Below are 139,578 nucleotides of genomic sequence, written 5' to 3' on the forward strand. Positions count from 1 at the left end.
CTATAACTGAATGTCACAGACTGGGTACCTTAGGAGAGAAAGAGAAAGAAAGGGGGTGTTGATTGATTCAGCTCATGGTTCAGGGGGCTGGGAAGTCCAGGCACGTGGTCTTCTGCATCACAAACATGGTGGAAGGCAACACAGAGCAAGTGCCCTAGTTCAGGTCTATCTTCTTCTTCCTATAAAGCCACTAATGCCAACCCAGGAACCCCCCTCATGATCTCATCTAATCCTAATTACCCCCCCCCAAAAAAAAGCCCTGTTTCCAAATACCATCAACATACTAACTTGGAGATGAAGTTTCTAATACATGAATTTTGAGCAACACATTGAAGCCAGTTCCCCAGATACCAGTGCTCTAGCAAATAAGCAGACGACATCCCCTCCATACCCAGCCTAGGAGTCCTGCAGCATCATTTCCCACATGCGTACTGCTCAAGCCTTCTCGAGTCCACTGAGATGCAAAGGCAGGGACGTCTTAGTTAGAGGAATGTCAAGGAATTTGGGAGCCCTCCACATCCTGACCTTCAGAGAGGAGTCAAGCCCAGGGACACCCATGGAAGAGACTATCTAGGAAGGGTCTTTCCTGACCTGGCTCCCCATTTCCTGCAAAATAAAATGGCAGGGGCTGGGGATGTGGCTCAAGCAGTAGTGCGCTCGCCTGGCATGCGTGCGGCCCGGGTTCAATCCTCAGCACCACATACAAAACAAAGATGTTGTGTCCGCCAAAAACTAGAGAATAAATATTGGAATTCATTCTCTCTCTCTCTCCCTCTCTAAATAAATAAATAAATAAATAAATAAATAAATAAATAAAATGGCAAAAATCTCCCAGACAACTTGATGAGCCAAAGACGGCAAACACCAAAGAATATGTACTGTGTGGCTCCCTTATCCAGCATCCTAGGAAAGACAGAGGTGGCTCCCTGGGGGTAGGGATTTAGGGACACAAGGAAGGAAGCTTGCTGGGTTTCTAGCCTGTTCTGGACCTTAATCTCACTGTGGTTACACTATTGTATTCACATGCAAAAAAGTTCATCAAGTTCTTCATTTAAAATGCATGCAATATACCCACTGTGCATTTCATATTTCAATAAAAATATTTAAAACAGTCGTCTGGCCAGGTCACCTCCCTCCCTATCCCTGCCCCCAGCCATCCTTGCGTGCAGATTCCCAGGCTCCCACTCTGGCTGGTGGAGGGCTTGTTGGGGCAGCTCTTCCCAGGGGATGGGGGAAGTTTCCACCCTGTCCTCTGCCCTTCTCCCCCCACTTCCTTCTCAGTTTCAGAGCTTAAATGCACCGGAAGGGCCAGGCCCTAAGTGATTTTAGTCTGACCCTCGTTTTGTGGAGGAAGAAAGCAGGAAGCAGAGAGGTAGAAAGACTTAAATGTGAACCCAGGGAAGCAGCATGAAACCTTAGACCTCCCGACTCCCAGCCCAGGACAGCCCCACATCACTGAAATGACCAGGCCCCTCTAGCGCCTGGAGAACCCTGCTAAAGATAGGACTTGGCTCCTTGGTCTTTCACTTCCTCTCAGTGCTGCTGAGCCCTCCACGGCCCACCAGACTGCTTCCTGTGGGCTTCATGGAGCCATGCCTGGCTAATGCGAGCTTCTGGAAGCCAGGCAGGTTTCCCACTTGGTAAGTTTCCAGGACCCACCCAGCTGGGTGAGGACTCCATGGAGTCTAGACAGAGGGCCCTGCTCCACTTAGGGTGTGGCCCCAGTGACCAGCCCCGGGTTCCATGGGCCTGAGAGCCCTCACTCTTCCCAAAACTGCAGGAGCACTGGGCACAAAAGATGAGAGCCTTTGCACTCCTTTGCCTTCCAGGGTCAGAACCAGCAGCCAGAAGTGTGAAGTCCTGCAGTGGGAAACCCAAATCCACCTGAAGGCCTTGCCTCATCTAACTCTGCCTGCACCACTGCCTGCCACCGAGGACTATGTCTCCTTTTCCCAAAGACAACTCCTGTTGTGGGCTGAATTATTTTCCCCCAAAGTTTATAGGTTGAAGCCCTAACCCCGAGTCCTTTAGAATGTGATCGTATGCGGAGATAAGACCTTTTTTAAAAGCAGTGATTAAGTCAATATCAGGCTGGTGTCCCTGTAAGAAGAGGAATTTACTTAAACAAAGAAACACCAAAGATCTCATACAGCAGGGAAAGACCACATGAGGACACAGTGAGAAGGGAACCATCTGGAAGAGATGAGAGGAGAGAGGCCTCAGGAGAAACCAGACCTGCTGACACCTTGATCTTGTATTCCCAGCCTCCAGAACTAGGAGAAAATAATTTCTGTTAAGTTCGTGGCATTTTTGTTGTGGCAGCTCTAGCCACCTAACACAAATGTCTATCTTTAGTCATACATTTGTACAGCCTTTGCCCTGACTGAGATGCCATCTTTCCTCTGACTCTCTGACACAGCAGGGTAGTGCATACTATGTGAATACGCTGAACAAAGGGATGATTCACATCCCAAGCAGGATGGCACAGGATGGCATACAATTTCATTATGTTACTCAGAATAGTGTGCAACTTAAAGCTAATGACGGTTTATTTCTGGAATTTTCCATTTAATATTTTCAGACCATAGTTGACCACAGGTAACTAAAACCATGGTGAGTAAAGCCACAAATAAGGGGAAACTACTGTGCACATGTTGCCACTAGAATCTCTACGGCATTCTATTTTGATTTATCTTCTATAGCCATCTTCTTTACCAGACTTTGACCCTGGAGACAAGGCTGTACCTGACTCATCACCATAGCCCCAGCATGAAGCATACATGTGGCTCGATGAAATGACTGTTGGATTGGCTTGAACTGGGGAGTTTGGTGAGTACCTCCACTTCCCCTGGCAGGGTCTCCTGCCCTCAGTTCCCCTTCAGTGCATTCACCTTGCCCTCTGCATAAAAGCTAAGAATGTCTTAAGGTCAGAAGAATCAGCACTGCCTTAGAGATTGTATGTTATGAAACAAAAGCCTTTCGGGGGTCCAGGCTGGGGTTGTTAGTGGTGGCAATGTGGGATATAAGACATAAGGGAGGCTCTTCCCACCTTTCCAGCACCCCAAAGCTCCCTCTCACTCTGGGTGAAATCAGCCCTGAGCTGTCTATGAATCTGTAGAAATTGCGTGCGTACACTCGTGTGTTTTGGAGGAAGTCACAAGGAGCGGGGTATGTGTGCATCTCAGGGTGGAAACAGTCTTACACCCACATGAGTAGTAAAGCAGGGCTAGAAGCTAGAGCACAGCCTTTGAGTTCCGACCCATCTGGGTGGAAGCTCAGCTCCTGTGCTGCCCCTTCGTCTATGGGAGGCAACTCCTCTCCTGATGTCCACCTTGCCCAGTGCTGAGCCTGGAGCACCGAAAGCATCCTGTCTGGAGCCAGGCTGACTAGGGTTAACAAGAGAAAGGCGGGCAGTTTCCCGAAAACAAAGGGCTGGGTCAATAGATCTGTAGCAGCAGCCATTGATCAGGGAGGGCAAAGGCTCCCAGGGGAGTGGCCAGGCAGTACTCTGAAACAGCCAGAAGGGAGCCATCCAAGAAAGTGAGGCCAAGGCTTGAAAGGCCCTTTGTAGGCCTGCCTGGGGTCGATATCCTCAGAGCACAGGGCCCCTCTCACCCGGACAAACCCCCGGGATCAGAATCACATGGAACCACAGAACTGGAAAAGACCCCAGGCATCCTCCAATCCAGTTCCTTATCTAAGGTCCTCATTAAGAATTCAGCCATCTGTAAACTTGGATGGAGGCGGGAAGGCTCATTAATCTGTAACTGAAATTACCATTTTTTTATTCTGTTATGAACGTAGACAATACACCACAGTGCAGAATTAAGAGTACCTAACATTTCTCACCAAGAATAATGATCCGTTTTTTTTTTTCATGGCTTACAGCAGGCATTGCAGAATTCTCAAAACATTGTTTACATTTGTACCTCAAAAGCCTAATAGTAATTGAGCCTACCGTGATTGTTCAATGCATTAACAAATAGGTATATGAATTACTATACCATAAATTCCTTTTTTTAATATTTTGGTAACTCTGTTTCAATGCATGTAGTTACTTTGTTGTTCTCTGTATTTCATTTTATCAGCTGGCCAATAGGATCCATGACAAAATAAAAAGGTTAAGAATTCCTACTGCATGTGGCTTTTGTTTCTTCATTGCTGTTGTTGTTGTTGGGGGCTTTTTTGAACTAGGGATTGAACCCAGGGGCACTTAACCCCTGAGCCACATTCCCAGACCTTTTTATTTTATATTTTGACAGGGTCTCCCTAAGTTGCTTAGGGCCTCACGACATTGCCAAGGCTGGCTTTGAACTTGCTATCCTCCTGCCCCAGCCTCCCTAGTCACTGGTATTACAGGCGTGCACCACTGCACCCAGCTTCTATTGTTTTAACCTCCACTGTGGATGGGGAAACCAAGGCTGAGAGCAAGTTGTGCTGCTTCTAGATGGATGGATGGGTAGATAGACAGACAGATGGATGGACTGTATGTGCATAAATGATGCATAGATTAATGGACAGATGGGCATTGAAAAATAGCATAATAATAATAATTACCTTCACTGATTGCTTACCCTAAGCCCAGCATTGTTTTAATCACTTGGATCCTCACAGTAGACTTACAGGAAGGTAATGTTACTGTTCCAATTGAACAGGCAAGAAAATTGAGGCAGAGAAATGTCGAGGGGCTCACCCAAGGCTGATCTGCACTTGAAACCTCGCTTCTCAATGCTCTGGACCAACAAAGTCAAGCTTGGCTTAGTGCTGGGCTCTGGGATCATAGAACCGGAGCTGAATTCCAGCTCAGCCATTCCCAGGCTGCACCACTCTGGATAATTTACTCCACAACCACACACCACGGTTGTCATGCCTAACATGAAGAAAGTAGCATCACCTGAGGTCAGACGTGGACTAGTAAGTCACTGAAAGCACTTGACACACTGCGTGGCATGTAATGAGTGCTGGATAATTGCGTTTTTAATGATTAAGAAAACAAAAACACAGACCCATGGAGGATGGCAATGTGGACCTACAAGTTAAAACCACCAGAAATAAGAAAGTAAAAGCAGTGGAGCTGGAACCCAGGTCCCCGCAACTGGCAAAATTGACGGGTTCAGTGGGGTTTTGTTCATTTGGGGATGGTGTGGTGAGGGGTGACCTTTAGGCTGAAAATGCTACCTGTGAGTGACTTCCTTCCAAAGAGCACAGTATGGTAAGAGAGGGAAAGAGTGGTCTCCCTGGAGAGAAAACCAAAAGGCACTCGGTCGACCACCTGATCAGAGTTAAAGTTCACCAGAATAAATCACATGCATAGCATATGCCTTTGATATGATAGATCCAGTGAGAATGGCATTTGACCACCACCCCAGAAACCCATAGCCCCAGTCTCAAGAGAAAAATACCTCACAAACTGGAATGGAAGCACATTCTACAAAATACCTGACCGAGACCTCTCAAAACTGTCAAGGTCATCAAAAACAAGGCCAATCCTCAAGAGAGGAACCCCAGGAGACAGGACTACTGAATGTAATACATCCTGGATGGCGTCCTGCAACAGAAAAAAAAGGGGGGGGCATTGGGTAGAAAGGAAGGATATGTGAATATAGCCTGTGCTTTAGTTAATAATGATGTGTCAATGTTGTTTCATTCATTGTGATAAATGTATCTAGCACACTCACACAAGAGAGTAACCTTGCAGAAAACCAGGGGTGGAACATACAGGAGAACTCTACACTACCATTTCAAAAAAAATGCTAGTTGTATTTGGTGGTGAGATCACGGCAATTTCTTTTCTTAGTTTTACTTCCCTGTATTTTCTAAGTGTTCTACAATAAACATGCTTTGCTTTTTGTCATCAGAAAAATATTCAATAAACTTCACTTTGAAAATAATGAATGAATGAGCACAGGGCCCTTTGGAGACTGAGTGCTATATAAATAAAAGTATAATTAGAGTCATTCCCTTGCACAGCGATTAAAACCCACTTTATCACTCTGCGCCCAGGCAGCTCTGGCCACCAGGGCCTGGCACTCTCCCCAGGACAGGGTGGTGTGTTTCTGAAACCTGCCAGCATTTTTCCTGTCTGTGATGAGCACTTGCTGGCAGGGGAGGGGCTCAGGCCAGGGCGGCAGCTGCAAGGGCCAAAGGGCTCTTCCAGGTGAACTTAGGATTCTGGTTGAGAGAGACTGGGAGGCAAATCGGCCCCAAGAAAGTCCCATCCTCCAACTTCCAGGCCAAGCATCAGAGCACACTTTGAGTCATCGGCCTGGGGGTGGGGGCGGTCTGCAAGTGGTCCTCAGTTTCTACCATATTAACAAAGGAAAAGGACAAGACCTGCTAGTGCTTTGCCCCGGCACTTAGATGGCCATCACACAGATCACAGTCCTGTGAAAGCAGATTCTCTATTTTCACACCTCTCTTAAGGCTGAGGCTCAGAGGGTCAGAAGCCAAATATAAGTTCTGATCTGCTCTCTCCTCCTCCGGAGCTGTCTCTAACCCTCTCGGGGATGCGCTGTGACCTCTGTAGATGACTGGACCACATTTGGGAGACAGGATGCTAGAGAAAGAACATGCCAAACAGTGGGCAGCCATCATACCATGACACCCTGCCACTACCACCCCAACACCCAGGGCCCAGATATCAACCCCAGCTCCAGGATCATGGGGAGGTGCGTGAACAGCAGGGGTTAATACCCTCCACTCCTGCTCAGTTCCAGTAAGGTGTCTTCCATTGTCCTGGTACCCAGTTCATCCATAGCTAAAGCCTGCTGTTGGGCAGAAGCAGAGCATCAGGGAGAGAGATTTCAGGCATGGCTCATTGTAACGGGATTGGGACTGGATTCGACCTCCAAGAATTATCAACAAGAACCTTGGGAAAGCCTCAGCAACCTAGCAAGATTCTGTCTCTAAATAAAATAAGTAAAAATGTTTTTAAAAATGTTTTTAAAATAAAGAAAGAAAAGGGGTGCCAGGCGTGGTAGCACAGGCCTTGAATCCCAGCAACATGGGAGGCTGAGAAAGGAGGATCACGAATTCAAAGCCAGCCTCAGCAAAAGCAAGGCACTAAGCAATTCAGTGAGATCCTGTCTCTAAATAAAATACAAAACAGGGCTGGGGATGTGGCTCAGTGGTCAAGGGCCCCTGAGTTCAATCCCCAGTACCAAAAAGAAAAAATGAAAAGGTGTCAATAGACCAAAAAAGAAACAGCTCTAGAATTGCATAGCTTGTGATTTGTTAAGAACTTATAGATAGAAGTGTGTCTTGGGCAGCAAGACAGGACTCCCCCTCCCCAAGGCAAGAGGAAGGAGTTTATATGGTAAACTAGACAAAGGTGAGCTGCAGTCAGTCAAGTGGAATGTACCTGGCCTTTCTCAAAACTATGAACATATCCATTGTCAGTCAGGAGCAGTCCAGATGCCAGTGGCTAGCACAATGTGCTCAGTTATCTTAATGACTTTGTTTGTTCTATTGTGTTTGCAATGAGCACCAGGGTCACCTTGGCAAGCAAATGGCAGTTATGATCAAGATGGTTCTGGTCATGTCAAGATGGAACTTGGAATCAGGGCTGTCCTCCTGTACCTGGGGTATAAGGTGACCATAGGGATAACAGAAGTAAAGTCCAATCCTTGGGGAGAATGCAAGCCAGCTGTTGGACAGCAGGTCTGTCACTGTATCTTTAGCCTTCTCCAGGTGTGACCCAATCTTCTCTCACACCTGGACTCCACTGTGGTCAGCAGGTGACAGCTTATCCATGTGCCATGCCGGATGTGGCCCTTTCTGCTGCACTTGCTGTTCCCTCACGTTCTGCACCCTGTCCCCCACTGGCAGGAGACCTGCCACTCCACCACAGCCTGCATCAGGACCTGCTGCTCGTACCTGTGTCCCTCTTGTTCTGAACTTCTCCTGCCATCCTCGGGCGAGAGGCAGGCCTCCCTAGTTGGCCAAAGCTTTGTGATCCTTCTGCAGTGTCACTGGTGGTTCATTTCCATCTATGAGCAACTTCTGTATCACTTTTTCCAGCACAAAATAAATGAGCATTGAGGAAAATGACAAAAAAAAAAAAAATGGGGGGAACCGCCCAGCTTTCTAAGAGGTAGAAAAGGGTTTGAATATTTTAGAGACACTGGAGCTGCTGCCTTCAAAGTGGTGCCCTGGAAGGCAGTCCACTTCTAGCGACTCTCCTGGAGCTTGTTCAATTCTTCAGAAATTGCTTCCAGAGCCACCTTTGACTAAAATGGATCAGCCTGCTTGATGGTCCAGAGTATTCCCCAATGCAGACATCCAAGTGACGTTGGACACTCCAAGGCCACTTCAGAGAACCCCGGGCACTGAGAAGGGGCTACATGACAGAGTAACAGGACTGTCCCAGCTGTGTTATTTGTCAGACACCTGCCTTTGGCCAAAGCTCTGGGTGTGCTTTGCCCTCCTCCCTGGAAGCGGGAGAGTGGGACAGACCCCTACCCACACTGGCAATCGCACATGCCTACCCCAGGAGTGGGGCCCCTGCCTCGCCTCCCTCCCAGTGCAGAGCCCAGGCTCCACTGGTCTCACTAATGAGTCTTAAGTGTTTGGCTTGGGCTCCTGCCAGTCCTGCTCCTGCGGGCGGGGGACTGGGAGAGCATGGGACAAAGCTGTGCCAGCTCAGCTCTGCAGGGCCCCTGGGAAGACGAGCACAGGGGCTGCCTGGCACAAACCCACCCGGCAGAGCAGCTGGGCACCCACTTAAAGCCCACTGCCCTTCTTTACCCGCTGTTTCAGGGTTTTCCCAAAATGCACATTTCTGGGCATGCCTCCTGAGTTGGAATCCTGGGAGTGGATCCAGGGATGTGCTTTTTTTTTTTTTTTTTTTGTAGGAGGGATTGCACCCAGGGGTGCTTTGCCACTGAGCCACACCCCAGCCCTTTTTTTTCTTTTTTTTTTTTAAATTCTAATTTGTTATATATGACAGCAGAATGCAATTCAATTCATATTACACAAATAGAGAACAATTTTTCATGTCTCTGGTTGTACACAAAGCAGAATCACATCATTTGTGTTTTCATACATGTATTTAGGGGAATGATGTCTGTCTCATTCCCCCAGCCCTTTTTTATACTTTATTTAGAAGCAGGGTCTCGCTGAGTTGCCTAGGGCCTCGCTAAGTTGCTGAGGCTGGCTCTTGCTTCACTGCAAGGAATGTGCCTTTTTAATGAGCAACCCAGGAGAGTGTGTCACTGGTCTTACCAGGCAGCGGCTCGAGGCTGAGGCAGGAGGATCGCACGTTCAAAGCCAGCCTCAGCAAAAGCAAGGCACTAAGCAACTCAAGAGACCCTGTCTCTAAATAAAATACAAAATCGGGCTGGGGATGTGGCTCAGTGGTCAAGTGCTCTGAGTTCAATCCCTAGTACCCACTCCCGCCCTACCAAAAAAGACCCCAAAAAACATAAAAGAACCACTGGTCTAGGAAGTCAATGATAGAGATTTCAGTTTGTGAAATTGTGAATATGTGCATTTTTCCAGCATCCACAGCTTTGGTTGAATTCTCTAATTAAATGGATAATCCTCATAACTCCTTTTAAAAAGAAAAAAAAAATAGGCTTAAGAAATAAAAGGCTAAGAAGCTCAGGCAGATGAGATGATTTCTAAGTTCAGTGACAGCTCTGACCCATTACAACTCCGTTCAGCCATCCAGTAGGGCCACAGGACCCTGTCCTTTTGCCAGACCTCAGGGAAAGACTATGATGGCCCTGAAAGAGGTTGGTGTGTTCAGAAAACCAGGTGAGAGAATTAGGTTGAGGGTGGCAAGAAGCCAGTGACCAGTGGCTTAGGTGGGGATGGACAGAGCCTAGGGGACATTTTTTAATGTTTAGGCTGAAAGGACCCTCGGGAAAGCAACCCCTAGCAAGAAAAGTGAATTGTCATCAATATCAGGTCCTCTCAACTACACAGCTAAACATCTCCCAGTCTCCCCTGCAGCAGGCAAGAGCCATGAATTCTATTTTGCCCAATGGAATGTGGGTCTCTTTATGTACTAAATGTCTATGTCCCCTCAAGATTCATAGGTTAAAATCCTAACACCCCCCTCCCCCAGAGTGAAGGTGTTAGGAGGCGGAGCCTTAGGGAGATGATGAGGTCATGAGGTGGAGTCCTTGGGAAGTCGGTGCCTTATAGAAGCAGCCCAGGTGAGACGTCTTGGCCCTTCCCCCTGAGGATGAAGGTGCGAAGGCAGCATCTATGAACACAGCTACAGGTCCTCACCAGACACATCTTTCAAGGCCTTGATCTTTGACTCAACAGCCTCCAGAACTGTGAGAGATAAATCTGCATTGTTTATAAGCTGTCTAATTTATGACAACCTGTGATATTTTATGTATCTTAATATCAACCATAGGTTCCTGGTTTATCAGTTCACTCCCAATGAAGTATGTATTTTATTTTATTTATATATGTGTATGTATGTATGTATATACGTATTTGTGGTACTGAGGACTGAACCCAGAAGCCCTTAACCACTGAGCTAGATCCCCAGCTTTTTTTTCTTCATTTTCATACAGGGTCTTGCTAAGTTGCCTGGGCTGGCTTCTAACTTGTGATCCATCTGCTCAAGGTAAATTACAGAAACTCTTTAATCTCCCTCTTCCTTTAACTAGCCATAAAAATATAATCTGACCTGCCTTGTCTGATTGTAGGTCTTAAGATCTTCTTCATTCCAGAGGGGTCCTGCCCCATGTCCCTCAAGCAGAAAATGCTGATGGGTCTAAACAGGCCTTGCCATCCAACCTCTTAGCAATTTGTGCCTACGCCATCAAGTTTCCATCAAAACTCAAAATAACAGGGTTTGGCGATTCCAGGTAGTTGAACACATAGAGGTTCCAAGAGGGTAATACGCCCGGAGGAGGATAGACTCCACACCTCCCCTCCTCTATACCTCTCACTATGCATCTCTTCATCTGCATCCTTTGTAGTAAATATTTTTTATAATAAACCAGTAAACCCCACATGTTGCTCTGAGTTCTGTGAGCCACTCTAGCAAATAATCAAACCTAAGGATGGGGGTTGTGGGCATTCCAATTTATAGCCAGCACAGGTTAAACACGGGATATTCCGGGTACAGAAGCACAGGTTAGACAAGACGATATTTGGCTGAAGAAATTCTAAGCAATGTGTTGAAAGTGCTCCTTGGCTTCTCTTCAAAACTGTATAGCAAAACACAGGAAGACTGAAAGAATTTAAAGATGGAATTTTCATCAAAAGAGCTGGAGAATATTATGCTAAGCAAAATAAGCTAATCCCAAAAAACCAAAGGCTGAATGTTTTCTCTGATATGAGGATGCTAATTCACAATAATTTGGGGGAGGGAGTAGGGAAAAGTAGAGGTAGTTTGGACTAGGAACAGGGGAATGAAGGGAAGGGAGGGTGCATAGGGGCAGGAAGGATAGTAGAATGAATCGTTTTTACCCTATGTGCATATACTACACGACCGGTGTGATTCTACATCATGTACAACCAGAAGAATGAGGTTATACTCCATTTATGTATGATGTGTCAGAGTGCATTCTGGTGTCATGTATAACTAACTAGAACAAATTTTAAAAAGATAAAAAGAACTTAAAAAATTGGAAAATTCTCAGGCTGACAGTATTATAAAAAGTGTGCTCTGTAGAGGACACCAGGGTGTGGCCAATGTGACCACTTGACATGGAGATGGGTAAGGACCAGCCAAGTGCTGTGGACTTGAGAGGGTGGCAGAATGATCCCAATGGCAATTCAGAGAACACTGGGGCTGCCCCTCCCACTAGATGCCCAGAGTTCCAGAGCCCAGGGAAAAGAATGATTTCAAAGGAAGGAGCCACCCGCACCCACAGGGCCTCAGCCCTTGCTGCCCAGCACCACCACAGCATTCCTTGCCTCTTCAGGGTTCAGCTCTACTGAGTCCAGGTGTGGTTGTCCCTTCCAGGAGGCTTAGGTGGTAAACCTTGGTGGCATGAGCCAAGGAGACATGGCTACCTTCACCTGGGCTCCCAAGGACGCCCCAGTGTTTCAGTTAGCTTTTTCATTGCTATAACCAAATGACCTGAGAACAATGTAGAGGAGGAAAAAAGTTTATTTTGGCTCAAGGTTCCAGAGTGTCAAACCATAGTAGGCACACTCCATTCTTCTGGGTCCAAGGTGAGGTAGAACATCATGGCAAAAGGGCATCTGGTGGAGGAAAACGGCTCAGGACACAGCAACCAGGAAGCCAGGTGAAGGTAGCCATGTCCCCATGGCTCATGCACCCAGCACAAAATATAAACCCCAAAGGCACACCCCCAGTGACCTACTTCCTCCAGCCACATTCTACTTGCCTATGGTTACTACCAAGTTGTTATGGTTTAGATATGGGGTATCTCCCACAAGCTCATGTGTGAGACAATGCAAAAAAGTTTACAGATGAAATGATTGGGTCATGAGAACCTTAGCCTAACCAGTGCATTGATTCACTGATAGGGATTAACTATGTGGTGACTCTAGGTAGACTGGGTGTGGCCAGAGAAGATATGTCTTTGAGAGCTTTCCTTTGAGGTATATATTTTGTCCCTGGTGAGCAACTCTCTCTCTGCTTCCTGGTGACCATGGCCTAAGCTGCTTTCCTGTGCCACACCCATCCACCATGTTGTTGTGCATCACCTTAGGCCCAGAGCAATGGAGTTGGCTGCCTATGGACTCAGACCTCTGAAGCTCTGAAGCACTGAATAAACTTTTTCACCTCTAAAATTGTTCTTGTCAGGCCTTTTGGTCAGAGTAACAAAGAAGTTGACTAAAACACCAGTTAATCCATGTCAATGGGTTAATATGCCGATTAGGTTACACCTCTCATATCAAGTCATTTCATCTCTGAAAATTCTTATATCTTCTCACACATGAGCTATGGGGGGTACAGCTCATGGTTAAGCCATAATACCCTGCAAGTCTTGGGATCCAGGAAAGAATTGCCAGAGAAAGCTACCACTGGGGCAATGCCTAGTGAAGCCACAGGAGTAGAGCAACTTGAAACCCCAGACCAGTGAAGTGACCAGTGTACGATTCTGGGTCCAAGAGCCATAGTATATGACCCAAGAGCTGCCACAGAAAACGACCATAGGAGCAGGGCCACCACCCCGTGGGTCCAGGAGGACCTCTACCCCAGCAGACCTAGCAGGCAGAGCCTCAACCAGTTTACTTTCTAGCCCTGACATTTTGGACTTGCTGGGAAACTGTCACCCTTCCTTGTTGCCTGTTTCTCAATTTGGAACGGGAATGTCCATCATGCCCCTATTCCACCACGGGATTCTGATTTCACAGGGGCACAGCTATACCGAATCTGCCTCAGGAGGAATTGTACCTTGAGTCTTATTCCTATAGGACTTAGATGATACCAGAGAAGACCCAGGATGGGTACAACGCCAGGGTTTGAATGTCTGTGTCCAATGTTAATATCCTAACCTCCAAGTAGATGGCATGTGAAGATGAGGCCTTATGGGAGGTGGACTCACAAGAGGCCCAGTAGAGCTGCTTGTCCCTTCCATGAGGATGCAGTGAAAAGGCACCACCTACAAACCAGGAAACAGGTTCTCACCAGACATGGAATCTGCCAGCCCCTTAACTTGGACTTCCCAGTCTACAAAACAGTTAGAAATGTACTTCTGTTGTTTATAAGCCACCCAGTCTGTGGTACTTTGTCACAGCAGCAGCCTGAGCTAACTGAAACAGCCACCACAGGATTCTCTCCTCTCTCCACCAGATGCCAAAAAGGACCCTTCGGTCCCTGTAGCTGGCTGAGCCACAACGGGAAAGGAGCCTGGGCTCCCAGAACCCCAAGGCATGGAGTGTCCCACTGTCTCACCATCACCTCACAGCATGAGAAATAAACCCTTTTTATGTTAAGCTACTGAGATCTGGAGAGCACTTGAATCAGCAGTCAGCTTACTAGAATCCGAATACCCTCCGCAGAGACACCCGGCCCCGGGAGTGGAAGGGGCTTGACATGTCCAATGTCTGCGTGAGCTCCTGGTGGGCCAGGGCCACAACTAGCATTTTGACTGCAGCCTCGTGGGGATGGGTACCACCACCACACTCCACAAACCTGGGAGGCACCAATTGCCAAAAAATTTTATTTATTGTTTCAAGTGGCAAAATGTCATTGGTCTCTGTGGGGCACCTAGCAGGGTAGAGGGAGACCTGGGGTGGGACTGGGGTAGGGCTCCGCTCATTACAAAAATCAAAGGCCTTTATAAAAAATGCTATAAATTGGTATCAAAAGAAAACCCAAGGGAGGCTGAAGGAGGAAGCGGAGAGAGAGGAGGGGAGAGAAGGAAGGACCAAAACCTTCAACCACTAGTGACGGAATCCAGGCCGGGAGGGAAAGTGTGGGGACGAGTTGGGAAGGTGATACAAAGTGCATAAACGTGGCTCCCAGACACTCCTCAGAGGTGAAGGGGACAGGCTGCAGCCTGGGGCACAGTGGGGCTCCAGCTGTCTCCTCACTCGGGGACCTCACAGGAACGGGCACTGCCTGAGACTGCCAAACGGGAAGGACCTGCAATGGGAGAGGACAGAGGTCAGAGGAGGACACTGGAGGTTCGGCTTCCTCTGCTCCATGCACATCCTGGCTCCCCAGCTGGGACCAGTCATGGGAAAGGTCCCTGCTAGGATGGCAAGCCTGGTGAGTACTCCCAGGGGCCTACACCAGAGGGCCTGGCAGACGCACTCAGGCCAGTCAGGGAGGCGGGTGAGACGGAGCCCCTCCTCCTCCGTCCCAGGCCAGACAACACCCTGCCCCGGGGACAAATATAGGAGAGCAAGTCTCCGCACCTGGTTTCACCGCCTTGTTCCAGTCCACACAGAAAGGGGCATGCAGAGCTAAAGGCTAGATGGCGGCACAGGGGCTTCTGGATCCCCCAGAGAAGACCCTCTGCATGCTAAACCCCAGCGGCAATCCAAGCCCAGCAGCCTGTCCTCACCTCGGTAACCTCTCAGACCTTCTTCTTCTTGAGCTTCAGGGCTTGAAGCCAGTTGGGCGATGATCCTTCTGACCTAGAAGGCAAAACACAAAGGTCCAGAAGGCAAACTTCAGGCAAACTGCACAAAATAAGTACACATGGTAGGGACAGAATTTCCCCTCTCCATCCAGAAAAGGCAGCTAGGGCCCAGCTGCAGGACTAGAATTCTGCCACCAACTTATTTAGTTAATTTAGGGCATGTCAACCACCTCTCTGAGCCTCAGTGTTCTTCTTCAATAAAGTGAGGTTTCCCTTTTCAGGCTACTTCACTGAGGTCAGGAGATGTCCAGAGTTCAGTCACCTACCCTGAGGATTTCTCCGGCTTAGGAGGTAATGCAAGGGGCTTCCCTAGCCCTGGGACTTTGCAGGACTTGGAACGCTGGACTGCAGCCTCCTTCTGGCCCGACTTGCTCTCTGCGACTTCCCCTTCCTCAGCTGAGCGGTTCCGGGGACGCAGTTTGGCCTGAGAGACAGTCCAGACGCAGACAGACGTAAGCAGGACAGGCAGGAGTCACAGAGGACAGGCCTTCTCCCAAGACAGTACAGTCCCCTGAACCATGCCTAGATGCCTCTGCAGCCCTTTGGCCCCAAAGAACAGAGTCATTAAAGAAAGCTTCTCTCACAACTTTATTTTGCACATAGTAGGTCCTCAAAAAGATCCTGCTGAACTAAATTCAGAAAGCTGGGCTGACAAAGCCAGTGGTGACTTCCTGGCTCTGTGCTTTTGTTGCTCTACTCTCTGCCTACACTGCCTCCCCTCTGCACCAGGGCCCATGGCCAACTCCTGTGCCTACCTCAAGGCTAAGAGCAAATGCTTACGTGGGGCCGATCCACTCTCCCCTCCCACCACCCAAGATCAAGGAAGAACTCCTCCCCTGGAACTGGCCCAGTCCCTCTCTGTGCCTCCCCAGTGACACCTACCCTCTCTCCCTCCACCAAAACTAAGTGTGGGCATGGCTCATATCCCACCACCCCTGAGGCTCTGGGACATGAAGACACCTTGTTCTATCCTCAGTTATACCACCACAGGGTCCAGTAAGGCACAAAGGGGCCTCTCAGGGCCCTCCTGGGAGAGCAGCATGAGAAAAGGAATGCAGAGGGGATCAGAGGATGGCTGGCTGGGTGAAGAGTGGACAGGTCACAGGCAAGGAGACCACATGTGACTGTCCACTGATCAGACAGTACCTTCAGGGCTGACGGGCTCAGGCCAGGAAAGAGGTTGACTTTCAACCCCTTGGTGCCCAAGGACATCCGTGTCCGGCGGTTCTGAGGTTCCTCTACTACCTCCTCATCTGAAGATGGCACCCGAGAAGCCCGTGGCTCTGCAAAGGGATGGTGAGGTGGGGATCACAGTACAGCCAGCACTCCTACAAGCCCCCTCTCACCTACAGCCTGGGTCACATGCCAGGGATTCACACAGATACCTCGAGGCCTCACATCAATCCTACCTGTAGAGTCTTGGAAGAGGCGTGCATCTGAGTCTGCTGCCTCTGACAGGCCCAGGGTACCCCCAGGTCTGATGGCTGGGGCCCGGTGTCCACGCTTGCGCCCCAGGTTGGCACGACTCCGATACATGGCACTGTCGAGGACCTCCGTGTCCTGATCAAAACAACAGCAACACCACTGCCACAGCTACCCCATGGACCCGCCCACCCACAGGAGCCCCACCACAGCAGCCACCAGGAGCTGATGGCTCTGCTGTCCAAGCTTCCCGCTCCAGCGATGCGCCCACAGCCTGCTTTCACCCTCCCAGACTTGGGCTGCTCAGCAAAGCTCTGTCACCCACATTCCCCACAGGAGCCACCCACTGCCCTGGTTCATCCTCCACTGACCTCAATGAAGGAGAAGTCCTGATTGAGGCAGCTCGGGGGAGGGCCTTGGGAGGGCCGCAGAGAAGTCGGGGTTGGGGCCAGCACCTGCTCGCCGTGCCTAGCCCCTGTGAGGCCCCAGGTGCCATCCACCTCTTCTGTTCGGCTGGCTTCACCATCAGGCTGGGGCCTCCAGGAGGGCAGAGGGTCCCTGCTGGGCTCTGCAGGTTCCCCTTGCTCAGCACCTGCTGTGGCTCCTTCCTCCTCCATCAGGACCCTGAGGCCCGAGGCTGCTGACTCCCTTCGGGCCTCTGCCTTAGAGCTGCTGGCCGCCAGCATCTCCTCCAGGAGGCCCTGGGAGCCAGATGGTGGGGAGCGGGCCAGACACCTGCTGGGGCTGCCAAGGGGACAGACCAGGAAATAAGGTCATCAGTGAAAACCCTCTCTCTTGCCTGAAGCCACCGCACACCACATGGGAAGGGCTGGGCCAGCAGGGCAGGTTCCAATCCCTGATTCATCACTTACTACAGGGTGAGTAGGCTTTACCTGAAATGCTTGGGACTCAAAGAGTTTTGGAGTTTGGATTTTGGAATCTTCACATATCCATTATGAGATATCTTAGGAAGAAAACCCAATTCTAAAGATAAAATTCATTTATATCTCATATATACCTCATGCACACAGCCTAACAGTAATTTTACACTACATTTTTTAGTGCACCTGCATTTTCACTGTAATCTGCCACACGAGGGCCAGGTGTGGAATTGTCCACTTGTGACATCATGTCTGTGCTCAAAGTTTCAGGTTTTGAAACATTTCAGAGTTCAGAGTTCAGGTTTCCGTATTACAAATGCTCAACCCGTTCGGGAGACCCTGAATAAGCCCTTTGCCTGCAAGCACCCTGGGTTCCTCTCTGGAGTTGCTCGGGGGATGAAAAAGACTCCACAGGGCCTATCACAGTGCCTGACAAACCTGTGTCCCCACGAACCCAAATATCACCACTGCTGCCACTGCTGCTGTTCCTATGCCCCCTCCCAGGGACGCCTGCTTGGGCAGTCACATTCCTTGGGATGATGCAGGTACTGCCAATCCATCCACTTGTCCAACCTCGAATCATCTTTAGGCCCCTGTTGTAACTCTCTTCCTTGGCCTCAAGGAACAAGCAGGGGTAACTAGAGGATGCTCAGCAAAAATGCTGCCATCTTACAACAAGCTGTTCCCTCCCCTGGGATGCTTTCCCCCTTGCCCTCGCTGTTCCTTCGCTGATTCTCCTTGGCCCAAGTCCTCCACTGAAGCTGTTCTGCCCCTCTCCCCTAACCAGCATGAGCCTCCTCAGCCCTGCCAGCTGCCAGGGCTTCAACATGTGCCAGCCGGGCCACCCTTTGTCCCCACTGCCTTCTGGGAGCTCCTCAAGGACAAAGCTGGGCCCTTGTTGCCTCTGTGCCCCCAACACCTGGGCCAGGGACCAGACTAAATCAATGTTTGTGGAGTGGATAAGAGGCAGGGTCACCCTGGTCAACACAGCTTCCATGTCTGCTGCCTGCTGCTCCCTCAAAGCACGACAGACACACCCGGCACAGCACCCACACGCTCTTATGGTCTCCACCTCACACGACGTCCAGATGCCACACCCCAGAGCACACACACACTCATTGCAGACCTCAAGCAGGCGACTGTGAGCTGGTACCCGCTAGACCTACAGGCACAGTACAGAGCCACACCCAGCGCCATGCACAGAGGGCGGAACGGCTGCGGCAGTGCCCGGAAGGCCACTGAATACTGGAGAGGGAGGGGAACGAGACAGGTGAGTCGATACCAGCAGGAGCGGGGCGGGCAGAATGTGTGTCAGTCTGTCCTTCCACAAGCTGCTGACAGATGGAAATTAAAGCAGTGTGGGGAGGGGGAGGAGGCAGTGGATTTGGGAACAGCACTGGACGGGGGCCAGAGCCAGCGCACTCAAAGCTAGCTTAAAGTCAGGGAGGGGGCGGTGACAGCACCCCACCCAGCCTTAAGAGCTAGACAGAAGCCTCTCTGGGAGGGGGCAGCTATAGGCTGAGGACAGGCCCTGCAGCTACGGGGACCTGAAACAAAGGGGGCGGAGAAAGATCCACTCTCTCTGAGCAGAGGGGGCCCACACCATGCAGACAGAGGTCAGTGGAGGGAAGGGGAGCCTGAGGGTGGCTGTGGAGCAGTGTGCATCCACCCCAGGGCCTCAGCCTTCACCCTCCTCCTCAACGCCCCCCAATCTCCCAGAACACCTACAACCTGAGGCCTTCCTGGCAGAGAAGCATGAGAGAGGAGGGGCGGCTGGAACTCAGGTCCTGAGTCCTGCCACTCCGGTACTCGCCTAAGTCCTGGACCCTTCTGCACCAGTGGCCTTGGCCACATGTTATGTGCCCATTCTGAGCCTCAGTTTCTTCATCTATAAAATGGGGATAATGAAAGTACATAAGCTCTGCTGGGTTTCCTGGCAATATGTACCTAGCACACAGTTACACTTAACACACACAACAAATTATCAAATTACTAGGATAATCCTCACTAGCCTCAATACAGGTCCCTGAGAGGATGCGTCTCATACCATCTGTCCCATCACCCATCGAGACTGGAGAGTATCCTGAGGGCCCAGAACCCGGTCCTGCACACGGCACCATGCTCCAGGTTCAAACACAGAGGACGCATCTGTGAAAAGCAGGCTTTCCAGTCAGTGCTCAAGGCACCAAGACCTGAACTGAGGGAGGGTCGGGGCTGGAGCCAAAATGATGCCTGAGGACTAAAGGTCAACCAGGCAAAGTCAAAGGTAAACAGTGGATGCTGACTCCAGGGGGAGAAGGAGGTGTCCGAGAGGACCACAAGGCTGGGCCCATGAGAACAGAAATCCACCTTTCTGGGAACCTGGGTCTGTTTTCCCACCAATGAAATAAAGGAGCTGGACTCTAGATTTCTAAGGGTCCTCTTGGATTCTATGAAGACCCCAAAATGACTCAGAGGCTTCTGCCATCACTAGAGGCAGGGGAAAGGGTAGGGAATGACTGGGAGGCCAGAGAAAGAAAAGGACAGCACCATTCCCACCAGGGCAAGGGACCAGGTGGCCCTAGACCCAGAGGAGGGGCCCAAGCCCTCCCCACCCCATCCACCTCTATGGTAGTGTTGCCACAATTATCGTCAAAGATATCTCTGTCCATCATGAGGATGACAACAAAAATGTCCCCAAGGCCCCACCAAACTTCACATCCAAACTTGCAAAACAGACATGAATAGAAGGCATGTTTTCTCAGTGATTAACAGTGAAGGTAGGTTTACATCTGCATCTATCACTCTCCACGTATTCACCCTTAGTCTTCCCAGAAACCCTATGAAAGTGACTATCCCAATTTAGAGGAAGATGGGGGCCCTGAGAAGGCCCGTGCCCAAGGTCACAGAGGTGGTGAGAGAAACAGGACCTAAACCAGGCCGATGCACCCAAAACCAGACTACACTGAGCTATTCTCAAGGACTTCCTGATACATAGGAAATCTTCAAATTTTTTCTTTAAAGAGAAACTTTCCATAGCATAGAATTTCCCCGTGTCACATGCTCAGAACACCAGTTCCCTGGATATTGCCCAGGTAAGTTTGGGGAACACTGCCTTACTAAACTGTAAGATACCAATAAAGGCCAAGACATACCAAGTCTCCCAAATGGCCAGAGAGTACGTGACAGTGTGTATGGGCTGAATTTCTTCACGGTAGGGCTGCCCAAAAACATAACATTCACAGAACCACCACCGCCGCCCCCAGCCTGGAGCACACGTCTGCTGCAAGCGATGCGGCTCACCCACAGGGCATCAGGGATAGACCCTGAGCTCGGATGTCAACACTGGCCATAAAACCCTGAGCACTCTGGGGCATGAGAGAGACCCATTCCCACCCTGCCACCCCACAGGGACCCTCTCCCTCCATCCTAAACAAAGGAAAGGCAATACCACCTTCCCTCTTAAGAGCCACCCTGTGACCCAGCAGAAGGGAAGGCAGGAGGCTGCAGCCCACTCCCTGACAGTCTAAATTTCAACGCAGCAGCCGCTCCTAAAAGCAGTGGATAGAAAAAGTTGGAAGGACGTATTGCAGCCTCTTTGACCTCAATCAGGTCACACCATCCCTCCACCTGCCAATGGGCGAGGATCGAATCCCTCTCCCACTTGGCAGGACAGCTGTGAAGGTCGACAAGTAAGGCGTGAAACTGAGCATCAGGGCATGTGAACCTCAGAGTCCTGGGAAGCGAAACTGGAGGCAGCCATGCTGAGCCCACCCTCCCTGCACCATGACTGTGCCAGCTGGAACGCTGTTAGAAACTGAGGCTCAGGGAGTCAGTCAATGGCCCAGATCCCTGCGGCCTCCTGACTCCAACACGGCTACTCAGTCTGCAGTCCTCATGAAGGTCTCAATAGGGTCCGCTCAACAACCTGGGTCCCTGGAAGCTCCCCTTCCTCAGCTCCCTTCCTGGTCCCATGCTCTCCCTTCCCAGCTTCGATGCCAAATGCCTTTCCCACCCCATCCCCACCCTCGGGGGCCCCTTCCTTTTTCCTCCTACTCTCCTCCCACTACCATCTGCCCCTTTCACTTACAACAGCCTCCACCCAACACCTCCCTTCCCTTCCTAAAGGCCAGTGGGAAGCGCCTGGTCTGGGGCTGGAAAAGGTAAGATTTTCTACTCGCCAGAGAGAACAAAACCAATTCTCAGTGGATGGGAATGTTAATGAAATAGAAGTAAATACCATTTTTGTACCCTTTCCACAAAGAGCAGAAAAACACTTGTGTTGGTTTTAGAATACCCATGGCTCTGAAACTACCAGTCTTTTCCTTTGGAAAGTTCTCTTTCAGCAACTTGGGATAGGGACCACAGTCATGGGACCAGGCCTGGGGCCCAATAGCTCTTCTGGGCTCTATGGCAAGCCAGACAAGAGCACCAAGCTCTGACTTCTTGGAGAGCCAGTGAGCACCACTGTCCCCCCAACTCCTGGCTGCAGTGGACAGACTAAGGAGATATAAGGTCCCCTTTCCTCTACCTGTCAAAGGTAATGTGCCTTCTCTAGCCCAAGACTGGGAACAATCTTGGGAAACAAGAGCAGAATCTACCAGAAGCCTTCTGATATGTGGCTGACTCCATTTCTCCCTCAATCACAACTCAAATCACCAAGAAAGCCCAAAACTGGGTGGCTACAGAGCAAACACCTCCACATTTACATTCTGCTTTCCATAAAGGAAATATGTTATATTTCAATATAAAACTTAAAATGCAGAATTAAACATTCACAGCCCAAAAATGTCTGTTTGGCAAATACCAAAAGTCCATTGGAAAAGCTATTTCTTCCCCCCTCCAAAAAATTCCAAAACTTTTTGAGAGTGGAGTTACACCTTTTCTCCCACCCTAGGATGGGGATCCCTTACCTGGTTCCAAAGCCTGGGGCTTCTCCTGTCTCTACTCTGAGGTCTTCAGAGCCGGTCTCCAAGGAAGGCGAGAAGCTGTCTTCACCCTGGGTCTCTGGCCCACTTGTCTCGCCGACCCCCAGCTCCCTGGCTTCCAAAGGGTCTCTGGCTTCCAGGCCAGGGGACAAGTCACCACTGTTCCTGAGGCCTAGCTCTGGGCCAGAGTCCACCTCCCCTACCCCATGCTCCCTAGCCTCACCTGGGGCCCCAGTGAGCTCCACATTCCGGAGCCCGAAGTCCTGGGCCCACTCCATCTGCCCAACTCCACAGCCCCGAGGACCTCCAGATGCCACACCACAGGATACCTCCAAGTTCCTCAGACCCAGATTGTCGCCCCAGTCCACCTGCCCTACCCCAAGCTCTCTGGGTTCTGTGGGGATACAGCCTGCCCCTGAGGCTATATTTCTCAGCCCAAGGTCAGGTGTCCAGTCTGCCTGTCCAACCCCACGCTCCCTGGATTTAAGGAACTCTCCAGCCTCCACACCTGACCAGTCGTTTTGTCCCACACCACTCTCCCTGGCCTGGCTGTGTCCTCCTACCTCCCCTGCCCCAGCCAAATCTCTGCTTCTCACCCCAACACCAGAAGTCCAGTCCTTCTCCCCAACTCCGATCCCCCTGAGCTCTTCAGACCCTCCAGTTTCCAAACAGCTGGCTGAGTCCCCATCTCTCAAGCCCAGGTTGTCTGACCAGCCCATCTGTCCCATGGCATTCTCTCTGGCCTCATGAGAGCCCCCAGAATCCACACAACTGGACACTTCCAAGTTCCTGAGACCCAGCTGATCAGCCCAGTCCATGCATCCGGGGGAGGTCTCCCCTGGAGGTTCAAAGTGCCCACTTCCCATCTTGTTGGAAGGGCTCAAGCCAGAACCGCTCAGTCTGTCTTTGCCAATGATGCCAAACTGATGGCTCCTCTCAGAGGCCTGGTGGCACAAGTCCCCACTCCAGTCTTGCCGCCTGGAGCTAAACGCTGCGTCTGGCTGCGGGGTGACACCAAGGCTGAAGTCGCCGGCCCAACCTCGCTTCCCATCTTCCCGGTCAGCATCACCATGGCTCTGAGGCCCTGCGTGCAGTCTCTCCTGCAGCCCTCCGACTTGCTGGCCAGCGTCACTGCCTTGCCAGTTGCCCTGGTCTCCCTGACCAAGGGTCCCATCCTGCAACTGGGGGGTGCTAGTGCTAAACAGGGCCCCTGATTCTCTCTCTTCTAACTGGCCTGGGCTCCTGCTGGCCTCGCCAAGGCTGTCCTCACCACTCAGAGTCTTCTTCTCAAACTCCTCATCCTGTTGCTGGACATCCTCGGGGCTGAACCCGGAGCTCAGGGCTCTTGTTCCGAAGCCTCTGTCCTGTGCATCAAGGGCCCTGGAGCTGCTGTAGTCCCTCATCCACGCACTCTTCCCAAACTCCTGGTCCTGCTGTGCCACTGCTTGGCTGCCATAGGTGCCCAGTGAAGAACCTCTCTTCTCAAACTCCCGGTCCTGCTCCTCGGCATCCTGGCTGCTGTAACTGCCATGGTGGTCCTTCACCCCTACCTCCCGGGCCTGCTCATCTGCATCCTGGCTGGCGTAAGAATCCAGTGAGTCTCTCTTCCCGAATTCCCAGTCCTGAAGGCTGGCATCTCGGTAAGTATGAAGCAAGTCTTTCTTCCCGAATTCCTGGTCCTGCAGCTCTGCATCCTGAATAGAGTAAGTGCCCTGGGAATCCCTCTTTCGGAACTCCCATTCCTGAACATCAGCCTCCTGGCTCTGGCTCTGCATGCCGAGCTGGGCTGGCTTTCCAACTACCCTGTCGAGGGCCATGAGCCCCCCTGGGGCAGACACTTCACCCCGGTCCTGGCTGCTGCTGACCTCTACTCCTTCTGGGCCAAGACCACACCTGCTGGTCCACTTCCTACTGCTTCCTTCTCCTACCCCTTGCCCATACTTGCTGGTCCAGTCCCTCTCCCCAGGGCCTGGGTCTCCTCTAGGGCTTGTGCCCCCAAGGCCATAGTCCTGAGAAGCATCTTGGGACCAGCTAGGACTGAAACTGCTGGGACGCGGGTCTGCTGCAATCCCAAATTCACTCTGCAGATCTTTCTGTGCCCAGCCAAGGAGTCCCTGGGAATCAGAAAAAAATAGACAAAAACAATGCTTAAAGTTGGTTGGAATGAGAGTCAGCACTACCTAGTGCCTGAGAGCCCCACTTTGGCAACAGAGAACCTGGGTTTGGATTCCAGCTGTGCAACCTTGAGCAAATCAATTAACCACTCAGAGCTTCTAGGTCCTCATCTTTAAACAGGTATAATTTCTACCGCATGCAGGGCTGACGGGAGAGGAGTGAACAAGATCACATAAACAACCGACTCAGCACAGTGCCTGGCACACAATGGGCACTCAATCGATGGTCCTATGGTCATGTTTACAGTCCTTGGGCAACACCTGGCTAACTGCCAGAAGAAATCCTGCCTGAAGGAGTGGTCTGCCTGTGGAACTGGGGAGAGGGAGAACACTCTCAGTTACAAGAGGTCAAGACTCAGATTCCCTCCAACTTGAGCAAAGCAAGGTTCCAACACCAGCATAGCCCTTCTACCCCGGATGAGTACCCAGGCCCTTCCTCCCCAAGGAAAGCCCTTCTACCTAGCCCTCCCAGGAAGGCCTCTCTGCCCCCACCTTCACGAGGCCCAGGAAAGACAGGAGGGGCAGCCTGTGGCACAGAGCTCACTGCACTTCCACCCCCCCAACTCCCCTGACTCACCCCCGAAGGCGGGCGAGCCTGGGACTCAGGGCCCCGGAGCCTGCCAGCCTCGTCCCGCAGAGCTGCATTGGCCAGTAGTCGCTCCAGGACAGACATGCTAGCCTCCCTGTCCCTGGGCTGAGCCATGGCCCCCACCCCCCAACCACCCTGGGGCTGCTGGGTGCGGCAGGCAGTGTACGGGACAGGGCTGGGCCGCTCCCCAGCCAGGACCTGTCGGACAGCTCTGGCTCCCGCTTGCCCTGGCCCTGCTCCCTCGCTCTGCTCCCTCCGGAGCAGCTGCAGCTCTGGCAGCCCCGCCCAGAAGCCAGTTGAGTCACCCACATCCTGGGACAGACACACCTACTGCAGGAGTCAGCCTAGTCTTAACCCCTTCCTGCTCCTCCTCTTCCAGAGGCCGCTGGGGCTCCTCCTCGCCTCCAGCCCCGCCCCTGCCAGCACAGGCCAGGATTGAAAAATAAAATTTCAAAAGCCACCTGGATCCCAGCCCTTAGATGCAGAGGGAGCCTGATCGGACAAAGGGCACTGGGCAAGAAGGGGCGTCCAAGCCCAGTCACCAACTTCTGGGTAACTGCACAGGGAAGGCCCTGCTTCCGCCAGCCTTCGGCTGCCAGTCTACAAAGCAGATCAGGAGCTAGGGCGGGAGAGCCGTTTGCCCAGCACTACCCTTCATCCTGCCCGTGCATGCAGTGACTCATTTAATCCCTGCCATCGCCCTAGGGACTGCTTCACTGCTATGCCCCTTTTAGAGACAAGATACTGAGGCAAAGTGGAAAAGTCACTTGTTCAAGGTCATATTTAGACAAAATAACAGCTGAGCCAGGAGAGGAGCCCAGGAAGTCCAGTTCTACTAAGAGAAAGCCAACCCAGGCCTAGATGGCTTGGTGATTTTGCCACACACGCCGTTCCAGGTGATAATGGTCCGAACATGTCCTACAGGCCACATGGCATCAAGCGCTTGCTAACTTCATTTTACCCACATACACCTCTAAGAGGCCAGAGCTATTACTACTAAAGGACACAGAAGCTTCCAGGTTAAGGTACACTCCCAAGACCACCCGCGAGTGAATGCGGGTGTCAGGATTTGAACTCACTCCAAGCACTCTAAGCACCATCCTATACAGCTCAGCCAGCGTGGCCAGACAGCAGAGCTACAAGGTAAAGGTTCACAGTTGCTGTGCTCACTATTACATTCCAAGTTCTTGTCACACTAAACCCATGTTGAAAGAATTACGCCCACCCAAGCCCTCCATACCTGGAGCCTCCACCCTCCCTGTGCCCATCCTCACCTCAGAGCAGGTACTTGGGGACTGTCCGTCAGATCCGGCTCCCCGCTTTGCACTGCTGGCACTGGGCGGTGGTGAAGCCAGGAGGTCATCCAGCCAGCGAGAGCTGCGTTCAGGGCCCACAGGCTCAGGGGATGCCCTACAGGATTCCTGGGCTTCTGTCCTGGGTTGGGTGGCCTCAGCCCGGGCTAGGGTCACCATCTCCTCTTCAGCAGGCAATGCTTGCTCAGGGCCAGGGGCATCAGCAAAGAGGACACAGGGTTGGTCAGGGGGTGCTGGCTGCTGCTGACCCAGGACTGGCTCCAGCACAGGCAGAGCTGCCTCCCTAGTGGCCAGAGGGAGGGGGGACTCCTGTCCAGACAGGGGCTCCCGATCCTCATATCTCTCCTCCGCCTGCAGCAAGAGTGCTCCAGAAGGGCCCTCTGCTGTGAATGGGGACTGAAGGGAGACAGCTGGGGACTGAGGCTGACTCTGTCCATTATCTTTTTGGTGTACAGAGATGCCTGGGTCATCTCCCTGCACCTGGGAAACAGGCCTTCCTGGGACCCCTGGAGCTGTCCGGGGCCCTTGCCCTTGCTGGGACACTCCTTCCTCCCTGCTGGATGCAGCCCAGCTGCTGGCCTCAGCGGCCTCAGCAGCTTCACTGGCCTCAGTAATGGGGGAAGGGGGTGGAGAGTCCAGTCGCCACACACCCAAACCTGAGGGCCGTGTGGGGAAGGTCCATTCAAATGACTGTGACAAGCTCCAATTGGACTCTGTCCCACTCCCAAAGGGACGATCCAGGGCTGACTGGCTCCCTTGTGTTTGGGGCAGGGCAGCTAGTGAGCCCCCCAGTTTCTCCTGGTCTTGGCTAGGTGGCCGGAGCACACCCTCAGAGAATCGGCGCTGAATCAGGCTGACTGGACGGAGATCTGTGTCCCCCTTGGATTCTGCCACTTCCTCCCCAGATGGAAACGTCTGCGTGAGATCCAGTAACTCATCCCCCTCAATCAGAGGCCTGGGCGAAGTGGCTGGGGGCTGCTCTGGGCTATGGCACCCTGAGACCTTCTCAAGGGGAGGGCTTCTGGGTCTGGGGGCCTCTGGGGCTGCCTCATCAGAGAGTCCCGGGCTAGGGGGAAGGCAGGGGCCTTCATCAGGCAGGGCTGCACTTGGGGATGATGGAGTCACAGGGAGGCAAGGAGAAGCCTCGGGCGCTGCAGGACTCTGGGCTTCTGGAAGCTGAGAGTGGTGGGGAGGGTTCTCATTTGGTGAGCGAAGTTGGAGAGACCTGGGGGCTGGGCTGGAGACTTCAGCAGGGAGGCCTGGGCTCCCTCCACACTCTGAGGCAAGACCTGGACTTGAGGGGACCAAGGGCTTGGGAACCTGCAAGGAAAAGGTCAAGAGCTGTCATTCATCACTCGGCTGCATGGGAGAGGCTCCTCCTATCCCACATTGACCCAGGTTGGCTGTTGATCCACATCCCAGGAGGAGGAAACCAGAGCTCAGGACAGTTGGAAGAAGCCCCAGAGACAATCTCAGATAGGGTTTCTCAAACTTCTTAAGGCCACAGAGCCCTCCTTTGGGTGTCCCCAGAAAATGCATCCAGTTTTATTCACTTAACATTACTCTTAACCATTTAAGGTGGTTCAAACCGCAATCACCCATCCAACCTATAGTTCAAGTGAGAGTCTCGTAAGAGATCATGGTTTGTGGGTAAAGAACACTTGCTCAATGAAGAGAAAATGGGGAATCTAACCATCTGGGCAGGAGTAGGAGGGGGCTTCTTGCTCAAAGCAGGAGTCCTAAGCCCAATGCAGCTCCCAGCAGCTCCCAGGAACAGCCACAGGGGAGGGACAGTTCTCCCCACACTACTCTGTTTATTCCAATTTGAGTCCCAAAGCTACCCAAAGAAGCAGGAAGGCCATGGGATTAAAGCAAAGGGTGCTGGGGGCCTGGAAAAGTGCCTGGCTTGGAGTAGCCACAGAACTGCCTCCTATAAACTGAATGTCCATCCTCCAATATGGTCTGAGGCTCAACTTCCCCAATGCAGCATCCATCTCAGAGTTACAGGACTGAATAAGATTCACACACATGGCCTCTGGTTCTGCTGTGGGATGATGGGGACTGGGGTGGGGGAAGACACGAGGACAGGTACAAGGGCGCAAGGCCCCTGGTTCTCCTCTGCTTCACTCTCTGCCTGTCCCCCAACACATAAAATGAACCTGGCTCTCTATGACCTTTGCCCCCCAGGGGTCAAGATCCCTGGCTGCCCTCTCCAAAGAGACACACTTCATTCCATCACTGTCCACAGGGTCTAGCCAGAGAAGAGGTCCTGCTTCTCCTCAGGCTCCTCCCACTCCCCCGCACTCTCCCTCCTCTCTACAATATTCTAGGTTTCAAAGCTATGCCCTTAAACTATGCCACCCACAGCCCCTCCTTGTTAGTCTCCCACAAACCCCTCATTCCTTGATAATTGTAGCTTCTGGATCACTGCAACCCGCCCAGCACCACTGTTACAATTCACGGTGACTTCAAGAATGGAGTCGACCCTTCCAGCATCCTAGCTCCCTGTGCCTTGACTTCCTCCTCCCTGATGGCTGGTGACCCAGGGTCGTACCCTAGCCCCCATCCCTCCCCCACCCTCATAACCTCAATTTCAAGGTCCCTGTTGGCCCACCATCCCTACTTCCTATCTGTCCTGCTCACTCTTGGTATTTCCAACTCCCTCGTTCTTCATCTCCTCTGGGAAGCAAAGTCCATTAACCCTACCTCCTTCCCACGGCTCCTACTCTCCTGTGTAACAGCTCTTCTTTTTGCCACGATCACAACCACCTCTTATACAACCTGGAACTCCCTAGTTCCTTCCTCACACTATTCAGGCTGTTTAAATACAGCTCTCCACCAGCCCGGGAGCTGGAGGTGCCTGGCCTTACTTCAGAGTCACTACAGACCTCAAACCCATCCCAGAGCTACCCAGCAACCCCAGCACCCGCCTTCCCTTCACTCCCGACACTCCCAGGTAACACCTTCACATGTCTCTCCTCAAATCTCCAACACCTCCTCCCCATCCTCTCTCAGCTGATGGCCTTGCTTCCTGCTCCCCGTTGAGAGCACAGAGGCCACCAGCAAAGAAGGCACACACCCTGCACCCTCACCCACCACCACCTGCAAGTGGGTCCAATCGTTCCGCCTCCCCTTCTACCACCAGGCACTGTCCTTGCTCCTGGCTAAGGCCAACCCGCCAACCTCTCCTCCCTCCCTGCATCATTGATTTTCCCTCCCTACTGGATCATTTCCATCAGCACACCAACTGCTCTAATTTCTTCTGTCTTTAAAATGAAAAAATTTTTTAAAAAAATCCAACAATTAAAAAAAAAAAAAAAACACTTGACCCCACAATCTCTCTCCAGCTACCACCTGTTTTCTTGAAAGCACTCCTATGCCCACTATCCGCAGCTCCTCTTATCCCATTCTCGAGCCCACCCAAGCAGGCCTTCTTAATCTTACCACTGGAGTACTCTTGTCAAGGTCACCAATGACCTCCCCGTAGCTAAATCCAATTTGCAGTGCTCACCTTACATGACCTATCAGTGGCACTCTGCAGCTACTGGCATCCTCCTAGGGACTGTCCTTCCAACTCACTGGTGCTTCCTACCAGTCTTCTCTCCTGTGCCTAGGGCCCTTCCCTCTTGTACCCTCACCCACACTCTTGGTGAACTCAGCCAGTCTCAACTACCATATTCACACTGACATTTCCCAAGTTTTCCTCTCTCACTAGCTCATTTCTCTTGAACACTAGACTCAAGTATCCAATCACAAACCTTAAAAAACGTCTCAAACCCAACAAATCCAAAAGCAAACTCTCCTAATCCTGCTTTGTCCCTAAAAGTCCCCATCTAAATAAATGTTACCTTCATCCTTCCAACTGCTCTGGTCAAAAGCCCTGGGGCCATATTTAATCCTCCTCATCTCAACCAATCTGAATGTCCAACCCACCTCACCCTCATAGTCCATCCAGAATCAACCACTTCTCACCAGCTCCACCACTGATGACCTCTGGGGTCCAAGCCACCATCATCTCTCTCACCTGGATTATTCCATCTGCACCTGACTGGTCCCTGCTGCTGCTCTGAATGCCCTGACCTCTTTAGCACTAGGTCAGCAGCAGCATGTCACTCCTCTCCTCTGAACCCCTCAATGGCTCTTCCCCTCATTCAAACCAAAGTTCTTATAGCAGCAGCCTATGAGGCTCATGCCATCCAACCCTACCCCCTCTAGGTCCACTACCACCCGCCTCCTCCTCCCTTACTGTAGTCCAGACGTCCTGGATCCCCTACATTTGTGCCGCATCCCTAACACCCAGCTCAGAGTAGGAACTGTTGGATGGACACAAATGGAGTCAGTTCTCCAACACAAGGCAGCCGGGACAGCCTCCAGCCAGCAAGGGGCACCTCTTATGTGATTTACTTGGAAAAGTATGCAAGTGCGGGAGAAGGAACAGGAAACCCCCAAGAAAAGGACTCTCCCGCACTGTGAACCAAGAACAGCAGCCCAGCCAGGGAGGGCTCTGGAGTCAGACAGTTTTGTTCCTGCCTCAAGCCAAGCAAGTTACCTGGCATTTGTGAGGCCCTGTGGTCTCATCATCTTTCACTCCTCGCCTCTTACATGAGACTAACAGGCCTGCTAGCCAGGATTAAGTTGGTTAAGTTGGTTAATGTTCCCAGCACACAGTACTTAATCAGAGGCAGTGCTGTGGGTATAATAATTACTGTTTATAACCAGCAGCCTCAGAACCCAAACCACACTCAAGCTACCTTGATGACTGAGAGCACTGGCCTGGAAATACAGACATCTAGGTACTAGAGCCAGCTCTTGGGCAAGTCCATGGCCTCAGTTTCCCCATCTGAATTACAAGGAGAGTGGAGGACATGATCTTAGTTAGATGACCCCTCCAACCCTAAAATACTGTTATTACATGTTAGGAGAAGGACAACTTACATCAGTAGGTGGCTCAAAGCTGGCCAGCTTGGTCAGGTCCCCATTGACAGCCAGGTTGGAAGAGGAGTTCCTGTGAAGGAGAAAGACAGGAAGTGGAGGCACGGAATGTTGAAGCCTATCACAGAACAGAAAAGGAGAGCAAATATCCCTAAGTGACTTTAACAGCCTCCAAACGTGAACGCCCCAGGTATTTACTCCTGATGGCAGCTGGAGCCATCAGGGATAAAGAAACTGTGCAGTTTCACAGGGCAAGTGACCCAAGAGACTACCTACCGGCACATTAAGGGTTAATTACCTGCCCCACCCCCATCCCATTTAAGAAAAGTATCTTGTATGTCCAGACCCCTCAAAGGTCCCCAAGAAGATAATGACTCGTTCCCTTAACCCAGAAGGGGTTAAAGTTCTCCTTCAGCCAGGGAATGCAGCTTGTCCAGCTGCCCTGCCAATATTTCTTAAAGGATTGTGGGGGTAGGGGAGGGGAAGAGTGATTTTCCAAGACTAAAGTCAGTCCCCTTAAACCCTGAGTGCAAGGAGGGAAGGAAGGAAGATGAAAGGTAGAACCCAGCCTGGGCAGCAGTGCGATCCCACAGCAGCCCTGGCCTTGGACTTGCAAAGGTTAACCCCAGGGCCAAGCCTCCAGGTGTTTTCAGGTGAAGAAGGGCAAGCCTGGAAGGTAGGGCAGGAGCCTTCCGCCTCCCGCTCAGCCCAGACTGTAGCAACCAGAGCCATTCCCTTTGTTTGGGGTGGGGGGACATCCTCGGGCCCAGCTGCGCCTCAAGTTGGCTCTCCCTGCCCTGAGCATGGTCTCAAGCAGCCAGCAAAGGTTTCTGAAATCCCTCAGCTTCTTCTCGATACCCTGTGTCCACTCCCGCAAGGGCACCTCCAGGCCAGCCTCCCTGCACACTAGTGCCAACTCTGGGGAAGTATATCACAGGCAAATGTCTCCAACCAGCCAAAAGCTCTGCAGTAACTGGAGGACCGTCAAGATGTGCTCCTGTCTTGTCTCTCCCATCAAAACCCCCCTCGCAGTCTGCAACTGTGCCCTTCTGATCCAGACACACATCCCCACCCACCCCAGGACTGGCACACTGCTCTGCTCACAAGAGAAGCTCGCAGTTGGGAGCACATGCTCTGGAAGTTGGCTGACTGGAATTCAACTCTATCTCTGCCTCTTACTAGCTGAGTGACTGAGAGAAGTCATCTGCAACTCAGTTTCTTCATCTCTAAAATGGATCTAAAAGTGCTTTCCCAGACAGGACAGCTATGGATTCAATGAGGCAATGTTGGATGCCAGTTTATGGAGATGGGAAACAGACTCCCAAACATTTGGACTCTCTATTATAAACACACATTAACTCTGTTGAGACAATTTTCAAAAGCACGCAGTGATGATACCACCATGGCTGGGGAAATGACTTGGTGTCTGCTTGTATTCACAGCACACCATTAACCTGAAGGGGAAGGTCACAGTCCTAGACAGGGCCACCCACTTGGTCCCCAGACCCCAACTTCCAGGCTGCAACAAAACACACAGCCTCTGAGCCCTCACCTCTCCTCAGGAATCTTGCTGTGTTCTTCCTGGCTCTCTGTGGGACTCTTTGCTGGCCCCTCCTGGGAACAACCCCGGGCAAGGGTCTTGTCATCTTCCTCTCTGGCAGCAGTGGCCAGGCCATAGGTCCTGGGGCCATATCGGGAGCTACCATCATGGTTAAAGGTGAGGCGGGAGCCCCAGAGGCGGTCAGGGCTGGCAGGGACCTCCTTCCGTGGCTGATCCATCTTGGCCAGGATCTCTTCTACCGTGGAGGCTGCAAACCGCTCTGAGGCTGGCCGGAAAGGGGCAGGGGCCTTCCGCACACCCCCTGGGGCAGCACATCGCGCTGGGGGTGTCAAAGGGGGCAGTTCCTCTTTCCCAGCCTCCTCTTTCCCAGTCTCTTGGGTGGCTTCTCCTCCAGGAGAGGCCTCAGCCACAGACCTTGGTGCGAAGGGAAGGGGACGCTTGCTGCCCCCGTAGGGCTGGGGTCCTGCCAGCATGTTCATCTTCCGGGCAGAAGGCAGCTCAGCCAGAGGACCCCGGGGAGGCCGAGGTCCAACAGGCACCAGCAGGCTGGGTTTGGCAGGCAGGGCTGGCTTGGCAGGCAAGGACCGGGGTTTGGGCTTAACAGGGGGTTTGGCCCGAGGGTCTCCTGCCAAAAGAAAAAGGTTGGTAAGGGGCTGTCAGAACTTTTTGTGATCTCTGCTCTAACCAATCTCCATCCTCCAGTTTCAGAATAGTTACAATACTCCTGTAGACACAAGTCGAATGCCACCTGCTCCATGAAACCTTTATTGCTTTTCTACACACAGCCCTGAAGCACCTTCTCACTCTCCAACCTCCCAAAATGTTTAACAATTCCCCTTTTAAGCTAAAGCTATTTGTGAGCCTTGCTGGCACCTTATCTCTCCTTGCACCCTATTTTTCACCTAGCACAAGTTTCTACCACTTGAATGAATGAATGAATGTGCAAACGAGCCAATAAACAAATGCCTGCAGGCCCACATCAAGCAGTCAGCCCGTGTCCCCAAATTGGTCCTCTCCCCTTCTGACACTCTAGGGTATCTCCACAGTAAATGTTTGGCCCAGCTTTCCCACTCTGCCTCCATGCTGCCCCTCCCCCAGCACACTCCCAGGCCACCTCCCCGCTGTCATCCGGTGTATGATCAGGAATGCAAACTTACTATTGACTTAAGCCAAACAAAAGTAAATCTGCTACAGGGAAAAAAAAAACAAGACCAGAAATCTATCTTCTATATAAGGCATTCCAATGCCAAATAAAAGACCTTGGGATTACTCACTGCCACAGCCTTCCATAACAGAATCCCATGTCACCCACTCATTCAGCTAAGCATGAAAAAAAGAGTCTAGACAGGGAGCCTGGAGTCCTGGGTTCAAATCCCCAAAAGTACACTGCAATTCTCCCTGTGTGCCTCAGTTTCCCCCTCTGCAAAATATGTGGCTTGATTACATCATCTCAAAGGTCTCTGCCTGCTTTCACACCTGCTAGAGATCTACACTCCCACCGGGTTCCCTTTCAGACCCATCTTGAACTTCCTCAGTACTGTTTCCCTCCCTCATCCTCACTTTACCATCACTCAAACACCCCCCAATACAGAATGGGAGTTCCGCCTCTGCCCTTCCCACCCTCCTCCCTGCCACCTGCCCTACCCGGCACCCACAGGTACCTGGCTCAGAGCCAGCAGGCGCCAGCTCCTCCTCCATCTCCTGGGGCGGTGGGGAAGCCATGGCTGAGCCGTCCCTGAGAGTAGACACTTTCATCACATGCGCAGACCCTGCTTGAGAATTGGGAAGCAGAGGGTGTGAGCTGGGATGTCCAAAGACCCAGGAGAGAGACGGGTGGGGGAGGAAAAGCTCTGGGCGGTGGCAGCAGGCTTAGGCGAGGGAAGTCTCTTATTTCTAGCAGAGGCAGAGTGTGGGACAGGAAGAGGGAACTTCAGGAGGGGGTCAGGGGAAGTCAAGAGAGGTCCCACAGCCACATCCTCAGCTCTTCCCAGATCCTCTCTTAACTCTTGTCTTCTAGTCCCAAAATCTTAGAGCCTCGGGAGCCACCCCCATCCTGTGACAAGCTCTCCAAGATGCCCCATTGAAGTCACTCCACTTACTGTTCCCTAGGCACCTTTGGGGTCAGGCAGCCCAGCTGGAGATATCTACTCACGACAGAGGAAGAGGGCAGAAAAGTCTGAAGTCTCTCTGTGAATCACCTCATGGGAGACGGGAAAAACCCGCTCCTCCCCAACCTGGGGCTCCGCCCCACTGCCTGCCTCCCCTCCAGGCTCCCCCCTCCTTCCCTCTCTCCCTCCACAGCTGGGAGTGGCTCCCCCCCAACCATTCTCCTTCCACATCCCTGCCCCACTCCGCACCCCCCACAGCTGTCTCATCCAAACACAGAAAAATAAGGAATAAAAAAGTAAACATCTGGAATACATTTTTTTCTTTAATTTCTCAATCGCTTTGGCTTCAGCTTGGAATTTGATGAGGTAAAGCCAGGGCCTAGTCCTGTTGCCATAGCAATGGCCTCCCACTGGATTTCCAGAGCCTCGCCAAGAGGAAGGAGCAGCCCAGGCTGGGCTGGGAGGACGGGACAGGGCTTGAGAACATCCGGGGGGTGGGGTAACTTGGGATAAAACTCCCTGGGGTTCCCTCTTCCAGAACAGTCACAGTGGGGTGGGTATGGGCTATGAAAAGAGGATATGTGGGCATCACTCACCAGCCTAGGGATGGCCTGAAGGAGTTGTGAGGGGGACAGAAGAAAAAATTAAATCAGGTGACAGCCACGTGGTAGAAGAATGATTTCCCTTTCTCTAGGCCTGTGATGGGATCTTATGGGGTCTAATATTCCAGGATTTAAATGCTGAGTGGGTCTACCACCTTTCTAACTGTGTGACTTCTCTAAGCCTCAGTTTCCCTATCTGAAAAATGGGCTTACTGAGACTCTCTGGGATTTAAAAGAAATAATGCATAAAAACCTCTTGGCACAATGCCTAGCATATAAGCAACCGGTGGAAGTTGGCTATTATTACTGCAATTCCATGCAGTGGCACCAATGAACCAGCACCTTATTAACCTCCTCCCCTCCCCAGACCCCCAGGTGCTGACATTCCTAGACCATTCCTTCACCCCTTCCAGGTCCCACTCATGTCACCTGTTCTTTAGACTCACCACCACCTCCTCAGTTCCCATCCAGCCTCCTGAAGCACCCTCCCACCCACAATACCCCCTAGATCTCCAGCCTGAGGAAGAGCACTATCCCAAGAAAGAAGCTTCCTATCATCTGGTATGCACATGACAGTATGGCCAACCAACCCTCTCCAACCTGCACACAGTCACAACTTTAAAGTCACCCACTCTGACTGGGCAGAGACAGCACCAAATCCTAAGGAACCTGGGTCACCCAGTCTTTACAATGTAAACACATCCCCTCCCCTATCTTTGATTCTGTCCCAGCTTGTTTCAGACAGGAGAAGGTTTGAAGACAGGAAAGAAGCCCAGCCCTATCAACCCTTGATCACTCAGCTACAACAGAGGACTGCCCACTGTAGGTGGGTGCATAACGTGCAGAGCCAGGCAGTATGTATGTGGGGGAGGGGCACAAGACAAAAAAATTTTAAAACAGGATTCTTTCCTTGTCCTTGAACATTATTACAAGGAATATTGTTGGTCTGATTAGAAATGGAAACAAATTGGCCCAGAAGTGAAAAAATGTCTCACCTGGGGGCCTGATGGGCACCTCTGCGGTACAAGGGACTTGCAGCGATGAAAGCAGGCTCCGTGTCCCCAAATGGGGAGGTGGCCACAGAAGCTGGGAGGTCCCTGCCAGGGGCCCCAGGTGACCAAGGCCATGGCCATGGCCATGGCCAGAAGCTGCAGAATCGCACTGGCTCTAAACACTCTCCACCCTGTAGAGTCCGGGTGAGACAAGGGACCCCTGGGAATAAAGGGCTGGGGAGGAGCTGGCAGCCCCGGCCCAGGATAGGCGCCCAAGGGGCCTCGACGCAGGCGGGGTCGCGCCTATCGACCCTAGGATCTGAGGCCAGGAGGGACAGCATGTGAACTGCTGGAAGAGGGAGGGCCAAAGGGAAAACAGAACAGCCCGGGGCAAGGGGCTGTCTGAAGGGGCCCAGTGGGGGGCTCTGGACCCAGAGAGGACGGCAGCAGAAGAGGAGGAGCAGAGGGGGTGGAGGAGGAGGGGGCAGCGGCGGCAGAAGCAGAGGACTGTGCGCGGGATGTGAAGCAGCCGGCGAACAGACAGTGGACTGGCAACGCGAACCGGGTGGGGGCGGACTTGGGTGGCTGGGGGCGTGCCGAGGGAGCAGGGGAGGGGGCCGGCGCGGGCCCAGGGGAAGCGGGAGGTAGGGGTCCCTCCAGCGGCTCTGCCCGCCTCCGGCCCCGCCCCAGCCCTCGCCCCCTCCCCCCTTTCTTCTGGCTCCGCCAGCACAAGCTCAGACCGTGCGCCCTCCGCCCCCGCGCACATGCGCCAGCTCCCGCGTGCCCCCGCGGCCCAGGCGCCCACGGCCCGGGCAAACTTTCCTGGTGACCCCCCACCACAACCCAAGGTCCCGGCAACTAGCGCCCGCTCCTTCCAAGCCCCTACCCCGCCCCCAATCCCGGACCCCGCCCCCTCCTTCGCCCTCAGCCGCTGGCCCCCCGCGCACTCACGCGCTCCCCCCGGGATCTGGCTCCGCTCCGCGCGGCACCCCGACGCTAGTCCCCTCCGCCGCCGCTACCGCCGTCACCGCGGGACCGAGCCAGTGCGAGCCCCACGGGGCCCCGCCTCTAGCCCCGCCCAGGAGCACGCCCCCAAAGCTTCGTGAATATTCATGAGCCGGCGGAAACCCGAAGAGAAGCCAGTGCTGAATTCGTCCCACCGTATGCAAACAAGCACAGCCCAGTACTCAATTATTCATGACCTTGCAAATGAGGGGCCCGTCCCAGGCTCAGACTCGGGAGAAACTGACGCAATTTACCCAAGCGCCACCGAGATGAATGCCTAGAGAGGAGACTTCCTCGCACGGCCCTTCTTCAGGCCCGGCCGCCTGCAGTGATTGCAGCACCATAGAGCCGCGGTCAGCAAGAAGGTAACCGTTGGCGGACTGGAAAGGCTTCCTGTTACAACCACCTGAGTCTTCCTGGAAACGTCGGCAACGTGGCCGCCCCACGTGGATAAATTCAGATTTAGAGCCAGAGTGAGGAAGTCAGACAGCTCTGCTTTCCCGTTTGTGCTCGCTCTCTCGTTATAGGCCTCCTTCTCAGATACAGGTTCTTCCCAGCCTGAAATGTAACCCTCTTCCTACCTAAGAACAAAAGCTTCACACATACTCCACACCTTCCCTGCATCGAGTGGGCGCGCGCGCGCGCGCACACACACACACACACACACACACACACACAATCATTTAGCCTCCCAAACTATCCAGGCTCAGGTTTCCACTCCCCTGGCTGCAGGGAAGACAGTCAATCCTGATTCTATTAACTAAAACCCTGGAAGACCCTTGACTCATAGGTGATTAAGAAGAGAGCTAAGAGCTGCCTCCCCTTAGCTGAGCTAATGGAGTGGAACCATAAGAGAGAGTTCCTAATCAGATCAGGGCTCACTTCTCGACTCTCAGGTGGCTATCCAGGCAAAAAACAGTGAAAACCAATGCTTGTCCAGCCAGGAACAGAACAGTATGTACCTGGAGACCTGCTTCCCGGCTGGCCAGGAGGGCGTGGGTAAACACCACCATAAAAAGTGAGAATGGGGCTAGAAAGAAGGCATAAGGACATGACTTCCAAAGTCAGTTCCCTTTATTAAATGTTGATTTCACAGACCAGAAATACAAAATAAAAGTAGAAATAGGCCCCAGTTAGGAGCTACAGGCCTGACCTCACACGACCCCTGCTGCAGCAACTCAACAGGGCAAGCAGCAGCTACATCCCTAAGGTTGGGAAAAGTAGGATGAGGATCTGGACCTCGCACTGCCCTGCCTCCCAACTAGTCTCCCCAAGTTACAAGGAGCCATCGTTGTGAAGCAGCAAAGATAAGATGCCTCCCTCACTGCCCCAGCAAAGTGCATGCCACCAGGAGAGCTTGTTCAGATGGCACAGAATCCAAGGACTACATGTCATGTGAGTAGAAACTTGTACCAGAACATGGGTAGGAGCTGGGGGTATGACAGGGCAAGCGCAGAGAGAGATTTTCCTCCTCTCTACTCATCGGAGCCTGATGCTGAGTCCTCTGAGCTGGGAGGAGTACTGGCCAGTTCTTCTTCTTCAGAATCCTGAAAGTCAAAAGTCTCTTAAGCAGAAAGGTATGTACAGAGGAGTCCTGTCACTTTTCAATGGCAAAGGGCCCCTAAGTCCTATCCCCTCCCTACAACCAGAACCCACCTCCAGAATCTCATAAGTCCACCAATCCATTCCATCTCCAAGGGGTAAGTCTTGTACCAACCACAGCCCACCCACCAGTCCACAGACTCTCACCCGCCTCACCCTTCCCTCCCTGCAGCCCCACACTCCTGGCGTACCTCGCTCCGCCGCCTCTTCTTTTTGCTCTTGTTCTCTCCAGAAGAGCTCTCATCACTGGACACAAATTCTTTGCTCTTGAAACTCTCGCTTAGCTGCCTTGATGCTGACTTGGATGATGAGCCCCTAGAGGGTGTAGATTTCTTTTCCATCTTTACTTTTACTTTCTTCTTCTTCTTTGACTTATCCCTATATTAGCAAGAGGGAAAAGGAGCTGGACCTTCAGGTTCCTGGCACTGTCATGGAGGCCAAACCTCTCCCAGCCTTAACAAGGTCCCTCCCAGTCCCTGTCATTCTGTTCTTTTCACTATCTGCCCCAACAGAGAGTATCATAAGTGAATACAATAAAACGGTCAAGGGTTAAGCCAGGCATGGTGGCCCAAGCCTGTAATCTCAAGAGACTTGGGAGGCTGAGGCAGGAGGATCACAAATTACAGATCAGCCTCAGCAACTTAATAAGGCCCTAAGCAACTTGGCAAGACCCTGTCTCAAAAAATAAAAAGGCCAGAGATGTGGCTCAGTGGTGAAGTGCCCCTGGATTCAACCCCTGGTACAAAAAAAAAAAAAAAAAAAAATCAGGGGTTATAACCTGAAGCAGCCCCATATACAAAACTTATCTGACATCTCCTGCTTTATCTTTAAAAATCCACGTGAATTTTATATTAGGCTCTACAATAATTTTCCTAAATTCTCCCATACCTTTGAATAAAACTGACTCTCCAGGAAAATGGGCCATTTTATCCAGTGATTTCAAATTCCTATATATCGCCCACATTTAAGAAGCTCTCTCTGCTCTGCCTTAGCTATCTACCATCTTTTAACATCCAACACTTACCTCTTAGAAGACTCGCCTCGGCCTCCCTCATATTCTTTCATAGCTTTTTCGTATTCCCTCCTGGCATCCTCAGCCTTCCGATCCCACTCCTGTCACATACACATACACACGTAAGACTGAAGAATGAGACCTCATCCCAGGTGCAAGGAAAATCTATAAATCTATACAGAAAAGTTTCACCAGTGGCTCACCCTGCCCCCTCCATCAGTAAAACACCCCCACCCAAGAAAGCCCTTCTCGGAAGCCGATGAGGTTCACCAGCCCTTCTCTGCTGCCCCTCACCTCTTTCTTCTCTTTGGACATCCCCTTCCAGATCTCGCCTGCCTTCTTAGAGAGATCTGTGATACTGATGCCAGGATGGTCTGACTTTATCTTCTCTCTGCTGGCATTGAGCCACAGCATGTATGCAGACATGGGTCTCTTGGGGGCATTGGGGTCTTTGCCCTTCTTCATCTACGTAACAAAGAACCCAAATGCCATTAGCCAGCTACTTCCCACAGACACCCCACAGTCTTCCAAATAATTTCTTTGGATCACCTAACTTGGGGGGGAAACAGAGGAAGAACTAAATAGTATCAGGCTAGACTGAAAGGTCCTAAGGGCAGGGATCATGTCCTCTTCCTCTAGCTCAGTAGGGGATCTGGAAACACAAGTAGCCTGTCTCCACTTCAGATCTTCCAGAAGCTAATTATCTCAGGACCAAAGAGAAAAATTACCAAGAAAACCCTCAAGGCCATAATCGCTGGCTAGAAATAACAACCCCGGGACGGTGAATCAACACATCTTTCTATGGTGAACAGAAAGTGGAACGGACACACAGGCACACACTCCTATCTAGAGGAGAATCTGCACCTCCATGGGCTTCTTTCGGCTCTTGCGATCCTTGGCCAACTTGGCCCTTTTGAGCTGTTTCCGCTTCTTCTCGTCCCGGTCACTGTCACCCTCATTACTCGAGGAGCTGGCGGAGGCATTACTGTCAAACCTGCCAGAGAGTGGGGCTTAGACTCTGAGAGGGAGAACAGGACCTAGAGACCTTAGGAGGAAATGGAATCCAAAGACACCTGCCCAGAAAGCTGCAAGGAAAAAAGACCAAAGGACAGCCTGCACCACCAGTCCCCAACTCTGCCTCCTGCCCATCTCCTCTCCAGACTTCTCCACCACAATGAATCACATGAACCAATAAACTCCAGCCCTCTCCTTGGTCATCATATCCTAATCCAGGCAGAACTCCTCCCATGCCCAAGTACAGAAATACTATCAGGCTTGCCCAGAACATGCCAAATACACTTTCCCATTTCCTTTGGGCTAATCATCTGAGTTTACCCTGCAGTCTTTTCTGATAAAGAGCACCAAAAGGGAGGAAACCCACCCAGCACATACCCACAAAACTGACAGTCTTAGCTGATACACTGCGACTCCTCAGAAAAAGGAACTACCTGACCTGTTTTCTGCTGAAGCTTTTTCGTAAGCATGTGGACAAGCACAATGAGTGGACTTCTGGAGGTTGTTTTCATTTTTGCTGCCCAGTACCAATTCCTTTTGGGAACTATCTGGCCTTCACTCAGGAGGGGCTAACCCCATCCACAGGCTCTATAGGTAGTCACATGGCTGAGTTCCAGCTCATCAAAGACCTGCACATCCTAATGATTCAGGTTCAGGAAAGGGCAGGTGATTACACCATTCATTTTGCTATTCACTGAAAGAAGTATTTCTAGGATTAAGCCCAGACATCTCAGGGTAATTTGGCCCCGAATGGGGCAAACCTGTCTAATTATAATAAGAAAATCACCTAAGCTTAGTGTTGCACACCTGTAACCCCAGCTACTTGAGAGTCTGAGGCAGAAGGACTGCAAGTTTGAGGCCAGCCTTGGTAACTTAGGGAGACCCTGCCTCAAATGGAAAATTTTTTAAAAGGGCTGGGGATGGAGCTCAGTGGTGAAGTACTTGCCTAGCTTGCATGACTCTCTGGGTTCGATCCCAGTTACAATCAGTCAATCAATACGATAGATAAGGGAATCAGAAACAAGAGATTCCCCATCAACTTTTGAACACCTAAATTCAGTAGTGTCTAAAGCCAATTCTATCCCTGAACTCTTCAGTTACAACAACTTCTAAAAATTTCTTTTATGCCAGTTAGTTGTACTTCTGACAATCATAATCAAAATTTTGACCAATTTAGCAGAGGGGTATGGCTGCCATTGATAGTGAGGAAAGCAAGATTCCGTGGACTGCCGGCAGCGGGCGCGCACTGCTCTCATCCACTCTGTTCTCTCCCCACTGCACTTTCTGGCTTAAAACATGATGTGCACTAACAAAGTCCTTGGCCCTTGAAGAAATGTTTCCTATATCACCTCATTAGAGGTCTCACTTTTCCACCCTAGGTCAGTGGCTAGTGCTAAGAGACGAGAAATGTCCAGAAATCTTCTGGTCCCTTAAGCTTATAGGGCACCTTCTCACCCCCATGAGCTACAATCAACACTCACTCCTCTGCCACGTCTTCCTCCTCTTCACCTGGGTTGAATGACTCATCTAAAAAAGAAAACAAGATGCATCAGCTTCTGCCTGGGTAAAAACCCCACCCCCTTACCCAGACACCCAGCTCTGCCACAGGGTGAGTCAAGGCCAGGCCAGAGAGGACAGTCTGACTGCCCTGCTGCCCAGCACCGAGGCTAGCCCACCAGTTTCCTCTCCCGAGTCATCGCTGCTGTCGTTGGCATTCTCTTCCCGGATCTTGCCCTCCTCCTTCATCCTCTCCAAGTAGGCATCGTGCTGATCTTCATCAGAGTCGGCATAGTCGTCGTAGCTTGGGTTCATGCCCTGGCCAGGGAAGCCATGGGTGTGAGGGCCATTGCCCTCCTGCCAAACCTCTGCACTCAGAAGCACTCCCCAGTGCCTGTGAGATCAGAGCAGAAGCTCCCAGAACACCCTGGAGCTAGGTCATTCACACACAGTCAACGTGCAAGGCCTATGCCCAGGTTTGCCTGCCACACCAGTTAGTCCAAGCCCCTCCCTCTCCCAGTCCCACACAGAGCTCCTGAGGGGCTGCACAGACTAATCTAAGGCCATGCAGAGAAAACCTGCACCAGAAGGGGGAAAGGGTCACACGCACCTCTTTTTTCTATAAGGGTAAGAAGAGAAGAGAGAGTGAAAAAGAAGCCAAGAAATCTCTGCTCCTTTCTCCCCTATAGAAAGAACAGGAGAGAGGCTCATCCTTCCCAGACAGAAATACCTCTTTCAATCCTCGGTTTTTGATGTTGAGCTTTTTTGCATTGACAAAATCAAACAGCTTTCCATACTCCTCCCTGTGAGGGGGGAGAACAGTGTTACCAGATGGCAAGGACCAACTCAGGGATGGACTAAATGATGTTGACACCCAAGGGCCAGGGACAGATGGTAGGGCTGGCGCTCTCAACCACACCGTCCAACCCAACGGCTCAGAACCCCCAGAGGACAGCAGGAAGAAAGGTCAGGCACTGGTCCTAAAAAAGGAACCTACACAACCCTTAGCAGTTCTGGGGAAGGAAAAGCAGGGAGGGGTATACCTAGTCACCAAATATGTACAGAGCAGGAGGAATGCTGGGGAAGGGACATTCTCATCTTTTTACTCATCTGTATTTCACTTCATAGGGTTATTATGAGGATTAAACATGAAGATGTCTGTAAAATGCTCAGCCCACTGTAAGCACTCAATAAACATTAACTGCTGTGTTCCCGGGCACAAAGCTCATTCCAGGAAAGAGACAGATAACATTTCCACCGTCCGGGGAGGCTAGAGAAGAAAAAAGGCTAGTACCCAACACACACAGCTTTCATCATATGGAAAATAACTTTTCTAAAAACATAAAAAAAGCAATGGAAAGGCTTCTAAACTGAGTACTTGAAGGACCAAATCCCAGGGAAGCAAAAGAAAATTCTGCTTAAAGCTTGCAAAGTCAAAGTCACAGGCCTAAAAAGAACCCCAGGCCCTGACAAGATTTCCCTTGAAACTATGTCAGGATCAGAATACCTAGGAGGTTAACTGAAGGAGGATCTCACCTCTCAATGCTGCTGAAGGTGTACTGAGTGCCCTGCTTGGTCTCAATTTCAAAGTCAAAAGAGCGAGTGGTGGTGGTGCCACGGGCAAAGTTGACAAAGGATATCTCATCGAAGCGGATGTGCACGGGTGGCTTGTGGACATAGATGAACCCCCGCTCCAGCGGGTACAACAGTCCTGAGCTCGCCTTATATGAGCAGGTGATGCACTGGGCCCCCGAGTGCCTGGGAGGATACCAGAAGCCTCATCAGTGCCTACCTCAGCAGGGCCAGAGAGCAACAGGACACATGCTCAGACCTCAACTGAGCAAATCTCACCACACTGCTCAGAAGGAAGCGCTGACAAGGATCTATTCAGGGCTCCAACAGATTGCATTCCCTTCTCAGGAGGGGATTACCCAGGAGACATGGCATTTCCCAGCCTCACTCCCAGCAGGCCAGGATCCCAAGCCTGCACTCTCACCCTTGGAAGTTGCCTGGTACTGTGATCTTGCGGTTCACCAGTGCTTTCATGACCCGGCTGACCATCTCGTAGAGTGATCCTGACATGTTCTTGGTGAGCCGCCCCTCAAAGCGCTTCTCTACCTCTTCCCTACAGAGCAAGGTGAGATGGTTAAGCACAATTGCTTTCTATTGGCATACCTAACTCCTGCCTGGACAGTGGCAGGAAATGAGTCCAGGCAAACACTTACTCATTCATATTGAGCGTCAAGGAAATGTCCTCATCCTTAGAGAAGAGGAGGATCAGGAAGTGGTAACGGGTTTGGCCCTGCTTGATGGGGGGATCCAGGCTGATCTGATAAGGAAGAGAGGACAAGCTTAAGGATCAAACTTCAGATGAACTTGCTATTCACCAATACAGAACTCTGAACACCACTGAGACATCTATTGAAGACTCAGGCAAAAACCAGGACCATTTACTCCAGAGGTTTCTGCTTACCACAAAAAACATCTGGCGTTGGTCCTTGTGGGGCAACAAAAAGAGGCGAAGTACAGTGGTATAGGGGATTTTGTAGTCAAAGGTCTTGCCATGCAGGTGCAGAAAGGTAGGGTAGATCCGGATGTCATAACGACCACGGGGAGTCAGACACTGTAGCTCCCGGAAAATGCAGATGGCATCTCCAGTAGCCTGAATTACATCTGCCTTTGAGAGCACATTCTGGGCAAAGGCCTGCAAAAGCACATACCAGTAATCAGGCAGTAGATCACTGCTACAAGGCCAGCCAGCCAAGTCCTCAGCATCATCTGCCACCAAGGCAACCAAGGAAGGCCTCACCTCAACAGGGTCCACACCATCTTCCTGAGTGGGAGGGACATAGAAGCGCACCTCCATGAGAGAGACCTCTGCATCATCATTCTGGTGGAATTCCAGTGTCACCTCATTCTTGCCTGTAGTACACTGGGACACATTGCTGAGGGGTATCTCAAAGACCGGCTGGTCACCAATGTCAAAGGAAAGTAGCTGCCCTGTGAGGAAAAAGTTATCAAGCCACAAGCTACTGCCCTTGATTATACATAAATAATGTTCCCAGCAAACTAAGTTTCATGAGGACAGGATCAGGTTATTTTGCTCATATTGTACCTGCAAGACCAGGCACAGTGCTCGATTATACAACATAGACTCAATAAATACATAATAAAGACACAAAATGAGGGCTAGGGATATGGCTCAAGTGGTTGCGCGCTCGCCTGGCATGCGTGTGGCCCGGGTTCGATCCTCAGCACCACATACAAAACAAAGATGTTGTGTCCGCCAATAACTAAAAAATAAATATTAAAATTCTCTCTCTCTCTCTCTCCCACCCTCCCTCCCTCCCTCTCCCTCTCTCTTAAAAAAAAAAAAAAAAAAAAGACACAAAATGATAGAAAATAAGAGATAGTGGCAGCAGAAAGACAACAAAATAAGTGAAAAGCTGAAACCCTTCATCCTGCCTTCTTCCCCAAACCTCAGTCTTCCTTAGGACTCACCACCAAACTTCACTGTCCCCCAATTCCAGCCCTTCACACACAGATCCTTCTCCATTAGTTCAAGGCGATAGTGAGTTTTGAAGAAATCAGAAAGTTTCTCAAACTCCTGTGGTTGGAGGGGAGAAAATACAAACCCAGTAAACCCTGGTGGCCTTAACACAAGTTCAACATTCCAGGATTATCCCAGGATTCAGCCCCAATATATCCTTTATCAGAAATCCATGCTAACTCAGTGTCTCAATTCTGAAATCATTGAATAGATTACTTGAAGAGATAGATCCTGGGAAGTAGACCTCAGGCCAGGGGAAGAGTAAAGGAACTGACATTTCTGGATATGGGTCTCACGGTGCTAAGTTTTTAAACATTGTATAGGTATTGTTTTAATAAAAGTGGAAGTTAAAAACTTTGAAGTCTGTAACTAAAGCAGTTCAAAAAGGAACAAAACCAAATAAGAGCAACAAGCTAAGATTCTGAACGTGGATAAAAACAAACAGAAACCACTATCTAAATTAAGATAGCAGAAAATATTCTAGAGTCCAGGCACAAAGAGTCTTGCAAGCCTTCAGTACTCAAAGCAAAACACTGATTGTTTGAAGGCTTCACAGCCCTACTCCATGGAGGCCAAACCAGCCAGTGACATAGTAATCAGCTGAAGAAACACCAACTTTCTCTAAAGGTTTAAAAATAAACAAGATGGCACAATAAAATTGTGGGTGAAAGGCATCAGGACTTCTCACCGATTCTCGGAAGCCATCATACTTGTACACGTGGCCATTCTTTGTGAGGAGTTTCAGTCCATGTCCCAGAGCTACACGGCGCCAGATACCCTCTGTCAATTCCCCAGCCTGGATGTTGTCCACTTTGCCAGTCTTGCTGTTCTTGAAGATGATACCCTGGCGGCTCAGCCTTAGCCGACCATCATTCTATCAGAGGAATAGGCCAAATGCAGAAGGATGTACACACAGGATATGTTGGGTACCAGTTCTACCCTACACCCATTCAGGCTGCAGGGGACTGACCAGATTATCAATGGAGGGAATGTGGGGGGAATAGCCAGGGTCACTAAGAAGAGAAAAGTGGTCAGGAAGTATGGACTTTAAACCTGACTCTGACATCCAGAATCCTTGTAGGTTCTTAGTTTGCAACATAGGGATTTAGGACTGAACAGCATACATGTTCCCTTCAAATACCAAGGGCCTATAACTTTTGGGAGTCTTTCTCAGTATTGACTTTTGCTGGGGAAATACCAGACACACATTCTGAGACTTCCTTTTCCAAAGTAATATCATCATCAAAGCTAAGTTCTGTTAATGCGCAAAAACTTTCCCCTCCTTCTCTCTCTCTCCACCTGTATTAAGAGCCCTAGCCCTTCTCACCATGGAGCCTTTCACCTCCTGGTAGATGTCGTTGAACTCCAGGGTCTCTGCCATGTTGACCTGCCTGTGGTGGCCTGGGCACAGAGCCCTAGGCTGCACAGGGAAATCGAATCAATTGGGAGCTGGGCCCCAACTCCTGGGTAGGTATGCAGATGCACAGCAGGCTGGAAATCTGAATTCAGGAGGAAGACAGGTGCTTGAAAGACATCACCTCATTCTGCTCACAGAAGGAGCCAGGTGGCATCCCGCTTGGGATGTCTGGGATCTCTTCTGCCTGGGAACCTACAGGCGGGTTCTACAGTCCTCCAGGGCCCAGGGCCCAGGGCCCAGGGCCCAGGCCCAGCTCTGGCTGGAGAACCCGGCCTGAAGTGGCGCTTATATCCCAGCCAGAAACCCACTCGGTGCAGCCCACCGGGAGCCATGGCAACGAGCAGCGGGACCCCAAAGGCTGCTCGGAGCCTGGACCCCAACTCCCCGCAGAATGCAGAATTTCCCTCCCAGCGTTCCCACCACTCCGGGGCCCCAGACCCACGGTTCTCCCCTCCCCCTAAAATGGATTCGCCCGCTGCCCGCGGATTTGAACGCGGAACGGTCCATCTCGAGCGTCTCGCGGGGGAGCGGGGCCCGCGCCCTTCTGGGGCCTGGAGACGACGACCACCCACCTCTTCAAGCTGCAGCCTCGCGACGGCCCAGGAGCGGGCGGTGGGCTAGATGGGGGCCGCGGGGGAGGGGGGCGGGGACGGGGGATGGGGGTACGCTGGGGAAGCTTTTCCCGCGTGCGCGGTCCCGCGTCCCGCCACCGGAAGTTGTGTGAAGACCATAGAGAGGATGAGCCGGCCGGAGAGACTCGAATTGGGTCCAACGAGGAGACCGTCACATAGAGCGTCGACGACTCTGGAGGACCTGAGGGAGGGGGATTGTGGCGGTTCCAGTTCCCACCCGGATGGAAAGTGATCGGAATATGGGAGCGTGTAAAGATCTATAGAAAGTTAGAGACGCTTCTTCACATGGAGACTAGGTTCTAAAGGGAAGTTATGTAGTTTTATTTTATGGGACTTGCTACAGGGTCGTTGTGTGTATTGGGACGATGCTGTGCCCCTCCCTCCTGCAAAATAGTTTTCTCTCTTGTAGAAAGTAGTCTGTCGGGCCAGAAGGAAAATACAGGGTTGAGAGAAAGGCTGCTTCCACTGGCTGCGAAGTGCGAAGGGAATGCGGGTGTTGGGGTCTGAGTCAGCCTACTGTTCTCAGCTGTACCCTGTCAAGTGGGACTGGATCCTTTTTGAAAATCTGTTCCCTGTCTACACTCAACATCTTCCCACCCATAATCAAAATTTATGGATTCCCTGGAAGAGACTGGCAAGTGCCGCATCAAGTTCAAGTGCTGGTGTCAGATTTACCTTGGAGCCAGACTGATTTGAAACCACATCAGCTGGGGTGGCAGAAACCTGGCCGCCCTCAACATAGTCTCAGGATGCATCTTGCAAAATCAGAGAAGGCCAGGCCTAGAAGAAGTGTTTATCTACTCGTTCCACCCCCCCCCCCATACACACTTTATTTTTTCTACCTCTTTTTTGTAGATGAGAAAACTGAGACCCAGAGAGAAATTGCTCAGGGTCTCAATGAGTTGGCAGCAAAGTTGGAGACTAGAACCCAGATACCCTTAACAGCAGTCTGGTTCTCTTCCATCAGTCACAGTGGCTGGATGCTCAGAGTGATGGATAATATGTGTCCTGTAGAAAGAAAGAATATTTAAAGTCAAAATTTTCCTGATACTCATTACACCAGCTTGCCAACTCCATCCTGGGGCTAGGAGACAACAGGAACACCCCATTGCTCCCTGAATGCACAGCTTCAGCCTTGGATTAAATAATGCTCTACATTGCCTAGCATTATAAATCCAATTGTACTTAATACATATGTATTTAGGGCCAGTGCACTTCTAGGTTTTGAGGAAACTAGTGAACACAATGAAAATAGTCTTAGCCTTCCAGAAGCACATAATTGAAAAAAATAATTCAGATAACTTGGGAGTGAAAAAAGAAAAAATAGCATAACTGCTATGCCACAGGCAGAGCTGCAGCCACTGCCAATGCAGTTAAAAAGATGTGACTCTTTACGCACCCTGTTCTGGGAGACCCAGAAAAATGTTCAAGAGACCCCTTCCCCGACCCATGCTATTGGAGGCAACTCAGGAAGGGAAGGAATGACTGCAGAATTGTGTGGAATTAGGTGAACATTCAGAAGTGAAGGGGTACTCAGCTCAGGCAGACTGGGGGGTGGGGCATTGCAGGGGGCTTTAGGGAGAGCACAAAGCAGCTGGTGAGCTTAGATGAGGATGCAGCATATGAGAACCAAGCAGAAACGGTAGAGAGAGTGCAGATAAAACATGAGTCCCAGAGGGCCCTAGCCAGCTGCTTCCCAGGCAATCAGGAGCCCAGGACTGAAGACCCCACCCCTGTGGTGACATCACAGGGGAATGGGGTGGAGACGAATAAAAAGGGTGTCCCCCACCCTGGCCCTGGACTCTTGGCAGTCAGAGTGTCAAGAGCTGAGAGAGAGCCTGGGCATTGGGCTAGGGTTGCCTGACTTACAGGAACAGGCTCTTCCTCCAGCCCCTCTAAGCTGTCCCTTCCAGGCCTTGATCGCCGTCTCCCTATCCTGAACCTCGCTGTCCTGAGGCTGCCATCAAGCCCCTTCAGAGTGGCCCTAAGCACTCTCAGCATGAACTGCATATCAGACTTCTTTACCTACGAGACCACCAAGTCAGTGGTCGTGAAGAGCTGGACCATTGGGATCATCAACAGGGCAGTTCAGCTTCTGATCATCTCCTACTTTGTGGGGTGAGTCTGTGGTCCCTCAGATCCTAGGACTGGAGGGCGACTTGCTATCCTGCCCTCCCCCTCCTCCCTCAGTGCTACTGTCAAGCTGCTTGGGCTTCTTTTCTCTTGGGGGGAACATACATCTTCCAGGGAGCCTTGTTCCAAGGACTGGTCCCTGCTGCCACCACCCAGGATCTGGTCCCCAGATAGATTCTTTTGCCCCCCAAAAATCCTCCACAGTTGGAGAGTGGTTTCTGAACACACGCTCCAAGGTGTGTGGTCCTTACCCCGGCACTGCCCTCCAACAGGAGAGGTCCCCAGATGATCCATTTCCACTCTCCCTCTCCTATTCCCCGCACCCAGAAAAGAGGCAGACCCCACCCCACATCTTCCCATTCCCTCAGTCAACTCTTTTGGGTCCCAGAAAGCAAGGAAGCACAGAAAGAGGAAAGGGAAGGTGCGGAACCCAGAGAGAAGATGACAAGTTGATCAGGCTGATGTTGGGTGGGAGGGTAGGCTGGGGAGGGAAGAGATCTCTGGATTTGTTTTGGAATGAGGAGTTCCCTTCTGGCTTAGGTGGAACGGAAAGAGATCTTGGAAAGTCAAGAAGCCCTTGCTCTGGGAGGGCAAAACAAAGGAGGGAACTGCCCCGTGAGATGGAGAGAGACACAGGCACAAATAAATTAACAGTCAAAGTGACATTGGTGAGAAGAAAAGTAGTTTTTCTGAACATGGGGTGGGGTGCCTCCCTGAGAATCCAGAATTGCTGTCCTTTATCAAAAAGCGTCAATTCCCAACCTCTGCTTGACTCTGTGGCATAAAACTCATCCTGAGAGTTGCTCAGGAGCCTACAAGGTCCAAACACTCCTTTAGGCCCCACTCTTGGAGGTACACACCCCTATACCTACAGACACAAAGGACCATGGGGTAGACAATGGGGAAAATGCACGTTCTGTTCTTGTGGTCATTTCCACACACTGATGGGCACCAGGAAATGCAGACAGAAACCTTGATGGTTTTCCTTCCTGGAGTGCTCTGGTCTCCCACTGTTCCTGGAGACAATGGGTCTGTGTGGGAGAGACAAGCCACTGCCAACCGAGTTCATGAATTAATTGAAGCAATTCAAAGAAGATGTCCTGTGTGCATGCCCATGCCGGCTGGAGCTGCATGTGAGCAGGCCTGCTTGCCTGAAGGGTTGGAGTGGTGTGTGAGGATGGGCGTAGAAAGGTGGGCAGATGTGATTTTTAAGCAATCTTTGCTTCATATGTTTGGCGAGAGCAGGGTGGCTTTGGTATGTGGATGTTATAACAAGGCTGTATATCCAGTGCTCCTTATGGGATATCAGAGAGGGGATTCAAGCTCTGGGATAGGATTAAATGGCCTCCAATCTTCCTTTCAACACTGAGGTTTTGTGAGAGGTGATGTTTGCAAATGTTCCATGTCTGCATCTCCAGAGCTTGACTCAAAGTCGGTTCTTAACCTTCTCTGTCAGTGTGTCTATTTGGTGCCATGCGTGTTTACAGCCACAAGATGGTGTGTTGGTCCAGGTGAGTGCAAACGCTGTCTCAGCACATTCCCACCCTGGCCTGGCCCCCTTGGCTCCAGACAGGAGACTGATGGAGGACAGAGACAGCTGTCTCCTGGACCAGCCCATTCAGCTCCCACTGCCCTTGTCTGTTCCTCTTTATGATCAGATCAGATGGGATCCTTCAGTTCTGGGGGATGGAGGCCAGCCTTCTGGAGGGAGCAGGAGAGGCTCTGTGGCGTCTTGATACCCAGCCCCATCCATCTCCCAGCCTGACAGCTCCCCACGGGGCAGTGTTACATCAGCTGCTCAGCTGCATGCTCCTTGGCCCAGCCCCCTAGCCAGAGCCCATCTCTGTGTATGAGAACCCATGCACTATTGTGACCTTGGGAATCTATTGTTGTTAATTAGCAAAGATGTACCAAGTGTCTCTTCATGCCAGGCGTTGGTATGCATGGAGGATAGAACTATGAACAAAAGCAGACGGGGAACCAGGCATGGTGGCACATACCTGTCATCCCAGCAAACCAGGAGGCTGAGGCAGGAGAATTGCAATTCCAAGGCCAACCTAGGCAACTCAGGGAGATCCTATCTCAATAGATAATAAAAATGACTGAGGGTGTAGCTCAGTGGTGGAGCATCACTGAGTTCAGTCCCCAGTGCCAGGGGAGAGGAAAGCAGACAGGGTCTTGAAGCTCACAGTGTGAGGCAAGAGGTGGGCATTGAGCCAGTCCTCGCCACCAACAAGTGTGGAATTTCATCTGTGGCTGCAAGGTGCACAGTGCCAGGAGAGCCACTCCCACGTAGGTGTTTGAGCTCAGGGAACTAAGGAAAGGTTTTTCTTGAAATGCCATGTCCAAACCAAGATCTGAAGAATGTTCCTAAAAGGAGCAACCAAGTTCAAGGAGGAAAGAAGGAGGGTCCAAGGCAAAAAAAAACCGCCTCTGCACAGGAGGGCAGGAAAAGAAGTTCATGGCCGAGCTGAAGGAGCAGAGGTCAGAGTCATGTAAGATGCAGGAGAACACAGAGGCCAGACTCAGATTCTCAGAGAGCTCTCCTTTTTACAAGAAGTAACAGACAGGAAGAAAGCTACTGGAGCATTTCGACATGTGTGTGAGTGACTGAGGCTAAGAAAGACAGCCTTGAGATCCGAGCTGGGAAGACCACCATGGCCAATCTACCCAGAGCTTGGGGGAGTAGGAGTGGATGGGGAAAAAAAGGAAGGAGAGGAATACAGTCTGATGGAGAGATGAGGGCGCCTAGCCTCATAGAATTTAAAGGGTTCAATGCTGTGTTCTTAGCATGTAACTAAAACTTGAATATTTTTCCCCTGTTTTCTGAGCCGGGTAGACAGGATGCCCAGCCTTACCTAGTGGAGTGCAGCAGGAGGCGGCCACTCCTCTGTGCATTCACAGCAACACGCCCCCTTATTCTCTTGGCACATGCTGTCACCCCCACCTCCAGCCTCAGCTGCTGTCATCACTGGTTTCCTTTACCCACCCCACGTCCACAAGAGGCCAGAATTCACCCCACGTTTCTCCTGTCTTCCCTGGGCCCAGGTGGTAATCCCCAGTCTCCTCTGTGGGGTGGGACTTCTTAAGGGTCAGTCTCCTTTCTGGATCCTGGAAATAGAAGGAAATCCTTGGGGCCTGAGTCCCAAGGAAGTGCTGGCTAGTGCTGGCCTGACTTTGAAGAAGCTCCCTTTTTGGTGACCCGCAGGGAGGGACTTTTGCAGTGCTTCAATCCTCCATCCCTCAAATGGACCAGCGGTGGGTTAGAGAGTCCCTGACCCATCACAGCCCTGCTCTCTCTGTTTCTCCACTGTACACACAAATCACCAGCTGCACAGCCACCCACTTGGATTCAGAATATCCAGCCTCATCTCAGATCTTATATAGCCATTCGGCACCTAAAGAAAGTACAAGAATGGAGATGTCAGGTTTAAAGAGAAGAGCCTGAGTGCCACCTTCTTGCCTTCCAAGTACCTCTTGACTGAAGGTAGCACTCTGAACACCTTGTCGGCACATCAGGCAGCAAATTCTGTGGGGGGACCTGTTGGACCCGCCATCCTATGGTCCAGAGAGAAGTGCAACTCTCCTTCCTGCCTGCCCTCTCTACGCGGCAACTCCATAATGATACTGTGGAACACAGAGCATCAGTTAGAAGCCCAGTTCTGACGCCAACTAGGAATGGGACCTCGGAAGCATCCCTTTAGGCCCCTAAGTCTCAATCCCTGGATCTGGAAAATGGGTTTAGGAATACCTCCTCCCAGGGAATTATGTCACCAGGGAGGTGACACACGTCGAATACCTTGCCTGAGACGGTGACTCAGTAATACTCAGTAATAGATGGGACTATTAATATTCCACAGACTCCCCATCGCGCCTCCCCCTTTCCCTCTGCCCAGCTCACACCTTCCCTAAGAGACCCCTCTCCTCCAAAACACACAACACACGCTCTTCACACCCACTCCCTGGCCTCCTCCTTGACTCCCTGGGGGTGGACGGGAGGGTGCTGGGATGCTGCTCTGGCCTCCTTCCTGCACATCCCACCTGCCAAGGAGCTGCCACCCGCCTTCCGCTCTATAAATAATAAACCAGGAACTCGAGAAAAAAATAAGTCAGAGCAGCAGAGTAAAATGCCAAGAATTGAAGGCTCAGTCCTGCCCCATCTCCTAAGCCCCAGCCTCTAGAGACAGTCTCAGCCCCTTTGTTCTGGAAATGAAGCAGCCCCTCATTTCCAAGCTGCCCTGATGACATTCTCAGCCCCGTGGGGCTACTGAAACTCTTCCACTTGTTATTTAACTCAGAGAGAGAAGTCTAATGTGGCCTCTCCTCCCCACTGGGGAAAGAAGGAGCCTTAGAGGAGGAGAGGGAGGAATGGGATTGGTTAATTGTTCCTCCGAGTCCTGAGCGCCTTCCAACTGAGACTTTCCTGAGCTTGGAGAAGCTTCCCCTGGTGATGGAGCAGGGGTTAGCAGGACAAGCACCAGAGTCCAGTTCAGGAGGGCAACTGTGCGCTGGCCCTGAGCTGGGCACAGCTGAAGATGCTACGGTGAAGTGGCTATGAGTGGTCTGAAGCAGATTGCCTGGTTTGGGACCCACATACCAGCTGTGTGACCTTGGGCAAGTCTGCACACTCCTCTGTGCCTCAGTTTCCTCATTTGTAACATGTAGGTAATTATCAAAGCTGCCACACTGGAAAGGATTCATCAAAGGAGTCAACTTAGTGTCCCATGTTGGCTATATGATAATGATCTGAACTCTGCTTCTCATCTGCATATGTTCCTGAACTTTAAGGACAGGAGTAGGGGTCTCCAGGAGCCCTTACATTAGATCAACACAGAGAAATGTGTCCATTCTGTATCCAGGTACATTGAGGCTTAGGAAGGGTGTATTTGGACTGTGGCTAACTCTCTGGTGAGTGTTCAACATCGTCATCAGCCATCATAGCTGGGAGCAGAAAGCCAGGGTCCCGGACCTCACTCCATCCATTCTGGAGGGCCCAGGACCAGGAGCTAATCATGCTGTCTGAATATCTACTCCATTTTTCTATATCAGGATGCTCCCTTCTCTTTTGCTAGAACATAACATGATGAATGAGATCCTAATGAAACTCCTCCCCTTCCCAAAAAAGAAAAGTGCTGGGGAGGTAAGGCACACAGTAGCACAGTGCTCCACAGAGGCCTGGTGTTCGTAAAAGCATTTACAGGCTTGTGAATAACTCTTAATGGTGCATTAATCAGGATGCTGCTGGCTCTAAGGCAGCAACAATAAAACAGGTAACAGGTTTGGAGCCATTTGCCAGTGCTGTGCATGACCCCACCCTTTCTCTTCCACTCAACCATTCAGACTTCAAGTAACACTACAGAAAAATGATAAATATGCAGGGTGATTAATATGTTAACTAACAATATAACCATTTCACAATGTATACATATTTCAGAACTTTAATTGCACTCTGAAATATGTAAATCATTGCTTATTGATTATAAAAAAGAAAAAAGAATCCTAGTGAGTGAAGCGCCATATAGGGATCAACTCCAGATCCTCACACTGAAAGCCGAACAAGGAGCCACTTGCAAACATCAGCCTGTGTTTGCAGTGATCATGACCATGGTGTCCATCTTACAAGTGATAGTGACCCTCCCAGCATGTTCTGGGAGCTTCCCCCTCTGCATCTTCCAACAGTGGGGGGACCCTGAAAGTCATCCAGCTCAACCTCCACCCGGGGAAGGGGTCTCCCCTTAACACACCTGGAAGGTCATCATCCAGATCTCTTTGGCCTTCCCAGCCCTGCGATGCCCACCACCTCCCACAGCAGCCCATCCATGGTGACTCAATGGTAGTTAGACAGCTCCTGGGTTTGGGATCCTCACCACCTCCTAATAAACACCTCAGGTCAGCTCAGCCCCAGGACTGCCTCTGCAGCTGCCCAGCCTAGGACTCCCACAGTTTTGTCTCAGTCTCCTGCCACTCATCTGATGCGGCTTTTCTACCCTGGTGAGATACAGAAAATGACCCTAACCCAGCATTTCCAAAAGTACCTTCCAGAAGATGTCAGTATTTCTTCAAAACCGGCATCTGTGCTTAAATAAGATTGGGAGAGGCAGGGGTTGTAGTGTTGGGTAGAGCACTTGCCTATCAGGTATGAGGTCCTGAATTCCATCCCCAGCACAGCAAAAATAAATATTTAAAAATTTAATAAAAAATTAAATTGTAGCAGATGCATTTGTTTGTTGAATGCACAGCATTTTTCAAACTTATGTGATAGGTTTTCTCATACATAGAATGGGGACAGTAACAGTATTTGCTTGCCATTGTACCATCAGAAACAAACAGAGCATATCCCTGGCTGGAGGGGGCACTGAACCAGGCTGAGAGTAGCTTGAGCTCTGAGGGCTTCGATGGTGACTGCGTGTGAAATGCAGAGGAGAGAGTTGTCGGGTGCGTCTGCAGGCCCTGCTTGCAGGAGGCTAAATCCGGGAGAGTGGTGATGGGAGAAGGGAAGGGAGCCCAACTACATCCCCTGGGTCGCTCCACGGCTTTAAGCAGCAGGGAGAAGCCACTACAGGTAAATGACCACTTGGTGGCAGCACAATTCAAGGAATAAGATTAAATCCCCTGCCCCACCCCCAACCCCATTCCATTCACCTGCCCCTCTGTCCTCCTCCATCCTCACCTGACACTTGAAGGAAGGAAGGCTGCTAAGCACTCAGTTCCCAGGGGCCTTTGGTCGATTTTTTTCCTGAACATCTACTATGTGCCAGGTGTTTAGGATACAGCCATGCACAGAGCTGGGAATGTACATGCTCTGCCCTCTGCCCCTTCTCTCCTGGAAGCCTGCCAGGAAAAGGACTCAATTATCAGCAGTAATGACTTTAAGCCAAATTTTTAACAGGGCAACAGCTCTCAAGGGGGTGAACATTTGTTCTTAGGGGTACAAAAAAAACAACCTCACTCTTTGATGTATAAAGCAAAAATATGCACGTGGTACATAAACAGGTATCTGTGATATTGAAGCGGGGAGCAATTATTTTTTTAAAATTCAAAAAAAGCTCCTTGGTGGGGGAAGGTAGGGAAACACTACTTTCAGTCCACCAGGGACTCACTAGGGTCCCACATCTCCAGTAAGGCCTTGTCCCTGTGCTGCCATAATGCTGGCCAAAAGAAGCCCTCTCCCAGCATCTTCTGCTAGGCCTATGGACCCTTGTCTGTCTCTCTGCATCTCTGCTCTCCTGCCCCAGATGGGTTTTCTTGCACGAGAAGGCATATCAAGTGCGGGACACAGCCATTGAGTCCTCGGTGGTAACCAAGGTGAAGGGTTTCGGACGCTATGCCAACAGAGTCATGGACGTGTCTGATTATGTGACCCCACCCCAGGTATGGTTTCCCTACCCTGGGGCCTGTGGATGCTCCCCTCTGGGGAGGGTGGGGAGGAGGGGGCTGGGCAAGAAAAGTGCCCCTGGGACTCCCAAACCCAAATCAGTGGTGTCAGTAACCCGTAGAGGGCCTGACCCCCTAGTTGCTGGGATTTGGGGGGCAGCTTGGGTCTGACCTCCAGAGTGCAGTTCTGGGCGTCAGAAAGCTGGGTTCCTCTCCAGGCTCCGCCTTGACTCATGCTGCAATCAAAACACAGCACCCACATAGGTGGTCAGAAAGAGCCGTTCGGATCCTAGCTCTGCCCTTTGTTAGCCCTGCCACCTTGGTCAAATCCCAGAGTCTCAGTTTCCCCCTCTGTAGAGTGGGGACAATAGCAGTCCCTGCCTCAAGATGGGGACTGTTGCAGTATTTTCTCTCCCTGCTTCTCCCAAGGGCACCTCCGTCTTTGTCATCATCACCAAGATGATCGTTACTGAAAACCAGATGCAAGGATTCTGCCCAGAGGTGAGGGGCCAGAGGAGGTTGGGAGGCAGTGGGAGCCCAGGGGCTCACCAGGGCCAGGGAGGGTCCCTCACACTCCTGCGGTCCCATCTCCCCCCAGAACGAGGAGAAGTACCGCTGTGTGTCTGACAGCCAGTGTGGACCTGAGCGTTTCCCGGGTGGGGGTGAGTCAGCCCCTTCCTCACCTCCCACTCCCAAGCTGTCCTTGGGGCAGCAGATCCCTGAGAGCCCACCCTAGGAGCAGGCAGAGAACCCGCCTATCGATCAGCATTTGTGGAGGCTCCCTGGGTGCCAGACCCAGAGGGGCCTATGAAGGTGCCCCCAAGAGGAGTGTGAAGTCCAGGGACGCAGAGCCAGGCAGGGGCACAGCTAAGTGGCATGTGCTGTCCAGGGAGGGGAAAGCACAGGAAAGGGAGAAAAACTGGTTCTGAGAGAGTGGCCCTGAGCCTTCCTGGAGGCAGCGGCATTTGGAATGGGCCCTGAAGACAAGTGGGATTTGGCAGGACAGAGACGGCTTCAGGCCAAAGGAGCAGCTCCAGCTCAGAGGTGAGGAAGAAAGAGCTAGAAAGATAAGGGCTCCGGGTGCTGGGCTTAAGGAGCTGTCAGAGGAGGATGTGGACTCTCCTTGGTCTGGTCTGCACCTCAGGAGGAGAACAGGGAGAGAGCTGTACTGTGCAAGCACACAACAACGAAATAGAGGGTCCGTTCCTTGGCAGGTCCCTGGGGCAGGGGTGGTCCCTGATGAGGAGGGGAAAGGGACTGGCAAAGAGCAGGTGGCAACCAGCCTTAGTGGCTCCTTCCTTGCAGGGATCCTCACTGGCCGCTGCGTGAACTACAGCTCTGAGCTCCGAACCTGTGAGATCCAGGGCTGGTGCCCCACGGAGGTGGACACCGTGGAAATGTGAGGTCCTGCGCCAGACGGGAGGAGAGAGGACCGCACCTAGTTCCTCTCTGCCAATGTGGGGAGCTCTGCATCTCCGAGCTTATGGAGGGTCTCAATGTAGTGTCCCTTCATGGGGGTGGTGGTGGCCTCTGGGTATCATCCCATCTGCCCCTTCTCTCCCTTTGACTCTGGAGACCCAGAGAGGCCTTCCCATCACTCCCCTTCATCTATAAGAGATCTCCCTTGGGAGGCATCCACCAGGGAAAGAGGCCCTTCCTGAGGGCTAAGGCTTCCATCCTCACCCACAGGCCTATCATGATGGAAGCGGAGAACTTCACCATTTTCATCAAGAACAGCATCCGTTTCCCCCTCTTCAACTTTGAGAAGTGAGTCCTCACTTCCTCCCCCAATCACCGGGCCACCTCACCTGCCGGAGAATGAGGTGCCCCATGTACCACGGTTCTCTCGCTTCCCAAACCCCATCTCCAGGACTCCTAATCCCAGCCTCCCAGCGACCTTGGCCTCTGATTATTGAGTGGATTTTGGGGCTAACTTCCCTGCCAGCCTCCCTGCCTTGTGCTCAGACCGACCTGGGAGTTTTGTTTGAACCAGGGAGGGACCATTTAAACTTGGCCCTGAGCACAGATGCCTCCTGAGATTGGAAACCAAGGAGCTTGTCCATTTATCTTTCCCTACATCAATCCCCCATGTGGTATCCCTTTTCTTAGTCAGTTCAGCCCCTTGTGTAACTCAGTCATTCACGAGGGCATGAATGGTGGGCATCTGCCCTGTGCAAAGTACAATGGCAGGCCTGCAGAGGTGCAGAGTGTCAGGAGTGACTCTTGCCCTCCAAGATGCCCAGCCTGGCAGCTGGGGGACACTGGGCATGGACACACATAACCCTACTATGGATGGAGAGTGTTTGGGGTTAGAAAAAGATGCAGAGCAAGAGGGGAGGGAGACAGTGCATACCCAAAAGCTCAGGACATGGACACCTCTGCCTGGGTGTGGAGAGCCCTGAGCCCCCGAAGGCTGGAAAGCAGTTTGTGTGGGACCATCTTAACCCTGGCCTTGCCTCTCTCCTCTTCTCCCCAGGGGGAACCTCCTGCCCAACTTGACAGCCAGGGACATGAAGACCTGCCGTTTCCATCCTGAAAAGGCTCCTTTCTGCCCCATCTTGCGGGTGGGGGACGTGGTCAAGTTTGCAGGGCAGGATTTTGCCAAGCTGGCCCGCACGGTGAGAACCTAGTTCTTCTTCTGTAACCTCTACCAGGGGAACTCAGCCCTTCCCCAGGCTCCAGAGCTCTTTGGAGGCAGCCAGGAGACCAGGAAAGAGCTGCAGCAAGACAGCGCCACCTGGTGGAAGTATCCCAGGCCTGCAATTGGCTTTGTCCCTGAACCCTTTCAGCCTCCATCCTACCCCTACTCGGAGTGGTCTCCCCTCCAGTGACCCATTTCCCCCAATCCTCAGTTTCCCATTCCTGTCTTTATACATCCCTTTAGGGAGAGGCGATAGAACTCTGAAAAGGGCCACATGAGGGGACAGTGGACCCATGGCCACTTTCTCTATATTGTAGACAAGGAACTGAAGGTTCCAAAAGTAGGAAGGACCCTGAGGCTCCAGGGTTTTACCCCTGGCTACAGCACTTCTTTACTGTGACCAGTCACTTTCTTTTCTGCCTGCCTCCATCTTCCACCTACAGAATAAAAAGAAGTCACTTGTCACAAGCCCCTGTCCCACCCTGGCTGAGCTCAGGGGAATGCTCATGTCTGGCCCCTTTCTTCAGGGTGGAGTTCTGGGCATAAAGATTGGCTGGGTGTGCGATTTGGACAAGAGCTGGGACCAGTGCATCCCCAAATACTCCTTCACTCGGCTGGACAGCGTTTCTGAGAAAAGCAGCATCTCCCCGGGATACAACTTCAGGTAAATCCCGGCTCTCCTGGGACATGGGGGAAGGGGAGTCAGCTCCAGAGAACTTCACCTCAGGCAGCAAGGCATACTGGGAAGGAAAGATCCTTGGCCCCCTCCCTGCTCCCATAAGGCTTTGGCTCAAACTAGGGAAGGACTCTGTAACAGGCAGCCGCTGTGCTGCATGGGCTGTGCTGTGAGGTGACAGCTCCATTACAGGAAGGGACTGAGCCCGGTGCTCCTGCTCAGGCCATAGTGAAGCCTGATGGACAAATCCTGCTGAAATGCTGGCTGCTGTGATTCCTGGTCTATTCTTAGCACTAACATGTAGAGGTAATGCTCGGACAGCCCCATTCCCTGTTCTATGCCTGGACTTTCTAAGGTCTCTCACTGACCAAAGTAAGGGCAATAACTGTTCATTTTACAAGATGGTAGTTTTGCATTTTGCAAATTTTGCAAATTTCCAAACCAGGAAATTTTATAAGTCACAAATAACAAGTATAATGATTATTAGTTCTTCCTCAGTGCCTTTCCAAAGAACTTAAACCAGGCTCTTAATATCATCTAATATGTATTCTCAATAGCCTTGAGACTTAAGGGATCTTTGGGGTTTTTTCCCATTTGGAATAGAGGGAAAGAGGAACCATAGGATACACTATCTGGAATACTTGAAGGGCCTTGGAAAAACCCTCAACCTCCTCACCTCCTAATTTCCCCTTCTGCAAATTTATGATAGCATCATTATTATCCTGAGAATCCTATCAGCCAATACTTGAAAAGCTTTAGCTCCTGGTTTTGATTTACCTTTAAAATCTGAAGATCTCAGTTTCTGCCAGAGTCCTGCTTAAGTACACAGTGTTGTACACTAAAGAGGCCAAATGTACTCAATAGGCAGTGATAGGGATGATCTACATATGATACATTTGTTATATATTCAAAGAATTATTCTTCACATTTCCTTTGTTGTAGTAATACTCTCTGTTATAATGGCATACGTAAGCTAAAAGAATCACATCACTTTTTTTTTCACTTAATTTGTAACTTTAAAAAATAATTACCTATCCCATTAAGCTTTATATTTAATAGTTTCGAAATTATATGTATGTTCTCTGGAAAGAAGAATTTTTAAAAATTGAAATTGCTTTCATAATCAACTCCAGAGTTTAAAAAACCATAGGAAACAACACATATTTTAAAGTAGTTTAAAAATACTGTTTGGCTCCCTGGCAGAAATTGGCATATTTATTCAGTCAGTACATCACACTGAAATCAATACAAAGGATATTTGTATGGTGGCTTAAAATAGTAACACATTAATAAAATTCTCATAATCTAAAATGCAAGTTTTCATTCTCATAACTTCCCTCTGACCATTGGGGATTCTTCAGTCCTCCAAATAACTCATTTGGCAAGAAACACTTATGAAGAGTAAAACTATCATGAAGACCCCAACAACTGGTATCATACAGTTTTAGAACAATGTCTTTCATTTAAAGGAGAATGGGTTTGAAGTTCTTATCTCTAATTTATCATGCTGTGGCTATCCACCCAAGTAGGCACAACAGGCCTAAATAAGCTTGGACTGTATTTGGGGACACAAGATGGAAGATCTCTAAGGATCTCACCAGTGTAATTCCCGGAACCTAAGGAAACCCATCTGAGAGGTCTGGGCCTCCAGGAAACTGAGTCCTTCATCAAAGCCTCCAGGCCATAGTAAGAAGGGGCAAAGCACTCATTTGGACCTTTGCAGTTGAAAAGAGTTTCCAAGCTGGGTGCAGAGGTGCTTGCCTCTAATTCCAGAGGCTTAGGAGGCTGAGATAGGAGGATAATGAGTTCAAAGCCATCCTCAGCAACTTATTGAGGCCCTAAGCAGCTTAGACCTTATTTAGGCCTAGGTCTATCTCATGCCCTGTTATGCTTACTGGGGCAGATAGCCACAGCACAATAAACTGGGGATAAGAACTTCAGACCCATTCTTCTTTAAATGAAAGACATTGTTCTAAAACTGTATGATTCCAGTTGTTGGGGTTTTCATGATAGCTCTATCTTCATAAGTGTTCCTTGCCAAAAGAGTTATTTGGAACCAGCCTCAGCAACTTAGCAAGGCCCTAAGCAACTTATTGAGACCCTGTCTCTAAAGAAAATATGAAGGGGCTGGGATTGTGGCTCAATGATAGAGCACTCGCCTAGCACATGGGAGGCCCTGGGTTCAATCCTCAACCCCACAAAAAAAATAAATAAATAAAATAAAGATATTTTGTCCAGTTACAACCAAAAAATAATAATAATAAAAAGAAAATATGAAAAGGGCTGAGGATGTGGCTCAGTGGTTAAGCACCCCTGGGTTCAATCCCCAGTGAGAGAGAGAGAGAGAGAGAGAGAGAGAGAGAGGAGGAAAAAAAGAATTTCCAGAGGGCCCAAGGAATAACACTGACATGGAGGAATATTTGCCATCCATGACGAGCAGAGGGCTCTCCCCAGGCTCTCTCACAGCCCTACATCTGGGTGCCCACCCAACACCCTCAGACTGTCGTCAGCCTACAGGCACCATATTGGCATCCAAGCTAAGTTAAGCACCTATGTGAGAGAGGCACAAGGTCACCTTTCTGAGTGCTCAGATAGGAAGAAAGGAGACCCAAGGCCACGTTGGGCACACAGTATGTTTTCTATGATGTGGTCATTTTATGTTGCTCTTGAGAATCTCACTGTGTAAAGCATTCTGTCCACTATGGCTAATTGTTCCTCACCCACCCACAAGATAGGTACAATCCCCAAATGAGGAAATGGAGGATCACAGAGTTAAATTCATTTCTCAGGACCACAGATCCAGTGGTCCCAGGAGCCTGGATACTGATACATTTTCTTAGATGATCTCCACCCCAATCAGGAAGACTAGGGACCTTTGCACTTGTTGATCCTCAGAAGATTATGCCTAGATAGTTGGTACTTTCAGCCCCACTTAAAAACAAAGAATCTGAGTTCCAGAGAGGTTCAAGGATTAGCAGATGCTAGAGACATAATTTATAGCCTGCCCTTTTGTCTCCCAAACAAATTCATTTGCCTCTTCCTCCAATAGAGGCCAGATTTTTCGACGTCCTACTATTGCCATTTGCTCTGGAGAGAAGGGAATTGTTCAGCCAAGATTCAGTCTTGTTTTAATCTGCAAATTCAGATATCCAGAGGCAGCTAGAGATTCACATTTCCATCACTAATTACTTCTGCAGCTCCTTTCCAAATGCTACCCCCTCCCCTACTTTTCACAGTTCTTTGCCTGCAGAATCAGAGATTTTGAGAATTTTAGGCGTTAAAGAACCCTTGGAGAGGCCTAGACAGAATCCCTCACTGTACAGAGGAGGAAGTGGAAATTCCAAAAGAGGAAGTGACTTGGCTAATGTCCCAGAGGCATGTTAGCATAACCTTGGAGGTCACTGGATCCCAAGTCCTACCTCAGTCTCTCTGTGGCACAGCCCCAGATAAGAGGCTCTTCCTAAGGTTACCTGTTCATCATTGGATGGATTCAGTTACTGGCAAGGTAACCTCAGGATGAGCCAAGATGTATCTCCCTTCAATTCCTACCCAAAATAGTTGGTCCTCTTCATCTAAATTAACCTTTATTTATGAGTTCCCCTAAAGTTTCTGCTCATTCTCTACCTAGAATTTGATAGAGAGATTTTATTTTTATTCCTAGGTGTATTCTGCAAGGGTAAAGATTCCAGGAAGCACTTGAACTTACTCTTTATGAAGCCTCTTTCCAAGCACATTGAGAGTGCAGTAGGGATCATCCGGATTTGTAGTGGACAAAGTGTATAATTTCTAAAAATTAGAACTGATGAGAATTGCTAATTCGGTGGTATGCAATTAAAAGACATCCCCAGAGGTAGGAGGTGGCACCCTGCAGAGTAGACAAGGGGCTCATAACGGTGGGCCAGGTTCCTGCAGCCCAGGTTGACCCTCCATTCACTAGAGAAGATTTTAAACAGAGCAGCCCTCTCTTCCCCAAAGTGCTGGGACAATATACAGTGTCATATGAGCGTGTATGCTCGTGGGAGTTTGTGAGGGAGTGGGGGTGTGTGTTGGTGGGCGAGTGTGTGAGGCTGAGTGAGAGTTTATCAATATGTGAGTGTGTGTGTGCATAGGCACTGATGGTACAATGACAGATTAATAATACTGTATCTGTCAGGTCTCAGCAGGAAACAGATGGCCCACTCAAATTGGGTAATTTGAGGAGAGTTTAATAAAGGGACTGTTTCAAAGGTATGGGCAGGATGCAGGGGAACCACAAAGGAGAGAGCAGGCTCTGGGGACAGTAACAGAACAGGGGTGTAACAGGGGTGTGGCCCAGGTCAGCTTTGCCCAAAGGCAGAGCTGAGGCAGAACAGTCTACAGAAGCAGCTCAGGGAAGGAGTAACGCCTGTGGGTGTCCAGTCAAGCCTAACAGCCCTTATTTGTGGAATTACAGCCTCTCACTAACCCATGGAGGTCTCTAGCCACTTATTCCCCTGGCCAAAGCATGAGCCACATCCAGGAAAAACGCTCATACACATAGACATGAGCAACTCTGCAGGCATTTAAAAAAAGGAAAAGGTCCTTTCTTTTGCAACAGATAAGACATAAATGCATTCTCAGAATAATAAATTAGAGCACTACTGACCTACATGGAGTAGATAGGGGCCTACCCTTTGCTCCTGAGGCCTACTCCTCTTGCAAGAAGTTAGCTTTCTGCACAGTTTATTTTCCTTCTGGTCCTTTCTCTTTGTATATGTACTTATGCAGCATAAAATTCCAGGACTTTGAGACCTCTAAAACCCTATCCCTAGTCCTTAGATTAAAAGTCTCTGAAATTAAGTCTGCAAAGCCTTTCACACCTGTTTTTGTCAAGATTCACAGCTCACAGCACCATCCCACCCACCAAGGTAGACTGAGAAAGGTTTCACAACTTGCCCGAAATGATACAGCCTGATTAGGAGAAGAGGCACATGAAGACGCAAAGCCAGGGGCCTGATCTATATTCATTGCTTCTAGCACACCTTCCAGCATCACGTGGCTTGTAAAAAAAGAAAGAAAGAAAGTAGCTGTAAGAGATATGCCCAGCGGTGATTGCCAGAGTGACGAGAGAGAAAGCAGAGCAGAGCCATGCATTTAGCAATGTCTGATTTCTCATTTCCCCTCTGAGAGTTCCTAAGACAGCTTTGCTACTAAAAGGCAACGCAGTTTTGGATTTCCTCTCTTGGTGTCTGGGACAGAAAAACACTTGTTCATCTGCTAGATGTTCCTCGTGCAGTAGGTGTTTCTAGCGATCATTCCGTGTTGGAAATGTACCCACAGCAGCTTTCATGAAGCTCTAAGATTTGGCCCCAGTTCTGCTTCCATGCTGAAGCGCGCAGATCAGCAAGATCTTAGGCCAATCTACAGAGATGGAATCAAAGTGTGCCCCTGGCTTTGATCACTCTCTACAATCTGGATTTTTCTCCTTCCAAAAGCCATAGAATATGTGTTAAAAGCAGCCATTTCCATCATTTCCACAGAAACGCTGGCAGGCCCTCTTCAGCAGGGCATATTAGCTTGAATTCTCCATGATCCTTTCTCATCTTCAACCTCTTGACCGTGGGAGGTGAGACAACATAAATGATCCTGGGTTTATACAACCCTATGTAAATGTTTGTGTCTGTCCTGTGTGCACAGCAACCAATGTTATTGGTGGAAAATATAATCCAACACTCTTCGAGCACTTACCAGGGAATCAGGGATTTAGCATGAACTACCTCCCCGACTCTGAAGAGAGATCTTGTTCTATCTGGAAATCTGGGTCTCAGAGGTTCATAACCTGTCCAAGACCTCACAGCCCATTGTGCTGAAGGAGAGTTCAAACTCTGGCAGCCTGACTCCAGAGCCTATACTTGTAGCTACAGTCACTTAGTAGGACCAGTATGGTTACCCCCATTATACAGATGAGGAAACAGAGGGCAACAAGATCATTCTCAGAAACAGGCAGGTAGTATAATGTCATTCTCAAGTACAGCTGCTGGCTCCATGTCCATTATCTGTCCTTGCCTTATAAATTAAGGATAAATTAATAGCAATACATTTTTTAAAAATCAACAAAACTACTTTTTAAATGTCTGCCTTGGAGGTTGATTAGGTCCCTAGACTACCAGTAAATAAACTTGGCTCTGGTCCCTTCTCTAAGGGGAGGAGTCCCAGCCGGCTCTACGGATGTGGCCCCATCCCAGATGCAGTGAGTCTGCCAGGAGATATTTTCCTATCAGTGCAATATCAACTGTAAAAGTGTATTTCAGCTGGCAAAATTACTTCCCACAGGCAAAGCTTTGCTGAGAACACCAGCTCCTTCACTTGGAAACCCAAATTCCAGGCCTGAGTTTTCCCTTGCAAGTCAAACCCGGATCCCGCAAGTTTGTTGCTGTTTTTCCTGCTGCAGTAACAGTTTCATGTCCCCACTTCAGGAAGTGATTTCCACCACTATAGGGGAGGATAGATCATTTCCAAACAGATGTCTGGGAGCTTCTGAGGGATTTGTACACCATGATAAAATCCTTCTCCATTCAGCAAACACTTATTGAGTGCTGACTGCTGCAAATGTCAGCTCAGCATGGGGAAGCACTTGCAAGGTGGGGAGCCATCCAAAGCTAAAATTTGGCTGCCCCTGGAGGTCACGCGTTGGGTTTCTTGAGCAGGAGGTATTCAGACGTCATGAGGGAAACCCTTTGCAGATAATGTGGGGAGGACAGTACAGTGCTCTTCCAACTTCCAGATTATATCACATCCTGAGCTTTGGGGCTGATTCATTGTGAACAAGGGCAGTTGCTATGATGAAGGGATTTTTATTCTAGTAGGAATGATCGATCTGAACTTAAATGACAAAACCGTCCGTACAGAAGAATATAGTTGTCCCTTGTATCCATGGGTTCCATGTCCATGGATTCAACCAAATATGGATTAAACATATTTGAAAAATACAGCGAGGTATGGTGGTGTATAATCCTATAATCCTAGCACCTCAGGCAGCTGAGGCAGGAGGATCCCAAGTTCAAGGCCAGCCTGGGTAATTTAGCGAGACCTCAGCCACTTAGCAAAGACCCTGTCCCAAAATTTAAACAAGTAAAAGAACCAAAGATGTAGCTCAGTGGTAAAGCACCCCTGGGTTTACAATCCCCAGTACCCTCCCAAATACATTTTTTTTTAATAATCACATTTTTCTAGTTGCAGGATAGCAACTATTTACATAGCACATTGTATTATATATTATAAGCAAACTAGATCTGACTTAAAGTATGTGGGACAATGTGCATATTGCAATATGCAATGCCTTTTTTTTTTTTTCTGGTACCAGTGATTGAACCCAGAGCCTTGTTCATGCTAGGCAAGTGCTCTACCACTAAGCTCTATTGTCAGTCCTATCATGCCATGGATTTGGGCATCTGTGAGGACTTCTGAAATCCATCCCCCTTAGATAACAAGGGACAAGCCAAAGTGAATTAGAGGTAAAGCAAACAGAGCCCTGGGTGTGGGTCAGGGGACATGTGGGCTACAGTTAGAACCTTGCCACAGAAGCTCAGTGTGACTTGGGGTGATTAAAGGCGATCATCTCTGAGGCCCCTTCAAGATGTAAAAGCCTAAGCCAACACGTGTGGGTGTCTGGGGAAGGGGTTGGAGAGCTTGGGCTGCTGAAGCGTGCACTATTATTTATAGACCTATCACACTAAAATGGAGCTTCAACCCTGCCCTGCAGAAGCACATCTGACAAATGATTTATTATGGCAATTGACGTCTGTACTTACTCATTCTTTATCTATTGCTGCTAATAGCACGAGGGAACACACGTGTGAAACATCTCAGCACCGTCAGGCCTCAGGATTTTCAGTTTGGTCCTGTCTCAGGGGTACCCTGTCTGGTCACAGAACAGGTGTGTCAGTGAAGCTCCTGGTAGGAAAGCACACGCAGCAGGAGCTTGAGAGGAAACCCCCTCAACAGGAACCCATGTGGAAGCCCAGCCATGTACAGAGAAACAGAGTGGCCATTACCACCTTAGATTTGCAGCCATAGTGGGAAGAATGGGAGTCTGCTTTTGAGCTGAGGTCCCTGACAGGAGCTGTAGTCACAGAGGGACAAGGCCCCCAGATGAAACCAGAGCAGGGCAAGGGGCCCAAAGGCAAAATAAATAGCCCCTTCTCTTTCCTGCCCACTGGTTTTCTGCCAGTGTCCCCCACTGTCCAAACCCCAAAACCCAGAGGGCAAGAGAGCTCTGAATGCAGCCTGGGAAGATAAGCCTGCCAGACCTCTGGCACCAGAGACCTGGAAACTTATCTGCACACAGTTTCCTGCAAGTGCCTGGCTCGGTGGTCCTTCCAGAGGGGCCCATCAGGGGAGCCTCCCATTGCTGACCACTGCAGCCCTGCATGCGCCCCCCCCCCCTTCTTTGCCTTCCCCTTCCCCAGCCCAACACTGGCAGGAGTCCAGGCTCTGTTCTCTCTACTGAGACTTGTGACCTGGTCCAGTCACAGCCATGCTATGCTTTCAGCAGCAGAGGGTTTTCAAAGGCACCCTCTCAACCAGCCCCCTTTCCCCTGGGGCCCACAGTGAGCTTTCTTTTTTTAGCTCCTGTCTTAGGGAGGCAGTCAGGTAGGCAGGGGCCGCGGATTCCAGCAGCCTGTGTCCAGATCTCAGCGGTGCCCCTTGCAGACCCGGTAGCCAGAGTCACTCTGCTCTTCTCCAACCTGTAGTCCCGGGGCATGTTGCCTGATGATTGATAGCTAATATGAATTGGAAACTGCATCAGGCACTGCGCTCAGCCCTGCACTCAATTCAGTAGCTCATTTAATCCTCTCAACAGCCCTTACAGCACTTTCTATTATCTCCACTTTACAGATGTGGAAACTGGCACATAGGGAGGTGAAGTCGCCTGCCAAGGTCATATAAACTATTTCAAGGGGCAATGTCAGGATTTAGGAATAGGATTGCCTCATTTCAGAGTCCCTAAGCCACCTGCCACTCCACTGAGCTGTCACTCTGAGGTCTAAATGAAGTAACAGGGTGATGCCTTCAGTCTAGGGCTTAGCAAGACTATATATTATGCCCCTGCTCCATCCCCCACTTCTCCTCCACTGGGCTGGTTCCCACTGATTGCACTCACTTTCCCACCTCGCCTGTTGCCAGAACTAAATGTTTTCTATTTGGGAGAGAAATAGTCTGTTGATGCCACCATATACTAGCTCCATCTGCATAAGGAGAATCTGAAGGAGTCCAGTGGGCAGGAGGAATCCCTCAGGCCAGTTAGTCTCATCTTTCAAGAGGTCAAGAATCTCAGGAGTTCATTACTTCTAGCGAGCATTTTCCTAACCCCTTACTGTGAACTCTAGGCCACTGGGCAAACAGACATGGTAAGAGGCAGCTTGTCGTCATGGTCTGGGGTAGTGGGGACTGAGGCTGCAGCCTGCAGCCTGGGGGAGATAGGAGATAGGAAAGCAGCCCAGGGAGGCCCACAGCCTCTGCTCTGCACAGTAAGCCAGCACTCTGCAGAAAAGGAAAACAAAATCTTGCTTCATAATGTTTGCCAGTGCTCATGGTGTAGGTCCAGTGGTTGATTTCAAGCTAGGATGAAGTCACTAAACATGGAGTCAGGAAGAGATGCACACGATTAGCCAGGGTGAGGGGAACCGGCCATTACCACCTCTACCCTCCAGCCCACCCACGCTCTTTCAGCTTCTTCGGAGACACCATGTCCCTTCCCAGAAGGGGGCTTGCCACTCTCTCAGCAGGTAAGCTGCCCCCACCTCTGGACTTGATGCCTTTGAACTCCTCAACCCTTCAAGCCTCAGCTTGAATGGGCATCTTGGGGTCTGGCGTCTGGTAGCTGTGCTGATGTACTTGTTGAATGCTTGAAGAATCAGAAGCCATCTGAGCTGGGCCCTAGTGGATGAACAGGAGTTTGAAGGTGGATGTATCCCATAAATGAGTTAATCCCTTTATGTTGATCACCTTCTAAAGGCCTCACCTGGTCCCAACATTTAATATCTCATCATGGGGATTCACTTTCTACATGAGTTTGGGAGGGGACAAACCATATTCAGACCACAGCACTGGCTAAGAGTTTGCCCTATAGCTGGACTGACTGGGTTTGAACCCGAGCTTTATTCACTGACTGTTGGCTTTGTGACCTTAGACAGGTTGCTTATCCTCTCTGGTCCTGGCTCTTTCTCCGAAAGTAGGAGGGACAACAGTACATAATCTCATGGGATGGTTGTATGAAGTGAGTTAGGTATAAAGCACTTGGCACAGTGCAGGGGACACAGTGAGCACTCAGTATATGTTGGCAGTGACTGTTGCTAATATTACTATCTCCAGGAGTGAGAAGAGTATATACTTAAGATAAATGTAGAAATTATTTTATTTATCCTGATTCTAGTATAAGAAGAGCACCTAATATGTATGGGCACTCTCTCAACTGATCCTCCCCATAACTCTTTTCTTTCATTTTTCATTTGTCATAGAAGGCTCAGATAGTTTGAGTGACTCTCCCAGGGATAAGAAGCCAGTTCATGAGAACCAAGCCGCATACCCAGATTCCTAGGACCTGTTAGGAATCAGCACAGGCTTATTCGTAAGAATGCAGCATCCTGGGAATTTGCCTTCTTTCTCTCTAATCCTCCCCAATTTTAACTCATTCTTTGTCTTTTGGCAAACTCTTCTGCCTGAGCCTCAATCTTCTGATCTATGAAACCAGTTGTGTTTGTTGACAGGACATAATGGCAAGTGCCTATAGTCCCAGCTACTCAGGAGACTGAGGCAAGAGGATTACAAGTTTAAGGCCAGCATGGGTAACTTAGTGTGGCCTTGTCTCAAATAAAAAATAAAAAAGGATGAGGATGTAACTTAGTAGTAGAGTGTCCCTGGGTTCAGTCCCTAGTGACACAAAAATTAAAAACCTAGGAGGGTCTGTGACAGTCAGGGTAAGTACTGCTAATTGCTATAACAAACAATCCTTTCACCTCAGTGGCTTAACACAAAGGGTTATTTCTTGCTCAGGGCACACCAGGTCAGTGGGGATGGGGGGATCCCACATAGTCATTCAGGGATCTGGGCTCTTGCCATCTTGACTCAGTCTTTCCCAGGGCCTCAGAGATCTCCCCCTAGCTCCTGAGCAACTGGCCACCAGGTGAGGAAAGGGAGGATGAAGAAGAGAAGCTGCTCTGAACCACCTCCCCTCACCTCTGGACAAGCCTCACTTTCATTCACATTCTACAGGCAAGAAATAGTCATGGGGCCCCAGCTAGACACAAGGGACTAAAAAATGGGTTCCAAACATGTGCCGAGAGAGAGACGGTAACTCAGACCTGTGACCACTGGCCATCTCTGCCCCAGGTCAGCCAGATCTCCACACTGGAGCACAGGAATCGGGACTGTGGGACTCTCCTCCCCAAGCTGTCCCTCGGCCTCCCTCCCCCCTGGGAGGAGAGTCTGTCCCTGCCAAGCCTCGAGGGTGGGTGGCTGGTGAGATAATGATCTTCCCATGCTTATTGCCTCTTGGAAGGCAGGTGCTGGAGAAAAACCAAGACCGCTTTGATTTTTCTCCCTGTTTCCTTCACATTCCTTCCCAGAATAAATTCAGCCAGCCCTCGCTCCGAACAGCAGTGCCCGGGATGCAGACTTCTTGTTCTCCACATCAGTGTCAGAGCGTTTCTCGTGGCCATAGCCTTAGGCTGGGAGTGAAGCCCCAGCCTTTACCCTGATGCCCATGCCTGTGGCCCATGCTCTCGCCCCTGCCTGCCTCATTGGCATCAGTTGTCACAGCTCTGAGACAGAGGCCTTGAGTTCTCCAGTGATATAGAACCCAGAATCAGTAGGACTTTGAGACAGTACAGGGCTGCCTGCACCCTTAACAGCCAGCCACCTAGAGCCGAAGGCGGACGGTGTGGGACTAAGGGTATGGCCTTCAGGGTCAGCAGCACAGATCAGAACCCCACTCAGGTGAGTTACCTTCTCATCTGTCTCATCTAGAAAATGGTTCAACAACCACACATTCTTCCCGAGATTAGCTGAGCTGCTAATGCTAAGGGATCTGCGTATACTTCGGTGCTTTATAAATGGCTGCAGGTGTGGAAAGGGTCATGGTCTCTACTTACCCTCAGGCCAACCTGGAATCCAGGAAGAGCCTCTGCCAACTGCAGATACTTCTTTTCCAGACTTCTTAGAAACCTCCTAAGAGGCTTCCTCGGAGAAGGCTCTTGGCCTGATCACACCATCTTTAGAGAAATGATATCCTTCCAATGTCCACCTGTCTTCCTGCTGCTGCAGCTTGAATTCATCCTGCTCCCTTGGTCTGTGAAGCTCCCTCCCACCCATCACCCAGACAGAAGTTACTAGAGTTAGAGATGAGTCACCTGTCCCACCTGTCCCTGGCCTCCAAGCCTTTCCTTCTCAGGTCAAGTGGTGGCCATGCCTTCAGCCTCCTCCCTGGGCCCACTCTCATTTCACCCTGGGCCTCATGGACTTGAGAAGACCCTCTTGCCTCCCCTGTCTCTCCCTCCAGCTACAGAGCCCACAGGAAAGAACTTCCTGGTCCAGCTCCCCCAGGGGCCGTTTTCTCACCGTCTTCCACCTTTGCTGGGCACACAGGTCCTGGCCTCGCCCAGGCACTGCAGAAAAAATGTGCTGCCCTGTGCTCCCGCACCCCTTCCCCACCCGACAGAGCTCCCTAGGCCTGAGCTTCCTCCTCTGCCTCCTGGGGGTGACTAGGGTAAGTGTCCTGGAGGTGGGAAACAGTGGGTGGCCTCCAAAGAGGTGATTAGGTGAAGGTGCTATTCACAAAGAGGCACTGGGGTCAAGGAACCAAGGAGGCTGGTGGAAGACCTCAAGGCTAGCTGCCAAGAAGGCTGGCATGGGCAAAGAGGGGACATTTCCAGAACCCAGAGAAATCCACAGCTGCAGGACAGGGCTGCCCTTCAGGTTCTTGGCCTTTGAGGGGGAACTGAGCCATTGCTTGAGCCTCAGCAGACTAAACACCCTGACCCTCCTTCCTCCCACCCCCTGATTTCTGTGGGTCTATCTACAGAACCCGCCTGCAAACTGAACAGGGAAACTGCTGGAAGCTGTCTCTTAGATGAGGCTCCTGGGGCCCAGAGCTGGACAAAGACCAGCAGAGACTGAGCTTGGAGGGGCAGATGGACAGAATCACTAACAGGGGTTTCTGTGGTGTCTGCCTCCAGGTTCAGTCCCATGAAGTGTTTACCTACCACCACTAGCAATGGGGGGGTGTATGACCCCCCCCATTTTTTAGTCATGTAAACTGACACCCTAAAGACTAAGTAATATCACTGCTAGCAAGTGATGAAGAAGGTCTTAGACATCTCTGCCTCTCTCCAGATTTCCCCACTGCCCGAGGAGTTGGCTACAGCCAGAGCATAGCCAATGTTTTATGATTGAAGGTGACCCTTCCCCATCACAATTACCTTCCTCCGGTTTCTATAATCCCTCCATTATTGATTTGCTTGGGCTGAGCTTTTCCTTCTCCCTGCTGTACAATTTCAAATGCAAATATCTATGGAAGAGATACCACTTCTGTCATTCGAAAAAAAATTTCTTTCTTTCTTTCTTTCTTTTTTTTTTTTAATCCAGGTGCACTCTACCACTGACTACATTCCCAGCCATTTATATTTTATTCTGAGACAGGGTCTAAGTAACTGAGGCTGGCCTCCAACTTGGAATCCTCCTGCCTCAGCCTCCTGAGTAGCCGGGATAACAGGCATGCACCACCGTGTATGGTCATTCATTGAAAACTTCCAGGGAATGAGTTCTCACCTCCTTCTTTCTGCTAGGAGAGGCCTGTGGATCTCTGGGGGCTGAGAACACTCAGAGGGAGGCAGCCAGCACTAAATAAGAGCTGTGTTGACCCCAACACTTGCAGAACTTTCTGGGCTTTTTCATTCCTGTCATCTCACTTAATCCTCGCCACTTTCAGGGAGACTGACATCAGGAACCCATTGTTCAGCTGTGGGACAGTAACCCAAAGAGATTAGACTGCACTAATGTTAGCATTTGGGCTATGCTGGGCAGTCACGCAGGGCCAAGTGCTCTAGATTTCAAAGCCAAATGACTAATGCCATAAAATCCCAAATCCGGCGCTTACTAATTGAAACTACAGGCAAGGCCCCTCCTCACCACAGCCTTCTGCAGATGGGGGTATGGACTGTCCCTTCTGTGTGGAATGTCCATGCTGTCTGTGGAGAGCATTAAATGTGGTCATTCTCAAGTCCTCAGCACAGTTCATGGCACCCAGCACCCAAGGTAGAGAATAGTCTTGGCCAAGGTGCCAGACAGTCTCGGACTTGGACCAAGACAGCATTGATTCTCACCAGTTGGGTGACCCTGAACAAGTGACTTCACCTCTCAGAGCCTTCTTTGCAAAAGAACATTCGCGTCCCTGTTGCATAGGACCCAGGCAGGGACGAGAGAAGATGAGGTGGCTGGTAGCACTTTTTTCCCACCACTCTATAAATGTAAACATATTTCTTGAGCAAATAACAACAGTCAACATCAGCAAATATTTGCTGAGTGCTTATTTTGTCCCAGGACTGTTCTATACCCCTAACATGTGGTTTCATTCAATTCACATAGCAACCCTGTGAAGCAGGATTTTTGTATTGTCCCCACATGCCAATGAGGAAACTGAGTTTCAGAGAGGTTGAATAATTGGCCCAAGGTTGCACAGCTGATAGGTGAGAGAGCCAGGTTGAGAAGGCAGCAGAGGCAGGAGCACCTGCAGTGAGCTCGACCCTGGATCCCAAATGAGTAGCATTGAAGAAGCCCAGAGTCCAGCAGGGTCTCAAGCTTTTGTACACCTAAGACATCAGACCAACAGAGATGCTAACCCTGTGGGTTCGTGGTGTGGCCCAGGAAGCTGCTCTTAAGTTCCCACGATGAAGCCTGTGTAAGTGGTCAGGTAACCATCCAGGGAGGACGGTGGCAAGTGTCTCACCAAACCATCAGTAAGGGCTACTTTGTTGAGGGTCATGGGTCCTCTAGGGACCCTGAGGGCTCAGACAGGAGAGAAAGGAGCCCGCAGTGGGACCCACTTTCGCCCCTGGCCTCCAGGTTTGCCAAGTACTACAAGATGGAGAATGGCAGCGAGTACCGCACGCTCCTGAAGGCTTTCGGCATCCGCTTCGACGTGCTGGTGTATGGGAACGTGAGTCCTGGGGCCCGGCGTGTGGACAGCAGGAGGGGCATCCCAGGCCAGCTGCTGGGCCCTGCAGGGGCTGACCAGCGGTCACATCTCCCGTCCCCTCACCTGTACCATGAAGGGGTGGGCCCTGCCGTTGCTCTAAGGCCCTGTGAGAGTCTCTGGCTGGGAGACCGCGTTCAGCCTCAGTTTCCACCCGTGTTCCGGCCCTCCGCCTACTCCCCCATCTTTGCGCACACAGGCCGGCAAGTTCAACATCATCCCCACCATCATCAGCTCCGTGGCGGCCTTTACTTCAGTGGGAGTGGTGAGTTCAGCCTCTGGGGGGGTCAGACGGGACAGCCGGGGTAGGGCCCAGGAAGGGGTGGAGCCAGAGGAGAGGGCGTGGCCAAGGCGAGCCCTACCTGGCCTGGAAGGTAAGGCCCTGGGTTGACCGCCCCCCAGCATTCCCACCGAGCTCCTTATCCCGGAGTGGCCTCCCAGCAAGTTCCACGTCTTACAGAGTTTCTGGTTCTCACCGTGAAGGTGGGGAGGAGACTCCAGAGCAAGGTGGCGTCAGAGCCCCGCTCCCACAGGCTCCTTCCTCTGGGTCCTTCATTCCTCTATCCGAGCCCTGTGCCTGGTAAGGGGCCAGGAAGGTGGCCATGACAACACCTGCAAAGCCCCCCGGGCATTTGCTAAGGGGAGTCATCAGTCCGGCCTCCCTGGAGGAATCGCCCCCACGCCTGACCCACTGTCTGTCTGGGGGCAGCTCAGTAGCCTCTTGAACCCATGGCTTCCAGCTCCCTGATCCTACCCCTCCCAGGGCCACCTCTCTGAGCCTGCCCTGCCTCTCCTCCTCCAGGGGACAGTCCTCTGTGACATCATCCTGCTCAATTTCCTCAAGGGGGCCGACCAGTACAAAGCCAAGAAGTTTGAAGAGGTGAGTGGGGTGGGGGTAACACCTGGAGGGCCCTGGTGGCTCACCTCTCGGGGTTCCCTGGAGGGAAGTTCAATGGGCCTCAATAAATATTGGACGTCCAGACAAGAGAACATTTGGGTGAGCGGACTCTTCAAAGAGCTTTGGAGTTCTGTGAGTCATCACTGCCAACAGGTCCCCACCCACTCATTGTCCCCTCCCCATTTCTGCAGGGGGACACATCCTGCCTTGGGATGGCTCAGGTTCTTCTTTGTCCCTGGAGTACATGGGAAGAGTCTTGGGATCGCACAGGCTTGTCTAGCTCCCCTAATGACCAGGCCATGGCCCTGAACCACCCGTTCTGTCTGACGGTGTTACCGCTGTTGACGGGTGACGAGTCCTTGCTTCCCCAATGTTAGAGTATAACACCAGAGAAGCACACCGAGGCAAGTGTAGAGTGGAAAGTAGAAGCTTTATTAAAGGACAGCAGAAAAGACTTCTCCCCGAGGAAGAAGAGGACCCAAGAGGTGGAATCCGTGGAAGGGCGATGTCTTCCCCTTTTTATAGCTAAGGTCTTCTTCAGCTTTCCCGCATTCCTGGCACATTCCTGTCCTTTTAGTGATGGAATGTAGGTGGAAAGGCCCAAAGGGTGGGGCACAGGTGGGCCAAAGGAGTAATCTGGGCAGGAAGGACTTTTGGATTAGCATCTCCATCTTTGCTGGGAGCTGTTTCATTAACTTTTCTTTGAGATGGGCTCTGGGCCTTGGGGACATTAACATTCCAAGAGTTGTTCTGCTTTTCCCAGACTCCATTCTCAATCTGAACTCGGCCTTCATTTTTTATTTTACTCCATATTAGACCCGATTTACCTAACTACACTAACTACCTATCTTTAAATCTGGCTTCAACGGGACCTTGCCCTGTCACAGCAAAACAATGTCAGTCCTTCTGCCTGCAGGTGAACGAGGCAACACTGAAGATCGCCAACCCAGAGTTCTCCAGGGATCAGGCCACAGAGGAGAAGCAGTCCACGGACTCAGGGGCTTACTCCATTGGCCACTAATGCCCCACGCTCACCCTTGGGCTCCAGGCCTCCCAACAGGGAGCCCCACTGGCAAGGGGGGTGGGGGAGAATAAGGGCTCTAACTTCTGTGGCCCACCCCATGGGGCCACGGCTGGGAGCCAGGGGACTGGGCCTCCTGTGCTCCTGCAGACTGGTAGTGCTCCCCCTACAACCTCAGTTCACCTTCACCCTTTGCATGCCCCCATCTGCTTCCCGGACCCCGGGACTGCAGCACCTAAGCTGCCCCCTTCCAAAGAGTAGAGATACTAATAGTGACGACATGACGGGTGCCCACAAGGACCTACCAAGTGCCAGGCACTTCCACACGCACTGTCTCATTTAATCCTCAGATAATCCTCTAAGGCAAATACTCATTTCCCTGTTTTGAAGACAAACTGAGACTCAGAGAAACTGAGTCAATGGTACCAGGCCACACACCCAGGAAGTGAGAGAACTGGGATTTGAACCCAGGTCTGACCAACTCCTTTGCCCACATCCACAAGAGAAGAAGGAAGTCCCTTACTGCAACAGCTGCCCGTCCCTGACCATGATTAGGTTAATAAAGAGTAACCCCAAGCTTTCCCAGGAACTCAGGCCCCACTGTAGGGGAGCCTATTGAGACAGTGAGTCTCATCTCTCACTTGGGTGGGTTCCTAGTTCAGAAGGAAATAGGAGGCATGACTGTCCCACAGCTCAGTCCCCAAACCACTCCAGGAGCCAGATCAGGCCACGCCATGGGGGGAGGTGATTCTGTGTTTGCAGATGGGCCCTGTCCCAGCAGCTCAGCAATCTTTATTTAAAATGTCAACGAAAAAGCTGCAGTGGGACCCAATGTGCTGTGAGCTGCTCAGCCAGGTAGCCAGACCTGTCCTAATAGATCCTAGAGGGGCCTCAGAAACCATCTTGTCCCAATTTGTTCCTTACAGATGAGCAAGAGAAAAAAACTGGTCCAGTTCCACAGAGTTAGTGGCCAAGAGAGAACCCAGGTCCTGCTGCTCCGAGGAGGAGGAAGCTAGAAAGAGCATCACCCTGGCTCTATTGGCCCAGATGTCCCACTGCCTCCCTTCTGGGCTTTCATACACTGAGAGGCCCCCAAATACACCAGGACAGAGTTCAGGGCAGACCCAGCCATTAGGAATCCCACACCATATACAATTTAGAAGCATCTTCTTAAAACTGATATAAAATTAGGAATTAGAAGAGGCTTATGCAAGCAAGGACCCTGGAGTGTGAGTTTCCTGGGATTCCTAGAAAAGCTGGAGTGTGGACATGATCATAAGGTCTCAGCAAAAACGAGCTGAATGATAGATGGAGGGCTGGCCCCTCACTAGAAGGTGGAGGGAAGTGGGGCGGGGGCAGGTCTCTGAGCAGTTTGGGAGGTTCACACTGGGTGCATTTGCAAAAGCCCAACCCCAGTGATCTCCCATCTCAGGGGGAGAAGGGGCAATACTCCCTCACATGAGGCCCATGGCTCTGCCCTCACCCACAGTCCCCTCCTCAGGGTGGTGGGTGACATCACCCCAGGGCCAGCCTCAGGAACTGGGCAGTGTTGGGAGACCTGACCAAACTTCATTTCTCCAGCAGAGACATCAGAGAAGGCCATGACACGCCCTCCAGCCAGGAGTCCCACAGGCAGCCCTGGTGAATCCAGCTCTCAGGAAGACAAACTGAGACTCAGAGAGACTGAGTCTGAGGCTGGACTCACAGGGATGCTAAGAAGGAGATGGAGGCAGCTGTGTCCTGCAGAGGGACCCTTTCCCCCAGCTCCTCCCTTTCCCCCAGACTGGGGTGATCCTCCTGCAGGTGCCTCAGCCCCTCCTGAGCTTGCCAGTAAGTGTATGTGAGCCTGGTGCTGTCCTCCCCATATCTGAACCCAGTACCACTTCTATGTGCTAGACGTAGCGCTAATATCAGTACTAATGACAACAGCTAACTTGTCTCTGTCACGTCGTGGTTTGCTCCACACAATCACCAACACAATCACATGGACCTTCACGCCAACCCTGGTGAGGTTGCTATGGTTTGTTATTAATCCTGTTTGATAGAAAAACAAATTGACAGTAGGTGGAAATTCGAGCTGGAAAACCATGCTCACGCCTAACACTACATTGCTGCTTTAATTACTCAGCATGAAAACTAGCATTTTTTTGATGCTCACCCATTGGCAAGCAAGGGCTAAATGTGTGACAGACAATGCCTAATTCAACCCTCATTTTACAGAAGAAGAAATTGAGGCTTACTAAAAAGGAGAGGTGGAAATGAGAAAACTGATACTTGAACCCCAGCAATTTGTGATTCTGGAGCCTGGGATCCTGATTCCTGTGGTCTATCTGGGAAAAAAAAAATCAAGAAATTTGTTGACACCTTCTTTTCTATATGTCTTGGACTTAAATAGATTTTGCTTTGGTCACAAGTAAAAGCTCAAGGTTTAAACAAACAAAGTAGGTCAGGCAACCCCTTCCATCTGGAGCTATGCCGTCAGAGACACATGGGCTCCCAGGTCACTGCGACAGGAAGAGTGGGAGCTGGAGGATCATGGGAATCATTTAGATACCAGGCCTGAAGTGGCCTACTTCTCACCATATCCTACTAGCTAGATTCAGTAGCAGTCTGCAGACCCAATTTTAGTGCAAGGAATACTAGGAAATACAGTCTTCTTGGGTCTCCAGGAAGAGAAAACTGTGACCACAGCACTGTCTTCTCTTTTGTAATATTTCCCTCCCCACCCACCATGCCCACCATACCCACTGACAGTTCCACACATCCTTCCCTTGTGTGTTTTTTCCTAAAAAAGCTTTGTTCTCAGCAATTTGTCAATTAGTCTCCCAGAGGAATTAGTAGTTAACTTTCTAGGGAATTTCTTCTCTCAAGAGCATTTGCTTTTTAATCAAGAGCTATTCAAAACCAGAAGGTCTTAATCAGCCAAATGAACCAATATATAAAAGTTGAAGTAGAGGCCCAATAATACACAGTATCAGATTTGAGGAACCTACTCTGGCCTGCCCCAAGAAAGCTTCAGTCTGAGAGGATTCTGGCCTCCCTCTTTCTTTCTCCTCCCTGCCTCTATCTCTGGTCAAGATATTGGGCTACTGGCTTTGGCTAGAGGCCATTTGCCACGAGGGAGGGATGTGGAGGTTGATGAAGGGGGACTTGGCATTCAACTGAAATACCATTCCCATAGCTACCTAGGTAGAGCTCCCCTTCCCTCTCCCTGGAGTTGGATTCCACTATTCCTTTTAGAAGCACAGCATCAAGCATTGGCTTATTGCAGTGTTCAACACAGAGACCTGCATGAGGCCCTACCCCCCAGGCAGCTCCCTTTCCATACCTTGAGGAGAATGATTACCTGACATGCTGGGATTAGAAGCTGGCTGACCCAATCTCCATCCAAGGTGGAAGAATGAACACTTCTACTGAGGACAGGTCTGAAGGCCAGGATCGGTGAGGTTCATGGCCATACCAAGACCTATTCACCTGCATCCAGAGATCTGCCCATGTTCAAAGGACTCATCCCTGTTGTTTCTCCACCACCCTTACCCCAGGGCTGACCCCGTCCTCTTCTCTCAACCCCAGCACGCTGGGAAACAGTACATTTAGAAAAAAATGAACCCTAAAGCCACATCCCATCAAGATGCAAATACAGATCTATGTGTACACACTGGCTATCTGTGTTAGGTACACACTGACACATGAACACACACACACTCACTGATCAAACCACAGATATGCATACACATATATAATACACATAGAAATTCAAGCATGTAAGGACACAAAGTTACACAGACATAAACATTCATAGGCACACAGGTACAGATACACTCATAAATACATAGAGGTATAAAATGATGTGCACTCAACACACAAATACAAGCACATTTATGCACATTCACATATATAGGTTTTTATATACAGATACTCATGTATATAAAGAATACCTCAAATAGATACCAAAATAGATACATACACTTGTACATGGGCGCACATAGAAATACTCCTACATGCCCCCCGCCCCAACACCTTTCTCTCTCCCTCCCTCTCTCACACACACACAGCTCTACCCTCTTAATACCCAGTCTCAGCTCTAAACTTCCTGCTTCGTGAACTCTAAATCCCTCTTGGAGCCCAATGCCCCAGCTGGCACAAAGTTAAGGCCAAGGACAGTGTTCTCTCGCCAAGTCCCCAGGGTCTTTTTTTCTGAGAAAGTGGGTGAAGGAGAGAGGCCCGGGGCTGTATGGAACGGGGAATGGGAACCGTACTGCCAGCAGACATCTTGCCTCGGGCTGCAAGGCCCTGGCCGGCGGGAGGCAGCTCTCCCTAAGACTGGCCCCTCTGCAGAGGTAGGCGGCGATGGAGGAGGTAGACTTTCTCTCTGCTGGCTCATGAACAGAGATGGCTGCAAGAACCGGAAATGGGAGTCATTCTCAGAGGCCAAAGAGCACAGGGCTGGACCAGGAGCGGGTTGCCCCAAGACAAGGTACTTTCTCCCAAGTGGCGTCCTCCAAGGGGGATCTTCACCTGCATTTTGGAAAGCCGCCCCGCCCCGCAGCTCACACTGAATCCGTGCAAGGCGGGATCCCCACCCTGCACCGAAGGCGACCTGCCCGCTGCGGTGAGCGGGTGCGTGGAGGCAAAGCCGGCCGAGGGCGCGCCTGGCCCCCGCTCCGCCTCCAGGTGGCGCTGCCGCGCAGCAGCTCCGCACCGCGGGCGGCGGCCCGGCTCCGCCATCTTTCACTTTCCCGCAGAGGGGAAGGCTTCCAGGACTTTGCCAAGCTGGGGAGCCCCCAGAAAGAGCAATGAAGAAAAAAGACCCAGGGAATGCTGTGAGAAGTGTGGGTTTATGGCCAGGACGGGCTGGGGGCAGAGTCCAGGGCCGAGAGCGGGGCAGAGGCAGCCAGAGGCCTGAGGCTCCAAGGCTGGTTCACCGCGCCACTGGCTCAGAAGGAGCAGACGAAGGGCAGCTGCCTATGGCACGGAGCTCGTCGCCAGTGGCCATCTGGAAGTAGAGAGCACAGTGATGTCAGCTGCCTCTCTGGGTCTGGCCGATGCCCCACCCCTTCCCTCCTAAGGTACCTCGGTTGTCCCTTCTGCAGCCATCGTCATTGGGCGTTGGACACACTAACTTACATTTACCAAGCCATATCATGATGTGGGCTATGTGCTAAGTGCTTTCCGTCGACTGTCACCTTCTGTCCTCACCTCAACTCCAAGAGGCAGGTGCTGTCATGATCCTTGTCCCACAAAGAGGAGACCGAGGCTTGGTAGAGGTCAATAACTTGCCTGTAACCTGCCTGGCAAGTGGCAGAGCTAGAATGTGACTCTTAGCCCTCTTGCTCTAGCACGTATGGTCTTAGCCACTAACTAAACTCCTTCACATCTGCCGCGCATGCTGTTGCCCACATCTGCTGTTTGAAGCTGGCATCTTGTCTCTCAGCCATCTCTAATTACCACACCCGGCCTTCTCCTTCATTCACACCTTATATCCATGTGTCGCTCTCATCTTCACATTGACCACTTGAATCTGTCACCCTCTTATCAGAGGAAGTTAAGGACCCCTAGCCAACTCCCTCAGACCTAGAGGACCCCTGCCACCTGGTTTTATTCAAGGGATCCCTGTATCTCAGCCTTTCTCACAGACAAGTGATAACTCACAGGTTGGGGTTGGATGTGAGCTTAAGGAGATGTGTCCAGGCAGCTCAAAAGGATAGCATCTGAGAATCCACTTTGTCACCCCCTTCCCCTTCCTCTGGGGCCCATTCCCCTCACCTTTAGAACACAGGGTCACACAGTGGCCTCCTGAACACCCAGGTTGCCCTGAGGCCCAATATGCAAAATTCCAGGAGCTTCCATCAGTCCAGCAAAACTTCTTCCACAGGAACTGGAGAAAAGATAAGGCAGATCAGAGGGCAGAGGTCTAGGAAGGCAGATCCAGGTACTCAGAGATAGCCACTGCTGCCTTCCCTCTCTGCCTGCCTGGCCAGGAGCCAGATACCCTTGCAACCCATTCCTGAAGCTTTGTGGGCAATGGCAACCATTTGTCCCAGCCAACCCACAGAGCAGACTTCTCCAGCCACACTGGAGGATCTTGCTAACATGCAGATTCTGATTCAGGAGACCTGGGGTTGGGCCCAAGATTCTGCATATTTAACAAGCTACCAGGTGATGCTGATACTGCTGGCCCATGGACCACACCTCGAGTACCAAATGTAATGGCATTTATTCATCCACAATCTCAGAGCCACCCCAAGATAAGAAGATCCCTATTGTAGAAATGAAGAAGCTTAGGATTCCTAAAGCTCTTCAGTTAGTAAGTGACCAACCTGAACCTAGAATCTGTCTCATGACTTGAGTGTTATACTGGTAAATGTTTTTGAAACCAGCTCTGGGGAAAGGTGAGAAAATGGGAAGTAGGAAGGAGCCCTAATGTATAACATGATATTTGGGGTTCTGAAATGTCCCACAAAGGCCCATGTGCTTGTGGTTTGATCCGCAGCCCATAGTGTGATTGGGAGATGGTGGCACTTTTAAGAGGCGGGGCCTAAGCCAAGTGCTGGGATGAGTCCCAGTGACTCGGGAGGCTGAGGCAGAAGGATCACAAGTTGAGGCCAGCCCTGGGCAACTTACTCAAAATAAAAATTAAAAAAAAGATTGGGGATGTAGCCCAAAGGCAGTTCACTATTGGGTTCAATCCCCAGTACCCCCCCAAACAAACAAAAATAAGGCAGGGAAGCAGTTAGGTCAGTGGGGGTGTGCTCCTCTCTTCTCTTTTTCCTGCTGCCATGAGGTGAACACATCTCCTCTGCCATACACTGCTGCCACAATATTCTGTGCTGCCACCGGTCCAAAGAAACACGGTCAAATGACCATGGACTGAAACAGTGAGCCCAGATAAACCTTCTTCCTTAAAAGTTGATTCTCACAGACATTTTATTGGGGTAATGAAGACTGATGGACATACAACAACTGCCAATATCCTTGGTGTAAAGGATACCATGTCTGATTTTAAGCTACCAGCATGGAGTTAGATCGGAGATGTGTGTAATTTGTTCTCTCAAAACAGCACAAGCCAGCTCCGGCACTTGTTTGCTTACCCCTCTATGGACACCTTATCTGTGCTAGGTTAAGGCTTGGCCCCAGCAGGTGCTCCCTTAAAACAATCAAAAATAATTTTCTGTACTGAGTAGTTGGCCCCGGACTTACCCAGCCCCTGAGGACGCCTCCAATCCAGATCTGGGCCTGGTTTATCTTACTGGCCAAACAATGAACATGATAGTTGAAATTGTAGTTGTGAATGGAGACAAGGTTGCCTTGGTAGCATCTCCTGCAAACATTCTGCAGAGATAAGGCGGGAGGTAGAAAATTCAATCTCCTTTTTCTCAAATTCCTGAGTCTCCAATCAAGACACCTACAACCATTTTCAAGTTAGAAATAAGGGACCTACTTCTCTCCCTCAATAACTTTTGCTCCTTAATCAGTTGCCAGGGCATTCTTTCAGGAAATAATAATAATTATTATTAATAATAATACTTATTTATAGTCACTATTTACTGAGTGTTAATTCTAACTATCCTGAATGCATTACCTCAGTTAACCTTCACAACTTTAAGATATTGGTACTATTCAGTCAGATTTCTGTATCTGTGGGTTTCTCATTCACAGATCTTTAAAAACCACAGATCAAAAATTTTTAAATCGTATCTGTACTGAACATGTACATACTTTTTTCTTGTCATTATCCTCTAGACAATACACTATAACAGTAATTTATGTAGGATTTATACTGTATTCAATATTATAAGTAATCTAGAGAAGATTTCAAGTACATGGAGGGAATTGCACAGATTATATACAAGTAATTTGCCATTTTTATATAAGGGCCTTGAACATCTGAAGATTTGGGTATCTATGGCAGGGGCAGGGGAGGTCCTTGAATAAATACCCCATGCAAACTGAGAGACAACCGTATTTCTTCATCTTACAAATGAAGATACCGAGGCTCTGAAAGATGTGGCTACTTGCCCAGGTGACAGACCATGAAAAGTAAAAATAATATTGAACACAGATATATCTAATACCCATGATTTTGTTCAAATTAGTGGTTCTCAAAGTGCAGTCCTCAGACCAACAATATCATTGCCACCTGGGAATTTGTTTCAAATGTAGATTCTCAGGCTCAGCCCCAGAAATTGTGGGAGTGAAGTCCTCAAATCTGCATTTTATCAAGCCCTCCTGGTGATTCTGAAACTGGGGTTTGTGGGCCACTAAGTTAAACAACTAGAGAACAGAAGTTTGGATCTACTCTCTTCTCTGAGCCCCCATTCCCCTTCCCACCCTGCACAGAAGCTCCTGACCACTTACCTGAGCTTGAGAAAATGTCTTTGGAGTTTGTACCAGCAGATAGCGACAGGTTTTGCACCCAGAATCTCCCTGAATTTGAACAGTATCCTCTTCCTTGGGGCATAGCAAGTTCTGCTCTAAAGGAGGTGGGCCTGACTCCACAGTCCCCTCATCTTCAGAGGCTTCTTCATACCCTGAAGTCTTGACCTCATCGCCCTCTACTTGAATCACCTCTTCAGTCAGGGCCAACTCTCCCTTCTGCTCCCCTGAGCCATCTGGATCCTGATCCAGGTCTGTCTCTGTCTTGAGGCTCTCCAGATGGGGGGCATCATTTTCTAGGAAGAAGAGGTAGCCTGCCATCACATCAGTCTCCCTCCTTCCAGGACCACGGACAGCTCCAACCATCCTGCTCAGGTCCTCTGGAGCCAGCCCAAGCGGCCTACTCCATGTTGGATGAGGAGAGATGTCTTGGGTCAGAGTCACAAATGGATGAGAACCTGACCCCTGGCTGACTCCAAAGGTGTACATTTGGGGCAAGAGGAAGGAGAAGGTGTGAGAATCTTGGGACAGCCACCAGCTCTTCATCTTAACAGGTGGGCCCTTGCCTCCTTATGAAGGAACCCTGAGAGAAAATTCAGGTCCCAATTCTAAGCTCAGGATAATCTTGCCAGAGATGGGCCAGATCAGCTGAGGAGGAGAGACTGGCCCTGCCCCATGGGAGTAAAAATAAAGGGAGGGGAACATTAAAAAGAGGAGAAAGGAGAAATGATGAGTGAGAAGGGGATGGGAGGGCTTACTTACCCAGGTAAAGAGCAGAAACTGTCCCCAGCAGGAGAAGGGCTAGGTGCAGGGGGTGTTTCATATCTACTCAGTCTCGTAGCCGGACACAACTCCGCCTTCCTCCTCGAGGCTGTCTGTGTGTCTAGCACAGCCCCGGCACATAGTACAGCAGCAATATTTGTTTAATTAATTGATTAAAGGACAAACTAGAGGGCTTCCTCTTCCTCCAGTGGACAGACCCTGAGCTGAAGCATCTGGAAAAGGAATGGGGAAGGCACAGCACGGGTGCAAAAGTCCCCTTTTCCTGAAATCCTCACACAATCCTGGACCACAATCTCAGACCTTATAGGAACAGGGCTGCTGATTTCCCTCATGCTGGGGAGGAGTGAGGGAGGATAGTGGCCATCACTGACCACCTCAGGTCAGGTCTCCTAGGTGTTTTCTCCACCTGAGGTCCCTCTTCCTCCCAGGCTCTGAACACCCCCCCTCCCATGGCAACAAGAAGGGTACTCACTTTCTGGCTCCTCCAAGTTCAGTGCCTCTGGAGGCTGGGCCCCACAAGCAGCCTTTATGCTGGGCTTTTGGGGAAGTGGGAAGAGGCCAGGATGATTGCCCCAGGCCAGGGCTGGGGCAGTAGAGCTGATAACAACTGTTGGCTCAGTCTTCTTACCTCTGGGTCTTGCTCTCTCCTGGGGCTGCAGGGCCCTGCCCTGTCCAGCCTGCTGCCCTGAATGGGAGCCCACACACACTGTCTTGCCTGGCTGTCATGCCTACTGTCCAGGCATATTATTATTAGTGTCCCTTAAAGTTCTCCATCTAGCTGGGCGTGGTGGCACACACCTGTAATCCCAGCATCTCAGGGATCACAAATCCAAAGCCAGCCTCAGCAAAAGCAAGGTGCTAAGCAACTCAGTGAGACTCTGTCTCTAAATAAAATACAAAATAGGGCTGGAGATGTGGCTCAGTGGTCAAGTGCCCCTGTGTTCAATCCCCGGCACACCCCCACAAAAAAATCTACATAATATCTAAACAATGCCCCTTAACTCAGGAGTAGCCTCCCATGATCAGTATCCCAGAAGTAGGGACCTCGGGGAGCAACGTTCCCTTGAGCTCTTATTTCCCTTCACCCATTTCCACCAGGAATGTTTGACTATTTGTGCTTCACAGATGTGAGAAATGAGGCGTAGTGGAGGAACACAATTTGCCAAGGTTACACGGAAAGTGAAGGAACTGGGATTTCTAAGTCTCTCTAGCTCCAACTCTTTTCTCCTCTCCTCCCATATCCTCACCCCCTGCCCTCCCTCCCTCTCTTTCTCATTTTTAGTGTGTAAAAAACCTTGATGTTTCCTCTGTACTGAAAATCTAGATCAGGGAGTCCTAACCTTTATACTGTTAATATTTGGGGCCAATTAATAGTTGTGGGGGCTGCCCTGGGCATTGTGGAAAGCTCCACAACACCCCGGATATCTACGAGATATCATCTTACTAGATGTCGGTAGCAGCTCCCCTGAGAACAACCAAGAATGTCTCCCCTCATTTCCTAATGTCCTCTGGAACATGTGGGGATCGCTGATCTAGAATATCCCATTGTGTCCAACCTCAAGGCATATGTCCATGGCTGGCCAAGAAGCGGAGCTAGAATGAAAAGCTACGTGCAGAATCTTCCAGACACTGATAGGTCACCTTCCCACCCCAAGTTTACCTCCTCTCTCTTACTAGAGGCTGATAGGAGAGTCCAGAGTCAGAACTAGGATCAGCTAAGTGAGGCCCTCATCTCAGATGCAAAATTTAAGGAGGCACTAAAAAAAAAAAATTCAGTATGCAGGATAAATAGTATTTTAACACAGTCTTTCTTTAAAGTCAAAATTAATGCAAAACATCCTTGAGGAACAAAATATCAAAATTCTAACCAACCAAGCCCAGCCAAATTCCCAGCAGTCCAAAGAAAATTCAGCAAATGCTGAGCCCCGGCGGCCAGATTGCTCTGCTAAGACTGTGGAGTGGAGGGGGGCACTCAACTCCAGGCCTCCTACTGGACAGAGCACATTTGTTGCCCAGTTCCAGTCCAGGCCTCCAAGGCAGCAGGGACAAGTAGCCCTGAGGGCCAGGAGGCCTGGATCCCTTCCCCTCCTCTGCTCTCCCAAGGGAACTACAAATGGAGAAGTAACCGAGAGGTTATTTCTGGGCCTGGTTGCAAAGTAACTGCCTTGGCTCTTATCTCCCTGGCCCAACGAACTAGACCTGCTTATCTACCTGATTGTGGGAGCATTGGCCAATGCCAGGGCCCAAGAGCCTGGTCAAGGGATTTCAAACTTGAGACCTCCCTCCATATTCACCCTCACTCCCTCACCCCGGAACCCAGGCCAGGGCTCCATTCTACCTGTGGTCGGCTGACCTATTATCTTGGCTGTCTCAGGAGGTAGCACCTCCATCATTTTAGAGATGAGGAAATGGCATCTCAGAGAGCCCAAGAGCACAGAGCAAGTTGGAGACCAGCCTAAACCCAGGTCTTCAGGCTCCTTACCCACCCACAACTGCCTTCCTCCAGCCTCCTCCCACGGACCTCCCTCCTCTCCAAGCCCATTCCCGAGTTGACTCGTTTTTTTGTTGTTGTTTGTTTTGCCCACAAACCTCAGGCAAAGACATTCTAATGACTTCAACATCCTCATCAATGACCACAAAGGTGATGCCTGCCTGAGTTAAAACCAGAAATGACTTTTTTGTTATTTTTTGTACTTGGGATGGAACCCGGGGCACTCCACCACTGAGCTACATCCCCAGTCCTTTTTATATTTTGAGACAGGGTCTTACAAAGTTTCCCAGGATGGCCTTGAACTTGGGATCTTTCTGCCTCAGCTTCTTGAGGTGCTTGGAGTACAGGCATGTACCACCATGCCTGGCTCAAAAATGACATTTTTGAAGGTCCACCCCAAACTAGATCCTACAACATAATCTTTAAAAAAATCATTCTACAAATTGGGTATTGTCATCTCTACATATTTACTACAAAATCAGGAGAGGTTAAATTACTTACCCAAGTTTCACAAACTAGTGACAAGTGGTACGCAGGACCCTAGTCTGTCTGACTTCCTAGTCCTTGTTTGATAGACCCAAACGTGCTACACCATCTGGCCAGTGGTGCCAACCTTTTCAAAGTACTTGGAACACCAAGTCTTTAGATGACTGTCGGCAGCCATTTAGTCCAACCCCACACTACACAAAGGATGGGTCTCATCGTCTCTAAAGTCACATGGTCCAGCTACTCAGGAGGCTGAGGCAGGAGGATCACAACAAGTTCAAGCCTGGGTAACTTAGTGAGATCTTGTCTCAAAATTTTAAAAAATGAAAAAGGACTGGGGTGGAACTCAGCAGCAGAGTGCTTGCCTAACCTGTGTGGGGATCTGGATTCAATCCCCAGTGCCAAAACAAAACCAAAAAAAAAAAAAAAAAAACCCAGGCACATGGTGTGTGTACAGTGAAATCACAAGGCCCAGAGTCAGCCACTCTGTTCCTCAGTTTTCTCATCTGTAAGGATAATAATAGGACCTTCCCCTAATGACATCATCTGGTTGTGGAGTTGGGGGTGGCTCTTGTCAGTCACCTTCTGAGATGAGGCACCCGGAGCTGCCGGTGGCCCCTGTTAGGAAACTAGAAGGTCAGCCCCGTCAGTGAGTAAGCAGTGAGCGCTGCGTCCCTTGAGCTCTCTGCTGCTCTGCTCTTTGCACCGTGTAAAGAACTACACACGGGCCATTCCCTTCGTTTCCCAGAGCTCAGTTAGCTTCTTGTCAGAAAGAATTGCACACGCACAGCAATTCTCCTTATTTCATGATCTTTACTTTAAAAAAAAAAAATCTTTTTATGAACAAATAACATGCACCCCGCCCTGTGCACTGGAGAGTGGACGGCACAGGGAAGCTTCACAGTGGGCGCCACTGCGTAACCACACCCAGAACAATAGACGGAACAGGATGAGGAGCCCTGAAGCCTCCCTCCCGCCTCCTTCTTGACATTATCCCCCAAAGAGAATCTCCATGGACTGAGAGTCAACACACACCCAACCAAAGAGATGTGTGAGGAAAAAGATAAAATCCACCTACCACTCCAATAGAACCTAGCACATAATAAGTGCCTAGCAAATGGAAGATTTTATTTAACTGTGTGTGTGTGTGTGTGTATGTGTGTGTGTGTGTGTGTGTGTGTGTGTGTGTGTGTGTGTTTTGCTGGGGATCCAACCCAGGCCCTCATATATGCCAAGCAAGTGCTTTACCACTGAGCTACACCTGTGGTCCTTATCATTCTTTATTATATGAGGAAACAGTGCCCTTTCCACGTTAGAGTATAAAGTCCATGAGGGCAAGGAGTGAAAGGCCTTCAGCTACATTCTCACAGCATCCACAACAGGGCAGAGCCCACCGTACCTCTTTCACACGTTGCCATCTGTGAAACCAGCGCTGCCATAGAGCAGTGTTTGCAGTGGACCTAAGTTTGAGTTCTGTCTCTTTCTCAACTGACTGAAAGACCCTGGACAAACTCCTTCCCCTCTCTGAGCCACACTCAAAAACAATGAGTTCTTGTTGTGTATCCCTCTAAGACCCCTGTCCCATGTTGTTCTATGAATTTGAAGATTCCTAAAGGGAAAGGGCCTCAGGGCATTGACCCCTTTTACTCTGCTGGCCTCCCTAGTGGAGAAGGGGTTTAGAATGCCTTTCTTCTGATAGAAGCTTCCTCATCTCCCGCTGGGTTGAGTCTTATGCCCCAAGAGAAACCCGGGAGTGAGGGAGAGCAGCCAAAGCCTCCAGCCATGGGGTCATAATGGTTAAAGAAACAGACTTTAGAGCAGCTAGAGTCAGATCTTGGCATTGGATACACTCCAGTGTTTAGTCTTGGGCAAGTCTTTTGACAAGTCATGACTTTTCTGAGTCTGCTTCTGCAAAGTGGAAATAAGAATGATTGATTGCACAAAATCATTATGTAAAATACCTGCCACAGCTGGGGGTACTTTGTGGGTGCTCAAAAAGTGGTAGTAATGAGTAACTTATTGAGCTTATATTATTAAAAACTACATGAGCTGGAGGTGATGGTGTATACCTGTATTCCCAGCTACTCAGGAGACTGAGGCAAGAGGATCACAAGTTCAAGGCCAACCTCAGCAAGACCCTCCCCCATCTCCAATTACAAACAAAAAGGGCTGGGGCTGTAGCTCAATGGTAGAGCACCCCTAGGTTCAATCCCTCATATAAAGGGGGAGGGGAATATATGTGTATTCCCGAAAGACAAGAAACTGTGTCTTATATTCCCAGTCTTTATTTGGAATCTGATGTATAGCAGGTTGTCTTCTTCTGGATTTTCCCAGAAGCAGAGCTTGAGGCAAGGATTTGAGTGTAAATACTATAGTAAATTTGGGAAGTGCAGAGATGCTAGTAGGAAGCAGAGAATTCATCTGGGGAAGAGCAGGCAGCCAGTACAAGGTGTGTTGTAAGGCCAGTCACTTAATGGGTAACTGAGAAGTGGTGCCCAATACATGCCATGGATCTATTCCATTTAAGGGGCGAAGGAGTGGGGTGCTTTTGGGGTGCTTATGTACCCACTTCTGAGAGTTGTCTGCTGTTCCCAGGGACGTGTCAATTTCCAATCACATCAAACCAACCGCAGTTCTGGGGCTGGGAGGAATGAGTGAAAAAGGCCCTTGGACACAGAGATGCACATATAAGCCCACCCAAAACCCTGGAAGTTCTGGAAGATGAAGCAGAAGTTCCTGGCAACACCTGCCACATAGATGCCCAGTAATTGGATCTTCTGAGACCCACCAGAGCCCATTCAGCTGCCACCGGAAAGCCCCACAGACCCCAATACCACTCTCCATCCTTGAGGAGCAATAACTTCTAAACCATTCTATGAAAGGTATAGAATGTGGGTTGGGATCATAAGGCAGAAAGTCCAAAGGTGAGGCTAAGCAGTGTGGACCAATGATCTCAGGAAAAAATGCACTTATTTCAGTATAGCAATTTTATTGTAGGGAAGTGGCAGGAAAGGCAGCAGACGGGAAAGGGGAGGCAGCTGTCTGGGAGGGAGCCAATTCTAGCTCCTGGCTGGGACCACCTCAGTAGGAACAGAGGAAGGGAAGTCTTTGGGCACAGTGAGCTGTACGCCAGTTACCTCCTGAGCAGGCAGAACAAGAAGGAGCCATCAGCCTCCTGCCTACCCCTTCCTCTTCCCCCAGGAAGACCACCCCCCAACTCCTACCACCAGCCCCAAACCTCAGTGGAGGGGAAAGACCCAGGAGGCCTCTCCCTGGAGAGCAAGGCTCCTTCCCTAGAGCTGCCTCCTTGGGCGCCTCCCAGAACTTCCCATCATTCATCCCCAGCCCATCTCACCTCGGGTACACAGGGCCACACATCTGCCACCACAGGTGTTGGGCTGGCCGGCAGCCCAGTACGCAAAATTCCAAGAGCTGCCATCAGCCCAGAGGAACCTTTTACAACGGCCCTAGGGAAGGTAGAAGGAGAAGTGGTAGACTGAGGAGGGGTAGAGGGAGGCAGAGAGACAGAACCAATGCTGTCCTTGCTGGCTCTTCCTGCTGTCTGCAGGGCCATGGGCCCTTGACCACAGTGGACATTGCCCTGGTCAACTGCACCGTCATCGCATGCTGGGCATCCCAGTGACACAATCACCCTTAAGTTGACCCCATCCTAGAGCCAAGAGGCCCACAATCTTGCCCAGTTCATGGAGATAGAGGCCAAGAGGAACCTGAGCCCAGACCTCCTGATTCCAAGTCCTCGGCTCTTCCCAATGCCTGGGCAGGCCGTGGGTGCCTCGTCCAGGTGCGCTTCCTTTCCCAGCCGTTCAGAGGCTCATAGAGCAGAAATGCAGACACATCCACAGCAAGTTGGGCCCTGGCTGGGGTCAGCGGGTGTTGGCACTCCTCTTACCCTGCCCACGATCCTGCCTCCGATCCAGACTTGACCCTGGTTGAGCACCCTGACGGAGCACTGGAGTTGGTAATTAAAGCTGAAGTTGTGGATGGAGACGAGGTTGCCCCGGTAGCACCTCTGACAGACAAACTGCAAGACAGGGAAAAAGAGGGAGAATGCAGTGTCCTTCACACAGGAATCCCCACGGCCAGAGCCTTGGGTCTCTGAGTCTTCAAAGTGTATGCTCTACCTCCCCACCACGACTATTTCAAAGATTGGTGAACAAAAGACAACATGGGAAAAAAGGGGGGATTTCAAATATATTGATACCAAAATAAAGTCATGTACAAAATGCATCAAGTTTGCACATATCCCCCCATCTGACCCCAGCACCTCTGGAGGCCTCAGCCTCTACTGACACCCCAGAGCCCTCAAAATGGAAAAAAACTAGTGCCTCAGAAGCTGAAGACATGTCTCCTGCCCCCTCCCCTGCCCAGCCTCAGCCTCAGACCACTCACCTGAGCCTTATTAAACTGCTTGGCCCTCCTCACCAGGAGGTAGCGACACGTCTTGCATCCAGGGCTGCCTTCCAGTTTGACTATGTCTTCTTCCTTAGGGCACTGAAGGTCCTTGTCCACCACATCCAGGGCTGAGTCTGACTCCATAGCCTCCTCTTCCTCAGGATCATCTTTGCTTCCAGAGCCTCCTTCTACCTCCTCCTCCAGCGGCATCAGCTCCCCAGGTTCTGGTTCTAGTATCTCCCCATCCTGAGGCAAGGCTTCATTTTCCAAAGGGCTATTGAAGTCAGGAGTTTCTGTCCCTGGCAGGGAGAAAGGCCAAGTGTCCATCCTTCACCTCGTGCCCTGGTTCTTCCTCGGAACCATGGACAGCTCCTGCCCTGACCCCCGTGCCAGCCATTGTCCTCTCAACTCTGCCTGGAAAGAGAAATCTGCAACTGTGCCTCTGGGAGGAGAACTCGGCCTCCCCCTTGAGGTCAAGGTGGTTAAGAGCAAGGGCTTAGAGTCAGGCCCTCTAGGTTCGATTCCTGGCTCCATTTACTACTGGCGTTATTTCTTGGTGAAATTGATAAGCAATGCTACATACCTGGCGGAGATGCTCTAAGGAGTCAAGGAGATAATGCATACGACATTCTCAGTAAGCTCAAAGTAAAAGGAATTGTGCGTACCACTAGCATTATGTAGATTGGACAAAATAGGGACTGTCACAGTAGATCCAAGACTATAGTCATAACAGATGCCTGCACAGAGATTCTAAATTAGGGCATGATCAGGGAAGGGAGCGAGTACTTGCTTCAGACTCATCTACCCTAGAACCAAACAAAATAGAGAAAGGAAGACTGAAGGCCAAGACTTACTCAGATGAAGAGTAGAAACGGCCCCAACCAGAAGAGTCAGAAATAGAGGGAGTTTCATCCTGGCTTTGTCCTGCAATGGAGAAACAGTTTGTCATTGACTCACGCATAGGAGCCAGACTATTAGGGAACCTTGGGAGGGAGGTGGAGAAAAAGAAGTCAAGAACAGAAATCAAGACGGACCAGAAACGCGAGTGCTGAGGGAGCCCAATCTGGCTGCTCCAGGACACTGGGAACCTCTCTGAAAAGAACAAAGCAGACCATGAGGGACGGCTGGGGCTGGCTTTCGGGCGAGCCCAGAAGTGGAGAGAATATTATGTTTATTTATTTGTATTTAATGGATCCCCTCAGAGTCTACAACCAAGAAAGGATGGAGAAGCAATGGGCCTTGGCTTTCCTGGGAACCCACAGTATCTAGAAAATGTGTCCCCTCCTCGGAGCTCAGATGCCACACATGCCCCTCAGGTCATCACCCTCAGCCTTCCGCAAGCCAAAGAGAGAAGTCCCATCCCTGCTGGCACCCACGTAACCTGAAGGCCACTAGCAGTCCCTGACAGCCCTCCAGATGCCCTCAGCCCGAGCCAGGCACCTCTCAGGAGTTAGAACTGTCCTGAGCGTTAGCGCCACCGGAAGGGAGAAGAGCACTCACCTGCCCAGAGTCTCCCCTCCCTCTGCTACACAGTGGCATTTTATAGAAGACCTTGAGGAAGTTCCCCTGGGGAAGGAGGGTTTGCTTCAGCCAGAGGGAGATGAGAGGACTGATTAAAAGACATTTCTCACTTCCTGGGGAGCCCACTCATTAGCTGCCAGAGTCGCTCCCCAAGTCCCTCTCAGGCTTGTGGGGGCCCTTATGGCTCGGCTCTGGGATGAGAATTTCCACCCTGTACTGCTCTTCAGAATCTCCTAAGGAGATTTTCTAAAATCCACAGTTTTCTTGTTTTCCTGGTGGAGGATGCAAATTGCCACAGACATTTGAGGAATGGCAGCTTTCAGTATCTATTAGAAATAAAAATGCACATTTGGTCATTTGATCCAGTTCCCTCTTTGGAGACGGTCTTTTAGACATAAAAGCATCTGTAAGTAAGAAAAATTGTACACAGTTATGTATGGCTTGACTGAAGAATCACAAACAACCTGGATATCCATCAATAGGACAGAGAATAAAATGTGTCCCATCTATTCTAGAGAATGCCATGGGGTTATTAGAAGAGCTGGACTTATTTATATCTGTCCACCTGACAAGATGTGGCTACTGTGTTAGTCAGTGAAAGCAAGACGCAACAAAAGCATTTAGTATGGCAATATATTACAAAGAAAAAGCCCTCTGCAGGTACTTATATGTAAGTTTCTTTTATATGGTCACTAGAAGAGCTGGAATGCTAAAAAGGAATTCACACCAGCCTGCTGACCTTGCTGGCCTCCACAGGAGAGAGTGGAGAGGGAGATTGTTCTTTTCCTTCTTTTTATAACTTTGCATTTCTTCAATGGTTATGATCAATGTGTGCTAAATCTATAATACTGGGAGAGGCTTTATTAAAGATTTAAAAACTATACAAACCCTTCACTGGAAAATTCTGGCTGGCTAGTAGGTCCAGAGGGGAGGGCAGATGTCTTGCATTTTTGAGAAGTTTCCAGCTGACTCAGATGGGAAATCAGTCTGGGAATCACTGCCCTGAGGATATCTAAGCACACAAAGTGTCCCCTTGTGTACTTAACCACTTTGCATCAGAACCTGATCATTCAGCTGACCAACTCACTGATCCTTATGCTGGTAATATTTACTGCACGTTTTTAAATGCTGTGCATGGCAAGTATTGTCTCATTTCAACTTTAAAGAATTTTCCAGGTAAGGCTTGTGACTCCTGACCCAGCCCCCACCCCGCCCACTGCCCACACTGGATAAACTTCCTCTATGTTCTTCTTGGAGAGCCACGGATTTGTCCTTATTGCAGTTAGACATGTTTAGCTCTGTGTGTGTGTGTGTGTGTTTATCTGGTCTGTGGGTCAACATCTACCCTCTTCCTTTGACAAAAAAGCTCTGTGATGACAGGAGGCCACATCTCTTTACTCAATTGTATCATTGGTGTTGGGTGTCACAGTGCCTGGCACATAGTAGGTTCTTAATAAGTATGAATGAAAATGGTTAAGTAAATAGTCCGAGTAAACAGCAGGGTTCAAATCCAGTTTTCTCTGGCACCCAACTTCTCTCCCTTCCTGTGTGCCTGCTGTGTGCAAGCAGAGACAAAACCAGAGTGGGGCGTAATCTGTGCCCTTGATTTGCTTATGGACTGAATGGGAAGATGAGATGCATAACAGGTAAAGTGAGAGGGAAAGGGGTGGGACCCAAGCTGGGCTCACCCTCTGCCAATTCAGGAGGAAGTTCATCCACAGAAGAATGGCAGAAAGGGCTCCCTGGAGATAAGGGCCTGGCTCTTGTCCAGATGGAAAGGTGGTAAATAGAAGGGAAGGAAATGGAGGCATCCCAGGCAGAGGGAGCATCATGAGCACAGGTGAGCAGGTGGGAAGACCCTCAGCAGAGGTGCAGGGCAGCGTTACTACCTTCCAACTGAAGTTAGCAGAATATTTCAAAGGGATTGAACAAGCAGGATAAGAATGCATCCTGTCTGAAACTAAGGATGGAGATATCCTTCTTCCTCTCCACTGATTTAAACAGACAGGAGCAGGAATCAAGGGGATACTAGACAACAGACTAGGGAGGAGCAACAAGCTGGGCTCTGCTCACCGGTCCCCAGGCATTCCCTATAGGAATGATTTGCCTGTTGGACAAACCATTTAGAAAATGACAAGCTGGTTCTTGGGAGCCAGTTGGCTCCTGAGGCACCCCTATTCTTGAAGGAAATCTGTCTTCTATGTCACACCCTTCAGGATCTGAAGTCCACAGCTTAGTGACCCTGAGATTTCATCTCTCAATGTCCAGTGGGTTGAGATGAAGGCTCAGGAATCAGGCAGTCCAAGTCACAGCCTGGAGTCTAGCACGTAATAGCTGTGCAACCGTGGCTGAGGTCCTGAACCTCCTTGTCCCTCATTATCGTCATTCCTTCTGGCTGTCACCCACAACCAGAAGGAATGAATGAGATAATGCATATATAATAGCAGACATAGGGTGGGCTGCCCAGCCACCTCACCCCTTCCTGTGGTGTTCAAAGGGACTCCTCTTGCCACGGATCTTGGTCAGGGGTGGCATGTGATTATTGAAGACAAAAGTCAAGTCAATTCCCAGCCTCCTTTGTAGCTAAGGCATAGACTAGGCTCTATTGAATGTAAATATCCATTTAAGACTGAACCCGGAGCTAGTGACAAAACAATGGGAACCAGGAAGACCTCTCTCTGGCAGTGACTAGGGAGGACAAGGTCAGGTTTCCAGGCTGCAGTACCCCCAGAGCTGGAGGATGGATCCAGGATTCTTTATGAACTTTACTTCTTTGCAATATATTTGTTTTCCTGCTCAGCTCAGCCAGGAAGTATTTCTATGGACTGCCACTAAGAACCTTGATGGACACAGCATTCAGCATCCAATTTTGTAATTGGCATTTAGTTATTGCTCAATAAGTAAATGCTGCTCATATGATTAAGCTCATATGAGTAATCAGGTTGACACACATTAATAAAGCTCTCCAGAGACCAATGTCTACATCAGGTGCCAATGGCATAATTTAGGCTGAGCTCTACCCACAGGGGCCCGCTTGTCTGGCCCTTGAATCAGCATGTCCTCTCTCTATATCACAGCTACAGTGTGAGTAATAGATATGGATTTTGAAGGAAAGCAAAGGACTGGAGAGCTTGGGGCCCAGAGCCTTTGAACAAGGGGGACTAATGCCCTTCACCTCTACTTGTAGGCCCATCCCCTTTCCCAGGAGGGTTGGACCCATGTTGCAGATCCTGAGCCTTGAAAATTCCATCATTGGGCTCTGAGTTACTAAATTTAGCTGTCCCTAAACAGACTCTGTCGCCCACCCATCTTGACCTCTGCGCTCTCCTGGAGGACCTGACAGATTGCTTCTGCATTTAATGTTCCCCATTCTCACCCTTAGGGGCTCTTCTCAGCTGTAGACTTATGGGAAGGTTTGCTGTAGCCCCTGGTGCAGCCTGACCAGAGCAGACCAAGCTCTGAAGGCTCTACCCTGCTACAGTGTGGGCTTCTGCACGAGGTGTGGTACCAGGCATTGAACAGAGGTTACCTTGGCAGCAGTGACCGGTGCCAAGAAACTCTCGCTTACTTCCCTCCCATCAACCCCCAGTACGTAGCAGCTCAGAGGTAGAAAACTCTGCAGCTCCAGACCTGCACTCTCACCATTCAGCCCTCACTCTATCTCACCCCTCCCTATACCCTGCTCCAGATTTCTCAGCCTGGAAACCATGAATAAGGCTCAAAGGGCCTCAGACTCTGCAATCAGAGGCAACATATGGTGATATTCCCAGGATGAGGGTCCCAACTTCCCACGAGGTTCTTTTATGATCTCCCAAAAGGCTGAAGAATCTCTAACTTTACTGGTTGATTTTCCGCCCCCTGAAGAGTCAGGAATGACCTCAAATGTCCTTGTAATGGGCAGAATCCTAAGATGTTCTCTTAGCCTAACCCCCCACCTCCTGGGGTACACAAACTGCATAATCCATAAATGTGGTTCTACTTATATGGCTATATTATGTGACGTGATACAATTGACCTTAAGAAAGGAGAGGGTTGTGGGCAGAGCTCCGTGTTAGAGTGTGTGCCTAGAGTGCATAGGCCAGGGTTTGATCCCTAGCTCCAAAAAGGAGGTAGTGGAGGAGAAAGAGGAGGAGGAGGAGGAGATATCCAAAGTGAGCCTGACCTAATCAATTGAACCCTTAAAAGGGACTGGGCTCTTCCTGAAGTCAGAGTTTCCAAGCAAGAAGGATAGACCCCATTTCTGGATTTGAAAATGGAAGAGACCAAGGGCAAGGAATGGGTACCTTTGAGGACCTGAGAGAGTGTCCTGCTGGCAGCCAGCAAAGAAGCAGGGACCTCAATCCTATAACCCTAAGGAAAGTAGTTCTGCTACCACTAAATGAGGACCCTGAACTCTAGATGAGAATACAGCCCAGCAACACCTTGGTTTTAGCCTTGCGAGACGCTGAACTGGAAACCCAGCCATGTCATACCCACATTTCCGACCTACAGAGCAGTGAATTAATAAATGTATGTGGTTTACAGTTGCTAAGTGTGTTATGACGTGTTGTGCAGCATAGAAGACTAATGTAGCCTGCAAGGCCCATCTCCTTCCTGGGGTGAAATGTGTAGTTGGTGGAGGGATTAGCCTGGAGAAGTGTCCCAAATGAATGGCCTTAAGGGCCTTTGTCAGGACCCAGGAACAGCAGAGCAGATCAGGTGGACAGAGAATGAGAGGTTCCATTCAGGCTAAAAGTGCTCCCACCCTTCCCTTTAGATCCCAAGGAGCCAGGGGGGCCCTTCTAATTCTAGGTTTTGCTCAGGCGGACTCTCCCTGCCTCAAAGAAGCGAAGGATTTCAGGGGCCTAACTTTCAGAACTTATCGACTGCCTGCTAACTGGGCTTGGCCAATATCCCTACGGGGCAGATAAGAGGTGGTGAAAGGGCTGTCCCCTTCCCAGGGGCAAGTGGCCCAGCAGATAGGGACCTGGGCAGTTGCTCCGTGAAATCGGTCTCAACAACAGCTCCTCTGACACTTCCCCATTCAGATGCCTCGATGATTGATATAGAACAAGATGATTGACATGCTAGAGTTGAGAGGGCCCTTAGGGATGATCCAATCCAGTCTCATGTCTCAGATGTGGATGAAAATCCTGGATTGGACCCAGAGGTCCCCATTCCCAGTTCATTGTACTTCCTGCTCTCTCAACAAGGGACCCTCCTTTCCCTCCAGGCACCTCCTCTCCAGAGGTTCTGAGCAAGGTTGGAAGGAATATACCTTTGCAGTCAGTGCTTCTCTCTGCCCGGCCTCCCACCTTCAATATGTCTCCAGTCCATCCACATCGGTCGGTTTCTGCTGCCACTCACTGGCTCATGTTTGATAACATACATTAAAACCTATGGTCCCCACACTTCCCATTAACACACTAGCAATTAACCCAAACTCACTGTCACCACCTACAAGGCCATCCACTAACAGTATCTTGTCTACCGGTCCAACCTCACTAGAGTGACTGAGCCTCCCAGATCCCCTGGCAGGTCTCAGCTCAGAGGTAACCTTTCCAGAGAAACCTTCTCTAAGAACTTGGTCTAGAGAAGTCCACCCACCCTACTCTCATATCCCCTTTGTTCTGCATCATCCCATCTATTTCCATCTAAGCATTGGCTACAATGAATCTTATTTATTGTTTCTTGTTTATTGTCTCTCTCTCTCTCCCTCAGTGGGATATAAACTTCACAGTGACAGGGACCTTATCTATCTCATTCACTGCCTAGAACTCGGGTCATAGAAGTTTTTCAATTACATGTTGAATTAATTCATCAATTGACAAATTAACTTGAACTTTACACCCTGGAGAAAGTCCAACCAAGTTTAGGTCAAAGTAGAAATCCATTCCTTTTGACTCCACAGGTATTTTCAGAACCTAACCCACCATCGACCCATCCTCAGCCTGACTCTGTGCTCTGGATGGATCACTCATTCAACAAGTGCTCAGAAGTAGTCTCTACTCTTGGGAGGTTTAATGTAGCAGATAAAGACAAACAAAAGCAACTTATTAGTAAGATGAGGCACAGTATTGAGCGGGTATTTAGAAGTGTATGTAGCACCACCGTGAACCGGAAGACATAAACGTTCAGCGCTACAGGATTCAGATAAATGCAAGGGCCAGCCGAGAAGGCTTCCATGAAGAGGTGACACTTGGATTGGGCTCTGAAAGACTGACAGACAGTTTCGGATGACAGAGGAGAAGTGGGAGGTTATTGTTAGCTGTCAAGCCATGGCCTGGTGCTCTTGGAGCTGCTTGAGCCAGGACGTGGCTGATTTAGTGTTTCCTGCAGGTTAAAGAATAAGGTGACTTCTCTGTTGGTCTCCAGCATGGGGTGTAGATTTGATGGCCTGTCCCTTACTGCCTCCCTCCCCCACTTACTTCCTTACACCATAGTAAACTGGTTTCTGTCCTCTCAGTTGCTCCATCTCTGCTCCCGCCAAGGCCCCCGCTGACCACCCAGTTGCCAAACCCAACAGTCCCCGGTCCTTCTCCTACTTGACCTCTGTAGCACAAGCACCTTCACTTCCTCCTTCAGAAAAGCTGTCTCCTTTCTCCGCAACCTCCAGCCATTCCCCGCCTTTTCTGCTGATGGGCGCCTTTCCTTCTACAAATTCAAATATTTGGGATCCCTGGTTCCACGATGTCTCCCTCTCTTCTCTTTGCATACACTCCGTGGGTCATCTCATCCGCTCTTGTGTCTCAAGCTGCCAAATATCTCCAGACCTCTCCCAAATCTTCATGGCCAGCCTCAGCTCTTGAACTACAGGCAGACACTGATGATCACCACCCCACAAGTTTCTATTCTTGGGATTCCCACACACACCCCTACATAAATCTCCTTTTCCCATAGTGATTTTCTCAGTAGAAATCCTCACCTTGTATTTAGATCCCTAAGCCAGGACTCTGGGGCCATCCTTCAACCCCAACTCTGTCACCTATACCCATAAGCCATAGTGCTCTTCTTCTCCCATCTCCTCTGCCCACCCATCTCTATTTCCTCTGCCACTCTGCTAGTTGCCTGCTGACCCCTGGGCATCATTTCAGTGACTCCTCGGTTGCTTTCCCTGCCTCCAGCCTTCCCACCTGCTGCCTAAGAGCTTACTAAGACCCAGGGCTAATCACACCAACACTTTTCAATCATTCCTTTTTCTTTGTAGGCAAATGGTCTCTTTCTGTTTTGGCCTCTACTTACCTCAACTGTGGCACTACTGACATTGGACTGGATTAGTTCTTTGACTGGATAGTTCTTTGGGGGTGCTGTCCTGTGCATTGTTGAGTGTTTAGCAATACTCCTACCCTCTGTCAAAAAGATTCTGGAGTACCTTCCTCCTCAGGCTATAGCAATGAAAAATGTCTCCCGACATTGCCAAATGTTCATCCTCGACTCCACACACATGTTCCCATCACACTGAACATTCTGCTATTGTCTGCTAATGTGCCATGATGCCTCCATAATTTGCACCTGCCATTTCATCTGCCCAGAATGCCCTTCCTCCCTAACCACCGTGCTTATCCCTTGTCTTCATCTAAGTCTCAGCTGAAGATCGCCTCCTCTCTGAAGCCCGCCTTGACTTTCCCAGAAAGAGGTGGAGTTGATAATCAGGGCTTGAGTCCAGCCCAGCCGCTATCCCATCTCATGAGTGACCACTGTCTTCTGCTTCCCCGCAAGATCCTGAGCCTGGCTTTCTCCACCTGTGTGTCTCTGAAAACACAATAGGAGCTCAAGCCATGTTTGCTGAGTCAGTGAATTGATGATGAGAAGCAATTCTTATTTAAGTTTGACGCAGATTGAGCTGGGCAGATGCTCCCTGAAATGAGATCTTAGGCAGGAATTTTAATAACAACAGCAGCAGCTACTATTTAGGAATCGCTTTCCATGTGCTAAGTATTTAAAGTGTTCCTTATCATTTAATGTTCTAAACAACTCCTTGAGGCAAGTATTATTGTTATACATAAATTACCGCCCCAAAGATTAGAGCTCAGAATAGTCAAGTTACTAGCCAGGTAAACATCAAAGCAGGGGTTTGAATCAAGAGACTACACTCAGTCTTCATGCCCTTGACCAGCTCCAAGTACTCATGCTCACTCTCTAACACAAGAGGTATTCACAGTAGCCCTGTAAGCACATGGGAAGCGCAGAGAACTTGGTCCTCGGTTTCTTTCTCTAATTATTTTTTTTAATTGGTGCATTATAATAGTCCTTGGCTTTAGAAACATGGTGGCTCCATTCCCGGCTCTGATATTTGTGAACTGAGTCACCTCTGCAGTTTCTTCACCTCCCAGTCACCCTTTGCCCATCTGTGAGTTAAGGATAATCACCTCCCAGGGTTTGGAGAGGTCTAACTGGGAAGATAGTGGTGCAAACTAATGGAAGACACATATTAATATTTTTAATCACACATAAAGCTACAACTGTGACCAGCTCTATGCAGAGAGGTGCTGGTGCTATGAAAACCTGCACTGTGTCACAGACCAGAGAGGAGGGGAGAGCTAAAGGAACAGCAGGAGTTAACTATGGGTTGGATGAGATGCATCCCCAGCAAGGAAATAAAACCAGGTCACTTCTTAATAGTGTACTTGACCTATAATGTGATTTTGCATCTATAATAAAAATTGATTGATGCCATTAATTTTGGACCCACTATGTGCCCGGGCCAAATGCTTTCATGGAGCACCTGGCTGATCCCCACCATTCTCTGAGGTGCAGTTCACCTCCATTGCCAAGCAAGGAAACAGAGCCACTGCATACAACCTATTCAAGGACAGCCGGCCTGAGAACGTGGGAATGAGACGGAAGGCTGTCTCTCTGCTCTCTTCCCCCAGAGCTCCAGAAGGAATAGACAGTCGTACCCCTGGTAATTGACATTTCTCTGCATTTGGATTTTCTGCATTGACTGCTGGAGAAACAACAGTAGCACAAAAATTGAATATGAAGATTGATATTTTTCATTGACTTTGGCTTAAGATTTGGGTAATTAGGAAGTCTTTGTTTTCTTTTGCCTTTGAAGTTTTCCTGTTGCAAACAATAAGGAAGATGTTGCTTTTTTAGGCAGAAACAAGCTTAAGCAAATGTTTCCAGGGAGGGTTTTCATCCTGAACTGTGTTCGCACTCTACTCTGCACTTCCCCCAGGGCATTACAGATGTTACATTAACATCTGCAGCCACGCACAGCAGGTGGTTTACACTGATCACACACTAATATGCCAGGTCCTGTTTGAAGTGCTTGATGTTCAAGTCAATCCTTATAACTCCATAATGTATTCCAATTATTATCCCCATTTTACAGGTGAAGAAACGGAAGCACCATGAATTTAAGTCTCAGAGCTTGTGTGGCAAAGAGCTGGCAGATGGTCTCTGCTGGTCCAACTCCAGAGCTCAAGCTGCTTCTACCTTTTATTCCCCAAATTTCTGTCTAGTTCTTGCAACAAACCCTTATGGTACTTCTATCTCCATTACAGGTGGGGAAACTGAGGCTCGGTGTGGTTATGGGTTCCTTTAAGGTCCTGCAGTCAGTGCGTGCAAAACCCAGATCCTTCCAGGCTCCCTAACATTGGAACCAGGAAACAAAATGTTGGAGGACCAAGAGAAGATGTTTGGGATTAGAAGTCCTGGTGTGATATTGGTGGTGACCCGGGCGGTGGTATGCCCAGGAGCTGTCAAATGTGTCCCCTGTGAACTCTTTTCCACTGAAGGACTGTGCCTGTGCTTTTAAGCCTGGATCTGAAATGTCCTTCTCAAAGGATGTTAGGGACACCTGCTGTGCCCCAGGGCCACACCCAGATCTGTTGGGAAATCCTCTCTCCTTCAAGGGGTTCCAGGACATCACCTCAGGATCCTTGCTCAGCTGAATTGAGGGCAGAGGATCGGAGGATTGACCACCAGTATCTTCAACTGAACACCCACCAGATGATGGATGATTAAAAGACTGGACTCCTTCTCTGGAAACACCCAAGGTGACTCTTTGGTGATGATAAGTGACAACATCTTGCCCCCTAAATTCTATTATTCTGACACTCTCAGGTCTGCTGCCCAGGCTGCCCTGTGGTCCCCTGTCATCTGGGACCCCTGCACCAACCACGGAGGGAACAGAAATGGAGTGGGAACACAACATCCTGAGAGTGTGTGTGAAAAGGAGACCCCACGACAGGTTGAGTGGGGACAAACAAGAGGTGACATAGCCATCAGTCTGGGCGTGTAAACAGATGTGTGTGTGTGTTCGTAGCACTGGGGATTGAACCCAGGGGTGCTCTACCACTGAGCCACATCCCAGCTCTTATTATTTTTTATTTTCAGACAAGGCTTCTCTGAGTTGGTGACCTTGAACTTACCATCCTTTTGCTTCAGCCTGGGATTGAAAAGCTGGGCCATCAAGGCTCTCTAACCAACTATTTAAAATCATTGTGTGTGTGTGTGTGTGTGTGTGTGTGTGTGTGTGTGTGTGATCATTTGGTGGTATAAAGAAAAGCTGATGAGATTCCAGTAAAAAGACTAGGAAGAAATATACTGAGGTGTTAACCATGGTTTTCTCAGAGCTGTGCTACAACATGCTGTTTCTTCTCTACATAGTACTTTGTTTTCTGGTCTGTTGTAAAACAACCATGTTTCTTGGATAAGAATAAGTGCAGCCAAGCACGGTGGCTATCGCCTGTAATCCCAGGGACTCGGAAGGCTGACACAGGAGGGTCACAGGTTGGAGGCCAGCCTGGGCAACTTAGCAAGACTGTGCCTCAAAATAAAAATAAATAGGGCCGTGGGTCACTGTCATCTGGGACTCCTGCACTGGCCACAGAGGGAAAAAAGAGTGGGGGTTACAACATCTTGAGAGCGTGTGTGAATGGGAGACCCCATGACATGGTGGGATGGTATTTGGGATTGAACCCAGAGGTTCTCAGTAGTAGACCTGGGTCTGGTGGTGGCCCAGCAGCGCAACGGGCATGTGGCGGGGGACAGTCACCTCCACCCCTCTCTGCTGAGGCTGGTAGCAGGAGACAAGCTCTGAGCTGGAAGCCTGTTGCTAAGTCAAACCAAGACTTGTGAAACCCGGGTTGCTTGCTTCCTCATGGGACAGGGCAGTTGGTCCCTTTTCGGGAAGAAGTTGTAGAAGGAGGAGTCTCAGGGCAGAAGCAGGAGGCTCTGCACATGAGCTGTGTCTCTTACTTCTTCTTTTCTTGCTCACATTCCCCAGAAATCCCCTGACTCAGGATATGAGTGTTCTCTGCATTTCCTGAGAGATCCAGGCATCTTTTTTAAAATAGCAGCTTTACTGAGATAAAATTCACATACCATACAATTCACCCATCTAAAGTGTAAAATTCAATGGTTTTTATAGTATATTGCAACCATCACCACCATCAATTTTAGGAGATTGTCACCCCCAAGAGATACTCCTTGCCCATTAGATTTTGCTGCACCATCCCCTCCCCACCCAGGCCTTGCCCATCACTAACCTACTTTGTCTCTATGGATTTGCCTACTCTGGATATTTCCCATATAAATAGACAGTCACTGTATCTGTGGTCCATTGTGACTGGTCCTCCCCCCACTTAGCAGAATGTTCTCAAACTTTGTCCATGTTGTAATCTGTGTCAGTATTTTACTTTTTTTTTTATTACCAAATAATATCACATTGTGTGGGTATATTTATTTTTTCCTTCATCTCTTGATAGACCTTAGACATTTTTCAGGCCTTCACCTATTATCTGTAATGCTAGCTATTCGTGATCTATTCAGTGTCTACCCTATGCCAGGTACTTGACCTAATTTCTAGTCCTTTCAACAGCCCAGAGAGGCAAATCTATTTCTCTAATCACAATGATCAACTGAAATGTAGAGGGGAAGCAGCCCACCCAAGGTCACACGAGTAAGTGACAGAGCTGGAAATAAATAAAGGGTCCCTCCCACTGTATAGCATTTCATCTCACCCCCTCCACCAGTGCTCTTGTTATCTTATAATTAGCCCTGAGGCAAAAACAAAAAAGAATCCGCACACCCAACTATCATTAGATCTTTCTGCAAGCCTTGGCTGGCACCATGACGCGGCAAGCGTACAACAGTAACTGAACCAGGTGAGACCCAGACCCCACCCTGGTTTGCTGCCCAGATCAGGAAGCAGATACCCGTCACCAGGAAGAGTGCGACCAAGTGCTACAGACAGGGACCAATGGAGAGCCCAAGGAAGGATTTTTAGAGGAGATTCTGCATTTTGAGCAGAACACAAAAGCAGATCAGGTGGATTTTCCAAGGAGAGTTGGAGCAAGATGACCACACAGAGGAACTGGTGTCTGCACAGATGTGAGACCAAACACCTTGGTCCACAGGGATAGGTGCTGTCCCCCTGGGGGTGGAGAGTGAAGAGGGCAGGGGATCACACTGCTGAGAGGATTAAATGCTCTGCTGGACGCTGAATGTTTCTCTTGCGAGTCATTTTTGAGTAGAGTAACAAGGTCAAAGCCACCTTAGAAATTTGGTGCCCATTTGAGACCCAGGTTCCTTGGCCACCGTAAATTAACCCTTCAGCAACCTGTGAGAAAAAGCAAGGGCTGCGCTTTAGACCCCTGCCCATCCCCATATCCCCAGTACCCAGGATAGCTCCTGATACATTGCAGGTGTTCAAGCATTTGTTGAATGACTAAATGGATGAGTGAATGAATGTCTCCCTTTTATCCCTCCCCTTCCTGCTGCCCTCTCCCAGACTCTCTCAGGACTAGGTGGAATAATAGAGCCATCTCCTCCCCTTCCCACCTCCCTCCTGGTCCCTCACCTTCTCCTTGCCACTGTGCTGGTCTTGAGTAAATACAGGAACGCTCCTGTGCCCAGTGGTAGCAATTCACATGCTCACAATTGCCCTGGGGAGAGAGAGGATTAACTGCACTGTCAGGTGAGGAGATTGTGACTCAGCAGTTAAGAGACTTGGTCAGCTGCTGAGAGCAGAACTGAGATCAAAACTAGGAACTTCTCTTTCCAACTAATGCTTTTAGCTAGCTGTGTGGTGTGAAAGGATATAGGGAGGATGAGGCGGGAGGCTCTGAGCTCATGTCCCAGAACAGACCAGGGGTGGGTCCTAGTCTGAGGGCTCCTGTTCCACCTCAGTGACAAGCTGCTATATGAAGATGCGCAGCCAATCCTCCACCTCCACTCACACAGTCAGTCTTCCAGGGTGGAGCCTCCTCAGGAACACATGTGTGTGCACGCATGCACACAAACTCCCACGTGTACACATACACGCAAACTCTCATGTGCGCGTGCATGCACGTGCGCACACAAATACACACAGACACACAGACACACAGACACACACACACACACACACACCAGTCCCAAGCCCAGAGAAGTAGAAATAGCAATGGCCTTAGACACAGAGTCTTTATTTTTATACAAAATTATCCCATATAAAAATTTTTATAAAATGCCAGAAAGTAAATAACTATCCCCCTTCCTGAAGAGGAAAATATCCCCAGGAGGGTTCATCAGACATCCTTTTGGCAAATGGGTCAGCAGGTTCCTAAGGTCCTTGGGCAGGTGGACTCCCTGTCACTGTTCCTAAGACTTTCCAGGACATTAGCTCCAGAAAGAACCTTGGACTCTCTCATTTTACACCTGGGAAAAGTGATGCTCAGGCCAAAAAAGGGCACCCAAGCTCCTCCGGCACCAGGGGCCTCTGTCTGCTCCTCTTTCCCCTGAAGCTCATAGAAAGTTCTCCAACCAAGATGTGCTTCAGAGGGAAAGCTAGGTCTGCTGCTAGATCCACCTCTAAACGCCAGGCAGTAGGCCATGATGCCCTCGCACCTCACCTAGAAATGTACCTGGCAGCACAGGTTCCAGCACACGTGAGCTTCAGGGCCAAAGTGGCCTAAAGAAGCAGGTGACACAACTCGTCCTCCATATCACCTCTCTTGTTCTCAAGGGTCTGCCAGAGTCATGTAGAGAGTCACCTCCTGCTTTGGAACCAAGGAGAAGATCCATAAGCCTTTGCCTTGGGTTTGTAGGCAACTGAGATTCCCTTCTTGCTGATCAGAAACCTGGTGAGCAGTTAAACATCTCTCTCTCTCTCTTTCTCTCTCTCTTTAGAAAAATATAATAATAATAATGACTACTTAATACAAGTAACCTGGGTAGACAAAGTCCATGGGCACGGGGTCCTCAAAGGCGGGGAACGATAATGCAAAGCATCCAGGGAGGGATTCTGAGCTCATGGTTTAGAGGGGTCTTCCTTCCAGGCGCGGCACTCCCGGTACACCAGGAAGGGGTGGACGAACGTCAGAAGAGTGGTGAGCAACAGCGTCACGTTCACCTGCAGGGAGAGGAAGGAGGAAGCCGGTCTAGCAACTCTGAGCCACCCCCTCAAGCAGCAAAGGGGCCAGAAGCGCCCCCAGTTCATATTCCACTTCCCACCACACACTATGGCGCCCTGGAAGAAGGACTTCTGATTATTTTTCATTCTTTTCTGTGAAGTAGGGGAAATTAATACTTCTCACCTCATGGATTAAGAAACAGGGAGCTAGAGAGCATTCAATGATTGACTGCTCAAGGTCACATGGGAAGCTGGGGCAGCACCTGTCATACCACCCATCTGAATGTTAGGTTAGATCCCCTGATTTAATAGTCAGCTAATTATCCTTAGTTTGAGTTTTTCCTTCTTTTTCTCCCAGTGACAGATTTAAACTCCTGTTTTACACTTTGCTGACTTTTTTTAAATGAGGCAAACAGAGGCAGGCAGGGGATCCAAACCCTGAATTCAATGTGGAGAGACATCTGCCCCTTAGCCGTGTGCCTCGGAATGTGTAAGTCTCTTGGAGCCACAGTTTCTACAGAGAACTACAGAGTCCTCCCCGCTCTTAGGACTGGGCCTATGAGCATCCTTCGGGTGTGAGGACCTTGTCTCTCAGGCTAACTCTAGTTCACGTTACAGCCTTGGGAAATGGCCTGCACTCACTTGAAGCAGGGAATATCACTGAAGTCTTAGGTTTTTCTTAAAATTTTGTGAGGATTCTGCATCCTAGTCCAGAATACATTACTTATCTCCACACCCATCATAATTTTCCCTCAAAGCCCTGAATAACAGACTCTCCAGAAGGTTGTACCATGTTACCCTTGTGGCTTCAGCTGCCCCCGGTGCGAGCCAGGGGTACTCCCACGCACACTGATTTGAGAAGCAAGGCCGAGGATGTACCCATGTGCAGAACTCTGCTACAGCACTGGCTCCCGCACCCTGACTCAGCTCTGAGTGCCCCCTGCTGGGCACCTTGCTGCTCTAGGGCTAGTGTCAGCTCTGGACGGAGGCCCCCAGGAACCAGCCTTCCCACAGTACTCTCCCCACAGTCCTCTCCCCACAGTCCTCTCCCTACAGCACTCCTCTCCCCACAGTACTCCTCTCCCCACAGTACTCTCCCCACAGTACTCTCCCCACAGTCCTCTCCCCACAGTCCTCTCCCTACAGTACTCCTCTCCCCACAGTACTCACGTATAAGGGGTTGTTCTGGAGGGGGCCTTTGATGAGGGTGAAGAGGGGGAACTGCAGCAGGGACACAATGGCTGACAAGGTCATCACCAGTCCAAAGAGCTTTCCAAAGTGCTCTGAAGGAAAACTAAGGAGAGAAACAGGGGGATCCAGTGAGCTTCAGGGGCCTGGGCTCTGTGGGCCTCTGTCACCTATGGGCCTCCAATTCCTGTCCTAGGCCTTCCTTTGCCCTCCCACACAGCCCTTCCCTTCCCCTGTGCTCAGGCATTCAGACCACAGAACACAGAGAAGGCTTGTGCTGGCCCCCGGGGGGGGGGGGGGGGGGGGAGGGCAGGGATGCAGCGCAGGCCATACCTGGGGAAATCTTAAGGAAAAGGCAGATGAACACACTATCAAAGAAAGCAGGAATAGAGTACCAAGGGCACAGAAAAGGGCAAAGGCTTTTTTTCCAATTACCCTTGGGAGAGGTGGCATTAAAGGGTACATAGGCATCCACCAGGAGACCGGCAGAAGGGCACAGCTGATGCAAAGGCTCAGATATGTGCATGCTGTCTCCTGCTCTTGGCCTCCACCTCCAGCATCACCTGTTCCCAAATTCAGCTGTCTTCACCTGACAACTCCAGGCCCACCCTCACCCCCCCCCCAGGCTCTGTGCCCCCTACCTGCTTCCCTTTGCCCCATCACAGAACACCCAAGCCCACTTACCCGAGAGTGAGGAAGGCAGCGTTGCCCCCATAGAGGAAGGAGCGGCTGACCACCTGCAGGATGAAGGTGACGTACTGGAGGGGGAGGACAGGGATGGAGGCACAGAGGGCGAAGCCCAGGCACAGCAGAGATGTCAGGGTCAGTGAAGGCACTGCCGACAGGAGGGCCACAGCTGCAGCGGAAGAACCTGTTCCAAGAGGAAAGAGGAGCTGCCGTAGCTGAACCCAATGGAGCACAAGGACAAGAAAGACCAGAGAAGGTGGGAGCAATATCCCCTCAACTGTGTTAAACCACAAGGCAAAGAAAAGACCACCGGCTCCAAATGAAATCAAATTAAAGCAAGCTTATAATTTCGACTAGCCGGGCTGTCTCTCCCAAAAACCATGGGAACAGAAGACAGCCCCGCAGCTCTCTTGGAGCACAGCTTTATAGCCCAGAACGTCACACAAAGTGGGTGGGGGTGGTGTCTTGAGAACTCACAGATAAGAAAATTTTGACAAGCATAACACAAAGGCAGGTAGCAGATCTCAGCATGCAATTTATGAGGCACCATTAGAGTTTCAGAGAGGGTCCTTATCTGGCCAGAGAAAGCCAGAAATTTATAAGGCACCACTAAAGTTTCAGAGAGGGTTGTTATCCGGTCAGGGAAAGCCGGGCATGGGTGAGTCCAAGGCACGGGCAGGCATTCCAAGCAAGTTCAGAAATCGCAGTAATTTATAGTAAAGCTGAAATGATCTTTTCATGCCTTTGTGGCGAGATGGCTCCCAATCTTAAGAGGGAATTAGGCTGGGTTTATCAACTGTCCGAGCAGAAGTGTAGGGGTCATCCTTGAATTCTCTTCTCCTGCATGCTCTGCTGCCATCCCATAAATGACATTGATAATTCACCTCTCCAAAGTACCTTTGGAATGTGTCCACTCTTCCCTGTCCCCATGGGCTTCTCCTACTTTCAGGGCACCATGAACTCACTCAGAGATTATTGCAATGGCTTCCAAACAGGCTCCATGTCTGCTTTTGCACCCTGATACCCTGTAGCCAGGTGTTTTTTGATAGCACAGCTGGTAACAGCCAAAAACTGGAAACAGCCAGTGAGGAAGTGGGGCCCCAACTATGCTACAGCCTCATGGTAAGCCACAGGTAAGAGCAAACTCAGGGCAGAGTCACATAAAAAGAAACCCGGCACCACAACAGTGTGTGAGCGCCTACAGTTGGCTACCTTTATCTAAGGAAGAGGGGCACAGAGACACACTTGTATATACACCATGCTTATCGAACACTTGTATTTAAGAAATAATAAAAATAGTTACTTTAAGAGGGAAGGGAAGGGGTACAAGGAACAGAGAAGGAAGCTAAACTTTGAATATATAATATATCTTGTTTCACAATGTTAGTTTGGGGGAGATGTAAAGTTTATAATGTAATTTTTAAAAATTTTTTAGTTATACATGGTCACAATATCTTTGTTTATATATTTTTATGTGGTGCTGAGGATCGAACCCAGTGCCTCACATGTGCAAGGCAAGCACTCTGCCACTGAGCCACAACCCCAGCCCAATTTTTATTATTATTATTATTATTATTATTATTATTATGTTTTTTTTTTTTTTTTTTTTTGGTATGGGAACTGAACCCAGGGAACTGAGCAATAACCCCAGTCCTTTAAAAATTTTATTTTGAGATAGGGTCTCACTAAGTTGCCCTTAGTGGCCTTGAATTTGTAATCATCCTGCCTCAGGCTCCTGAGTAGCTGGGATTACAAGTACTGACTACCATGCCTGGCTTTAAAATGTAAATCTTTTTAAAACACAATTAAATTAAAATAATGGGAGGGGGGGCGGGGACAAGCAAAGCAATCCCAAAATATCAGAAACAAAATAAAATAAAACAAATGAACATAACTCTGTATCAAGTTGGTGACCCTTTAGACTGTAATTTTACTGTACATCTGTAAAGGGATAGAGTCTAAGGCCAAAAACAGAGAGAGGAAGGAAATGTGGGGGTGGGGGAGAGGAGAAGGGGAAGGAAAGGAGGAGAAGAGGGGAGAAGGAAGGAGCAATAGCATTTGGAAATTGCATTCTTCTTAATATGATGTTGCTAAAACTAGTGATCACATTTAAGATTATCTGTATGTGTGTATGTGTGTATATATTATTTATATATATATGTTATTGGGAAACAAGATTTCAAGAAGAAAAGAAAAGAGACACAATACAAAATCAAGGAAGTGAAATGTGAATGAAAATATCAGCATTAAGTATTCATGGTACATTTTTTCTTACAAAATCTTTTATTTATTTTTATCTATCATAATTCTATCCAACGCCTGAAAGCAGTGACATCACAGGAACAATTAGAAAGCCTGGCATGGAGACTGCAGCCTCTAAATCCCATTTAACATTTAAGGACCCAGGATAGTTGGAGAAATGGCCAATTTCAGATCTGGGGCAGGAAACACTCCTAAGGAAATGAACCAGAACACCCAACAATGCTAAAAAGTAAAGACACTGTCTCAAACTAACGGGAGCATGTCTAAAAGACACAGGTGCTAGATTAGTAAAGTTCTCAGTGGCCAAAGATGGAAGCATTCGAGCATCAAGAATAGTGAGGGAGGGGCTGGGGTTATGGCTCAGTGGTAGAGTGCTCGCCTAGCATGTGCAAGGCCCTGGGTTCGATCCTCAGCACCACATTAAAATAAAGGTATTGTGTCCAACTACAACTGAAATATAAATATTAAAAAAAAAAAGAATAGTGAGGGAAGCCGAGTGAGGTGGCCCATGCCTGTAATCCCAGCAGCTCAGGAAGCTGAGGCAGGAGGATCACAAGTTCAAAGCCAACCTCAGCAACAGGAAGGCACTAAGCAACTCAGTGAGACCCTGTCTCTAAATAAAATACAAAATAGGGCTGGGGATGTGGCTCAGTGGCCGAGTGCCCCTCAGTTCAATTCCCGGTACTAGAAAAAAAAGAGGGAGAGGGAGAGAGAGGGAGAGAGAGGGGGGAGAGAGGGAGAGAGAGAGGAGGAGGGAGAGAGAGAGGAGGAGAGAGGGAGAGGAAGAGAGAAGGAGGGGGAGAGAGGGAGAGAAAGAGAGAGAGAAAGAGAAGAACAGCCCAGGAAGCCAGCTGTGGTGACACACACCTGTAATGCCAGTGACTCAGGAGGCTGAGCAGGAGGACTATAAGTTCAAGGCCAGCCTCAGCAACTTAGCAACTTAGTAAAACCCTGTTTCAAAATAAAAAATAAAAAGGGCTGGGGATGTGGCTCAATAGAAAATTACCCCAAAACCAATCCCCAGGACAAAAACAAAACAATAGTGAGGTGTCCGGTGAAGCTCAGTGGAGAGCACTTGTACAGCACGCATGAGGCCCCGGGTTTCATCCCAGCACCAAAAAAAAAAAGAAGAAGGAGGTGAAGAAGAAGAAGGTGACAGCTGACAGAATGGCTTGAAACATGTCAGACATTTAAAAAAACAAAACAAAACAAAAAAAAAAAAAACCTTTTTTTTAGTTGTAGATGGACACAATATCTTTATTTATTTATTTTCATATGGTGCTGAGGGTCAAACCCAGTGCCTCTCATGTGCAAAGCAAGTGCTCTATCAACAGCTAAAGCCCCAGCCCCCTCAAACATATTTTAAATGAGACTTTAAGACAGAAAGAAGTAGTCATCCCCAGGGGCACTAAGGCACCAACTCTTTCCCCTGAAACTGCTAAAGTAGGGGGAAACCAAGCATTTATTTCAAGGGAAGGAAATAGTAAGGAAAGTCTTTATAGAAAAATTGCAGCTATGAAAAGCAGTAGGAAAGGAAAAAATATAAAATCATCCTTTTACAGCCCTAATAAAATAATGGGTCTAGCCATGGATCATCAGTGGCCGATAAAATCATTAGGCAAAAGGTTGATGGGAAACAGACGGATCAGACTAACAGTGTCCGAATCAGCTGATGAATCTTAACGTCATCACAACAGACAGCAGATACCAGGAGCCTGCTCACAGGAGGGCAGAGGAAGACCACGGTTCCATCTCTGAATGATTCTTGCCAAAAAAATCAAACTGAGTCTCTGTCAAGCCTCTAATCTGCCTGTTTATAGGAAATACCCAATCAGAGGAACACTTTGAAATGACACCAAAAAGATGCCAAATGCAAAATGTGGGAAACACGACAGGACAAATAACCCAGTTCCTTCAACAAGTAAACAACAAGGGAAAAAGCTCAGGAGACATTGTTACAGATTTTAAAAAGGCACATCTACCGAGAACACTTGTAGACCTAGGATCCTAATTTGAACAAACCAACCCTAAAGCTACGTATGAGACAACGAAGCGAATCTGAACAGTGACTGCACATTAGACAGCATTAAGAAATTATTCTTCCTTTTTTAGGCGTGACAATGATGTCATGGTGATATTTACATAAAAGAGGCCCCGCGTCAGAGATCCATGCCGAAGAATTTGCGGGTAAAATGACATGCTGTCTGAGATTCTGCCCCTCCCGGTTCCTGACCCCCACAGGGTGAGGTACCTCAGCAGCCCAGTGTCCTCCCATCATGTCCAAGGATCGTGTCCAATCTCTCGGGGTATGGGAGCAGCCTGGCCCCTTCTCACCCCTCTGCTTCCAGGCCCTTCCCTACAGCTCCCCGAGAACTCTGTGCCCTGGTTGGCCTAGATCATGTGCCAGGATCCACCAGCTGCCTCACTGTCTCGCTCTCTCCGTCACCCTTCTGGCCCCCTCCTCGCATCTCCTCCCTTTTTACTCTTCCCTCAGACTTAGCTTAGATGCCATTTCCTCCAGGAAGCCTTCCCTGACACCAGCCCATCTTCACCTAGAACAGGTTACATGACCTTCTTTGGGTCCCATTATCCCCTGTGTGTTTACACAGGCTCCTCGTCTGAAAACTTCAAATATTATCAAGTTGAAACGCATTCAATACACCTAACCTGCTGAACGTCACAGCTTAGCCTAACCTACTTTAATGTGCTCGGAACATACATTTCAGCCAACAGTGGGCATAATCATCTAACACAAAGCCTGTTTTATAATAAGGCATTGAATACCTCATGTAATTTATGGGAAACTACACTGAAAGGGGAAAAACAGAATGGCTGTACTGCAGGGTTAGTCACCATCAGAAAGTCAGAACCCTGGGGTAGGGACAGTCTGTGGTTTGTGGGTCGTAACTGACTGATTACCTGTCTTGCTCTACCCGCTAGATGGAGAACAGCTTGAGATAAAAGGTGTATCTGACTCATCCACTGCTGAACCCCTGGTGTCTGGCCCTGTCGCTGGTTCTTAATTATCCCTCAGTGCCCGGTGGCTGAATGAATGAATGAATGAGCGCAGGGAGGAAAGGTTAATACGAAAGAAGACAGCGTGAGGTAAACGAGGATCTCTCCTCTCCTGGTCCCTCAACCCATCTCACCTGTCCTTTTCGCTTCCTTCTGGTACCTCTGCTTAAGCCGGTCCATGAGCAGCCCGTTCCAGGGGGCACACAGCACTCCGAAGAACTGAGTGATGGCAAAGGCGTTGGTGTAGGCGCTGACTGCAAAAAGCAGAGCGGGGTCGGTGATAAGAGATACCAGGCCTGATTTCAGGAGAGGATGCCCCAGCCCTGCCCTTGTCCTGCCTGTCCCTCCCGGGCAGGCCCTCTGGCCCTCCTCTGGAACACAGGGCCCCTTCCTCCCGCCCCTCAGGGCTCCAACATGGGCCAGCTGGGCTGCCTCCCAGCCCCCACACACACCTTGCATCCTGTCCCCGCCGGCCAAGTTGGTCAGCAGAGAGTTGAGCGTGCCGATGAAGAGGTAGTGCCACAGCTGGATCACGGACAGCCACACCAGGTGCCAGGCGAAGCGCTGAGACAAAGCATAGCTCCAGAAAGAACGGAGGTTCTGCTGCTGCACGAGTCCTGAGCCGTCTGAGGAGAAAGACGAAGGGGGCGTCAACCATGGGGAAAGTGGAGGGGAAGGAAAGGCAGAGGGTGCCTTCCCAGGACAGGCTCAGGTCCCTTCACCTTCCAGCCTGTGTCAGGAACTCATCTGGTGTGCCCTGTGAGCTGCCTGCAGCCTGCACACCCCCACGGCTGTGCTTTGTCATCTGGTCCTAGCACCTTGAATGACCCTCCGAGTTCTTCCGTCTGTTGAAATGTGATCTGCTGCTCACGGTGTGCTCAATGACATGCCTTGCAATAATACTTTCCTGATCTTTCTTAGCCACAAAGGTAAAAAGAAAGACAGAGGAGAAAGAGCCAATGGGAAGATCACTGGTGGACAGCTATTGTTCTGGCCTGCTCCGTATCGCCTCCCTTGCTTTTGGTCCCAGCATCTTGAGCTTCTTGGGGAAGTCTCCCCTGCTCTATTCCTCGTGGTCTAGATGGGATGATGAGCTACACATTCTGTGCCTCCCCCAGGGTTGACCAGTTACCTCATTCTCCTAAAGGGGTAGAATGCCCCAGAAGTATCCTGGCTCTACATCTCCAGGAGCCTGGCAAGTGCAATTTTCCCCTTGATTTTATGAGCTTCCCAGAGTCCTATTATTCTTTCTTGTTAAAATAAATTTTTATTGTGTATATTTAAGGTATGCAACATGATGTCATGGGATACATATAGATAGTGAAGTGGTTACTATAGTGAAGCAAATTAACATATCCATCATCTCACATGGTTATCCACTTATTTTTTTTTTAAATCCAGAACAGCTAAAATCTATTCACTTAGCAAAAATCTCAAATACAATACAATTGTATCAGCCACAGCCCTCATGTGTAGATGATCTCTCTAGACTTAATCATCCTAGTATCCTTTGGCTACCTTGTATCCTTTGGCTACAGCTCCCTGTTTCCTCCTTCCAAGTCTTGTCTTTATTTCTCCTACAGCCAGCAGTGGCTGATTTGTAATATTTGTAACCAAAGAGAGAGGGGGGAAAGGAGGCAGCAATGGAGACGGGGGCCATGAGAGAGGGCAGAGCCATGAGACAGAGATGGGGACAAAGAAACCAAGGTCAGTGCACTGGCACAGCAGGTGAGAGAGGCCTGGAGTAGGGGTGGGGAGCCAAACAATGGAAGGCAGACATCACTGGGCACAGGACGAGATGCAGAGAGAGAAGAGGAACACAGGGAAGGAACACAAAAGGGACAAAAGTCCTGCCCTCTCTAATGCCTCTACAAAGTGAGGGGACAGAGAAGGTCCTTTCTCCACCCCTCCTGTCCTGACTCAGCCCCTGGGGTGCTCCTGACGGGAGGAGCCAGGTGAGGGCCTGGTGAGTGGCAGGAAAGGCCAGGTTCTGAAGGGGAGATGAGCTGACCAGCAGGGCTCACCTCTGTTTGATGAAAGACACTCATTTGACTGCAGCTCCCTGTTTTCGGGCTCAGCTGTTTTCTTCTCTTCCTTTCTGGAACCACGCCCAGAACACAGGCTGTGGAAACAGAAGCCCCAGCAGCCAGGCCAAGCACTGTGAGCTGCACCCAAGACCCAGACTGGAGGGAACAGTGCAATGGATCCCCATCTCCCCATTTCCCTGCACAATGGAGCCGCCTTTGAACAACCCCAGTGTCCAGGCAGCAGTCCAGATGGATCCGATCAGGACGCCTGGAGGTAAAAATCAGGCTCCCATTTTTCAAAAATAATCTCCAAATGATTCTAGTGATTCTAATATGTAGAAAAGTAGGGGGCGCTCTGGTAGCCTGGGAAGAGGATGGGCCTGGGGTTCCCATCTCAGCCCTGCCTCTTCCTAGCTTCAGGAACATTCTCAGATCCACCCCTTATGGGGCCTCATTTTTCCCATTTAGAACATGGAGGTAAGAGCCGGGTGCAGTGGTGCAGGCCTGTAATCCCAGCGGCTTGGGAGGCTAACACAGGAGGATCACGAGTTCAAGGCCAGCCTCAGCTACTTAGCAAGTCCCTAAGTAACTCAGTGAGACCCTGTCTCTAAATAAAATATTTTTAAAAAGGGCTGGAGATGTGACTCAGTGGTTAAGTGCCTCTGGGTTCAATCCCTAACACAGAAAAAGAATATCTGAGAAGATTGTTGTGAGAATGAAATCAAAGGGCACCTGGGGTCTGACAATTGGGAAATGAGCAGCAAATGAACACCCTCTGTCTACTCCTTGTATCTGAGTGCAAAAATTATCACAGGTACTGACCCCTCTGTATCTCCACCCTTTGCAATGGGACTTATCAGCTCTTTTTCTCATCCCCTAAATCTGAGCTGGCCTTGTGAATTGCTTCAGTCAAAAGAATGGAACAAAAGCAAGGTGCCAGTCTAAGTCACAAGAAAACTCCTGCATTTCTGCACTCTCTCGGAACCCTGACACCACCACATGAGCAAGCCCAGCCCAGTCTGCTGGAAGATGAACCATGTAACCCAAACATCCCTACTACTACTCCAAACCCCGTAGTCTACTAGACTAGCCTACCCCCAGATAGTACATCAGATGGTCAGAAGCATAAGCAACTCCACTTAAATCATTTAATTCTGGCCCTGGTCTGTAGAACTAGCCAGCTATCCAAATTGTGGAAAAGAATAAATGCTTATTATTCTAGACCATTGAGTTTGGGGGTAAGTTTGTTATGCAGCAATAGCTAACTGATACACTCCTGTTCCCATTCTCCTCTCCTGGGACAGGTTTGCTCTTCTCTATCTGTTGTACTTCTTGCTTTCCACTCTAGATCTAGGATTTGGCCCACAATCCTTACCCATAGCTGTAGTTGGGAGGCAGTGGGTAGGGAATGTGCCCCCGGGGCATCAGGAGGAAAGTACGCCCGACATGCCAGATACTACATGCAGAGAGGAAGATGAAGGAGGCCCTAAGGCTGATGCCCTGTTCATAAAGAAGCTACAAATAAAAGAAAAAAGAAGTCAGTGCACTCCCCCACATTCATAGCAGCATTATTGACCCAAGCATCCATCATTAGATGAATAGATAAACAAAATGTGGTCTATCTATTCAATGGAATATTACTCATTCTTAAACAAGAAAATCCTGACCCATGCTAAATATGGATGACTCTTGAGGATATCAGACCAAGTGAAATAAGTCAGTCACAAAAGGACAAATTCTGTATGCTTCTACTTATATGAGATACCTAAAGTATGCAAATTCATAGATAGAAAGCAGAACCGGGAGGCTGGTAGGCAGGGAGCGGGGGGAATGGGAAGTGTTTTAATAGGTAGACTATTCCAATTTTATATAAAAAGAGTTCTGGAGGTACACAGTGGTTCCACACTGTGAATGCACTTCCTGCTACAAACTGAATACTTAAAGATGGTTAAAGTGGGGCATTTTATGTTATGTTTAAAAAGTCAGGGTAGCTCAGTGGCAGAGCATGTGCTCAGCATGCACAAGGCCCTGAGTTCAATCCCTTGCACCAAAATAAGCAAATAAATAAAGAAAAAGAAAAGTCAATGTGGGTGGCAGGAACTAGAACCAGTTTCCTAGAGGAGTCTTAGCAGGCCTCTTGCTCACGCCCTGGAGGCTGAACATGGACACCCCACTCCCATAGTCTCTCAGCCCAGGGCCCAGCCAGATGCGGGGAGCCATCCTGTCGCCCTTCGTCACAGTCTTGCGGAGCCTCCTAGTAGGGCTCTCAGGGATCTCCCAGCCGAGGGCTTCCCACACACACCAATAGCAGGGAAGTCTTTTTGTTCAAACAAAATTTACACAAAAACTCAACTTAGCAAACACATCCGTGGGAACCTGCCAAGTTATCTTCCCCTGCATTCTCCTTGGTGACCAACAGCACATCAAAGGGAACTCCTGAGTTCCTCGACAAAACCCCAGATCTAGTCCAACCCCCTCCTCCCTCCACAGAGGGTGACTGAGGCCCTCCATGTGCAAGGAATTGCCCAACGTCAGAGGACGCAGCCAAGTTGGATTAAACCAGGGATTCCAGCTCCTGCTACAGCACCCTCCCCGGCCACCTCTGGAGGGGAGGGAAATGGTGGCATGCCCAGGGGAAGGGAGAGAACCTGGAAAGTGACCTTGCACCAGGGGTCAAAAGGCTTGCGTGCCCCAGGAGTTCAGTCTCTGGGTGACCCTCCAAGCCAAGGTGCTCGGGGGACTAACTGAGGTTCATTTTGGGGTCGGGACCTCCAGAGATCCTCTTCTCTTGTGATCCTCAGGCGGCATCAGCTGCTTCTGGTCCAACACAAACCCCAGCATGGGACTCACACTCTTTCACCCCTTCCCCCTCAGCCATATTTCGTGTGCTGACTTTTGTCCTCCAGCCTGTTGCCTCATAATCAAAACATGGCAGCCTTAACTCCAGCTATCACATCCTCCCAATGCAACACTCAAAGAGGAAAGGTAAGAAGGGAGACTGAGGAGGAAGGCTTTCTTTTTACTCCATTCTCATTTTCCTTCAGGGAAGAAGTACCCTCTGAAGTTCTTGCAGAACCTCCTTCATCTCATTTAGAAGGGCTTGAGCCAGGCGCTCTCCACCCGCCTGTAATCCCAGCAGCTCAGGAGGCTGAGGCAGGAGGATTGTGAATTCAAAGCCAGCTTCAGGAAAAGTGAGGTGCTAGGCAACTCAGTGAGACACTGCCTCCAAATAAAATACAAAATAGGGCTAGGGATGTGGCTCAGTGGTTGAGTGTCTCTGAGTTCAATCCCTAGTACCTCCCCACCCTCCAAAAAAGAAGAAGGGCTTGATCATATGTCCACTTCTGACCATCACGGGTGGTGGGTGGGGTAGGGGGAGATGCTGTGGTTGGCTTAAACACCAATCAGGATTCATTCCCTAGGCTGGGAAGGTTAGCAATATTAAACAATTAAAACTGTTAGCAGATGGTTGTTGTTGGACCACCAACGGCACTGGTAACAGTGCATCCCCCTGACACCTGCCATCAGCCCTTAGGAGAGCTGCACAGGCCCTCTATCTGCCCCTCTTATCCACCAGCCCCTTCCCACCTGCTCATCCAAACTAGAGGGTCATATCAGCACACACCCCGCTCCAAAGGGCCCCCAGTCTCTGCAAACACTGCCAACACATATCCATGCTGTAAAAAGACCAGGTGAGGGCAAAGAAGGGGCTTCCTGGTTACAGCTCAGGCTCTAGAAGCAGAAAGGCCTGGGTTTCAGCTCAAGTATGGCCTACTAGCTGCAGAACTGTCAGCAAAGCACCTTAACCTTGCAGAGACTCAAGGCTTCATCTGTAAAATGGGGGAGCAAAATAGTGCCTAATTCAGAGAATTGACAGAAATCACACAAAGTTCATGGGACAAGTGTGTGGCAGATTTCATCTCACTTAGAATGGCAATCACCAAGAATACAAGCAACAAAAATGTTGGCGAGGATGTGGGGAAAAGGCACACTCATCCATTGCTGGTGGGACTGCAAATTGGTGCAAACACTCTAGAAAGCAATACAGAGCTTCCTTAGGTAACTTGGAATGGAACCATCCTTTGACTAGTTATCACTCCTTGGTTTATGCCCAAAGGACTTAAAATCAGCATATTACAAGGATGCAGCCACATCAATGTTTATAAGAGCTCAATTCACAAGAGCTAAAATGTGGGACCAACCTAGATGCCCTTCAATAGATGAATGGATAAAGAAACTGTGGTATATATACATAATGGAATATTGCTCAGCACTAAAAGAGAATAAACTTTTGGTATTTTCAGGTAAATGCAATAGAGAATATCATGCTAAGCAAAGCAAGCCAATCCCAAAAAACCAAAGGCTAAATGTTTTCTCTGATAAGCGGATGTTGATCCATAATGGGAGCAGGGGCAACATGGGAAGAATGAAGAAACTTTGGGTTGGACAAAGGGTTGGACAAAGGGAGACATGGGGGTAGGAAAGATGGTGGATTAAGACAGACATCATTAGCCTAGGTACATGTATGATTGCACGAATGGTATGACTCTACATCATGTACAACCAGAGAAATGAAAAGTTGTGCTCCATTTGTGACAATGAATCAAAAGGCATTCTGCTGTCATATATACCTAATTAGAATAAATAAATAAATAAATATCAGTACACTACAGTGACACAGCCACATCAATGTTTATAGCAGCTCAACTCACAATAGCTAAGCTATGAAATCAATCTAGGTGCCCTTCAATAGATGACTGGATAAAGAAACTGTGATATACACATGGACTATTACTCAGCCTTCAAGAAGAATGAAATTATGGTAATTTCCAATAAATAGATGGAGCTGGAGAATATCACACTAAGTGAAATAAGCTAATCCCAAAGAACCAAAGGCTGAATGTTTTCTCTGATATGCAGATGTTAATTCACAATGGGGGCGGAGAAGCTAGGGAAGAATAGAGGTACTTTGGATTAGACAGAAGGGAGTGAAAGGAGGGGAGGGGTTGTGGGGGTAATAAGGATAGTAGAATGAATTGGACATCACCCCAGTGCATGTTTAATACACGACTGGTGTAATTCTACATCATGTACAAGCAGAAGAATGAGAAGTTTTACCCTATTTATGTATGCTATGTCAAAAATGCATTCTACCATCATGTATAACTAATTAGAACAAATTTTTTAAAAAATACCAAATTCTGCTATTATTTACCTTAATGAATAGGAAGATCGCAGAGGAAGAGTCAAATGCTCCATTGTAGAGGGTGATGATGGTAGAACGGTGTTTGCCAAACAGGTTCCCAATCTAGAGAAGACACAACAAGTCTGGACCACCGATCTACTCATGGAACAACTCTATCTTGAGTGTCCAGCAAGCGCCAGCCACACACAGAACCTACACCACCCTCCACCCCAAGAGCTCCCCCCCCTGGCTTGGGCCAACCCCATCAGAAGCAGCCAACTGTGGAAAAGTGCCCTCCTTCCCTCATCCCAACCACTGACACTCGACAGACCCACACCTGCAGGTTGGTGATAAGAAACAGGATTCCCCCGACGGTGAGCATGGGCATGGCCAGGAAGAGCAGCACAGCCGAGTCTAGAACCATCAAAGTCAGAGGTGGGCCGATGCCGCAGCAACCCAAAGAAGACCCCAAATGCCACACATCCTCCCCTCTCCTCCAGGAAGCCCCAGATCCCACCTGCTCCAGAGGCTCGACAACCCTGGACCCAGCTCTCCCCAGCTTCTGGCCTCCCTCAAGGGTCTTAGGGTACAGATTTTCCCTGCTGTGTCTGCAGAGTTATCTTTTTTTCCACTACAGATGGGTTTAGGTCTGTGGCAAACCACAAGCACCCCCTCCTCTTCACCCCCCCACACTAGGAGGAAAGAGGACATCAGACTCAGTCCACTTGTCCCTAAAAGCCCAGCCTCTAATTCACTGCATGACCACAACCTTGAGCTGTTTTTCTGGGTCTGTGCCTCAGTCACCTCATCTGTTCAATGGGAACAACAGTCCCTACTTTTCCTGCCTCATGAGGGTGCTGGGAGATCTGACTGAGAACACGGCCATGGTCTTTCCTTTGTCCCTGAACTTCAAGCTATTCCTTCATGTCAGGCGTGGTCCCTGGCACTGGAAGTGCCAGATAGAAAAGCACGCCTCTTGCACTTGAAAAGACTGGCTGCAAGCAGATTGCTAAGACAGGCCTGGTAAGCACTGAGTAATTGCAAAATAAGGGCCAGGGCCGAAGGAACTCTGGGTAAAGTAGTCTTTCCCAAACCACAGACTTCTGCCCTCCTTTACGATTTTGGCCATAACCTCTGCCTGTCCTATTATTTGTTAAAATGTTTTCTTTAGGGGATGGGGGAGGGCAGAACCCATGCTTAGCATGAGCAATACCCAGGGTTCCATCCCCAGCCCCACAAAGAAAGAAACTATTTTCTTTAATTTGACCCACTTTTATCCAAAAGAAAACCACTTGAAGAGACCCTTTCTAGGGGTGGGGATATAGTTCAGTTGGTAGAGTGTTTGCCTCGCATGCACAAGGCCCTGGGTTCAATCCCCAGCACCACACACACCAAAAAAAAAAAAAAAAAAAGGAAAGAGATACTTTGTGTCACCATTATAAGTAGAAACCCTTGGTCCCTGGTTATGAATGGGAGTGTAAATGCAAAATTAAATACAACAAAGAAAAACAATGTTATCGACCTGCTCCTGTCATCAGTGTGTTAGACTAGCCCCAAGAAAACAAAACGACTGAAAGAGAAATAAAATCACTGTTCCAGCAGGTGACTCAATGTTTGTTAGTGAAGTTGTCTGGGCTCCTAATATATCTGTGTGTGTGTATGTGGTGTGGTGTGTGCTGGGGCTAAGATCCTTTTGAGTAACTACTGTTGTGTAACTTGAGAAGCCCTGAACTGGGCTAATTTTAGAGCATTCGTGCTATTTACCATTTCAATTTCTGTACTTATAAAAACGTCCATGTCTCCTAATGAACTAAAGGTTGGCAGAGACTGCTTTCACAAGAGTTATTGTGGCTTCCAGACCTTTTCCAGAACAAAAAGTCCCATTTTTTTAATGGAGGAAGAGGGGGAAGAGTTGCTCAAACGATTCACAATGGTGAATCAAACACGAGCCAGCCACATGCGGCTACTTGAAAATTATTGACAGGCTTTCGATTACCTGAGGCCCGTTTGATAAGGAGAACAGTTTGAAGACTTTGGCCTGAGGTGCCATGCTATCTCACAAGATCTGTTTGGATCTGTTTGGATCTCAGCATGAATGCAGACCATCCTTGACATCATCTCCGATATAGAACCAGTTATGTGCTATACCTTGAATTCCTAACCCCAAAATTGAGCCACTCCGTCTGAGCCTGGGGAGGAATAATGGGAGGCATCTCCCAGCTAGTATAACCAGGGAGCTAGCACAGGAGGGTCAGGAGCCCACCCCCCCAGGCCCGCCTCCCACCAACTCTGGAGCAAGTCTTTGCCAAGGGTCCCTCTCCAGCCTCAGTTGGCTCTTCTTCATAAAGAAGGCAGGATGGATAAACCAAGTTGGAATTCATAGATTTCAATAAAGGGGAATATTTGAAAAATAAAAAGCTTTTGAGTATAATAGAGTTGTCAACTTTTATCCTGCTAAGTAAGGATACTTTCAAAACTCATTCATATCATCATTTGATTTTTTTAAAAAAAGAAAGAGAGATCATTTTTACACCTCCAAGAGGGAAATAATCCCTTGAATAAATCCTCTCTGAAACAGCCCACTTCCATTGCCCTTCCTTCTCACATTTTCTCAGAAGACTAAGCTGTGTTCACAAACCAGCAAAAACCTCGTGACCACTGAGGGACTCTTGCCAGCTGATCTCTGAATAACCAGGGGGTGCTTGGGCTCTGGCTGACACCCTCTGTACCTGGCCCATCTATCAGTGCCCCTCGTCTTTGTCCCTCCTCCCACCTAACATGACTCACCTGCAGAGGTGAAGGCTATGGTCAGAGTGGCACTGGTATAGAAAAATCTGAAATACAGAGAAGAATACCGTCAAGGAAGGAGAAAGCCCAGAGACAAAACAGGCCTCTGCTCCCCTCCCCTCCAGGCCTAGAAGCATGCTGCCTCCTCAACCTGGGAGTTCAATTCTGGAAATTCAAGGGGCACCGATGCCTCCTGGGAGGCTCAGTACCAGGTATGAGAAGCCCAGTGAGAAGATGTGACCCTGACTCACAGACTGTGCATAGGGAGTCTTGGATAATGAGTTCTGTTGAGAACAGGATGGGCTCAGGACTTAGCCAGGAGCAGACTAGACAGGGCCCAGGCTCTCTCACCTGGAAGTTCTAAGAGGCAAACCCTTGGAAAAGCAGGTGAGTGATTAGTCTGTAAATCAACACCTTGAGTTCTAATTCCTCCCTACTGTGTGACTTTGGGCAAGCCGCTTTCCTTCTCTGGGCCTCAGTAGTTTCTTCTGCAAAGGGCAAGAATCAGACTGACCTAGACTCCGAGCTTAAGGTTCTAGAATGATTTCAGAACGACAATCCCAAGGTTCCAGGGATTCCTTAGCAAGTTGAAGATCTTATAAAGAATGAAGTACTAAAAGCAGAACCCTAAAGATAGAGAAGAAGGAAAGGGCAAAGAAGAAGGGGTAGAGAAGATGAAAGATGGAGAGTCAAAGACGAAGAAAAACTAAAATAGTCTTTATTCATCCAAAGGCTTAAGTGAACAGGACTTGCTTCCCTCTCTGAGTATGTCCTGGCCCAGGTCCACCGGCTCCCCCATCCTTCTCTTTAAATAGTTTTTTGTTTTTTTTTTTTTTTAAGAGACAGAGAGAGAATTTTTAAATTTTTTTTTTTTTTTTTTTTTTAGTTTTCGGTGGACACAACATCTTTATTTTACGTGGTGCTGAGGATAGAACCCAGTGCCCTGTGCATGCCAGGCAAGTGAGCGCGCTACCGCTTGAGCCACATCCCAAGCCCCCCATCCGTCTCTTTGACAGCTGAGCTCACACCAGCCTCCCTGGGTGCTGCCCTGGGTCATATCAGCCCTCAGCAGACCAGTGCTTATCACTGAACCTGGCCATGAGCACAGAGATCCAAACACAGAAGCCAATGGCAGGAACAAACTATTCCTCTCCCTCTGACCCACCTGTTGCCTGAAAGGGAGACCCCCCTCTGTCGCCCTCCAGTCCGAGGGGACCTGAAATCCCACCACTGCAGACACCCAGAAAACCTCAGTAACGGAGCCCTGGTCAGGCATGGGGTGAGGAGGATAAAGAACAAGGCTGAGTTGGTGTGAGGACTTTTAGGAGTGACAGAAGGGTCCCCAGAGTGAAGGGAGGCAGAGAGAGGCAATCTTGGGTGTGCTCATTTTGTAACCCTGACCCCAGGCCAGACCTCACAGGAAGTCAGCCTGGGTTCCTGCTCAATTCAGCAGGTGATAAAAAGACACACTGTTCTCTGGAGCCAGGGGAAGGAGGTGAGGAAAGGCTAGAGAGGGTGTGGGGGAGGAGGGCGGGCCTAGAGACACATCCTGCCAGCCAGCTACTGCTCAGGAGCCTGCCAGGACTGTCCCATCGCCTGACCTGGGTTTCCCTCCCAGCCAGGCAGCTGCGTGAAGAATTCCTCTTACTCGCCTCTGCCCAGGCTGGGCCTTTGGACTTACATGGCTAAGAGGCGGGCTACGGTGGTCTTAAAACGGTCAAAGATGTAGCCAGTGGGTAACGTCATGAAGTTGTTCATGAAGGAGGCCACGGTGAAGATGAGAGAGAACCTCTCATCCTGGGCTTTGCAGTCTGGAGAGAGAAGGGTTCTCAGAAGTCCAGGATACATGGGCCAAGCTCCCATCACCCCAGCCTCCCGCTAGGTGAGTGCCCAGTTCGGGCTCCCCTCCCCGAGGACAGCTCGCCGGGCAGAAGGCTCTTCCTCAAGCTGGGTTAAGACGCAGCTGTCCCTAAAGATTCCTACCCCCAAGACACCCCTTGGAAGCCCCCTGCATCTCCTAGACAAGAGGGGGACTTGCTGACACTCCTCTTGCCCTAGAAAGGCTGGAAAGGTGAGCAAGAGGTGGAGTCCTCCCTATCCCTTCCCAACCTCCTGGGAACCTGGCTCAGCGTCCTTGGAAAAGCCAGCGCTGTCCTTACCAGCTTGCCCTGTGGCGTTGCTCAGGAGACCAGCATCTGCTTCACAGAGCTCCTCAAAGTAACGCTCTGTTTTGAAGACAAACACTAGCGAAGCCCAGCCAAAGAGGACACCCGCAAAGCCAAGGCATTCCAGCAGCCCCGTCAGAAGGGTGGCCACACGAAGGGGCAGGCTCGGCCCTGCCATGGCCCCAAATCTTCAAGTCCCACTTTGTCCTCCTGGACGGACCACACAAGGTCCTGGTGTGTGCCCACTTGGAAAATTCCTTTGGCAATTCCTTTCCTTCAAGGAGCTGTATAGTTCCAACTTTTGGGAGCCTGGGCAAAACCCATCAGTGGATGATTCTCTGGATCCTGAAAAACAAGGTAGAGGCTGCCTGTGGGAAAGGGAGAGGTGGACAAAGGGGGGGGGGAGCAGAATGATTATGAGCCCTGGAAGGAAATTTCAGGAATCACACCTTCACTGGGAATGTAGAGGGATGGCAGAGGGTTTGGCGTGTGCAAGGTTCAATTCCCAGCACAAGCAAAAATAAATAAATAAAAGTAAATAAATAAAAAAAACTTTTCATACATCATCTCATTATTGCATCTGAATACCAACTTGGCAACCCAGAGTCACAGATGGAAGTTAATGCTGTACCCAAGGTAGCCCAAGCAGCAGGGTGGGAAACAGGAACTCCTGAGCTCGTTCTGAATGGAGTCCACTAAAACAGGAACAGCCCCCCGGACCCGGTGCAGGGGGACTCGACACACAGCCAACGCACCTTCTCACCACCTCCCGCAAAGCTGACGGTTTGCTACCTTCACTTTACTGGCACAAAAGTTTCAGGGGACTTCCTGAACTTGCCCAAGGTCACACGGCTAATAGTCACAACCCAGGCCACACGAGTCCCCAGCTCCAGACGCGAGCCTTGCCTAGGGCTCCCACGCCTCGTCCCCGCCGCCCGCCGCACACCAGTCCACTTGCACCAAGCCCCGCGGCCACTCCCGCTGCCCGGAGCCCCCCTCCCCGCCCTGCGCCCGGCTGCCTTCCCGCGGAGGCGCCGCCGGGCCCAAGTCCTACCCGCGCGCGCGACGCCAAGGGCTGCTGTCACTCGGCGCTGGCGGGTCGCGCTCTGGATCCGCGCCTGACTCCGCCCCTCCCAGGCCTTTGCCGGCCTCCACCCGCGCCCGCCCGGAAGGGGATGGGACAGGCCTCCTCGTCTCCATCACTTCCTTCTCTCTCTTGACCTCCGCCCCTTCTTCTCCTTCGGTGGCCCTCCAGCACGCCCGCCGAGTCTCTTTCCGTCTCTCCTGACTCGTGTGCACACACCCCCCGCCCAGCTCCCTGGTCCCCTTCCTGCCCCAAGCAACTTGGTTTTCACAACGTTCCAAGCCCAGGTCCACCCAGGGAGATGATGCACGCAGAGCAAAGAGCTTCAGCAAGCACGCGGACTCGCACGCCGTATTCCAGGTGCCTTACCTGGACCACTTAAGTGGGCATGGAACGTATTGTGCCTTGTTTGCCCATCAGCTCAACCCTCCCTCCCTGCCTCCCCCCCATACACACACCCCGTAGAACTGCCAGGAAATCCCCCATCATAGAATCAAGGAGCCCAGAATTAGGACTAAGGGGCTTTTCAGAAACCATTCCCGGATCGGGGGGCCCTGCATTTCACCCCAAGGACCCCTGTGATTACTCCCTGCTTCACCCCCCCAGCCCAGATTCTGAAAGAGCCTTCCCACCAGACTGCATTGATTAACTATTCATTCATTGCCCCATTTTTTATTAATCAAAGACATATATAATTGCCCATCGGAGCTTGTGATCAGCATGAGATAGCCAGCCTAGGCAGCTGGTTGCTATCGTTCCAGCACAGAGCAAGTGAGCTGACGTCTTCTTTGGCCTGGATGGCTGTGTCCTGTCAAAAGCTCCATTTGGGGGAGAGCTTATTGCATTTAGATGCAATCTGCAGGCCCTTATGCCCAGATTCCTGGATCCCAAGGAACTCAAGCTATTCCAAGCCCAACCCTCTTTTTTCAAGAAGCAACCATCCTCAGGATAGTGGAAGGCCAGAATCAGGAAGTGTGTTTTCCAGATCACTGCCAAAGCACAAAAAGAAAGCCTGTAGCCACCAAAGTGGCTTGACTGTGTGGGGGAAAGGCAGAGATGGCACCCCCAAGGACTTGCAAATTACACCACATGAGGCAGGCTCTTTTGCTGCCCCATCTATAAAATGAGGACAATATCACCTTAATTACAGAAACCATCTCCTAAGAGGTATTGGATGGGTGTGTGGATCTGGTGTAGCAGGCTGGCTGCAGGGTCCTAGGTTTTCCTGTTTGCAGTTTATGTAGACAGAGCCAGAGAAGTGGACTTGGGAGGGGACTTCAAGCAATTAACCCAAGTGTTACCCAAAGTGGCAACACTACTCATCTCCCAAGTCTGTGTTCTTTACACCCCAGTCTCAACAACAGATTCTTGGAAAACAAGGCTTTTCTTGAAAAAGAAGAAGGAGAAGGAGAGGAAGAAAAACTAAACTTATGGAATGAAAAACCAAAAAAAGAAAAAATATATAGCAGCCCAGGACAAACAGGACTTAAGATGTGGGGTTTTCTTTTTTTACTGCAAGATACAAAGATACAGAAATTAATGCAAGCCCTAGCTTTTGCACTGGCTTACATTTTGCTCTCCTGAGGACCTGAAGGATAAAAAAAAAAAAAAAAAAAAAAAAGTGGAAATAGCAAAGAAAGAACAGAAAAAGTCAAAGCCAGGAGAGAGATTTTAGAATGTAAATTGGCAGGAGTAGTCAGAAAGGCCCAGCTCACGGGCTATCTGTGCATCCAGGACTGGAGCACCGGACTTGGGTCAGGCCACCCAGGACTCTAACCACTTTATCTTATTAAGTCTCTCTTGGCTTTCAGTGCCCCCACCCCAGACCCCAACCATGTCTACAGAAGGCACCAACCACCTCTATGAATGTGGCTGTCCTCCTAAAACTGTTGGGACAGAATATTAGAATATTCTCTGCACCATTCCCATCTTATCTGGTTCGAGTTCCAGCAGCTAGCAGAGGCAGATCCTATTCTGATCACTCTTCTGCCTTGCTCCAATGAGGATTAATGTGTAACATCAGAGAGAGGAATGATTAGAATAAGGTCTGTCTTCATCCCTTCTTTTTGCTTCCATCCCCTTCACCTTGAGTCTTCTTTTATTGATTGCTCATGGCTCCACAGATATATATATATATAAAGCACCCAGCTCCCACCCTGCCAGGTACTGGGGTTCAGAGAAAGGAGACTGAGCGCCTTCCCTCAAGCAGCTCATTCTCTAGTGGGGGAGAAACAGAAAAAAACGTGAAAATTTTTTTCCAGGCAGAGTCCTGCACAGTGCATTCAAAGGCAAGGAGTAGAGCATCCACAAGAGCAGGAATGTTCAGGAACCAGCTGGACAGAGGCTGGCAAACGCAGTAGCAAGACTTGAGGCCAGAGTGGCAGTCTAAGTGAAGGCGCTTGAATTCCAGCCATATCAATCAGTCATGTCCTGTGGATTCCATCCTTTAATATCTCTCTGGCCCATCCCTGGCCACTGCCATATTCAGATGTTCATGGTTGAGGAGGAGACCCACTAGCAGAGCCCAAGCTGATGAGGCAGCACTGGAGGTCCCAGCCCTGGATCTCTGTATTCTTGCTTTAGAGGATTCCAGGCAAGAGACAAGAGTTAGTAAAGAATAGCGAAGTTGACTACAAGGAATAAGAAAAGAGGAAAAGTGGACACCCTCAAGGGACACAGTGGATTCTCTCAGGGAGAAGGGTGGCATGCCCCTCCTGCTCTCCAGTTTTATTTGGGGTGCCAGGGGAGTTTTCAGAGAGTCCTGCCCAGGTCCACCTATTGACTTTTGACTGAGATAGCAGGATTGCATCAAACTTCCAAGTCCCACAGTACAAGATAAAAGTGCAGGGCCACTCTAGGTCACTGTCACTTGGGCTCATGCTGACAGGTTCTAATTGGAACTTGTTCTCATAGATTTTATGGTTGGGGGGATGATCCTTATCTCCCTGAGTTCCAGAAGCTGAAACCCCCACCCCCCAGCTCCCCACTCCCACCCTGCCACCAGCCTTTCAGGGTAACTTGTGTTATTGGCATCTGTGTTTCTCTTGCAGATAACAGGTTGATTGCTCAGAACGCAACATATCCTATTGGCTTAAGCCAGGCAAGGCTGTAGTTAAATTGTTTTAAAAGAAAGCTGCGGGGTTCAACACGGTTATCCCCTTTACCTAATGTTCCCACTGCTCACTTCTGTCTGCTCCCTATCACTCATCGTTTCTCATGCAGGCTTCACCCAAGTCCAGACTTTTGCCATTCTACTGCAGGAGTTTATTTTATGATTCTGTATCCTGTCAGAAGCCAACCAGCTGGTAAAGGCTAGTCCAAGTTCAGGGGATACCAGCCAGGGGACTTTGCGTTGCGGGGAAGAGGAAGCATAGAGCTAGGTCTCTTGCATCCCACATAAGTACTGGTGCAGGGGATTTTTCCTTCCCACCACAAATGTCTAGCTATCCAGTCTCCACCCTGTGGGTGTTTTTATGGCAAGGGTGGGGAGGTCCGTTTATTTACGTAGGTCAGGGAAGATTGGTTTGCCAAACAGGGCTGTAGGAATGAGCTGCACCAAATCATACCCCTGGCACAAGCAGCAACCTGTCCTCAGTGGGGGCCATCTTCCAGTGCCGCCCCTGCCTCCCCTGACCTCCCTCCTCAAGCCTCCTTCATGTAATCTCAGGCAGGCCCATCTCCCTCCACCCTACTGCTGCTCTCTGGGTAGGAGTTGCGCATTCTGACCTACCCCTCCCACTCTGCTCTTTCCAGATTTTTATGTGCATAAACTGTGAGCCATTCACAGAAAGGGCTTTGATTTCTGATATTGCCAAGCATGCAAACAAACCAAACAAATATAAATTTTCTTTCCTTTCAAGATCTGGGTTGTACATATCAGAATGTTTGGTTTTCCCACCTGCAGTCTTGAAAGGAGCTTCAAGAGCCTATTTCGGAAGTCAAAAAGCAAGAGGTAAATGCAAACATTTTCTCTTTCATTTCAACTGGGAAGAAAAATTCCAATTATCTTGAGGCAATGCCAAAAAGAAGAAGAGAAAGAGAAGGAGAAATAGAAGCAGAAGAACATTGACTCAGGGCCAATTACTGATCTCTCTGAGCTCCCCTCTCCTCATGTATAAAATTGGAGTCAGGTTGTTGTATGGATTAAAGATAATGCATGAAAATTGCCAATTAATACACTAGCTGATTAACAAATACCCACTACTGCTGCTAACAAAAATGATTTGATTACTGGGAAACCAAGAAGAAATCAAATCAAAAAGAGGAAATGAAGTTATATCTGAGGATTGCCAAGTCCTCCCAACCTAAAAAAAAGAAAGAAAGAAGTGAAAAAATATCGCTGTGTCACAGGTTGGCTCAGTCTCAGATTTAAGGACCCCTGTCCTAGGGAGATAACCTTCATGTAACCAAGATGCACATCAGTGTCATCGCAGGGGACCTTGGTTGATTGTACTGTGAGCTCTTGGAAGGAAGTTCCTTCAAGGACTTTGTAAACAGGAAGGCAAGGGAGGCTCAGAGCTGGACTCCTCCGAGTATCTCCTAGTGTGTTCAAAGCAGTTCCCATGCGTGCGCAGCTCTACCACAGGGCCCTGAGTCCAGAGGGGGCCACTCTGATCTGGAAAGAGCTTTCTCTTTAATGGATGGTGAATCTGAAAGGCAGCCCAAAGAGACACTGGAAGGAGGGGGCGGCTCTGGCTGGTCAGATGAGCCAGCTCAGCCCTGGGGGACACTGCAGCACCAGCTGTTGTACCCAGGTCCCTTTCAACCTTGCAGAGGACAGGGCTCCCTGGCCAGCCACAGGGAGCTTTGGGCCCAACACCCAGGATGAAAATGGAAGCCCCATTTCCACTACCTTCCCTACCCCTCGCTCTGATTCCTTGTTCATCCATTTGCAGGTAACTTGGCTTCCTGGTGACTCTGCTAGAACACAATGCTCTCAGTGCACTGACAACATCTACCCCTGAGACTCCAGGGACCAGGCTGGAGCAAGGAATGCCCCACCGAAGGAGACGCAGAACACTGACCCTGTGCTAGTATTTGGAGGTTGAATGTCCCCCGCAGGCCCATAGGCTAAAGGTTAGTCTTCATGGTGGCATTATTGGGAAGTGCTGTGCACGTTAAGGAGCACTTTTAGGGCTTTGCAGGAGAGGCTCAGATCATTGAGGGCATGTCCTTGAAGGGGATTATGAGACCCTGGCCCCTTCCTAGTTACCTTTTATGCCCTGGCCAGGAGTGAGCAGTTGCTCTGCCATAGGCTCGGCACCCTTGCCATCTGGCACCCCCACCAAAGGCCTAATGCAATGGGTCCACCCAGTTATGCACTAAAACCTCAACCTGTGAGCTAAAATAAACCTTTTCTCTTTCTAAGTTAATTATCCAAGAACTCCATTATAGTGATGGAAAACTGACACACATCGGGCACTGTTTGAAGTATTTTGTGCTCATTCTCTCACTGGATATCTACCAAGATAAGAGTTGTTCTCAGCATCCATTTCTGGACCAACTAAGGCCCAGGAGGATTGAGTGACTCCCTCAAGATCACATGCAATGCATAGTAAGTCACCTGACTGGGATATAAACTAGGATGCCCTGGCTTCAGCCAATTTTTTTTTTCGTTTTGTTTTGTTTTTGGTAGTGCCAGGGCCTGGTGCATGCTAAGCAAGTGTTCTACCACTGAGCCACATCTACAGCCCTTGGCCAATTTTTAAATATATATAATTAATTTTCTATTGGTGCATCACAATTATACAAATAGTGGGGTTCATTGTGACATATTGATACATGCACAAACAAAATAATTTGGTTAATTTCATTCCCCAGTTTCCTGTGCCTCCTTCCCTCCCTCCCTCTCTTGGATCACCTCTGTTTACTCTATTGGTCTCCCTCCTATTTTCATGAGATCTGCTGCCCCCCACTTTTTTTTCCTCTGTTCTCTCTAGCTTCTATATATGAAAAAACACATTTTTTTTCTTTTTTCCCCTCTTTTTTTTTTTTTTTTTGGTACTGGGGACTGAACCAAGGGGTGCTTTACCACTGAGTCACATCCCCAGTCCATTTATTTATTTATTTATTTTTGAGACAGGTCTCACCAAGTTGCTGAAGATCTAATTTGCTAAGACTGGCCTCCAACCTGCGATCCTCATGCCTCAGCCTCTCGAGTTACTGAGATTTCAGGTGTGTACCACCTGTGGACCCTTGACTTTTAAAGTCTGACCTTATTTTTCTTAACAAAATGTTCTCAAATTTCATCTGTTTCTTTTCTGCAGATGATATAATTTTGTTCTTTATGACTGAATGAAACTATATTATGTACCTATACCACATTTTATTTTCACATTCATCTCTTAACAGGTACTTGGGCTGATTCCATAACTTGTCTGTTGTGAATTGTACTGCTATCAACATGGGTAGGTATGGATCACTATAGTTCTGCTGACTTTAATTCCTTAGGATAAATACCAAGGACTGGGATAACTGGGTCGTATGGATGGTTTCATTCCTAGTCTTTTGAGGAACCTCTATACTGATTTCTAGGGTGGAAGTATTAATTTATAATCCCATAAGCGGTGTCCAGGTCTTCCTTTGTCTCCACATCCTCTCCAACATTTATTATTATTCATATTCTTGATGACTGCCATTTTAACTGGAGTCAGGTGAAACCTCAGGCTAGTTTGGATTTGCATTTCCCTGATTGCTAAAGATGTTGAGCCTTTTTTCATGTGTTTGTGGACAGCTGATGTTCTTAACTGGTACCCTCCCCGCCTCCCTGTCCCCCACTTCCCACCAACCACTGGATGGAGCATGAGCTTGGGATTGAGTTGATAGAGGCATCGCCTGTTAGTAATAGGAATGAGCATGGGCACTCCTTTCTGAAGGAGTGGTTGATTAAAACAAGAGAGAAGTGCTGCCTCTCTGTTCAGCCATGGCTCTGTGTCTTCAAGCCACCCCTGATCACCCACGTGCCCTCTGGAAAAAAGGAAAATGGATCTGAAAGAGGAGGCAGGATTCCTGAGTGAAAATAAATGGACTTTTCACATCACCAGGTAAAAAGAACAGGAAGCAGAGAGGGACTGAACAGCTTCCATGATGCTGCTGGGGTCTGGAATCAACAGGGAGGAGGAGGAATCCGGGAGAAGAGGGCACTCCACTTGCCGGGGAGAGAACGGCGGGGATGGAAGCCCCAGAACATCCTTCAGACATGCCTGCCCGCCAACCTCCTACCACTCCTCCCTGCCTTGTCCTTCAGAACAGAAGCAAGTTTGTGTTCAAATCAGGGATGGCCAGGCGGGATTCATAGGCAGAGCACTGAACAAGGAAGCAGGAAGGTGAGGGTCTGATCTGAGATCCAGAGCTCCCTAACTGGGCCACCTTGAGTGTCTTTCCCTCCTGGAGCCTCAGGTCCTTCCTCTGTGAAGTGAAAACTGCACACTTGTCAGCCCCCACTTGCTGGAACGCTGGGACTCCAGTGAAGAGGCTGATATGGAGCAGAGTCTGTCTCCAAGGTGCTGAGGTGCCGCAGGCTACCTCCAGACACTGCCCTCCCCTCCCCACACAGGAGGGGGCAAAAAGGCCCATATGGTGAGCCCACCCTGGGAGCTTCTGCTTGAAAACTGAGATGACCTGACAGTGACTCAGAAACCACGGAAGTCCCAGGGGCTGATGGATTCACATAGATCGTAGCGCAGCTGTCCTCATGGGCGGCAAAACCACAGGACAGCTTGTGAGCACTCTCCAAGAAGACACTCTGTAATGCAAAGAACATTCTGCCTTCCTCGTCTGAAAGCAGACAGACTCAGCTCTCACTCCCTTTGAGACAAATTTGCCTCTGGAATGGGGGCCCTTGAACTTGTCTCCTTCTAGAATTTTCCTCAATGAGAGCACTCTTTGGTATTCCCCATTTCCACCCCCCTTGTCCTGCTGCCAACTTCAAAGATGAGGCGCATGAGGCCTAGAAAGAGGAAGCAACTTGGCCCAGTCACTCAGCCGGTGAGGGTGAGTGCGTGCGAAGAGACAGACTTTCAACAAGTAGGAGGCTCAAGGGTTTGTGTTCTAAGGATTGTGCAGGCAAGTCCTCCTCCTTCATGGAATGCATGGAATGCATCCATCCTTATTGTCCCTTTTCCCCAAACGCACGTCCTCTGTCCTCTCCGTGGCCTCTGGTCTTACAACATACCTTTTCATACCTTCTTTGGACATGGATGGCTCTTATGCTACCCCTGATGGTGACTCCTCCCCAATCTCTGTCCTCCTTGGAAGCTCAGTAATTGTGACTAGGTGCAGAGGAAATGACCCTCACCATACAAACTCACCAGAGACTGATTGATGAACCCGAAAGGCAATTTATTAATTTACACTGAGAAGTGAAACCGCCCAGCAGACGGGAATCCTGAGGTTGACTGGTCAGCACAATCTCTTTCAGGAAAGATAGACTTTTGGGAAAGGAAATCAATACCAGAAGGTTCTTTGCTCAGAGTTCAAAGTCAGAGTGAAGAGAGTTGATGGATTGACACCCAGGTGAAGCCTGACATACCGCCAAGGACCAGAATATCCAAGGAAGGGAGCCACCTGGGTGTCCCCTCCTCTGGGCAGCTC

The 139,578-nt window shown here is 49.7% G+C and overlaps 6 protein-coding genes and 1 non-coding gene across 17 annotated transcripts; 2 read left to right on the forward strand and 5 right to left on the reverse strand.

Moving 5' to 3' along the window:
* Positions 1 to 14,094: 14,094 nt before the first annotated feature.
* On the reverse strand, positions 14,095 to 37,564 carry Tnks1bp1 (tankyrase 1 binding protein 1). Of its 6 annotated transcripts, none has more exons than XM_076847247.2 (12): positions 37,468 to 37,564; positions 34,476 to 34,583; positions 32,806 to 33,439; positions 31,257 to 31,326; positions 26,283 to 27,641; positions 22,231 to 24,359; positions 16,829 to 17,201; positions 16,445 to 16,595; positions 16,182 to 16,318; positions 15,302 to 15,459; positions 14,958 to 15,030; positions 14,095 to 14,533 (listed from the first exon to the last, which is right to left on the reverse strand). In XM_076847247.2, exons 2-11 carry the CDS (start codon positions 34,567 to 34,569, stop codon positions 14,970 to 14,972), a joined length of 5,166 nt encoding a protein of 1,721 aa, XP_076703362.2. In that variant the 5' UTR covers positions 34,570 to 34,583; positions 37,468 to 37,564; the 3' UTR covers positions 14,095 to 14,533; positions 14,958 to 14,969. The 6 variants fall into 6 exon arrangements, with proteins under 6 accessions (XP_076703362.2, XP_076703356.2, XP_076703358.2 ...); XM_076847241.2 differs by having other exon boundaries at positions 31,257 to 31,371; XM_076847243.2 differs by having other exon boundaries at positions 31,257 to 31,371; positions 34,476 to 34,586; positions 37,468 to 37,548.
* A 1,009-nt stretch (positions 37,565 to 38,573) lies between these two features.
* On the reverse strand, positions 38,574 to 48,313 carry Ssrp1 (structure specific recognition protein 1). Its single transcript, XM_076847248.2, has 17 exons — positions 48,186 to 48,313; positions 47,524 to 47,695; positions 46,885 to 47,070; positions 46,148 to 46,253; positions 45,456 to 45,646; positions 45,120 to 45,350; positions 44,872 to 44,975; positions 44,643 to 44,771; positions 44,183 to 44,404; positions 43,377 to 43,449; positions 42,826 to 42,964; positions 42,631 to 42,676; positions 41,000 to 41,129; positions 40,430 to 40,600; positions 40,148 to 40,236; positions 39,315 to 39,501; positions 38,574 to 39,068 (listed from the first exon to the last, which is right to left on the reverse strand). Exons 2-17 carry the CDS (start codon positions 47,575 to 47,577, stop codon positions 38,997 to 38,999), a joined length of 2,130 nt encoding a protein of 709 aa, XP_076703363.1. The 5' UTR covers positions 47,578 to 47,695; positions 48,186 to 48,313; the 3' UTR covers positions 38,574 to 38,996.
* A 1,931-nt stretch (positions 48,314 to 50,244) lies between these two features.
* On the forward strand, positions 50,245 to 78,196 carry P2rx3 (purinergic receptor P2X 3). Its single transcript, XM_076844569.1, has 12 exons — positions 50,245 to 50,363; positions 57,614 to 57,749; positions 58,182 to 58,253; positions 58,351 to 58,414; positions 59,058 to 59,151; positions 59,442 to 59,519; positions 60,229 to 60,370; positions 60,921 to 61,057; positions 76,148 to 76,241; positions 76,477 to 76,542; positions 77,080 to 77,157; positions 78,092 to 78,196. Exons 1-12 carry the CDS (start codon positions 50,245 to 50,247, stop codon positions 78,194 to 78,196), a joined length of 1,185 nt encoding a protein of 394 aa, XP_076700684.1.
* A 4,937-nt stretch (positions 78,197 to 83,133) lies between these two features.
* Positions 83,134 to 87,395, reverse strand: Prg3 (proteoglycan 3, pro eosinophil major basic protein 2). Its single transcript, XM_076844570.1, has 5 exons — positions 87,335 to 87,395; positions 86,555 to 86,868; positions 85,397 to 85,528; positions 83,963 to 84,074; positions 83,134 to 83,192 (listed from the first exon to the last, which is right to left on the reverse strand). The coding sequence occupies exons 1-5, from the start codon at positions 87,393 to 87,395 to the stop codon at positions 83,134 to 83,136; spliced, it is 678 nt and encodes a 225-aa protein (XP_076700685.1).
* Positions 87,396 to 93,413: 6,018 nt separating this feature from the next.
* Positions 93,414 to 95,657, reverse strand: Prg2 (proteoglycan 2, pro eosinophil major basic protein). 2 transcript variants are annotated; one of them, XM_076844572.1, is made up of 5 exons: positions 95,600 to 95,657; positions 94,776 to 95,044; positions 94,243 to 94,374; positions 93,688 to 93,799; positions 93,414 to 93,472 (listed from the first exon to the last, which is right to left on the reverse strand). In XM_076844572.1, the coding sequence occupies exons 1-5, from the start codon at positions 95,655 to 95,657 to the stop codon at positions 93,414 to 93,416; spliced, it is 630 nt and encodes a 209-aa protein (XP_076700687.1). The 2 variants fall into 2 exon arrangements, with proteins under 2 accessions (XP_076700687.1, XP_076700686.1); XM_076844571.1 differs by having other exon boundaries at positions 94,743 to 95,044.
* A 13,989-nt stretch (positions 95,658 to 109,646) lies between these two features.
* Positions 109,647 to 131,021, reverse strand: Slc43a3 (solute carrier family 43 member 3). 5 transcript variants are annotated; one of them, XM_076847252.2, is made up of 13 exons: positions 130,957 to 131,021; positions 129,897 to 130,247; positions 129,419 to 129,548; positions 127,738 to 127,784; positions 125,288 to 125,364; positions 124,981 to 125,073; positions 121,141 to 121,280; positions 119,763 to 119,836; positions 118,191 to 118,364; positions 117,873 to 117,992; positions 112,459 to 112,645; positions 111,757 to 111,880; positions 109,647 to 110,586 (listed from the first exon to the last, which is right to left on the reverse strand). In XM_076847252.2, exons 2-13 carry the CDS (start codon positions 130,078 to 130,080, stop codon positions 110,485 to 110,487), a joined length of 1,452 nt encoding a protein of 483 aa, XP_076703367.1. In that variant the 5' UTR covers positions 130,081 to 130,247; positions 130,957 to 131,021; the 3' UTR covers positions 109,647 to 110,484. The 5 variants fall into 5 exon arrangements, with proteins under 5 accessions (XP_076703367.1, XP_076703364.1, XP_076703365.1 ...); XM_076847249.2 differs by having other exon boundaries at positions 119,763 to 119,860; XM_076847250.2 differs by lacking the exon at positions 130,957 to 131,021 and adding an exon at positions 130,695 to 130,818 and having other exon boundaries at positions 119,763 to 119,860.
* On the forward strand, positions 126,264 to 126,337 carry Trnaa-cgc (transfer RNA alanine (anticodon CGC)). The gene has a single exon. It is a non-coding gene; the product is annotated as a tRNA-Ala (tRNA).
* Positions 131,022 to 139,578: the final 8,557 nt, after the last annotated feature.

Source organism: Callospermophilus lateralis, chromosome 2, assembly GCF_048772815.1.
Source record: "Callospermophilus lateralis isolate mCalLat2 chromosome 2, mCalLat2.hap1, whole genome shotgun sequence".
Taxonomy (NCBI): Eukaryota; Metazoa; Chordata; class Mammalia; order Rodentia; family Sciuridae; genus Callospermophilus; species Callospermophilus lateralis.

Bases quoted from the DNA above. Each gene is read 5' to 3' on its own strand.
- Tnks1bp1 (XM_076847241.2), bottom strand. From the start codon at position 34,569: ATGAAAGTGTCTACTCTCAGGGACGGCTCAGCCATGGCTTCCCCACCG. The intron at 33,440-34,475 runs GTACCTGTGGGT...TTCTTTTGGCAG, and splicing joins GCCTGCTGGCTCTGAGCCAG to GAGACCCTCGGGCCAAACCC. The intron at 15,031-15,301 runs GTAGGTGACTGA...TTTGCCTTCTAG, and splicing joins AAGCCGGAGAAATCCTCAGG to GTCAGAAGGATCATCGCCCA.
- Ssrp1 (XM_076847248.2), bottom strand. From the start codon at position 47,577: ATGGCAGAGACCCTGGAGTTCAACGACATCTACCAGGAGGTGAAAGGC. The intron at 41,130-42,630 runs GTGAGTGTTGAT...ACTCTCTGGCAG, and splicing joins GAGGAAGACGTGGCAGAGGA to GTTTGACAGTAATGCCTCCG. The intron at 39,069-39,314 runs GTACGCCAGGAG...TTTGACTTTCAG, and splicing joins AGAAGAGGCGGCGGAGCGAG to GATTCTGAAGAAGAAGAACT.
- P2rx3 (XM_076844569.1), top strand. From the start codon at position 50,245: ATGAACTGCATATCAGACTTCTTTACCTACGAGACCACCAAGTCAGTG. The intron at 61,058-76,147 runs GTAAATCCCGGC...CCTGGCCTCCAG, and splicing joins TCCCCGGGATACAACTTCAG to GTTTGCCAAGTACTACAAGA. The intron at 76,242-76,476 runs GTGAGTCCTGGG...TTGCGCACACAG, and splicing joins ACGTGCTGGTGTATGGGAAC to GCCGGCAAGTTCAACATCAT.
- Prg3 (XM_076844570.1), bottom strand. From the start codon at position 87,395: ATGAAACACCCCCTGCACCTAGCCCTTCTCCTGCTGGGGACAGTTTCT. The intron at 85,529-86,554 runs GTAAGTGGTCAG...TTATCTCTGCAG, and splicing joins AGACATTTTCTCAAGCTCAG to AATGTTTGCAGGAGATGCTA. The intron at 84,075-85,396 runs GTAAGTCCGGGG...TCTTTTCTCCAG, and splicing joins GAGGCGTCCTCAGGGGCTGG to TTCCTGTGGAAGAAGTTTTG.
- Prg2 (XM_076844571.1), bottom strand. From the start codon at position 95,657: ATGAAACTCCCTCTATTTCTGACTCTTCTGGTTGGGGCCGTTTCTACT. The intron at 95,045-95,599 runs GTAAGTCTTGGC...TCTCCCTGCCAG, and splicing joins CGTTTCTACTCTTCATCTGA to GGACAGAAACTCCTGACTTC. The intron at 93,473-93,687 runs GTGAGATGGGCT...CTGCCTGCTCAG, and splicing joins TGTGGCCCTGTGTACCCGAG to GAGGTAACTGGCGTACAGCT.
- Slc43a3 (XM_076847249.2), bottom strand. From the start codon at position 130,080: ATGGCAGGGCCGAGCCTGCCCCTTCGTGTGGCCACCCTTCTGACGGGG. The intron at 125,074-125,287 runs GTGTGGGTCTGT...TGTCTTCTCTAG, and splicing joins TTCTTATCACCAACCTGCAG to ATTGGGAACCTGTTTGGCAA. The intron at 119,861-121,140 runs GTAAGGATTGTG...CTGTTTCCACAG, and splicing joins CCTCCCAACTACAGCTATGG to CCTGTGTTCTGGGCGTGGTT.